Below are 144,179 nucleotides of genomic sequence, written 5' to 3' on the forward strand. Positions count from 1 at the left end.
CAATTCTTTGTGACCGCATGGATTGCAGCATGCCAGACCTCCTTGTCCATCACCAACTCCCGGAGTTTACTCAAACTCATATCCATTGAGTCAGTGATGCCATCCAACCATCTCATCTTCTGTTGTCCCCTTCTCCTCCCACCTTCAATCTTGCCCAGCATCAGGGTCTTTTCCAATGAGTCAGTTCTTCGCATCAAGTGGCCAAAGTATTGGAGCTTCAGCCTGAGCATAAGTCCTTCCAATGAACACCCAGGACTGATCTCCTTTAGGATGGACTGGTTGGATCTCCTTGCAGTCCAAGGGACTCTCAAGAGTCCTCTCCAACACCATAGTTCAAAAGCATCAATTCTTTGGAGCTCAGTTTTCTTTATAGTCCAATGCTCACATTCATACATGACTACCAGACAAACCATAGCCTTGACTAGTCGAACCTTTGTTGGCAAAGTAATGTCTCTGTTTTTTAATATGTTGTCTAGGTTGACTACACTATGGTAGAACTAATGAATGAATAAGGGGGAGTAAAATAAAAGATGAAGTCATTATAAGAAGAAATAGCACAAAACCAAATTTATTGTGTAGTTTGTAGGTCACTGTAATAACTACAGCTTGAAATGAGATGGGAAGACAGCAGATAATTACAAGCAGAGGAGTGATAAGATCTGCCTTAAATTTTAAGAGGATTATACTAGCTACTGCATTAAGAAGAAATGAAAAGAGAGAAACTTCGAAGAAGAGATACACTAAAAGATTATTGCAAAATTACAGGATAAATATGACAATGTGTTGGAGCAGGTGGTAGTATGAGGTGATGAGTGTTATCTAGATATTTTCAGATATTTACCACCTACTTTTAACTCTTACATCAATTATTAAACATTTAAGTAAAATATTTTTTAAAGGGTGACATTTAAATAGATTGGTTATATTTTCAGTTCCTTAAATTCTACAAAATTTATTATCAACTTAAGCATAATTAGTACTGAGAGATAAATTATATATGTTGTATATGTTTACACTTCTGTAATAAAAAGCTAGGAGGCTATAAATGACATCTAATTTCTTTAATATTAGTATATATGCAATGAAAATTCCACAGATTACATGTCCAAATGCATTTTTTTCTGTTGTCTTTTTAAATGTTATTTTAAATTATATTTTGTCTATATACATAGATAGCAAAAATGTCTATATCATAATACCTATTTTTCAAATAATCCATAGAAAAATATTTTTAAAGTTATGAATGTCATTAATATGAAATTTGTTTAAAGTTTATGGTAATTAAATATTTACTTGTCTATATATGAGTGAGCTTCTGTGAAAAAATGTGTTTAAGATACTTGGATTATAATCAGAGAGCTCTTGAACAAATTCCTGCTTCCTTTGAGAACATATTGGAATGCACAAGTTGATTTACCTAATCTTTTTTACCACATTTGGAATCTCCATGTTAATTTGATAGCTTTAGATTATTATCTGCTCAAGTAAGTACAATATACATTAAAAATCATTTATAAATATGCTTTTGCAAAAACCTCAATTTGCTATTTGTCCCTGTCTGCTAGTAGCCTTAGCATACATTATTCAGATGAAAGATTTTTCATTTCAATAGTCTGTAGGAAATCTTATATAAAGTTTCCAGATCTGCTAAAGAAAGCCTTTGATAGTAGAGGTGATTTAAATTAGTGCTAATTTAGAATCCTTTTAGAATATTTGCCTGACAGTGCAGTGCTTAACATGGAACTAATTAGAGTTATTTTGCCCACAAAAGATGTTTGTTAAGTCCAGCAACAACACACAATGAATGACTAAAATCCCACAGAAGCAGAAATAGAAATGCAATTTTCATTAGAGAGTATTTTCTTTTCTGCTTTGACCACATAGATTAGATTTTTGAAAGAATAATACCTCCTATTCAAGATATGGAGCAGGGCAAAATGAGTGGGTTGACTTCTAGAACTAGAATAATAAGGAATTGTGTATGTCTCTTTTAAAGATGATATATTTTATGAAGCATATTCATTTAGTAAAACCATACATTTTACAGTTTTACATACATTTTGCAGTTAATTTATCATTGACTTTTTAAGGGGAATGAACTGATAACTGCTTACTCTTTTTTTTTTTTTTTTGTTTAATCACCTTGGATTTTTTTTAACTGAGATGAAATTCACCGAACATAGATTGAACTATTTTACAGTGGGCTATTCAGTGGCATGTAGCACATTCACAGTGTTATATACAATTACCATGTCTCTGTAGTTTCAAAACTTTTTCATTACTTCCAAAGAATATCCAGGGCCTATTAAGTAGTCTCCACTGAGACTTCCTACACTTTAAGCTGAGGCAGCTGTCTCTTATTATTTCAAGAAATGGTGAATATCCATTTGTCTAAGTAAACTGTTTTTGTTGTTGTTGTTGTTGCTGTTGTTTGCTTTTTTTGTCCAGAATACAGTACAGGGATATTCCTGGAAATAAAGAAGAACTTTGACTTTTGAAAGTGGTGACAGTGGTGAATTTATAAATTTCTCAGAGAAATAAGAAATTCTCTTATGCTGCTTCTTTCTCTGTGCAGAAAGTGTTCGCTTATATGCAAAGATTTTTACCCCCTTGAATTAAACATCTCAAGGTTTTTCCAATTTTCTTACCTCTAAAGTTAATTTTGATTAAGGAAGAATTTCAAATTGTGTTAGTTATATTTAGGAAACTAAGTTGAGATAAAGAGCCATATCTAATAGAAGGGTTATAGCCACCTTTCTTATTCCTACATTGTACCAATTCCAAGATTTTTTTGGGGGGGAGGAGGCAGTTCAGGGGACTTCTAAATTTAGCTGCTATGTATTATTTCACTTACAAAAAGTCTTCCTGGAATACATGGCAGATTGACTCTTTCTGTCAGTTTCTCCATTTGGAATAGATTCCCACTTGATATGTACTTCCTTTCTCCTTTTGCATTTTTTGACTTCAGTGTCCCTTTCTTAATCTTAGCCCTGGAATGAGTATTCTTGGCTTTGAACTTCTCCTAATTTTGTATATGTTATTTTATAAGATTGAAAATGGTATCTTTTAATTACTGAATGTTTTCAATTTTACTTTAATTCAAATATGAATAATTATTAAAGTTAGTGCAGTAAATCTTTCCCTGTATAATATCATAAGGATAATTTATTTGAATGCTGCTGTTTAAAACAACACATTGCTAATATATTTGTCTACCTACTAAATGAGAGGCAATAGGAATGTTCACCACAAGGCAGACTGATTTATGGTTCTTTTTTCTTATTGCATAACCTTCGTTGGCCTTAGTTGACACATTTTCAAGTATTCATAATAGAATCAACCTATGAATTAACCATATCAATAATCCATAGAGAATTATGAATCTCTAGTGATTTAATGTATGTAAAATGCTTAGAACAATGACTAGCACAATGTGCTCTCATTATTTTTACTAGAATGACTCAACTTATTTTCCTAATCGGGATGACTGACTAATTTATCTTAAAGGTGATTATCTGCTTTGTTCATCTGTTATATTTATTTAATTTCTACTTTTAAAAGTTTACATATATAACTGATATAGCAATGCATACCTTTATCTACTAAGATGCATTTTATAGTTTTATTTTATAACACTCAGTTTATAAATAAAATTAAATAATTTTATTTAATAACTAAAGTGCCAGGCTATAGTTAATTTTTTCTTACTTTCTGTTATTATACATATATTTTAATGTAAAAAAATAGTTAATTTTCTTATATTAGACTGTAAGGTATTTTTCATGATTAGATTATCAATAAAAATATTCCTAGGTTCATTGACCACTGCTATTTTTCCCTCAGTACAGTCTACATTAGCATGTCTGTTTGGATGGTGGTAGACTTTATTGAACCACAGTGAAAGTCTCAGCCTCTAAAGGCAAAGTGAATGGTTTAAAGATTACATTACATCCCTTATGTTTTATGTGTTCCTGTGTCCTATGCAGATATTTAATTTCTTAAGCTTTGTTATCCTCATTTGGAAATTGGTAGTAATATTTTGTCCACATAATGATTATAAGAAATGAAATACATATTATATGCAAAAGACAGAATATTGCTTGGTAAAATATATATAGTAAATGCTGACTATATGCATCTGAGTCACTCAGTCATGTCCAATTCTTTTGCAACCCCATGGAATGGAGCTCCCCAACTCCTCTATCCCTGGGATTATCTAGGCAAGAATACTCGTGTGGATTGCCATTTTCTCCTTGAGCAGGTCTTCCTGACCCAGGGATTGAACCCACGTCTCCTGCATCTCCTCCATTGGCAGGCGTGTAGCCCATCAGACTCCTCTATCCATGGAATTCTCCAGGCAAGAATACTGGAGTGGGTTGCCATGCCCTTCTCCAGGAAATCTTCCCAACCCAGGGATTGAACCTGGGTCTCCTGCATTGCAGACAGATTCTTTACCATCTGAGCCACCAGGGAAGCCCATGTAATTATTATATAGTTCAAATATGATTTTCATGGAGCTTATCAATTATATAAATATTTCCCTCAAGTATATGCTATATTTTCAAACATTTTAGCATCCTGCATTTTGATTTTGCTGATTCATGATGGTGTTATATTGGACTTTTTCCTACTACAGATAGGCTTTTACTGGATAAAAGGAACTTGACATAATCTTTAAAAAATAGCCTTCTGTTCCTAGCTTACATTGCATAAGTATAACACTGATTTGGTTATATTTCCATTGATATAAATGGAATTGACTTTATTCTTGAAGTCCAGAATATTTTATTTGTTTTTTTTGTGGGTTTATAATGGTGATCAGAGATGTAATCAATATATACCTAGGTGTATGTCTTAACATCATATTTCATTTTCTATTTATGCTCCAACTATTTCTATTCCACTCCTTTCATCAGGGACTCCTTCATTTTGTAATTAGTTTTTTGAATTCATGCACTTTTTTGCATTTTTGGTATGATAAGAGAAACTTCTTTCATTTGATGCTTTACATCTCTGTTAATTTGTTTCTTCATATTTTAATTACTATCTTATAGTATTTCAACTGGAACTCCTGTTAAGCTATTGTGTATTAAAGTAAAATAATTTCTATCTACATTGACATTTACATTGGAAATCTTGATCAGAAAGTTAGTATTCAACATTGAATAATCTAAAAAAAATCTTATTTGAGATATAAATCTAACAAAGGGATTGCCATAGCAAAATAACTACTAAGTGCTCTAACTTTGAAAATCTTCAAATATGTTTCTATTTTCTATTTTTTTCCAATTTTACTGTGGAATATTTCATGACAAGGATCATTGCTTCTAATGCCTTTTATGCACATTTGCTTCACTTATATTTTATAAATATCAGGAACATAAGAAACGTAAAGTAATCTGTGTCATTTAAACTATTTATATTATATAATATATATTGTATATCGGAGAAGGCAATGGCACCCCACTCCAGTACTCTTGCTTGGAAAACCCCATGGACGGAGGAGCCTGTTAGGCTGCAGTCCATGGGGTCGCTAAGAGTCGGACACGACTGAGCGACTTCAGTTTCACTTTTCACTTTCATGCATTGGAGAAGGAAATGGCAACCCACTCTAGTGTTCTTGCCTGGAGAATCCCAGGGACGGGGGAGCCTGCTGGACTGCCGTCTATGGGGTCGCACAGACTCGGACACGACTGAAGTGATTTAGCATAGCATATTGTGTGTGTGTATATATATATATACATGCTAAGTCACTTCAATCTTGTATGACTCTTTGCAACCCTATGGACTGTTAGCCCACCGGGCTCCTCTCTCCATGGGACTCTCCAAGCAAGAATACTGGAGTTAGTTGCCATGCCCTCCTCCAGCAGATCTTCCTGACCCAGGGATCAAACCTGTATCTCCTATGGCTCCTGCATTGCAGGCGGATTCTTTACTGCTGAACAACCAGGAAAGCCCCATAAATATATACATATATGTTTCCTGATGGCTCAGATGGTAAAGAATCTGCTTGCAATGGGGAGACCTGGGTTTGATCCCTGAGTTACAAAAATCACCTGGAGAAGGGAATGACTAGTCACTCCAGTATTCATGCCTAGAGAATTCCATGGACGGAAGAGCCTAGTGGGCTAATGTCCTTGGGGTGACAAAGAGCAACTAACACATGTGAGCAGAGCAACCAACACACACACACACACAAATATCCTATACATACATATGAACATATATAGTATATGTATGTAGTGTACATACGTAAGCAGGTGTGTTCAGCATAAAGCTTTTGTTCAGTGTAAAGTCTATGTCTACGTCTAAGTCTGTGTCACTTCTTTGATAACCAACGATCATAGCTTAAGGTTGTTTTGTGAGATACAGTCTATTGATTTGCTTCATGAGGTGTAATTAAATTTTGATTGTGAGTGAAATAAGAATACATATGATATATATTCAAATGATGTGATTAAATTTAAGAAAACACTTTTATTATCCGTAATCTAGCAGTTCAGTTCATTTTAGTCTCTCAGTCATGGCTGACTCTTTACGACCCCATGGACTGCAGTTAAAACAATACAAAGTGACTAATACTGAATGAAATTTTTGTTATAATCCAGGACAAAGCTATATGTTCTAACACTATTTCAAATATCATTAAGCATATATAATATAACATTAACTGTAGCATTTTATTAATATAGTATTTTTCAAATACTTTTGATAATAGAAGCATTCTTCATTGCATAATTATTGCCATTTTATTTTTATTCTATTCCATAGTACTTTTATTATGCTATTTTATTATTTAATCAAATTAAAACCAATTGCATGACTTGTAGGGAAAAATGAGTTTTTATAACTGATACAGCATGGCAGTTTTTCCATTAGAATATATATGTTTGGAGGAGGAATTTTTATTGGAAAGATATCAATATTAAATTATAAGTATTAATGTATTTTATGTTTATTTATATATATTTATACATATTAATGAGATTTAATAATTTAATATTTAAAATATAAAAAATACCTTTATAATATTAAAAAGATTTTATAAATTTCATATGCATTAACTTAGTCTTCAGTGCAGATGACACACTATACTTCTTGATTTCAAATGGCAATGTTAATGCAGTCATTCTTTTATCAGTTCCAACATTTATTCACTTTATATATACTTATTGACTAACTTCTATGAATGAAGACCAGTGCTTACGTATTAGACAGCACAAATCTCAAATTAGTGAAAATCTAGATACATGTTGAAAAATACTCAAGAGGGCGTGGGAAGTTGAAGAAAATAGAAAAGTAAGGAAAGACTAATAGTGTGGCTATAATGTGAGTGTATCTTTCGAAAAACATGGTACTTAAACTACTTTTTATATTGCTCAGAGGTGGCTCATAAAGAATCATAAAGATGGTAGAGAATCCACCTGCAATGCAGGTGACCTGGGTTCCATCCCTCAGGTGGGAAGATCCCTGGAGAAGGGAATGGCTATTGACTGCAGTATTCGTGCCTGGAGAATTCACGGACAGAGGAGCCTGGTGGGCTACAGACCATGGGTTGACAAAGAGTCAGGCATGACTGAGTGACTAACATTTTTACTTTACTTCAGCTAAATCTTAAGCAGAGACACTTGTAAACAAGAAAGGCGTACAGAGAACTGGATTGTTATATTTGTGTATTTGTATACATATTTTGCTGTAATTGTTGACACTGTTGTTCTTCCTTCTGGATTTCTTTCATTTGTTTGAATAAAATACTTGGTACATTTTCAATCATTTCATCTGTAAGTGATATCATTTACAAAGGGTGAGTATAATTCAGAAAAATGAGCTTCTTCATTCTATGATGGGTGTTAAGATAAACATGTGTTGATGTAAAAAGATAGCTGATCATGAGTGGAACAAGCAATTCAATTTTACTGAAGCCACTGGCACTACTAAATTATGAATTGCAAATGACTGCAAACTTTGCTCTCATTCAGTATTTCTGTTTTAAATACTCCCATAGATTTTTATGAGTTAAGATTTTTATATTGGCTTATTACACTTTTTTAAAAAAATTTCTACTACTAATGAAATTTATGAAAATATATGGTTCTTGCTAAGGCAATTCATCAGTGAATTAAGATTAATAGCAAAGGAGAGTGATGACAGTGGGGCCTATTTCAAGAATATTTCATTTAACATTGTTATTCTTGGCAGGCATCTACATTTAGCATAAATGATAGAGACTATTTTTAGCTTATAGCCTATTTTCATTTTGTCAGAAAATGATTTAGGCATGAGCAAAAAATTACTTCAAATTCTGCCATTCCCTCTTTCCTCACCTCAAATTCAAACTGAGTGTCAAACTTAAGCATAGTTTGGCACTTTGATTTTGTTTTTTGTTTTTTTTTAATTTTATTTTATTTTTAAACTTGACAATATTGTATTGGTTTCACCAAATATCAAAATGAATCCGCCACAGGTATACATGTGTTCCCTATCCTGAACCCTCCTCCCTCCTCCCTCCCCATACCCTCCCTCTGGGTCATCCCAGTGCACCAGCCCCAAGCATCCAGTATCGTGCATCGAACCTGGACTGGTGACTCATTTCATATATGACACTATATGTATTTCAATGTCATTATCCCAAATCATCCCACCCTCTCCCCCTCCCAGAGTCCAAAAGACTGTTCTATACATCAGTGTCTCTTTTGCTGTCTCGTATACAGGGTTATTGTTACCATCTTTCTAAATTCCATATATATGCGTTAGTATACTGTATTGGTGTTTTTCTTTTTGGCTTACTTCACTCTGTATAATAGGCTCCAGTTTCATCCACCTCATTAGAACTGATTCAAATGATTTTTTTTTTAATTTAGGTTTATATTTTTAATTATTCTCAGATCTGTTTGAATATATTTACTGACTTTTAAAATTGTTTCATGATATGTAGTATATGTTGAACTCCTAGTGTGGTAATGCATAAATTGGTGATAAAAAGTACTAAATTGATAGTATAAAAATTACTTTGCTAAATACAGCTTTTGTTATTTCTTGTCAAATATAAAATACTAGTAAAGCAGGGGTAACATTGTGTTTTAACTTTCACTATGCTTTGATTATCCCTGTATAAAAGTGTCACTTCATTAGATCATTTATTTCACTCTTCTTTTCTTTTATTCATCATAGAAAATGTATTTGCTAGCTCATTTACACCCAATAAAAAATTATGTTGATGGCCAACAGTATACAAATGCGAGATTTCAGTCACATTTTATGCTTTAGCCTCTAAAAAAGCATATGCTTTCTCCTGATATCACTGTAAAAATAAAAATAGAAGCATGTGCTTTCTCCTGATATCACTGTAAAAATAGAAGTAGCATATCACTGTAAAATTAAAAATAGAAGTAGCAATAGAAAATAAAAATAAAAATAGTAGAATAGAATAGAAAACTCACTCTTTTCTCAGTCTTTCTTTAAAACATTCTTTTTGAATATTATCTTATTAAGTGTTCGTGAATATTATGAAATAATTAATACTGTAATTTCTCTTTTAAATATGGGAAAAATCAAAAGATAATGGTTGCCCATGCTACCTAAAGCCACATTCTTAAACAATGGAATTGAAAGTTGAACCTTGAAAATTTGGTCAAAGAATTTGGTCAAGCAAGCACTAAGCTACTTATCTCCATGATGGTCACAATGATTGCCTTAGTGAGGTGATTGTGTAGTTTTTCTCCTACACTGTACACCAGGGCTGGCTGTCCCCTATGATCAGTGGATTATGAGGCTAACATTAAAGTATTGAAACTTCCAGTTTGTTGCTTGAATCTCTTGCTCTGATGTTAGCTAGTTTCCATGCTGAGATGACACTTAAATAACCCCTTAAAGAGGTCCACATATAGAAGAAGCAAGGCTCCTAGCCAACCACCAGCACCAACTTCCCAAGTACATGAAGTTACTTTTGTATGACTTCTGTGGCAATTAATCCTACAGATGTATGTATGATATAAAAAGACTACAGTCAAGATGGTACATACCACAGTCTTGTGTAGGTCCCCTAGCCAGAACGTCACAATCAACCAAAATTGAAATCCCATACCCTATTAATATGTAAGACACTAAATGGTTTTGGTTTTTTAAGCCAACTCATTTTGAGATTTATTTTGTAAGAATAAATACATAATATACTCCTGAACTTTTCTTCTAAAACTCAATGAATTTAAAAAGTCAAATAATAATTATGTTTCTATTGGTACAGTTGGTATGAGAGGCTTGGAGACTAGCTTTTGTGCAATTTCATTCCTCCCAATGATATATTTCATTCCAGTTAATAATGCATGAATAATTAGAACTTCTGAATACTTAGAAATCTATGGATTTTAGTTTGAAAGTCTCAGTTTTAACCAATTAATCTGACTAGTTTTAATAAGTTGTAAAATATAACAGAAATAAAACATGCACTAGGTGAACAATATTGCATCATCTTCACAAACATTACACAAAATATGATAGCTACCTATGATTTTAAGAAGTTTAAATTTAAATGCAAATTTAAGTATTATATAGAAAATCCAGAATAAATATAATAAAAACTATTACAGAATAAAATCTTATATACGCTGCTTTTAGCTTAGTGGTTAGAGAAACGAATTTTCAAATATTTGATCCATTTATGCCAAGTGATTTTTCTTTACTCTGGTAAAAGGTTTTTGAGAAAAATATTACATAACTACTTAAGTGGAAAAATATAAGTAATGGATAAAAATGCTATTGAAGTTAGGATAGGAAAAAAGATAGTTTGGGAGTCATCAGTCTGTTCTACATAAAGTATGCTTAATTAGGGACGCCTCTTAATTGGGACTTTCCCATCTTATCAACTCGAGCCTAATGACAGGCAACTGTAAAGACAGGTGTTTAATTGTGATAGTAATTCTCGATAATTGGGGTGCCTGCGGGTGATCAAGAGTAGCTTACATTAATCTGATTTCCAGAAATTATGTCTTTGTAGGTATCTCCTGCTGTGCCTGTTTATTAGCTCTCTAAGAATGACCTCTCCACTGTTAAGAGAACAAATATCTTTTTAGCACTAACTGCTGCAATTTTTGGTTCCTGTCTCAGTTCTTAATCATATGATAATTCTTAAATTTTCTTTCTTCTGTAAAACAACTACATTGTATATAGGATAACTTTAATATTACTCAGTGTTTCCAATTGAATATTAAAGCAAATAATTAACACACTAAAACCCATGAAATCAAACATCATAAATTAAATTACTGTTACATACAAAATTACAAGAAGTAATAATTATCACTGCGAAGAGTTGACTCATTGGAAAAGACTCTGATGCTGGGAGGGATTGGGGGCAGGAGGAGAAGGGGACGACAGAGGATGAGATGGCTGGATGGCATCACTGACTCGATGGAGTGAGTCTGAGTGAACTCCGGGAGTTGGTGATGGACAGGGAGGCTTGGCATGCTGCGATTCATGGGGTCACAAAGAGTCGGACACAACTGAGCGACTGAACTGAACTGAATAATTATCACCTCTGAATAATTTGTCGTGTGTAAATAAGTTACTTTGCTTGAAAATATTTTGTCATTTCATTCTTAACTACTTAGAAATTGTCTGAATTTGAAAATACACATTTTATTATATTTAATTATATGATTCTAATTAAATTACTACAGCAGTGTAACATATAGTATTGCATTTTGTCCAGACATAATATAGAAGCATGAAAACTCACAGAATTTTCTGTACATGTACTTCTACTTAGAGAAAAATTATTTCATTATATCTATTATTCTTTGGAATATATTCTTCAGTAGGAGTAATGCTAATATCCATACTATTTCTTTTAAATGAAGATATGTATTTTACAACTAAACTTGAAACCTTTTAAGACTCATAGAAAAGTTATACTGATACACAAAAATTCTGTAAAATTAAATTTCCAGGAATCTTTGCAGATGCATTTTTATTAGATTGTGTCCAAAGTAGAAATTGTAAGAAACTTTTGAAGGAAAGTTTTAGGTAACCCATTTTTCTAGGCATGAACCAGCAGGCTAAGTTACCTAGTACCAAGTCCTCCTGAGGCAGGCCCCAGGACCAGGTCATCAGTCAGCTCTCAGCAGACCTAGGAAACACACCTGTCCAGAATCTCTAACCAGGCCTACTGGTGAAAGGTTTCCCCTGCTGAACTCAGTCTGTAAAGACTAGAAGATGTGAACACTTCATGAAACACAGAAACCAGTGCAAGACTACGAGGTTTATAAAGAATCAGGGAAACATGAAGCTACTAAAGAAATAAAGTTGAGTTATCAATCCTAAGGGTATGCCTGGCAAAGGGTTAAAATAATCGTATTAATGAAGTTCAGTGAGGTTCAAGAGAACCCATGAAGACATGTAAACATAATCAGGAAAACAATAGATAAAATGAGAAAACCAAACAGAAATTCTGGAGCTGAAGAATACAATAACTGAACTAAAAAATGGAAAGACACTTTAACAGCAGACTTTATAAGGCAAAATAATCAACAAACTCAAATACAGGTCATCTGAAATTATGTACTGAGAGGAACAAAAAGGTTAAAGAATGAAGGTCATCTACAGAATTTAAGGGTGATCATTGAATTGACCAATGTATTTCTTATGGTAGTCCCAGAAGGAGAAGAGAAAGGAACAGAAAGTCTTATATAAATAAAAATGGAAAACTTCACAAATCAAAGGAGAGGAATGGACAACCAGATTCATGAAAGCCAAACTAATCAAAATATGATAAATCAAATGATAAGTCAAGTTTACATTATGATACATTATAATCAAATTTATTATTTGAAAAGGTAGCTAAAATAGATAAAGCATTAGCTAAACTAAGAAAAGCAAAAAGAAGACCCCAAAACTGGTAAAATCAGAAATAGAAGAGATATTAAAATTATGTAATGGAAATTTAAAAAATTGTTTAAAAAGTTTTATAAACAATTAGATGCCAACACATTGAACAACATAGAACAAATTAATAAACTCCTAGAAACATTCAACCTACAAACACTGATTCAAGAAGAAATATAAGGCTGGGACAAACCAATTAAGAGTAAGAAGATTGAAGCAGTAATCAAATACCTCCCCACAAAGAAAAACCCCAGAGCAGATGACCAGATGGCCTCACAAATCAATTCTAATAACATTTAAAGAATAATTAATTCCAGTTCTTCTTAAACTCTTCTAAGAAACAAAAGAAACACTTCTAAACTTATTAGAAGGCCAGTATCACTCTCATAACAAAACCAAACAAAGTCATCAAAAGAGAATTACAAACCAATATTGCTGATGTACATGGATGAAAAATTATTAACAAAAGATCAGCAAAATGGAAATGAATTCAACAGCTCATTAAGAGCATAAGCCATGATCAGGTGTTGTCCCCTGAATGCAATGATGGTTCAATATATGCAAGTGAAATAGTGTGATATACTACATTAAGAATTAAGAATAAAAATTACACAATCATCTCAATATATGCAGAAAAAGGGTCTATTGATTTTTTTGCTATTTTAAATTATAATTAATGATTAGATAAATTCAACATCCTTTCATAATAAAAGTCTTAACAAAGTAGGTATAGAAGAAACGCACCTCAAATAGTAAAGACCATACATGACAAACTAACATCATACTCAAAGGTGGTAAAAAGTTGAAAGCTCTTTGTCTAAGATCAGAAATAAGGCAAGGATGTCCACTTTCATGATTTCTATTCAACACAGTACTGAAAGTGCTAGTAGCTACAGCAATTAGGCAAGAAAAATAACTAAAGACACCTGCATCAGTAAGGAAGAAGTAAAACTATCTCTGTGAATGACATTATTTTATAAGCAGAAAGTCCTAAATACTCTAAACACACACACACACACACACACCATAATAAAGAGGGCTGAAGGAAATTTTGGAGGTGATGGCTATGTTTATGACATAGATTATTGTGATAGTTTCACTCTTATAAAAATTATTATATATATGTACGGAAAAGTAAAAGTGTTAGTTGTTCAGTCCTATGTACTGTGTGTTTCCCCATACAGTCTTTGTGACCACATGGACTGCAGCCCACCAGACTCTGTTCATGGAATTTTCCAGGCAAGAATATTGGTGTGGGTAGCCATTCCCTTCTCCAGGGGATCTTCCTGACTAGGGATCAAATTTGGGTTTCTTGCATTGCAGATGGATTCTTTACCATCTGAGCCACCAGGGAAGCTTTTATATATATATATATATATATATATATATATATATATATATATGTATATGTGTAAATACATATATGTATACATGTATATATATGTGTGTGTGTATATATATATATATGTATATTTACATATATAGAAAAATTTATCTTTACCAGATCCATTTGTGTTACCTATAGATTTATGTGTCATCCTCTTAGGAGTAACTTTACTTTATTAAAATCTAGCCCAAATGTTGCTGCTGCTGCTAAGTCACTTCAGTCGTGTCCGACTCTGTGTGACCCCATAGACGGCAGCCCACCAGGCTCCCCTGTTCCTGGGATTCTCCAGGCAAGAACACTGGAGTGGGTAGCCCAAATGTTGACTGCTTTATAAATATTTTTGACTGTCATTTTAATGGTTATGTAAAACTTGTTTAGCACAATTTGATACTCAAAAGAAAGAAGGAAGAAAAGAAAATTAAAGAATACAAAGATGGAAACAAAAGTGAAAAAATAAGAATTAAATTATATTGCTGTATTTTGAAGTGGTGTGATATTACAAATCATTAGAAAGTATTTGACATATAAAGAAGAATTTAAAGATTGCTTCATTGAATTATTAGAAATGCCTGAATATTCATATTAAATTGCAAAATATTGTTTCAAGAACTTAAGGTATAGAAACATACTTCAAACAGAAAAGAGATAGTAAATATATAACAAAGATAGAAAGGAAAGTAGGAAAAAAAGGGAACAATGGAAGGAAGAATAAAAAAATAGAAAGATAAATGCAATATTGAATGACATACTGCTACTTTATCTTAATATAGCTGCATATAAAAATATGTGCATTTGAATCAGTTCTAATGAGGTGGATGAAACTGGAGCCTATTATACAGAGTGAAGTAAGCCAGAAAGAAAAACACCAATACAGTATACTAACGCATATATATGGAATTTAGAAAGATGGTAACAATAACCCTGTGTACGAGACAGCAAAAGAGACACTGATGTATAGAACAGTCTTATGGACTCTGTGGGAGAGGGAGAGGGTGGGAAGATTTGGGAGAATGGCATTGAAACATGTAAATATCATGTATGAAATGAGTTGCCAGTCCAGGTTCGATGCACGATACTGGATGCTTGGGGCTGGTGCACTGGGACGACCCAGAGGGATGGAATGGGGAGGGAGGAGGGAGGAGGGTTCAGGATGGGGAACACATGTATACCTGTGGCGGATTCATTTTGATATTTGGCAAATCTAATACAGTTATGTAAAGTTTAAAAATAAAATAAAATTAAAAAAAAAAAAAAAAAAAATATGTGCATTTTTATTTAAACAAAGTATGTGTTTCAAACAAAAGATATCTTCCAGGACATCTTCTAAATACTGTTAGTCAGATGACTATTACAAATAAATGTTAGTACTTTTTATCAATCTAAAAAATATTGGCCAAAGATACAAACCTTCCAGAATGATTATTAGTACCTTGGAGAAATTGTGGAGAGGGAGAGAAGAAGGGATAAGGAAAGAAGGAGTTAGGAAGAGACAGAGGGAGAGAGAGAATGAATGGGAATGAGAGAGATTACTGATCAGCTGTGCCTGTTACACCAGGCCAGCCCATGCCCCAGAGATTTGAATGAAGAAAGCTTATTGCATATCAGACTGAATTGTTCTTTCAGGTGACTTTTGACTGGAAGTGTATGAGAGAGATTTGAGAGAGAAATCAGCTGTAAATAGTCAATGATTTAAGCTATGTTCTGGGGCAATTTTTTCTCTATTAGACACCCAGAACAATCTGAGAAGGGATGCCAGAAACTGGAAAACTATAATATTGGACTTTCTCAGCACATTTTCACTAATAATGATAAGTAACCACAAAGAAAGCAGATATACTCTTCATGTTAGTTGTGCAAAAGAAAAATACTAAGAAAAATGTTTCAAAAAGAAATTTTAAAGTGGCTAATATATTAACATTTTAGGTGAAAGTCATTAAGTTAGTTACTTAATGTAGTAGACAAGTAAAAATTACATTAACCATTTAAGTATTTGTAGTATAAAAATAATTATGGATGGAAAATGAGGCTAGATAATTTTTAAATTATATAATATAAACTGTTATTTTTACATGTTAAATTAATTGCTCATAAGTTAAAATACATTTCAGGTCATATAAATATTTTATAGCTAGTATCACAAATACTACAGATTTGTATATTTCTAATACCCAGTTTAAAACAGATAATTGTTAATCAAGTTATTTTACTTATAATTAAAGAATAATATAAGTTCAAATCAAATATATGGACTTTAGTAATAAAATGCTACTGCTGCTAAGTTGCTTCAGTCATGTCCAACTCTGTGTGACCCCATAGACGGCGGCCCACTAGGCTCCTCTGTCCCTGGGATTCTCCAGGCAAGAATACTGGAGTGGGTTGCCATTTCCTTCTCCAATGAATGAAAGTGAAAAGTGAAAGTGAAGTCATTCAGTCGTCTCCGACTCTTAGCGACCCCACGGACTGCAGCCTACCAGGCTCCTCTGTCCATGGGATTTTCCAGGCAAGAGTACTGGAGTGGGTTGCCATTGCCTTCTCCGATAAAATGTTGAGGTTATGTAAATTCATAAACACTTTTGCATATTTTTCAATTTAAAAAATCAAATTACAACAGTGAGCATTGAATGTTTTAATACTTAGTTTTCTACAATGTTTGAACAATGCTCAAATATAATACTTAAATAAGTTAATATTTTTAAAATAATATAATAGTTTTGAAATCACAGTGAAAAGCTTAGTGGAAATAAAACTGTCAACAATATACAGTATTTTATTAAGTAGATTTTTTACTATTGTAAAAGTTCTTTTTATTGACAGCTTTCATGGTATTGTAAGTCACTGAAATCTTTAAAATAGATTTAGCATTTCACCATGGATATTTATATCTCTTTTAATAATCTACTAATTTGGGTAATAGTGATTCACTTTCATGTCTTAATCAATTTTATCAGATTGGATCCTGTGACTTGCAACATGTCAAATCTTATTTTCACATTTTCCTCAAATAAAAAAAGTAGCAGCTGCTAAGGATGCATTAATAATTCCTTGGGTGGGAGTTTAACAATCATATATGCAAAATCTGTTTCAGTATGTTTGTGCATACTGACTTGAAAAACTCCTTGACACTTACATTTTTCTATTGACATCACCTGAATTACATGCACATAAAAGTGATTACATACAACAGTAGCAATTTTGATTTAAAAAGTACATCCTAACCAATAGAAGAAAGCCTGATGTATCATTTTACATTCCAATGAGCACCTCATTCTAAGGTTTTGCATACCAAGGAATTTAATAATGGTAAAGGTATTAAAATTTTACACCTTAATCTATGGATTGCTGAATTAGAAACAAGTAGTCTTACAGTTTTTTTTAGTCAAGTTTCTACATGACTATGAGGTCATCTTGGTTTTGTAATGCTTATTATTAACACAGAATATCCTTAATACCTATTGAATGCATAACAGATCTTTACTTAATCCTTACAAAAACATAGTACATGTTACTGATACCAGGATAATCTTCCTCACTCCTTCCCCACCCTGCCCCCCCAACATGTTTTGTTCATAGTTTCTCAAGATAAAATGTGAAAACACTGAACTTTCCTTTGTTAGTTATAACTACCATTAGTCACACAACTTTCAACCTAATAAAGCTCAGGTTTTTGATGTTTCATTGAAGAAAGAATTCAGGAAAAGACACAGTGATAGGTAAGAGGCAGATTTGTTTGAATTCAGAGAGAAGCACAGTCCACAGAGTGTGCCATCACAGACCGTTAACGTGCCAGCCATGAAATGTGTGGTTAGTTTTTGTGAGCTGGGTGAATTCATATGCTAATGAGTGGGAGGATCATTTCAATAATTGGGGAACCACCCATTCCTTGGTCTTTTGATAGTGCCTGGAACCAGAGATCAAATTGCCAACATCCGCTGGATCATAGAAAAAGCAAGACGGTTCCAGAAAAACATCTATTTCTGCTTTATTGACTATGCCAAAGACTTTGTGTGGATCACAACAAACTGTGGAAAACTCTGAAAGAGATGGGAATACAAGACCACCTGACCTGTCTCTTGAGAAACCTATATGCAAGTCAGGAAGCAACAGTTAGAGTTGGACATGGAACAACAGACTGGTTCCAAATAGGAAAAGGAGTATGTCAAGGCTGTGTACTGTCACCCTGCTTATTTAACTTATATGCAGAGTACATCATGAGAAATGCTGGGCTGGAAGAAGCACAAACTGGAATCAAGATTGCCAGGAGAAATATCAATAACCTCAGATACGCAGATGACACCACCCTTATGGCAGAAAGTGAAGAGGAACTAAAAAGCCTCTTGATGAAAGTGAAAGAGGAGAGTGAAATAGTTGGCTTAAACCTCAACATTCAGAAAACAAAGATCATGGCATCTGGTCCCATCACTTCATGGCAAATAGATGGGGAAACAGTGGAAACAGTGTCAGACTTTATTTTTTGGGGCTCCAAAATCACTGCAGATGGTGACTGCAGCCATGAAAATAAAAGACGCTTACTTCTTGGAAGGAAAGTTATGACCAACCTAGATAGCATATTAAAAAGCAGAGACATTACTTTGCCAACAAAGGTCTGTCTAGTCAAGGCTATGGTTTTTCCAGTGGTCATTATGGATGTGAGAATTGGACTGTGAAGAAAGCTGAGCGCCGAAGAATTGATGCTTTTGAACTGTGGTGTTGGAGAAGACTCTTGAGAGTCCCTTGGACTGCAAGGAGATCCAACCAGTCCATCGTAAAGGAGATCAGTCCTGGGTATTCACTGGAAGCAATGATACTGAAGCTGAAACTCCAATACTTTGGCCACCTCATGCGAAGAGTTGACTCATTGGAAAAGACCCTGATGCTGGGAGGGATTGGGGGCAGGAGGAGACGGGGATGACAGAGGATGAGATGGCTGGATGGCATCACCGACTCAATGCACATGAGTTCAAGTGAATTCCGGGAGTTGGTGATGGACAGGGAGGCCTGTCATGCTGTGATTCATGGGGTCGCAAAGAGTTGGACACAACTGAGCGACTGAACTGAACTGAACTGAACTGGAAATGTCATGGTGCCTCTGGGCGTGTCATTTAGCTTGCAGACTGAGGATCAAGGTTTAGTTGAATTTGACTTGTCTGCCATCTTGGACAGGCTTGATTTTAATGGGTTTATGTTTTGCTTTTGGGCTATGTCATTCTTTCAAAAGTTGTGCCATACCCCTTCCCTCCTGTTTCATGCTCTTTTCCTGAGCTCTGTCCAGGCCCAGAGTGTTGCCTCTACAATCTTCTGGAGGGGCAACCAGAAGATAGCTGGCTCTTGGAAGGGAAATATTGTAAAATATCCCATCATTATAGATATTCAGGCCTTCATCTTCCATATTTCCTACATGTGCAACAGCATCTCTCAGTGAACCCAGTCGGGTGGGTGACAGGCACAGAATATCTGTTAGACTTCTGTCTGTTGGTGGCATTCCCTTCAAGGGTTCAAGGGATAATTTTTGCCACTTTGGGAGTTAGCCCTGCAGGCCAATTGGGCCCAAACCCTTACCACCCTTCTCCTAAAGTTACAAGCATACCCCTGGATCAAATCTCTACTCCACTTTTTTGGAACATCTGGTCTGTTGCCTCTTAACAATTTGTCCTCAAGGCACTCACTAACTGCTACAATCAGGACCCTGCCCCCTTGTAGGCAACATCATTCCACCCCACTTATTGCTAAAATACTCTTAAAGCCCCTAACACTCCTTTGTCATTACTTCTGTTATTACCTAAAGTGGGTCTATGACAATGAAATGTTTACCATTGGAAACACCCTAGGCTGCTCTTATGGAGGGCTAGGGGAGGAAATCAGTGACTTCTATTCCTTCAGAGAAATAAGAGGATAAGGCTTATGGCTATTTCATCAGGTTTCCAGTCTCAGGGCACAGGCTTGGATTGCTTTACATCATGATATCTATTTCCATCCATGGTGGGCAAACCAACAATCAGTTAAGATTAAAACCCCTTAATCCTACCCAGCACTGGTCATGCTAGAGACCTAGGGGATGCCCAACTCCAACCTGGGGTTCCCAGGAAGTTGACCAGCTTCAATCTGCCTAGGGATCCAATCCCCAGGAGGTTGTCAGACCTCAACCTGCTCAGTGATCCACCAGTCCGGGGGTCCCAGGAGGTTAACATGCCTTGATCTGCCTAGGGATCTCATCCTTGAAAGGTTGTCACACCTCAACCTGCTCAGGGATCCACCAGTCCAGGGATCCCAGGAAGCTGACATCTCTTGACCTGCCTAGGGATTCGATCTCAAGGAGGTTGTCATGCCTCAGCTTGCCTGGGGATCTGCACCCTGACTCAGGGATGCCCAGCTCTCAGGTTGCAACAGTACTGTGTGGGATAAGCTTCAGAAAGACTCACCCTAAGGAAGTCCACACATGGAAATAAAAAGAAGCCTATTAGTTGTGGGACTGTGCCCGGTCTCAACAATAAGTCAGTAGTCCAGCGAGAACCCTAGGAAAGCCATTCTGCAAAGTCTAAAAGAGGCCCTCCAAAAGTTTAGCAATCTGGACTTAGACTCTTACAAGGCACAAGTGATTTTAAAGTACAGATTCCTGTCCCAATGTGCATCAGACATCAGGATAAAGTTACAACAGCTACAGTAGCAGGACCCTGCTGCCTGTTTAGATGAGATGGTTCAGACAGCCACCAATACCTTTTATAACAAAACAGGAGATGAAGGACAAGCCCCAGGAAAGGGAGAGAAGGAAAGATATAAGGCATGCCCAGATGCTGGCCCCCTCCAGGGGAGCCATATGGCAAACCCTGAGTCCTTAAAGGACAAGGCACAAGGCAAATGCCTAATCTGTAGACAGATGGGACAATGGGCCAAAGAGAGTCCAAACAGTGGCAAGTCTCCTAAAATGACTTGCTACAAATGCCATCCGGAGAAGGCAATGGCACCCCACTCCAGTACTCTTGCCTAGAAAATCCCATGGATGGAGGAGCCTGATGGGCTACAGTCCATGGGGTCGCTGAGAGTCAGACACGACTGAGCGACTTCACTTTCACTTTTCACTCTTATGCATTGGAGAAGGAAATGGCAACCCACTCCAGTGTTCTTGCCTTGAGAATCCCAGGGACAGGGGAGCCTGGTGGGCTGCCGTCTATGGGGTTACACAGAGTCGGACACGACTGAAGCGACTTAGCAGCAGCAGCAGCAGCAGCACAAATGCCATCAGTTGGGGCATTGGCTGGCAGTCTGCCCTCAGGACCCAAGAATCTCAAGGTCAAGCCCCAAGCCTTCCCTCATCATGGTTCAACAGGACTGAAGCAGGCCACTCCAGCCAACCTGCCTGTCACAGATAACCATCATGGGCCTGGAACCAAGGGTACAACTGGATGTGGCAGGTAGGTCTGAGAATTTCTTGGTTGATACAGGGGCTACCTACTCTGTCCTGACCTCCTACTCTGGAGCCTTCTCCTCCAAAAACTGTACTATTTTGGGTGCCACAGGAAAAACAATTACAAAAAGATTCACCTAAGCACTTCTTTGTTGCTGGCTAGACGAATATTTTCCCATCAGTTTCTGGTGGTCCCTGAGTCTGACTCCTTTATTGGGTAGAGATTGCTTTTTAAATCTTTCAGCTATTGCAGTCCTAACAGAAGATGCTTTAAAACTCTTTTTTTTGGAAATCTATTTTTACCAGCCACCAAGTGAAACAACTCCTCAATGGGAGAGGCCATTTATGGATATCTGATCAAAGGGAGGCCTGGCGTGCTGCAATTCATGGGGTTGCAAAGAGTCAGACACGACTGAGCAACTGAACTGAACTGATCAAAGGATCCTCAGATATCAAGTAGTGCTGATGGAAAATACAGGCCTCACTATATCCCCTTGTGAGGTTCTTAACCCAGCTATGCTCCTGCCTACCCCCAAGGGCTCTCTCCCCTTTTACTCTTGCCTAGAAACTTTCAACCACTGGACAAAACCCCGAGAGGGATTGTCAGAAGATCTCTGACAAATCCTAAGGAAATCTGGTACACTGATGGAGGCAACTTTGTCTTGAATGGAAAAAGAAGAGCTAGATATGTAGCATTCTCCAATTTTGAGACCATAGAGGCTAAACCATTGCCACCAGGTACTTCAGCCCAATTAGCTGAGCTCATAGCTCTGACTCAACTTTTAGAGATAGGAAAAGGAAAAAGAATAGCCATGTACACTGACTCCAAGTATGCCTTTCTGGTGCTACATACACATGCTGCTATTTGGAAAGAAAGAGGTCACTTGACCACCAGAGGGTCCCCAATCAAATATGGTGATCAAATCCTTAGGCTCTTAGAGGCAGTCCATCTGCCCACTGAGGTTTCAGTCTCGCACTGTAGAGGACACCAAAAAGGCAACATAGAAGTGGCATGAGGGAACCAACCAACTGATCAGGCAGCTAAGAGAGCAGTATTACAGAACAATGACCTAATAGGGGTTGCCACCTTAGTTCTGCAGACTAATTTGCCAGAAACTCCTTCATATACTGAAGGTGAGATTCTTAAAGCTAAGAGTGAGGGCTTTCAAGAGGATCATATGGAGTGGTTCCAAAAGGAGGGACTCCTTTTTCTGCCTGGAAACCTCCAGTAGAAGTTGGTTAACTTCTTACATGCTACACCACTCATTTAGGGGAGAAGGCCCTTCAAAGATTACTAGAAAAGTCCTTCAGAGGAACAGGCCTCCAAATGACTAAAAGGCAAGTGGTCTCCTCTTGTCCCACTTGCCAATTAAACAACCCCCAAGGAGCTCAAAGACCTCAGCTGGCCCAGCCCATCCAACGGTGTGTTACCTACCCAGGAGAGGATTGGCAGATGGACTTCACCCAGACACCAGTTTCTCAAGGGTATAAATACCTACTAGTTACGATAGATAGATTTACAGGATGGGCTGAAAGCTTTCCCACCCAGACTGAGAAGGCTGAGGAGGTGGTAAAAAGCTGCTCCAGTAAATCATTCTGAGATTTGGTCTCCTCAGGTCATTACAAAGTGACAATGGGACATCATTTACTTATAGGGCATTACTTATTACCTCCATTGTGTCTGGAGGTCTCAGTCTTCAGGAAAAGTAGAAAGAGTCAACCAATTCTTAAAATCAGTGATAAAAAAACATAACCCAGGAGACCTGCCTGGGGTGGAAGGAGGTTTTACCAATAGCTCTCCTCTGCACCCATATTCGGAGAAGGCAATGGCACCCCACTCCAGTACTCTTGCCTGGAAAATCCCATGGACGGAGGAGCCTGGTGGACTGCAGTCCATGGGGTCGCTAAGAGTCAGTCATGACTGAGCGAATTCACTTTCACTTTTCACTTTCATGCATCGGAGAAGGAAATGGCAACCCATTCCAGTGCTCTTGTCTGGAAAATTCCATGGACAGAGGAGCCTAGTGGGCTGCATTCCATGGGGTCGCTAAGAGTCGGACATGACTGAAGCGACTTAGCAGCAGCAGCAGCAGCATGATCCATATTGCCCCTAAGGAACAGGTTGGTCCTTATGAGATGCTATATGGGAGACCTTTTTCTTATGTCAGTGACCTCCTTCTAGATCCAGAGGCTCATACCCTCCAGTCTTATACCATGGCCATTGGGCAATTACAATAAGATATACACTTGTGGGGTGTCAACCAGGACCTAAAAGATTCTAAAGAGCCACCACTATAGATTCTAAAGAGCTCCAGGGACTCAAGTCCTAATTGAAGTCTGGAAATATTGGTCCCCAACTGCTCAACTCCAGCCTGCATGGAAGGGTCCCTACCCTGTAATACTTTCTACCCCCACAGCAGTCAAGGTACCAGGACACAACTCCTGGATTCACTACTCATGAGTCAAGCCATGGAAGAAAACAGAAGAGGACACTCAGTACACCTGTGAGCTGCTGGGAGATCTCAGATACCTATTCAGAACTACAAATGAGTGTCATTCTACTGAACACCCCCACAATTAAGTTTCTGGGGATAAGATTTCTCAGGATAGCTCTAAAGAGCCAACACAGTTTGGCAAGGGTTGTATGCCAAAATAGACCAGAGATATATCTTCTGATCCCTGAACAAGGAGGAGCTTGAGCCATCTTGCATGAGACATGTTGTTTCTGGATAAATACCTCTAGCTAAGTTAAAGAAAGTCTCACAGTCCTCAAGGAAAACATTCAGATCCTATGGGATCTCAAAGAACAATATGGAGAGTCCTCGGGGTGGCTACAGTCTCTCTGAGGGATCCTTCTCCTGGCAAGGGGGACTTTGGAGTTGGCTAGTGCCCTTACTAATCCCTGTTATCACCATATTGATGCTGCTTATGATTACTCCATGTATTATCAATTGTCTAACCTATTCTGTCTCTATCCAGGTCAAGTTACAACATGCAGTGCCAGTTCAACAAGGATATATAAAACTACATGGAAAATATCACTCACCCTTAGATCAACACAGTGATAAGGACTCTGAGGCTTGAGACTAGCAAGAGGCAGAGGCCCAATGCCCCTTGCCATCCCAGCTCAGCAGGAAGTAGCCAGAGAGACCTCAATGCCCTTAATCCCAAAGAATTGGGCCTCCCATCTCTTGAGGTGGGAATGTTAGGTAGTCAGAATAGGAAAAAAAAAAGAGTCCAAAATGGCAGTGGCTAAAAGACAAAGAAAGGAAAAGCCTGCAAAAATAGAACAAAAGAAAAGCCAAGGATGAGTGTGAGAACTTCAGGTGAAACAAACAACTATCCTGGCTAGCCCAATTTACATAGGGCAGGCTCAGGGGGACAAGAAAAAGCATATGAAAAGAAAAGCCAAAATTGAGCCCCTCTATTCTTTTGGGTTGGCCAGCCCTCACTCCTCGTGGATGTATTTTCCTTTGTTTGCCGAATAAAACTGAGCTGTAACCGAGCTGTAACACTGGTCTGCCATTTCAAATTTTTGCTGTAGCAAGATGGAACCAAGGTAATTATGCACTCCCCCGACATATCCAAAAGGGAAGAAGAGATAGATTCAAATATTCTTGCTAATCTGAGTTCATTCAAATTATTTTGAATATTAAGTATATCTACAATAATTTATATTTGGCCTCCATGGGTTTAAATTATTACTTATAATAATTTATATTTGGCCTCTGTAGGCCTCTGAGTCCTGGTGGCTCAGATACTAAAGAATCTGCCTGCACTGCGGGAGACCCAGGTTCTACCCATGGTGTGAAAGATCCCCTGGAGAAGGGAATGGCAATGCATTCCAGTATTCTTGCCTGGAGAATTCTATGAACAGAGGAGACTGATTGGCTACAGTCCATGCAGTTGCAAAGAGTCAAACATGACTGAGCAACTAACAAACACTTTCTGTAATTTAGGGTGCAGAAATTTAAATATTATTTCTTTCCAGCTCTAAGAATTAATTTGAAAGCTATAAAAAAAAGTGAAATCTGCATTCATTTTTAATTTTACTTTTTTTTTGGAGCATGGCAGTTATTTTTTTTTTATTTTTAAAATATATTTATTTTAATTGGAGGCTAATTACTTTACAATATCGTAGTGGTTTTTGCCATACATTGACATTAATTTAAGTTCCACTGTAGTCACTGAAGTTAAAAAAAATGTTTTTGAAATCATGTTGTTGAGTGATATTTATGTTAAACATATGATTTGGGTATGTAAAAAACTAAACTTCATAAAGTGACCCCCAAACCACAGTAAGTGCTCTTAGCATGTTTAATATGGGCTAGTCTAAGTTATGATGTTCAATTGAGTGTGTATATTAAATTTATTTTTGATCTACAATATTTTCAACTTACAAAGAGCTTATTGAGATGCAACTCCATGGTAAATTTCAGTTCAGTTCAGTTGCTCAGTCACGTCCACTCTTTGCAACCCCATGGACTGCAGGATGCCAGGATTCCCCATCCATCACAAACTCCCAGAGCTTACTCAAACTCATGTCCATCAAGTTGGTGATGCCATCCAACCATCTCATTTTCTGTTGTCCCCTTCTCCTCCTGCCTTCAATCTTTTCCAGTGTCAGGGTCTTTTCTAGTGAGTCAGTTATTTGCATCAGGTGGCCAAAGTATTGGAGCTTCAGCTTCAGCATCAGTCCTTTCAATGAATATCCAGGATTGATTTTCTTTAGGATAGACTGATTGGATCTTCTTGGAGTCCAAGGGACTCTCAAGAGTCTTCTCCAACACCACAGTTGAAAAGTGTCAATTCTTCAGCACTCAGCTTTCTTTATAGTCCAACTCTCAGATCCATAAATGACTACTGGAAAAACCATAACTTTGATTAGACAGAACTTTGTTGGCAAAGGAATGTCTCTGCTTTCTAATATGCTGTCTAGGTTGATCATTGCTTTCCTTCCAAGGAGCAAGTGTCTTTAAATGTCATGGTAAATTTAGGTGATCTGTATTCACTCAATCAACAAAGTACATTGAACACAGATTATATAATCTGCTTTTGTGAATTTCATGTTAATGAAGTCATGAACTAGCTTTAGAATGTTAAATTCCAGAGGCAGAGATAATTGAGTAGTTGAATACATTATATGCAGATAACAATGGGTGAGAATAACTCCCATTTGAATAAATAAGTATGCTATTGGAAGGTAGAGGAGGAAAAAATTGCAATCCTTGATTGTGAGCATTTAGAGATGGCTTGATAAACTTGGCTTTATTTGAACTTTGATGAAGTCGGCAGTTTTGTTTTTTCTTCTCTCGCCTTTTTTTTTTTTTTTAATGTGTAATAGAGGGATATTCTACAACTGCTTTTATTAATTTGCTTCACTTTTATATAATTTACTTATTTTACATAATTGTATTAGTTTTGCCAAATATCAAAATGAATCTGCCACAGGTATACATGTGTTCCCCATCCTGAACCCTCCTCCCTCCCCATTCCATCCCTCTGGGTCGTCCCAGTGCACCAGCCCCAAGCATCCAGTATCGTGCATCGAACCTGGACTGGCAACTCGTTTCATACATGATATTTTACATGTTTCAATGCCATTCTCCCAAATCTTCCCACCCTCTCCCTCTCTCACAGAGTCCATAAGACTGTTCTATACATCAGTGTCTCTTTTGCTGTCTCGTACACAGGGTTATTGTTACCATCTTTCTAAATTCCATATATATGCGTTAGTATACTGTATTGGTGTTTTTCTTTCTGGCTTACTTCACTCTGTATAATAGGCTCCAGTTTCATCCACCTCATTAGAACTGATTCAAATGTATTCTTTTTAATGGCTGAGTAATACTCCATTGTGTATATGTACCATGGCTTTCTTATCCATTCATCTGCTGATGGACATCTAGGTTGCTTCCATGTCCTGGCTATTATAAACAGTGCTACGATGAACATTGGGGTACACATGTCTCTTTCCCTTCTGGTTTCCTCAGTGTGTATGCCCAGCAGTGGGATTGCTGGATCATAAGGCAGTTCTATTTCCAGTTTTTTAAGGAATCTCCACACTGTTCTCCATAGTGGCTGTACTAGTTTGCATTCCCACCAACAGTGTAAGAGGGTTCCCTTTTCTCCACACCCTGTCCAGCATTTATTACTTGTAGACTTGTAGGCATAAATTCATCTCCCAGTATGCACTGAAAACCAAAGCTTGAAATTAAAAAAAAAAAAAAAAAAAAAAAAAACTGGCCTGCAAATATACATATATTTAAATAGCAAGTGGACAATTATATTTTACTATATAAACCATCGGGTTTCCCAGGTGACCCATTGGTAAAGAATCTGCCTTCCAATGCAGGAGACATAAGACATGGATTAGATTCTTGGGTAGGGAAGATCCCCTGGAGGAGGAAGTGGCAGTAGAACACTACTGAGCAGTCAGGCATAGAAACCATTAGCTGCTCCTTCTTTTCATTTTGCAAAGCAAAGTTAGCCCATATTACTCAGTGCTAGCACCTGAGCTCATGGATTATTGCACTCTAGTTTGAAAACTGGCCCATAAACAAAGGGAATGAGAAACCAAAGAAAGAGGCAGACCACTCCAGACCAGTAACTGGTGGTTTTAATAAGCAAGGGAACTTACATACCAGACTTAGGAGGCCATAGGAGAAGTAGATCACTGTGATCAACTTTCAGAATCTTAACAGTTTATACAGAGGCGTTAACTGGGTTCAGTCATGTATATCAGAGGTCCCCAACTTTCTGGGCACCAGGGACTGGTTCCATGGAATACAAGTTTTCTGCAGATATGGGTGGTGATGGTTTGGGGATGATTCAAGCACATTACACTTATTGTGCACTTTATTTCTATTAGTGTTATATCAGCTCCACCTCAAAGCATCAGGCATTAGATCCCAGAGGTTGGGACCCCTGATATATACAATCCAGATGGTCTCTAGAACACATTGTCCTTGGAACAGCTCCTATTGTGGGAGTTATGGGTGGAGTGTACATTTCAAGGTGAGTGGAGGGCTGAGGAGCCTCTGACTTGGGTTTATCACACAGGTGAACCCACAGTCGCATCCTCTTGATGACCTTCTCCAACTTAATCACGTCTCTTTCTTTCATAATAAGTGGTCATAGACTCACAAAGCATGTATACATATTTTTCTTTTAATGGCGGCATCTTCAGTTTTCTCTGTATTTTAGTTTTCAGAGTAAAATTAATCACTGCTTACACAACATGTGGAATGTTCTCAAAAAATAATTATTTTATATATGTATATTTTCAAGCATCATAGTGATGACTGTATGAGTTTCCCAGAGGTGTTGTAGAAAACTGTAGTAAATATTTGTGGCTGAAAACAACAGAAACTTAGTGTCTCACATTTCTGGAGGCTAGAATTAAAAAATCAAGTTGTTGGCAGGGTCATGCTCCTCTCTTGCCTTTTCCAGACAGCTGGTGGTTGCTGGCAATCCTTGGTGTTCTTTGGTTTGTAACTACAATTCATTTCAAACCACTGTAGTCATCAAAAATGATATGAATACATATGATAAAAAAGTTAATTTAAAATTATGCAAAAGAGCCAAAATATCTGTAAAATTTTATATATATCATGCTATTTCATTCTAATATATGTATATTTATATTATCTAAGTATTATCTTATATTGAAAATTATTTTTCTAAAGTGCCAAATTTCTTGGTAAATATAAAAGTGGGTTCAGATGTATTACCTTTCTTCTGTTTTCCTTTTTTATCTTTTTATTTTAATATTTTTAGCCTCTCTGAGTTGCTGTTTGGATGAATTTTTTTCTGTGTATATGGGGCATTTCTGTGATATTACATTTATATGTGAAATATATCAACTTTTAAAATAAGCTATTTGTAATTTGAATTTTTTGATAATTTTTAAATAATATTATATGTATGAAATTAATACTTTACCTAGTAAAAGACACAAAGCACAAGAACTCAGTGATCATAAAAACAGCATATTTTTTGGTGATCTAAAAAGCCTAGAGCAATATCATGGCATATTTTTGGTATCACAGTTTATTTCACATGAAAGCTGTTATCAGCAACCTAAAGGGAAAGCTAAGGAACAGTGAGTGCCTAAAATCACAGGTTTTTAAGGAGGGGATTTTAGTGCAAAGAGATAGATTGTCTCTTAACTGAGCATTTTGTTACAAACTCAGCAGTCTACAAAACAAAATGAATCAAAATTGTAATTCACCTGGGTCATTCAACCTTATTCATGATTGCATCATAGAAATGATGCTCTCTTTAGCCCCTGAAATCTTGAAAGTTATTAAAAGTAAAATTATAGATAAGTGGAGTAGTTTCATCATCAAGTTCAATTCTACAAAGAGGAAAGGCAAAACTTGTTTCTGCCATCAGCAGGACCTACAAATGTGTGAAGGGAGGGTTGCAAAACAACATCTTTTCTTTGTTAATGTGTTATAACAACACTAGTAAAGCAAAAGACAAACATGTTTCTGTAAAATAAGATTTTTTTATGTCCTATATATTTATTTTTTGATACAACAGTCTTCTTAGTGTATTTATGAATTGCACACACCCTTGTTGCACCAGAAATCCATTGCATCCACCTTCACTCTTTACCACTCTCTCCATGTCAATCATAAAAACATTTATGCTGTAAAGGCACTTATAGACTATAATTGAAGCAGTGCTATAAATGTCTGCATGTGCAATATGCTGCTGTACTTGAACTTGTATTTGAAGAGCATCTCTCCTAAACTGAAAATATTTTATTTTGGAAAAAAATATATTGGACATATTTCAACAACTTTTATCTTTTGTTGAATGTTTCTGTTAACTCTGATTACCAATTTTCCATCTCTTCTTTTAAGGAGAGTGACTTCCCTTTCCAATCCACTTTCCTATTTCAACCATAAGTTTCTAACAGTAGCTTTTCATTATATTACTTGGAATTTCTGTCTATATTTATTCGTTCCAGAAGTAAACAATAAAGCCATTGTTTCTAAGAACTGAACAAGTCTATGTTCAAATCACATGGAAATAGCTTGTCTGAAAAACACAGGAAGAAAAGTGGAATTGAAAAGTAGATTCCTGACAACATTCAATTGCTGGTGCCAAATGTTCTAGAAATGCAGGCTCGTATTACAAGCTCATAACTAAATGAAATTCACCATATGTTTTACTCTTTGTCTAAGATACTTCATGATGAATTTCTTGTATTTCTTTCATTTTTCTTACTAACTTATTTCTCTTTTTCTCACAAGAGAGATAAAGATATTTATCATGAAAAGACCAAAAGAAGGCAAACTAAATCATTATTAATAGCAGCCTTTATTGGAGGAAGTGATTAAGGTATTCTTAAAATATTGCTAGGGTTAATAGGCAACAGATGACAAACATAATGACAGGGATTTGAAAGTAATTCTATTAGAAGTAGTTTTCTAACTAACTGTTACTTTATCTTTCCATAAGCATATTAATTATTAATCGATGTTTCTTATTTCATAGTGTAAACATGTTGATGGGATGATGGGCTCTGACATTATAAATATGAAAATAAATTATAAATCATTGGCTACTTATAAACAATTTGTTTTCCTTAAGTAAATATTTGTATTTTTAACCAAAAGACTTGTAGAGAAAAATCAATCATTTAAGAACATTTTATAATATGTCTACATTTTTGTTTGCTTCATTAATCAGTACACAGAGTATTTAATGCTTATTTTGGAAAAAAGCCTGGAAAATTAATATACTAGTGTCTCTCCCCCAACGTTTTCTAATGTGCCCCAGTGCTTTCCATTGGTTGACATCAAAATGAAGTCAAAAGTGTGGGAACACATCAATATGTGTCACAGAAGTTATTCTTCTCAGGAAGTGAGCAGGTATGAGGCAATGAGAGTCCATATGGAATGTCAAATAGAAAATATTTGTTAAAAGCACACTTTTCCCTTTATCATCAATTCTATTTCTAGTTCAGGTAAATATAATGTGCTTCCAATGAGAAGAATTCACACAGATCCACCATCATAAATCTTCCTATTGATATGTGAATAATAAACAAGTCTTACTCCAATCTAAGACCTAACATATCAGCCATTACTATGTTCTTTCTCGGACTGCATTAATAAGTAAATAAATAAATAGAGGTATGTGGGTCATTAACAATCCTATGATCATAAATGTCACATATCTCTCTTAAAGTTTTTCACAACTCTGTGTTGGTAATCTTCCCTGACTGCTATCATTTATTTTATATTCTCCTGTCCTCTATTAGCACATCAGTTATAAGAGGAGAAATTCAGTTACTTATTGTTTTAGGATCTGAGGGCTTACTACTGTTGTCTTTATCCTATCTCCTTAGTTTTCATTTCCCTGAATTATTGTAGCACTTAAATGAAAAAATTGAGAAAATTTCAGAAAAACATAGTCCTCCCTATTCTGATTATATTTCAGCAAAGCAACATTGGTATAGGGATTAATCATTTCATCTACAACAGCCACGTCTTAGCTGCTTGATATCCCAGCTGCATGCTGAAAATGAAAGTGAAGTTGCTCAATCATGTTTAACTCTTAACCACCCTATGTACTGTAGCCCACCATGCTCCTCCGTCCATGGGATTTTCCAGGCAAGAATACTGGAATGGGTTGTCGTTTCCTTCTCCAGGGACTCTTTCTGACCAAAGGATCTATCCCATATCTCCTGAATTTCAGGGAGACTCTTAACTGTCTGAGCCACCAGGGAATCTCTGAATGCTAAACCCAAGATATTCATGAAGTAGTCTTGACATCTAGTTCATGAAAACTCTAATGATGTTTCTTAGATGCTTCCCATGTGGTGCTAGTGATAAAGAATCCTCCTGCCAATGCAAGTAGACATGAGATACAGATGCAATTCCTGGGTTGGGAAGATCCCCAGGAGGAGGGCATGGCAACCCACTCCAGTATTCTTGCCTGGAGAATCCCATGGAGAGAAGAGCCTTGTGAGCTACGGTCCATAGGGTTGCAATAAGTCAGACACGACTGAAGTGACTTAGCACAGAGCATTATGTTTCTTAGTGAAATCATTTGCCCTAGAATATCCAAATACCTTGAGCCTAAAATATTGGCTGTGAAAGGTAAAAATGTTTTCCATGGATTATTACTTTGGCAATGAGTAAGGAATTTTGTCAGCCAAGGACTGGAAGTGCTAACAGAAACACTATAAACAAAGAAAGCAATCCAAGACAGTCAACCCACTACCAACCAGGTAAACAAACATCCTATGGCATGGTGCCATATCAGCAGCACAGGATTTGTCTCTGTTGTTGGCTGGTTGAACCCACAGCTGTGACAAAATCCTGGCTTGCTTTGTTGAGGAAAAGAGAAGGTCTATAAATTCATGCCTTTCACTATGGCCATTTTTGTGTGGGCCCCGTGATCAAGAATAGTGTGGCTAAGGAAGAAGCTGTATATATCCAAAAAGAAGGTAATTTGGCTACTTAAGTATTTAGGACCTATGCTGACACAGATGAAAATTTGTATGCATTTATTTTAAATGGAGCATCCTCATATTTTGCATCCACTCTGACAGCCTCTTCCCAAAACTTACAAAACTTCTTATAAAAAGTACTGATGATTTTTTTCTTTTTTCAGATATATTTTTAATTGGAGGATAATTGCAATGTTGTGTTAATTGCTGCCATACAACAACGTGAATCAGCTGTAAGTATACATGTGTCCCTTCCCTCTTGAGCCTCCTGCCCACCCCACCTCCCCTTCTCCCCTATAAGTCATCTCAGAGCTCCAGGCCGAGCACCCTGTGCTATAGAGCAACTTCCCACCAGGTATCTATTTTATGCACTGTGAAATATATACATATTACAATGTTACTCTCCCATTTGTTCTACCCTATCCTTGCCTCACTCTGTCCATTCTCTAAGTCTATGTCTCTATTCCTGCCCTGAAAATGGCTACATCAGTACCATATTTCTAGATTCCATATATGTGAATTCAGTTCAGTTCAGTCACTCAGTCATGTCCAACTCTTTGGACTGCAGCACACCAGACTTCCCTATCCATCACCAATTCCTGGAGCTTGCTCAAATGCATGACCATCGAGTCATTGATGCCACCCAACCATCTCATCCTCTGTCATCCCCTTCTCCTCCTGCCTTCAATCTTTCCCAGCATCAGGGTCTTTTCCTAATGAGTCAGTTCTTCCCATCAGGTGGCCTAAGTGTTGGAGCTTCAGCCTCAGCATCAGTCCTTCCAATGGATATTCAGGACTGATTTCCTTTAGGATTGACTGGTTTGATTTCCTTGCAGTCCAAGAGACTCTCAAGAGTCTTCTCCAACACCACAGTTCAAAAGTATCAATTCTTCAGTGCACAGCCTTTTTTATGGTCCAATTCTCATATTCATATATGACTACTGGAAAAACCATAGCTTTGACTAAATGGCCCTTTACTATTAATGTCTCTGCTTTTTCACATGCTGTCTAGGTTGGTCATAGCTTTTATTCCAAGGAACAAGTCTCTTTTAATTTGAAGGCAGCAGTCACCATCCGCATGGATTTTGGAGCCCCCCAAAAATAAAGTCTCTCAGTTTCCATTGTTTCCTCATCTATTTGCCATTAATTGATGGAACTGGATGCCATGATCTTAGTTTTTTAATGTTGAGTTTTAAGCCAAATTTTTCAATCTCCTCTTTCAACTTCATCTCCTTTCCACTTTCTGCTGTGAAGATGGTCATCTGAGTATCTGAGGTTATTGATATTTCTCCAAGCAATCTTGATTCCAGCTTGTGCTTCATCCAGCCCAGGGTTTTGCATGATGTACTCTGGATATAAATTAAATAAGCAGGGTGACAATATACAGCCTTGATGTACTCCTTTCCCAGTTTGGAACTAGTTCGTTGTTCCATGTCCAGTTCCAACTGTTAGTTTCTTGACCTGCATACAGGTTTTTCAGGAGGCAGGTATGGTGTTCTGGTATTTCCTTTTCTTGAAGAATTTTCTACATGTTGTAATCCACGTAGTAAGAGGCTTTAGCATAGTCAATGAAGATATTTTTCTGGAATATTCTTGCTTTTTCTATGATTCAACAGATGTTGGTAATTTGATCTCTGATTCCTCTACTTTTTCTAAATCCAGCTTGAACATCTGGAAGTTCTCAGTTCATATACTGTTGAAACCTTGCTTGGAGAATTTTGAGGATTACTTTACTAGCTTGCGCGGCAAGCCAGGCAAGTCTGGCTCAGTCTTTTGTGGGGTCACCACTGCTTTCTCCTATGTCCTGTTGCACACAAGGCTTTATTTGTGCCCTTCAAGCGTCTGTTTAAGACTGTGAAAGTTCTGTAAGCAAATCCCACTGGTCTTCAAAGTCAAATTCCTTGGGGTTTCTCAGTCCCTTTGCCAGATCCCACGGTTGGGAAATCTGTTGTGGACCCTAGAATTTTGCAACAAAAAGAAGACTTCTTTGGTGTAATTGTTCTCCAGTTTGTGAGTCATCTGCTCAGTGGCTGTATGGTGAGGCTAATGGCAACCTCCTCCAAGAGGACTTATGTCATACACCATGCCTCCCTGGTCTGTTGCAGCCAGAGCCCCTGTCCCTGCAGCAGGCTACTGCTGACCCATGGCACTGCAGGAGACACTCAAACACTAAAGGGTAGGTCTGGCTCAGTCTCTTGTGTGGTCCCTGGGTCCTGGAGCACACAAGGTTTTGTTTGAGCCCTCCAAGCGTCTCTGGCAGGTATGGGGTTTGATTCTAAACACTACTTCACCCTCCTTACCATCTTGTCGGGGTTTCTCCTTTGCCCTTAGATATGGGGTATCTTGTTTTGGTGGGATCCAACATTTCCCTGTCGATGGTTGCTCAGTGTCTAGTTGCAATTTTGCAATTCTTTCAGGAGAAGATGAGAGTTAATATGTGCATTAATATACAATATTTGAAGCTTTTGTTTTTTTTGGTCTCTGACAACTCAGTTAATCCACCAATCAGTCCCATAATTCCAGGTAGATCCTAAATTCAGACCATTTCTCTTTTCATGCAACATAAAGGACCAGAAAAGCAAGTTAAATATCTGCTATTTGGCGAATTTCTTAATGAGGCTCATTTTAGGAACATTACTGATATGAGTGTTAGTTCAGTGGCTATCAACTAAAGACTTTCAGCTAGCATACTCATTTGATCCATCTTGGGACCAGGATCATGAATTTTCCTTCTACTTTACATTTTTGTAGTGCACCGCCCCTGAAGTCAAATATTTTGATTATGGGAGAAGTGGAGAATCAGCAGGAAAAAATATATATAAATGACTCTGAGCTAAGCCCAGAATCCTACTCAGGTATTCTATATACAAGCCATTTCTAGTATTAACAACTGCAGTGCTTAGGATCCCCCCTACCCATTCAAAAATAGATTGAATACTTGAAAAATGGAAAGTTGAGTAGAGCTTATTTAAAACAAGTAACCTACAAAAGTGTGAGGATAGGTATTTTAGAGACAGGATTGTAACTCCAGAGATTGGTAACTTGAGAGTTGTTAAGACCTCTAGAACCTGAAATGACAAAGGGAGGGAAATTTTCTGAAGAACCAAAGAAATTATTTGGACAACTTGAGAAGAGCCATAACTTACCCAATTTACACAAACATCTCATGGGTCATGCTGAGAGGAACGTGCAAGTATAAACACCTTATTTTTATTCTTCCACTATTTCTAATTTCCTGCTAGTCCTTGCCACTATCAAGGGAAATCACATCAAACAAGAAGTCACTGATGTGGTTTCCTAAAGGCTGTTCTAAATGTCAATACTATAAATATATACATCTATATACACAGAGGGCTTCCTAGGTGGTGCTAGTGGTGAAGAACCCACCTTCTAATGCAAGAGACGTAAGAGATATGGGTTTTGATCCTTGGAAGATCCCTGGAAAAAGGCATGACAACCCACTTCAGTATTCTTGCCTGAGGAATCCCATGGACAAAGGGACCTGGCAGGCTACAGTCCATAATATCACAAAGAGTCAGACATGAGCGAAGTAACTTAGCATGCACACACATACAAAGAAACTTAAACATTCAATAAATATCACACATACACATACTAAAATGCTTCCTTTTATAGGGCTAATCTCACAAATGAGATTGTTAATAAATTGTAATAAGTTTTAGTCCTAAGAAAACTTTTCAAATATCTCATTCACAACTTCCAAGAATCAAAACTTTTATAGTAACAAAACTTTTTCTGTCCAGAAGCTACAATTCAATTTTTTACTATTATCAAACACGTTCTAAGTAAATAAATCATATACTAAATAGACTTGATTAAATAACCAATTAATTATCCTAGAAATAAAAATACCAAGTGATTATATTTACTAGTGTCTTTTTTTTTTTTACCTTTTTTTCTAGTCTTTAGAATTATGCATCTATTGATGTATATAATCCGTGTTGTTAGAACAAGTACAGCTACATAGTGATTTGATTATTACAATAGTTCAGATATATATTTAATCAATGATATCATATTTTAGCTTTAGTAATTGCAATCAGGTATCAGGAAAATTATTACTTACTGAAATACTTCCCTATCCCCATCAAAATGTGAGATTGGAAATTGAATTACCATAGTTAAAATTGTGTTATGTGGGGGAGTGAATATCAACCATGTATTTATGCTTGCTTTGGAGAAGGCAATGGCAACCCACTCCCGTACTCTTGCCTGGAGAATCCCATGGACGGAGGAGTCTGGCAGGCTGCAGTCCATGGGGTCGCTAAGAGTCGGACACAACTGAGCGACTTCACTTTCACTTTTAACTTTCATGCATTGGAGAAGGAAATGGCAACCCACTCCAGTATTCTTACCTGGAGAATCCCAGGGACAGAGAAGCCTGGTGAGCTGCCGTCTATGGGGTTGCACAGAGTCGGACACAACTGAAGCGATTTAGCAGCAGCAGCATGCTTGCTTTGAATTCCCTATTCAGTAACATGTGATGTCACTCAGTGCATTCAGACTTTATTATAAGCTTTCACTTAGTCACCGATTTAGTTTTTCACATTGGTCTTTGGTATATATCTTGAATGATGAATTACAGTGTTTTTAGGGGTTTTACATTTTTATTGAAAAATATAGATATTTTATATTAATCTGTACACATTACTCCATATTGCTACTTAATGTAAACTTAAATAGTTTTATAAAGTAATTTTTCACATGCATTTTTCAATATACTTATTGAATAATATACTGATTGAATTAATAGATATTGTGACATTGAACTTCGTATTCATAAATTTACCTTTCTGCTTCATAGAATACAAGGTTTATAAAGTATTATTAGATTTGTGTGAAGCTAATGCTATATAAAATATTTTGTGTTTTTTTTTCTATTTTAATTTCAATGCTAGAAAATTATTTTCTTAAAATATGTAGTGTGAAGTTATTTGTCATCTATTTTCTGTGATTATCTGAACCTAGACTTTCTGGAATTACTGAATCATCTGATATTGACACATTTCTGGCAATTTAATAAACTTCTTTTTTTTTTCTATATTTTTTCTTATACTCATTTCTCTGTTCATAACATTTTCCTCCTGGAAATCAACACCTCAACAATTTTATTTAACAATTTGCCATGGAATTTTCTTTAGGTCATTCTTATACATTTTTGTAGTCATTTTCCTATCCATGCTTATATTCTCACTAAACTATTGAGGTTGAATCCAAAGCTCTTAAAAGTCCAATTCAGAAGATATATTTTAACAAGAATTGTTATTATTTTTAAATTGGCTTTTTATTTATTCATTTGGCTTCATTGGGTCTTAGTTGCAGCACTCAGGGTCTTGCAGCAGCAGACTCTCTAGTTGTGCCTTGCAGCCTCAGTAGTGGCAGTCCACAGGCTTAACACGCTACTGCATGTGGGATCTTAGTTCCCCGACCAGGGCTCGAACCTGTGTCTCCTGCATTGCAAGGTGGATTCTTAACCACTGGACAACCAGGGGAGTCCCAATTTTAGACCAAACATTCATGACACTGTGGACAAAGAATGTTACCTGCCATCCCAGTAAACAACAAATGTTACCCATCATTATGCTATCAACCACTAAAGCTGCCTCCAACAAGTGTGTCTTGAGGGGACTTGAGAGTGGAGAAAAAAAGGATACTAAGCTCTGGATAGTTAAAATACATACTTAAGGGATAATTTCAAGGAGTCTTTTTTTTCTCCCCCTCTCCGTTGAAAACTCCTAGATATCCTGGCTTCTTTTTTACCTCTTTGGAACAGTTCTTCAGGTATCTGAGAGGCTATCTCCACAAGCTGTAGTCTTCAGTAGATCCCCAGATGAAATATAATTCACAACTTTTAGGTTGCATGTTTATCATCATTCAATAACAATATATTTTAGAGTATATTTCCTACTTGGAAAAGAGAATGGATAAGAGCATTGGAGAAATATTAAGCTGAGTAGGTATCTGGTTTCTGTTCTGTACTACACTGAACTACCCATGTCCTTAAAATTTGTAACTAATCAAAATTCATTTTGTGCATTGTTTATCTTATAGTAAACATGTTAAACAGAAAAATAAAATAAGTATAAAATTTGTTATTAATCCAAATTCCATCTCAGCAGTTACTATACCAGATATATGTTTTGAGCATGAGAGAGATTTTTAAGAGACAACAAAGAGTCTTAAAATACACTCTGTTTCTCTTTTAACCCTACCAGCTATATTTTTAAAAATATTTTCCTTTTTGTGTTCATTAACATATAAAGTTCTTAACAAAAATATTTCCAATTTCAATGCAATTATATTTTAACTTTCTTTATAAAACATGTCTAGCAAGTAAATTCATTTTTAACACATGGGAGAGCACAGATCCTGTCTACTGCATGTAACGAGTACTTTTCGGTATGAATATATGTATGAATTTGCCACTACTCAGGATTGAAGTTTTTCTTTCAAAGTATTGCTGGAAACTAGAAAACTGTGTAAGAATTAAGAAATAAATGTATTTGTTTTATTCATTTTCACATAAGCTATGTGCTAATGTTCTCTTCCAAAATGTGCTTATTTCCTACTTTATCTCTCATTTTTTAGTCCTATCTATATTTATGCTTTTGTTTTTTAATGCAAATAGATGGTTATACTGGTAATAACGAGAAAAATGAGAAATAAAGTAGCAGCTGTAAAAACCGTTATTGAGAAGAATTAATATTTTTTCACAATAGTCAGGTTTTAATATTGCACAAAAAATAAAAATTGGTTCAGAGTATTTTTATTTTAGCATTATTAGGCTTTATATTTTAAAATTATTTCTGAAAGAAAAATATTCACTATCCTCTTGGCATAGGATCTGTAATAGTTTTTCAATAACCATATAAATCATGCCAACATTTTCCAAATTGTCTACCATGGGATACTAGTTCTCTTAAAAAAAACAACTCTGAGCTAATGTTTATATTAAAAAATAGACATTTATTTCTCCATCTACAATACTGTTTAATATCATTTATATGTGAAATCTAAAGCAATATGACAAATTAGTGAATATTTTTAAAAAAAGAAAAGAAACAGGCTCACAGATATAGAAGACAAAGTAGTGGTTTTCAGACTGGAAAAAGAAGAGGAAGGGGTATATTAGGGGTATGGGATTAAGAGACACAAACTACTATGCTCAAAGAAGATAAGCAACAAGGATATATTGTATAGCACAGTTATTGCCATTATCTTGTAATAATTTTTAATGGAGTATAATCTGTAAAAATAATGAATCACTATGCTTTACACCTGAAACTAATAAAATACTGTAAATCAACAACAACAAAAAACAGACATTTAGCTTGTAATAATTACTTGCTTGAAATTAAGTGTATACAAGTTATATAATGACCAAGATAGGCTTAATGTTCTCCTCAGCTTAACTAAACTTAAAACAGATTTCTTCCTGACTCTAGGCTCCTGACAGATAGCTCTTTTCTTAAAGCCTTTACTTCAGAAAACTTTTAATTTACCATTGTCCCTTTGGGTTTAAATCTTCTCCCAGCCTCTTTCTAGTTTTACACATCAGGAATAGCTTCTCAAGAATCTTGGAGCCCTCTCTTTGAAACATATGCATGAAGAAAGACAGGGCTCCCATTTCCCATCTCTGTGAGAGAACAGGAGTATAAATTGATGAGCCAATTAGCAAAGACTGAGAGTCTAATCACATTGGCTAACGTGTCCCCTCCCTTGATGCTCTTCATTATTTTTTCACTCTTCACCTCTGTTTTCAAATTTCAGTTATCCTTTTCTTTCAGAGGAGTTAAACTCAGTCTCTCCCTTCTATTGCAATAGTTTGATCCATTGAAATGGACTTAAATATGGTCCTCTTTACCTATTTATCTGGTCCACTACAATTTTTACTTGATATTGATGTGGTATTTGGAAAGAACTATAAAAAGTACATCTGTTTAAAGTCATATCTCTCAAAACGTCATAACTTTGAAAACTCAAGCTCTGTGAAGTATAATTTACAAATATAGATTGGTGTAAATATAAGTTTTATCTAATATGTAACTATTTCACTACATTGATAGAGCACTCACTGTCTATGGGTAAAACCAAATTCATAGTATTGGACTGATGCAAAAATAAACATGACATTATATCTACCACAAATTGTTGCACGTTAGAAATTGAGATAAATATCTACATTGAAAATTATGAAGCAAGGCATAAAATTATGCTTTCTAAAACTTACAAAACATGTCCCAAATGAAATATTCTAATAATTGTCTGGGAAAAAATCTGCAGAGGTTCCAGAAACACCAATTTGTCTCTTTATCCCATCAGGTAATATGTCTACGTCAAAGCCAGATGTACAAAAGCAGTTTCCGCACTTGCTTAAGTAGCTATTTGTAAAAGTGCATGAGTTGGGGGTATCCTGTGAACACATAGAAACACTATGATAGAATTTTGTTATTGTAAAAATCATGTTCCCACTTCTTTTCATCACCTGAAAAAATGGATGCACAAATATTTTTTTAGTAACTGACTATTCTGAAGACAGAATTGGGAAAGATCTTGCCAAAGTAGGCATGAGATACTGATGTTAATGGATATAAAAGGCATTGTCAGCTAATGAGGAAATTGGATTATGTACTTTCAGATCTATTTAACCAATGGAGACATTATCTTCCTAGCTTTCCACAAAAACAATGTCTACCAAGCTTCATTTATTTTTTCTGTTTATGAAGTTTGTGGAAAGGACATCTGATCACTTTGTGAGGATTTGAGTTGCCGTTTTGAGTTCTCTTTTCCCAGACCTGAGCAGCCTTATCTCTATCAACTTTACTTGGATTTGTTATAAGATTTAAATTGGGTACTTCCACTTTTTCCAAGAAGAATACTAGTTTTCTGCTCAAGTCTGAGTGCTCAAAGTATAATATGGCCTGAGAACTCCTAATCTAGAACCATACATTAGTGTACAAATCAATGAAATGGAAAAAGAATATCAGTAACATCTATAGTTTTTCATTCTGAAAATAGAATTTTTAAAAATACCCTTGGATCTGTGGCAAAGACTTTCCTCCCACAATAATTATTGAATGAGATGAATCAAGATACTGTTTTGTTGTTTGTTTATTATTGGTTTTCTTTCTTTTTTGATGGAGATAGGAGAAAGTTTACACAGCAAGTATATGAGAAACAGATTTTAGGGTAAAAGTGATGAAATTTAGGAATATTTCTTTAAACCAAATTGTCAAAGTTGGTTGTGGCTAAGAGTTCCTCAGGGATCTTTATGTGGCTGTCCATTTTTAAAAGCTTGGTTTTGGTCTTCCCATTCCCTTCCCCTGTAAGCAATGTTCCCTAAAGCTGTCTTGAAAGCAGTTTAATGTACAAGCTTGAATTTGAATTGTGAGAGAACACTGAATCAGCTTTGGGACTTATCAAACCAACATTATAAGAACTATCTTTATCCCTCCCCAAAATTAGTCACTTCTGCTCCTTCCCTGTGTGTGTGTGTTGTGTGTATCTATAACTTCAGGAAATGGCAAAAAAATAAAATAAATCTTTGAAAATGGAGGACAGGCCTAAAAAAGTTAAGAACATTTCCTTTTAGAGAAATACTCTATTCTTCTTGTTTGTTTATTTATTTATTTATTTTTACTATACAATATTGTATTGGTTTTGCCATACATCAACATGAATCCACCACTATTATCTTTTGCAAAGTTTGCATAAACTTGATTGTTAAAACAAACTAGAACAGTATATGTAAAAGAAAACTAAAAACTGAAATAATTACACTATAGATATTCATGTAAAAATCCTAAACACATCTCAGAACAAGCAAACGAGGTATTACAGTGTTAAACTTCATCATGAAAAATTAATTCCAAATATTCACACATATTTTGATTTAAAATTTCCATGAATATTATTCAACACTTTAAAAACTTCATCTGTCAAGTACAATTTAGTATTGACTATATTCTATATTTTGCAATGAGTTGAAGTGCCATTGATTAGCAAATTACAATTAAAATAAATGATTATGAAATTATAAAGAATGATATTAAAAGACAATGAAATGCTCAGCAAACAAGAATAGAAAATTATTACACATTTCATTGAATGCAACTATTCCAATGGATATCAATAATCAGAGTAATCAAGCAGAGTAGTTATATCTATGAAATTTTCAATATATAAAGTTTGATATAAAGCAGTTTTATTAAGCAATTAAAATATTTAAAATGAACCAAAACCAGAGGGATGGTATGGGGAGGGAGGAGGGAGGAGGGAGGAGGGAGGAGGGTTCAGGATGGGGAACACATGTATACCTGTTGCAGATTCATTTTGATATATGGCAAAACCAATACAATATTGTAAAGTTAAATAAAATAAAATTAAAAAAAAAGAAAACAAAAATGTGATAGACATAGAGAAAGAAAAATATTAGATGGTGCTCTACAGAAAAGTAAATTCATACAGCAAATGTTGTAATATAATTGAGATCTGTTGGGCTGCAGTGCACAGGCCTACAAGGTCTGTGAGTTCCCAGTTTCAAGACTAAAGAAAGAGACCAAAGTCAGCAACATAAACATCAAGGTTTAATGAATGGAGGATCTTAAATGTTTGAAGCCTGGTCCTGGAACAACACCCCACCATGTATGGCACACAGTGGGCAGGACATGGCGGCAGACTTCACTTCCAAGGGGAGAGGGAGATTGCCAAATATAGGGGGAATTACATCAGGTTGATACATTAGTTACCAGGGAAACCAGTAGAGAGGCATGCCCCTCACCACCCCTTTGATAAGCTATCAGTCCTTGGGTCAGGAGCAAGCATGTAGGAAGATCAGTCACATGAGGATGGTGTAGGTGAAACAGGTCCTGCTCAGGCAGGGGATATTCAGAGAGCAAGAGAACAGCCATCCTGAGTGGTGTTTCCATATAAGACCATGAAAAGAGAAATTATGATGAACATTATCTTACAAAGATAAGAGAACAGACCCCAGCTCATAGATCCTAACAGCTTGTGAGAACTTTAATTCTAATTAAGAGAGGTTTAATTTTACAAAAAGAAGCCATAGCAGGTTGACTTTTATTTTTTTTTACTTTATTATTGTATTATTCTTTTAAATTTTATTTTATTTAACTTTACAATATTGTATAGAGCAGGTTGACTTTTAAAAAAAAAGAGATTGAATTTGCTATGGAAAAACCATTCCAGCCACTTGCACATTCATCTGTTCTATAAACCTCTATATTTTCTAACAACATGTCTTATGTTTGTAGACTTGAAAATATCACTTTTGAAATAACCATTGTTTTTATCATTATATTTCATTTTTCCTTTTATATAATCAGAAGTTTTAATTAGTTGTCTATTCAAAAACAGATAAGCTCCACTGTCCAATAATGCTAAACTACCACAGCCATCAGATAAAAGAAGCAACATAAACCAGTACATTAGAGAACTGATTACACATTTTTGTTTGTTAAATATATGACTCCAAGGATCTAAGCATCACCATTACTTGACACATTAGTCATCTGGAGTTGTCATGAGTTAACAAAACAAAAATTCCCAGAGTAAATTTTACAAGCTTCAGTAGTTTGGGAAGTCTTGTCATATTTTTTTTATAGCTTTAACATTTAACACAGAATACAATTATAATTATTTATTTATTCAGGCAAACTAGAACCTTAGGCAAATACAACAGCTATGACCTGTATAATTAAGGAAACATGAGTGTTTTGAATAAATAGACATGAGAGTTTGATTTGCCCCAATATTCACAGAGAATTCTTTAATCCATAAACAACTAAAAATATGCTAATTTTTAATTGCTACCCAGAAAAAATAACAAAGACTACAAATAGTAAAATTGAAAACAGATGAGTATAGGTAAATTTAAACATATAATATTATAATGTATAATATTAATAATATTTCATGTAAAATTTTTGAGAGTTAAAAAAAATTAAGGTACATTTATTTTTATCTTTTTACTAGGTAGTAGAAAATATAAATTCATATCAGATGCATATGACATGCAAAACTATAGGGACAAAACACAACCTCAATCTCTGTCTTATCACCCCTCTTCCTTTCATCCTTCCCTCCCTCTCCCTGTTGATTTGCTATCTTTATAAAAATATTCAGTTGAATCTCAGGAATGCGTGAAAACCTATATGACAAATGTAACAAATGAAGTGGGTGGAGAATAGGTACTGACATTAGTAATTTAAAAAATGAGTGGAGTAAGAATAGTAGCAGAAGAATTGCATTACACATAAGCACAGAAATTAGTTGATATAGATACCTGCTACAGGGATATAAGATAATAATTCTGATATGGCCATACATGCACACTGGAAATGAAAGATTTTGTAAATGGATAGCAGTTGGCAGGAGCGAGGTTTCTTCCTGTTGGTGTCAATGAGCGGAAGACAGACTAATCCATGTAACCATAAACTAAAGTTTGATGCACTTCATACATCACATGCTTATTTCATCCCTGTGTTATATGAGAGCCTAAGATGAAAATACAATGGCAAGGATCATACATAGTACTCTGATCTTATGTTTTAACACCATTCCCCTTTCAACAACTGAGAGGGGCCACAGAACAAAAGTAATACTGAAGTACAACGTTAAAAGTATTGGATTCTATCCCAAAGTATAACATATACAACAAAGCATAGAATAAAAAACATGAAAAAAAAACAACATGGTATCACTCACATTGATATATTAGATGCATGTCTCACATTCTACTTGTGCTATTTTTCCCCGTATTTCAAATAAATGTGTGTTTGTGAGGAAAAGGTTAATACAATTAAAATTAATCATAGTTTAAAAGGTAAAATAGCACTATCAGAACTGGGAAGAAAACAAATTAACCAAATGGCTTTATATTATCTAAGTAATAAGACCATTTAAAAAAATAAATTGCTATCAATAAGTTTTTGAAACAAAAATTATTCTCACAATTTTCTTTATATTCTATGTAATATACATGCTGAAATGGATTCCTCAGAGATGCCTTAAATTATGTTAAGTTTAAACATTCTTCCAGGTGTTATAAGATATTAAATATTTATTTCAGAGTAATATTTGTTATGAATATTCCTGATTCAGTATAATTGAAAGAATTACAGAATTAGAAGAATTTTATATTTAAAAAATAAACAAAGAACTTTATTTTAAAACTAAATTAATTCTTACTAATTCAGTGTAGTAACTGAGGCATTTAGCTTTAAGTATTTAAATATTTTATCTAAATAAAAAGCATATAAAAGTTCCAACTTTGTTTTCAAAAGTTGTGGCATTCTTATTTGATAAACTTAAAATGTTGAAAGAAAAGTTACTGCAAAGTAGTATCTTGAAGAAACAGAAGAAAACACTGTTTTGGAAATTTTTCATTGCTGAATATCTACTCCACTACAACAGCTAGATCATCCTGAAAGTTGAGGAAAAAAAGTGAGAGCTCAAAAACACTTAAGTTTCAAGCAAGAGATTCTCACAAAGAGAAACAATTTGCACTTGTCTAGGATTCAAGAGCTGAAGTAGTATCAAATATTTATGTCTGAGAGAATACCACAATAAGACCAAAAATGATATCTCTACATATTTTAAAGTATAGAAATTGCAGCATCCAGCAAGTCTCCACTCCTATTACCATTGCTTGCTATGTTTTTCTCAAGGATATGTTGAAATGGTAGACAATGTTTTCTTTTATTTAAAAAAAGAAAAAAATTAATTGAAGTATAGTTAGTTTCCAATGTTGTGCTACTTTCTATTGTACAGCAAAATGATTTAGTTATACATATATATTATATACAGATATATATATAATATATGTGTGTGTGTTTGTGTGTGTGTGTGTGTAGGGCTTCCCTGGTGGCTCAGATGATAAAGAATCTGCCTGCACTGAAGGAGACCCAAGTTCAACCTCTGGGTTGGGAAGATACCCTGGAAAAGGGAATGACTACACTCTCCAATAGTCTTGCCTGGAAAAATTTCACAGGCAAGGAGTCTGATGGGCTACAGTCCATGGGGTCACAAAAAGTTGGACATGACTGAAGGACTCAGCACATGCATACACACATGTTGGGAGCCGGTGTGAGGACCTCCACCCATGGCAAAGGTCATGAGGAAGGAGGCTCGACATACGCAAAGGTGGGACCGAGCTTCAGGAGTCCCCCTGGAAATCCTCGAGCATCTACCCCCCAAACCAGAGTCTGCCTACTTTACTACTTTGTGCTCTCACCTACACCTCTGACTTTACAGGGGGCTGTCCCCCACCACCTCTTTCAGAGAAGGAGTTAACTTAGAGCTCCAGTTAATAAAAATTCCTGGGCATGACAAGAGTGTTTTAACCTACAAACTCCTCTGAAGGTTCTCTAGCCTGCCTGACAGGCTTGTCCGGCCACATGTGATTGCTCACAGCCTCCCAACTGTGAGAGGCACGAGATGCTTTAAACCTTCTAAAAACATGTTCCTTAGAAAAGTTAGAAAACCATTAGTATAAGTATAGTGGGCTGATTAGACATTGTATTGGTGAAGGGTTTTTCATTTGTTGAGCCAATGTTTGATGCTAAATCTCCACATCCCCTGCCCTTACACATTAAAGAATATATAGAAGAAATAAGTATTAACCTTTGATATTAATCACGTTAGACCTTAGGCTAAGTAAATTCTTTCCTTAATTAAAACCACTACACCCTCACCCTATAGGAATGTAACTTTATCTGGTACCTTCGGAAGGTGGAATCTTTTTTAAGAATAATCACCCCTGGAGAAATAAGTGTCCTGGTTGACTGACCGCTGTCACAAGGAGAGGGTCATAAATTGTCAGCAGGCCCCCTGGCCAGAAGATGATTTAACACCCCTAAGACCTCTGTATACATTTGTATGAAACACCTGACTTTGATAAAAGTCAGGACTGCTGACCCCGCTTGACTTTTGCAAAACATCTCAGTGTATAAAAGTAGACAATTGAAAATAAAGAATTGGGATCAGTTTCTCGAAATACTGGTCTCCCCGTGTCACTCTCTCTCTCAAACTCTGGCTGAGTCTCCATCTGGAGCGTGGAACCCACCAAGCTTACTAATTTTGCCTGGGCTTCTAAGATCCGACCAGCAAGGCCTCAGTGTCTCCTCTCCTTCGGGAGAACAGAAGGACGCCTGTGGCCTATGTAAGTGGTACAAACTTCTTGTCTTGAAGTTTTATTGGTCTCCCGTGTAAACCAAGCTACTCAGCCTCTTTTCTCCACTGAATTTTTCTACTGAGCTATCCTCATTTTATTACTCTTTACATCTCTAATTAATATCTAATTGAAGCTATTGTATCCTGATCCTCACCGACGCCGTCCCCGCTTAGAACTCCCTGGATCAGCCGGTGCTGGACCTCAACACACACACACACACACACACACACATATATATATATACATTCTTTTTCATATTCTTTTCCATTATGATTTATCACAGGGTATTGAATATAGTTCCCTGTGCAATACAGTAGGGCTTAGTTATTTATCTATTCTGTATATAATAGTTTGTGTCTGCTAATCTCAAACTCCTAATCTATCCCTCTTCCACTTCTCCCTCTCCCTTAAGAAACACAAGTCTGTTCTCTCTGCCTGTCTGTTTGTTTCATAGATAAGTTCTTTTGTGTCATATTTTAGATTCCACACATAAGTGATGTCATATGGTATTTGTCCTTCTCTCTCTGACTTACTTCACTTAGTATGATAATCTCTCAGTCCATCCATGTTGCTGCAAATGGCATAATTGTATTCATTTTTATGGCTGAGTATGCTTGCTCTTCAGAATTCTAGCAGAGCTATTTAAAATCCTAAAAGATGATGCTACTAAAGTGCTAAACTCAATATGTCAGCACATTTGGAAAACTCAGCAGTGGTCACAGGACTGAAAAAAAGTCAATCTTTAGCCTAATTCCCAAGAAGGATAGCACTAAAGAATGTTCAAACCACTGGACAATTGCACTCATCTCCCATGCTATTGCTTCCCTCATTGCTCAGTTGGTAAAGAATCTGCCTGCAGTGCAGGAGACCCTGGTTTGATTCCTGGGTCAGGAAGATCCACTGGAGAAGGGATTGACTACCCTCTCCAATGTTCTTGGGCTTCCCTTGTGGATCAGCTGGTAAAGAATCCTCCTGCAATGCTGGAGACCTGGGTTCAATCCCTGGGTTGGAAAGATCCCCTGGAGAAGGGGAAGTCTACCGACTCCAGTATTCTGGCCTGGAGAATTCCATGGACTATATAGTCCATGGGGTCGCAAAGAGCTGGACATGACTGAGTGACTTTGATTCACTTACCCACTCCCATGCTATTGAGGTTATGCTCAAAATCATCCAAACTAGGCTTCAACATTATGAGAACTGAGAACACCCAGATGTTCAAGCAAGGCTTAGAAAAGGCAGAGGAACCAGAGATCAAATTGCCAACATTCACTGGATCATAGATAAAGCAAAAGAATTCCAGAAAAGCATTCACCTCTCTTTCATTCACTATGCTAAAACCTTTGATTGTGTCATAAAAAACTGGAAAACTCTTAGAGAGATGGTAATACCAGACCATCTGACCTGTCTCCTGAGAAACCTGTATGCTGATCAAGAAGCAAGTTAGAACTCTGTATGGAACCACTGACTGGTTCAGGCTTGATAAAGGAGCATGACAAGGGTGTTTATTGCCACCCTGTTAACTTATATGCAGGGCACATCATGTGAATGCTGGGCTGGATGAGTTACAAGCTTGAATCAAGATTGCTTGGAGAAATATCAACAGCCTTAGATATGAGGATGATACCACTCTAATGACAGAAAGTAAAGAGTACGTAAAGAACTCCTTGATGAGCATGAAAGAGGAGAGTGAAAAAGTCAGCTTAAAACTCAATATTAAACAACAACAACAGCAAAACTAAGATCATGGTATCCAGTCTTATCACTTCATGGCAAATAAATGGGGGGACCTAGAAGCAGTGACAGATTTCCTCTTCTTGGGCTCTAAAATCACTGTGGTTGGTGATGGCAACCATGAAATTAGATGATTATTTCTTGACAGGAAAGCTATGACAAACTTAGACAATGTGTTAAAAAGCAAACAAATCACTTTGCTGACAAAGGTCTGTATAATCAAGGCTATGGTCTTCCCTGTAGTTGTGTAGGGATATGAGAGCTGGACAATAAAGAAGACTGAAGAATTGATGCTTTTGAACTTTGGTGCTGGAGAAGACTCTTGAGAGCCCTTTGAACAGCAAGGATATCAAACTAGTCAATTTTCAAGGAAATCAACCCTGATTACTCTTTGGAAGGACCGATGCTGAAGCTGAAGCTCCAATACTTTGGCCACATGATGTGAACAGCCAACTCATTGGAAAAGATGATGATGCTGAGGGAGACTGAGAATAAGACAGCTGGATGGCATCACTGATTCATTGGACTTGAACTTGAGCAAATTCTAGGAGACAGTGAGGGACGGAGAAGCCTGACATGCTTCAGTCCATGGTGGGGGGGGGGGGGGAATGGCGGTCACAAAGAGTCGGACTTGTCTTGGTGAATGAACATCATCAACAACATGCTCGCTCCTTGGAAGAAAAGCTATGACAAAACTGGACAGCATATTAAAAAGCAAAGACATCGCTTTGTCAACAAACATCCAGATAATCAAAGCTATGGTTTTTCCAGTAGTCATGTACAGATGTGAGAGTTGGGCCATAATGAAAGTTGAGCACCGAAGAATTGATGCTTTTGAATTGTGGTGCTGGAGAAGACTCTCCAGAGTCCAGGGGATATCAAACTAGTCAATTCTAAAGGAAATTAATCCTGAATATTTATTGGAAGGACTGATGCTGAAATTGAAGCTCTAACATTTTGGCCACCTGATGTGAAGAGCCAACTCATTGGAAAAGACCCCAATGCTGGGAAAGAGTGAGGGCAGGAGGAGAAGGGGATAACAGAGGATAAGATGGTTGAATGGCATCATCAACTCAATGTACATGAGTTTGAGCAAACTCCGGGAGATGTTGAAGGACAGGGAAGCCTGGCATGCTGCAGTCCATGGGGTTGCAGAGTTGTACACAACTTAGTGACTGAACAACAGCAGTATTCCACTGTAAATATGTTAGGTTTTCTTTTTATCTTTATCATTTTCAAGTTTAAATGTAGTAAATGAAGAGATTAATCATGAAAAAATAAGACCAGGTAAAAGAGAAATAATTAAATATTAGATTTAAATCATTGGCTCTCACAATAATGTAGATTCTACTCTTTGAGTAGAGTTGATGCAGATTTAAACTATGAAACAGAATAAATGGTTAAATACCATAGGAATTTGAGATGGAATTCGAAATATCTGATCAGTGTATTTATTTACATTAGCCAAAATGCATATGTATTGTACTATTAAAAATAACAATTCAGTAAAATATTTAAAGCTGACAACCCCTGTTGTTGATGGTATTAATCAAGCTCAGATCTTTCCCCATCCAGTGGATAGTTTTTAAAAATGTAATTTAATTATTCAATGGAAAACTACAGAGAAATGAATATGAACAAGTGGCAATTTCAAATAAACAAAAAGATGATATCTCCATGCATTCTACCAAAAAAAAAAATACAGAAAACATTACTTGCCATATAGCTTCATCTATAACAAATGCACATTTTTGCAAGTAAAATACTTGCAAAGTATTAATAGGAGCAATAGTACTAATAGCGCTAAACTGTAAATATGCCAGTGTATTCCAGGCTGATTTTTAGAATATCTGTTAACACAATTTAGTTCTAAGAAATATTTGTGGAAAGCGAAGATCTAGTCTAATATTTACATGAAAATGCAAAGGATGGTGATAGCCATAAATATTACTAAGTTGAATAATTTAAAATGTTTTATACCAACATATAATTTCAGGGGAAAAAATCTTAGTTATGATGATATAGAAATTAAGGCTTTGACAAATTAACCAATGGGAATGATGAAAGGGTAAAAGAACTTTTGAAGTTTGTCCTAGAAAACAGTGAAGAAATAATAAAAAAAAACTATCAAATAAACTCTGTTGGGTCTATTGTGTTATTCATATCAGGAAACAGGGAAACATGACTGTGGTCATCCCATAAATAAAATAAACTCCAGATTATTTGTAGAGGAAATGTTTAAGGTACAAAAATAAAAATCCTAGAAGCTAATGTAGGAAAATATCTTCCTTAAGTTTCTATCTAATGATAGTGCCTAAATTGGTCATATAAATAGTAAGTATAAAAGAAAATGCTTGTTCATTAATAGATGCCATTAAAATAGTGACAATGCAAACTATAATGTGCCTGAGATTTCTTAAACATATGTAAATAGCTGTTAAGAAAATATAAGATAATTCTAAAATAATAAAAATACAAACTTATAGGAAAATGAAAGGGGGCTTAAAGTGGTACTAAAATTTAAAATATTTGCACAAAGTGGTTTGTAGATCTAAATGTAACTGCTAAAACTACAAAATAGTTAGAAGAAAATCTTTGTAACCTTGATCTGGCAAAGCTTTACCAATTTTGACTCCAGAGAATATGGTACAAATGAAAAAAAACATAAATGGGACTACCTTAAAATACCAAAGGTTTTGCTTTAAAGGATATTATCAAGGAAGTAAAAAGACAATTCATAGTAAGAAAAATAGCTTTAAATTATTTATTAAGCTACTTTTATGTTGACTATACAAAGAACTCTTACAACTCAATAATAAAAAACAATAATATTTAATATTGTGAAAGTATCTGAACTGAAATTTCTACAAAGAAGATATATAAGTCAGTAAGTATATTAAAAGATGTTCAACATCTTTGGCTGTTAGTGAAACGCATATTGAAATCTCGACATATTACACCCACTAGGATAAGTGTTGTTAGAAAATGGAAAGTGATTGCTAAGAGGTATGGGTTATTTTTTGAGGTGATGAATGTTCTAAAATTGATCGTAGTGATGATTACGCCACTCTGTATATACTAAAAAACCTGGAATGGTATGATTTATATCTCACTAAAGTTTTGTGACAAATGTTTCAGTATGGTAAGAATGAAATATAACAGAGAATCTAATAATATCTTAAGGAAATTAAGTATAGATGAAGGTAATTTCAAAAATCCAAGGTTGATTAATAATTATAAGCTCATAATTAAAATGCATTAGGCATCTATTTCTCCTGGTCAAGAGGAGAAAGCCTCTAGGTCCATAACCATTTGGAATGTAAAAGAGTGGCTCCATGGGAGACAAATTTGCAAATCTCTCACACCTGAGGTCTGTATTTAATTTCCAATGTTGTTTTTCATCGAAACATCCTTTTCCTCAGGTTACCAGCAGTCTGTGTTTAGGAAGTCGTGACTGTGAAGAAACAAGACTATTAATGAAGCTTTGTCTCCTGATAACTCTCACACACACATACTTGCACACAAAAACATTCATATAGTAACATAAAATACAGCTGATATATGGAGAAAAATATGTCAGTACACACCTATAAGAGTATCTAAATTAAAAACAAAAATAAGAAAAAATGAAAGTAGGAATTATATAGAACAATGAAAACTCTTATCATGGAGGGTTTGTATTGCCTATATCAGTTGTTCAGTCGCCAAGTAATTCTCTTTGTGACCCTATGGACAGCACCACATCAGGCCTCCCTGTCCCTCACATCTCCCAGAGTTTGCCCAAAGTTCATGTCCATGGCTATATTGATGATTGGTTTCAAATGGAATGGTGGAGAGGTTCTTATTAAAGAAGGTTTAATTTTGTGTGCTATTGTGATAATTTGCAATTCAATCATAATTTACAATTACAGACATAGCTAGAAATAAATTTCTTAAGCCCATAGATTTAATGCCAGTAAAACATAATGTTTGTTTACAAAAATATCCCACATAAACATAAAAAATAACAATAAAATTAAAATTAGCATTACTTTAGTGTGACAGATGTTGTTTTGCTTAAATTAATCACATCCCCAAAGTAAAATATATTTCTATTGGTGAATTTCAATTGCAAATTATCACTCCAAAAAAGAGTTCTGTCTTCCTAAATGGTAAAATATTTCAACCTGACAACAGTAGCAGATGCTTTTAATAGTGATCAGTTTGTTTTAATGAAATTAAGACATTCCAACTTAATTCTGCTGCCTATATATTTCCAAACATGAGCATAATATTCTTTTTTTTTTTTTTTTTTTTTTTTGTGGCTACACTATGAAGTTGGTGGGCCACATAGTTCCTTAGTTCCTTGCCAGGAATCCACCCCAGGCCCTTGGCAGAGAGAGCATGGCGTCCTAATCGCTGGACCATCAGGGAATTCCCAGCACTATATTTTTATACCTTTTTTATTAGTAGTATTATTACTCATTAACAAGTCAATTCAATAGAGACTGACACATCACAAGTTGGAAATTAAACGTTTGTATTTTAGATAGTTAAATATGTTTGTATAGAGCTTTTTTCTTAAAGAGAACAAAAGAACATGTATACCAAAGTATGAAATTGTTAGTCGCTCAGCTGTGTCTGACTCTTTGCGACCCTGTAGACTGTTGCAAAGTCTCCAGCCTAGAATAGTTGAGTGGGTTGTCATTCCTTTCTCCAGGGGATCTTCCCAACCCAGGGATTGCAACTGGAGCTCCCACATTGCAGGCAGATTCTTTATCACCAGAGCCACCAGGGAAGCCCATGTATATATATAAAAAAAAATTAAAAACTGGTAAACATCCAGTGGTTATTGGAAAATTTCAACCTAACCATTTAGCAAGGAAATGAAGATCTGGTTTAGCCTTAATAATACTAAGCTGACTAGACAATTATTTAGGACCTCATAGGAAATTGACCTTCTTATTCCTGGGGCACCAATCTGAAAAGAACTTTTCCCACAGATGAGGGGTCTCAGCCTAGTTCATGTCAATGTTCTCATCCTGGAAAATATTGGTCAGGTACACCCTGTACTCTTTCCTGTTCAACAGTCACCCTGACTTAGGAGGTCTTTTCTGAAGATTGTCACAATCATCCTTGCTTTATAATAGACAAAAGTAAATACACAATAATTGTCTATAAAAAACAAACAGACAAGGATGCTCTTACCTTAATTATGGATTCTCAGTCCCTAAGACGTAAGAGTTGATTTAGCAAATCGTTATAAATTTATGTTTATTATTCTTCTTCTGAAATTAGTTGTTTTAACATCAATTCTATTTCAGATTTTTGTTTATATATTTGTTTTTAGTTAGGAAGTTAAGACGAGCATATTATTTCAAAAGAGGCTATTATGAGTGAGATCTATGTAGGCAAGAATTACAAATTAGAACTACTAAGCAACAAAATTATACAAGTAGAAATTCCTTTTAGATAGTTTCCCAACGGCATTTTAAGTTATTTTCCAATTCTGCCAATTGATCACATCTATTCTTCACTGAGTTCTCTTGGGCTCAGTTGCTAAGTCATGTCCAACTCTTTGCAACCCCATGGACTGTCGCCCACTAGGCTCAGACTTTGTCCATAGGATTTCCTAGGCAAGGATTTCCTAGGGCAAGGATTTCCTCCAATACTGGAATGGAGTTCTCTTAGCTATTGTTTTTTAAAAGCTTACTACATTTATCACTCAACTTAATGTTATAAACATATGAAAGATGTTTCTTTTCCTTATTTTTTCTAAGTGCTACTCCTTGTTTGAAATTTCTTTATCTTAATTTTTCTTATCATTTCTCAAACATTTCTGCTGTGCTTTGAACATAATATGCCCTGATTAAAATTTTTTCTCTCACTTTTGTTTTCCTGTTATGCAACCACTTTTGCTCTCAGAGTAAGAGGAGACATATACTTTTTCCAGAGAATACAACAGATTATTGGAGAAAATACTACTTAATTACAGTGTCAACAGCAAATAGATGAACAAAGTAATGAATACATTTCAAATGCTTTCTGAAAAATTATTCTTCTCTAGCACTGTTAGGTTATGAAAATGAAAATGCAATTTTAGCCTCTATTTCTGAAATATGAATGTTACTGAATGTCAACAATTTGTGACAATGTCAGTGTTTTAGTTTGCTAAGTTTTCCATAATGCAGACAGTGTAATTTAACTAACAGAAATATAGTTCTGAAGGCTAGATGTCCAAGCAACCCTCAGCAAGTTTTTTATTTTTTTTTTCTCCTGAGATCTCTCTCCTTGGCTTGCAGGTGACTGCCTTTTGGCTATGTCCTTATGCAGTCTTTCCTCTATTCATACACATGTGTGCCTTAGTCTTTTTCATCAGGGTACCAGGTATATTAAATTAAAGTCCACCCATAGGATCTCATTTTACATTATTTACCTCTTTAAAGGCCCTGTCTCCAAGTACAGTCACCTTTTGAGGAACTACTAGTTAGGACTTCAACTCTGGAAATTTGGTGGTACACAATTCAGTCCACAGTGGACAGCTATTAAATGTAGCATAATTACTGACCTAGTACTTGTTGCATATTCATATTTATAGAGCTGGAGATTAGCATATCTCATGAAAGCAATAATTTAACAAGATAACCAAGTGAAGTAATATCACTCGTCAGCTTTTCAATGGCTAACACATTGAGCATTTTAATTTTTCAACCTCTGTAATTCTTTCACTGATAAGTACTGACATAAAAGATACACAAGGGAAATCAAAAATTATTCTCTGGCTCTAATGGTAGCACCAATGCCAGATTATCCAAAAAAGCCCTGTCTGATTTAATCAGTTAGGACTAGTGCAGGTAACAAAAAATTTAAAAAGAAAATATTTATATTCATATAAAGATGGAAAGTATGTGTATATATATATATATATATTCATGCATATATGCACACACACACACACATACATATATGATGCTTTTCTTTCAAATACAGCCCCACAATGTGATTGCAACCTATGATGACCTATCTCATCTCTCCACCATCTTTAGCATGCTATTACTGATATAAGATGGTTTCTGTAACTAGCATTTTTGCCTATGTTCCAATCATAAGGAAAATTTGAAATACATGAAAAAGATACACTTTTCATCTGAAGAAATCTCTTAGAATGATCACATGAATGTGTTGCTTAGTCAGTTTATAACTTGACTGTATGGATCAAAATAGGTTTGAGAAATATAGTGTTTTATCTAGATAATTGTTTTGAAATTAATTGTGTCCTTGAAATTCATCTCTTGACGTCCTAAGTCCCAGTGTCTGAGTGTGACTGCATTTGAATACAGAATCTTGAAAGAAGAAATTAAGTTAAAATGAAATCACTGGGGTAGGACCTAATCTAATATGACTGATGTTCTTGTGCCAAGAGGCAATTTGGACAGAGGGAGGACTATATGAGAAGATATGGAGAAGACTGCCATCTACATGTCAAAGAAGAAGGCCTCAGAAGAAACCAACCTTGCTAACACTTTGATTTCAGACTTCTAGCCTCCAGAACTGTGAGAAAATAAATTTCTGCTGCTTAAGCCACCCAGTCCATTATGGCAGCCCCAACAAATAAATACAGCAAAATACTTTATACGGCAGAACTGCCACTTCTTGAATGTTGACTGAATTTATCGCTGTATAAAGACCTAATGTCAGGTCTGTGGTATGAGAGCAACTGAGGAGGTTTTATCAATATTTTTTCACATATAAAAAGATTTTGAATGGCCAGAATTCAGTATCGTGATAGAAGAACAGAATCTTGGGTGCAGGCAATACCAAACACAGTATATAAAATACTTTGTAAAGCTTAAAGCAGCATTAAACTATACTTTCTAGCAGTTCAGATAGCTGTACTTCTACTTGAAAATTAACCTCAGTGATGCTTTGTTACATGATAATTGAACCTTTCTTCTTATGCTGCTACCCTGAGATATCGACCACCTTTTGGAAGGCTTTTTTTATCACCCTTTCTGCAGATTAAACCATTTCTTCAGAATTTACAACTTCTGTTGTGACATAAGAGCAGATGGAGATGGGCTCTGAGAGACAGAAATACATGTCTCCCCTTAGAAGTTCTTCAGTCCCATACTTCAGTGAATACAAATCTTTAGAAATATGTTAATGTAAAAAATGTATAAAACACATAAATCCCAGAGTGATTTAGAGCAAGTTTCATCTTATCATGCATTCATGGTGGTGTATACATTTAAATTATACTGTTATTCTACCTTAAGCATCTTAGCACTGAGTGTTTGTGCCTTTTTTACCAATCTTTTCCTATTTCCCCCACTCTGAAGTTTTACTATTTAAATATTTGAAATGGTATATTAAAATATTTTACAGGAGTTTGGAGTATTACCTTAAATTACCTGTTTAATAGTTGAAAATGTGTGTCAACTAGGAAATTCATTGAAAGACATAATCCTCAGTTCAGTTCAGTTCAGTTCAGTCACTCAGTCATGTCCGACTCTTTGTGACCCCATGAATCGCAGCACGCCAGGCCTCCTTGCTGCTTCTACTGCTGCTAAGTCGCTTCAGTCATGTTCGACTTTGTGCGACTCCATAGACAGCAGCCTGCCAGGCTCCCTGGTCCCTGGGATTCTCCAGGCAAAAACACTGGAGTGGGTTGCCATTTCCTTCTCCAATGCATGAAAGTGAAAAGTGAAAGTGAAGTCGCTCAGTCGTATCCTACTCTTAGCGACCCCATGGACTACAGCCTATCAGGCTCCTCCATCCATGGGATTTTCCAGGCAAGAGTACTGGAGTGGGGTGCCACAGCCTTTGCTGCCAGGCCTCCCTATCCATCACCAACTCCCGGAGTTCACTCAGACTCACATCCGTAGAGTCGGTGATGCCATCCAGCCATCTCATCCTCTGTCATCCCCTTTTCCTCCTGCCCCCAATCCCTCCCAGCATCAATCAGTCTTTTCCAATGAGTCAACTCTTCGCATGAGGTGGCCAAAGTACTGGAGTTTCAGCTTTAGCATCATTCCTTCCAAAGAACACCCAGGGCTGATCTCCTTCAGAATGGACTGGTTGGATCTCCTTGCAGTCCAAGGGACTCTCAAGAGTCTTCTCCAACGCCACAGTTCAAAAGCATCAATTCTTCGGCACTCAGCCTTCTTCACAGTCCAACTCTCACATCCATACATGACTACTGGTAAAACCATAGCCTTGACTCGACGGACCTTTGTTGACAAAGTAATGTCTCTAAATAATAACAATAGAATACTACCAAGAAACAAAATCTTGCCAGTACTTGAAAAGTATGGCTTTGTCTAATAATGTGAACCAAACACTAGTCTATGTAACCATTTACATGAAGTTCTAGATTAAAAAATGCATTTGTTACACATATTTTATACCAAGATAGGTTCAAAAATCAAAATCGTTGTTCTTACTACTTTTTTTAAAAGTTAGCATTTTAAGAACATTTTGTCTCCATTCCACTCTGAAAATTCCATTAACAACAGTAAATTATGAGACTGGACACACATTTAAGTTACTATAAACAAAAACAAGAGAATTATCCATCAAAAACAGTTGTATACAAATAGGTATCCACCCTTCAATTTAGCAAGGAGGGTAGTAGTGATGTGTGTGCTTGCATGCTCAGTTGCTCAATCATGTTTAACTCTGCAACCCCATGGACTGCAGCCCACCAGGTGCCTCTGTCTATGGAATTTTCCAGGCAAGAATACTGGAGCAGGTTGCCATTTCCTCCTCTAGGGGATCTTCATGATCCAGGGATTGAATTAATGTCTGGGGAAACCCAAAATATCACTCATGCCAGCTGAAAACCAGACATTATTATCAGCACATGTAAGGACACCAAAAATAGTCATGCCAAAAAACTGATTACAGAGTAACTAAATGTAGCCAGTGGATAGAGAAGTATTTTAAAGAATTGTTATTATCTTCAATATGCATATCCATTAAAAAAGAGACCCTTGTGAAAAATAGAAATCAGAACATAAAAGACTAAGAAAATTAATTGCTATTATTGAAATAAGGAATGTAATATAAGTTAGTCTTGGAAGAAAATGTCAGGTGTTCTGAAATGGTAGTTATTAAATTTTTGTGGCCATTAGAATCAGCTATAGAACATCTTCAGTAACTACATTTTAAACATAGCTATTCAAAATTGTCAATGATAATGAAATGGAAACCGAGAAAAATGTGTTAAGGGGTATACAGCAACATCCCTGGAAACTAATATTTACCTTCTAGAGTGAGAAAGAAAGAATTTAGAACACAATAAAGACAAACTTCAAGTGATATAATAAAAATAGTAAAGGAAAATTTACCATATAAGAAAAACTTGAATAGTTAGAAAAATAGTGCCTTCAAGCTGCTGCCCAGGATTTTTATGAAATCTCAAATCTTAAAAGTTCTTTAAAATTATTAGAATTAAAAATAACACTATAACAATTTATAACATAGATTTATATGCCACTAATATCAACTTTTTAGGAAAGAAAATAATAAGGACATATTCAGACATTAACACATACACACACACACATTGATTTCAAATATATTCTTTTTAGGAATGACCTCATTTTAACACTACCTCTGCAAAATAAAAATGGAACCTTTAAGTAAGAGGTTGTCATAGTTTCCAGGAGAGTGTACTTATACACAAACAGGACAGTGACAATCATCTCAGGATAAATGACCACCATGTTGAAAAAGGAACTCAGAATATATCATATAATTCAACATACAGTAGTTGCTAAAGGTCTGGAACTTATAAATGATATGTTTGACCCAATGGTCATGAGCTTGAGCAATCTCCGGGAGATGGTGAAGGACAGGGAACCCTGGCATGCTGCAGTCCATGGGGTCGCAAAGAGTTGGACACAACTGAGTGACTGAACAACAATGAAGGTTTAAAGATGCTGCTGCTGGAACAAATGCAGAGGAATGACATAAGAAACTAATGGGTCAAATATGTCTACCTATGGCTGATTCATGTTGAAGTTTGACAGAAAACAACAAAATTCTGTAAAGCAATTATCCTTCAATTAAATAAATAAATTAAAAAATATGAAACATACTAGCTTATACAATACTTATAAGAATACTTCTGACAATTTTTTGACATATAAGAAAAGAGAGAATATTTGATGTTTGTGCTTCAGTTTTCTCCTTTGAAATTTACATTTCATGATACCACTTTATTTATGGATCTCTTAAAACCATGTAGTTGTTGATATTTCCCTAAACTGAATCATGCAATCACTATTTATTAACTTTAAAAACCTACCTAAGGTAAAGCACAGAAGAATCAATTTTATAAGAATATAAATAGAAAATTAATATCATAGGTGAGCATATTTGGAAGTGAGGGAGATACTAAATAAAAAAGTAAAAGGAAGATAAAGAACAAAATTTTTCTGATCTATTTTGGGAGGTTCTTAAAATTTGTGATTCTGAAGTACAATTTTAAAAAGTGTCAGAGAAGTTGAGATATAAATCTTGATCCCCCAAAGAGCAAAAAATATGATTTATGCTGGTGGTTTGGTGCTTTAGTCTCTAAGTCATGTGTGACTCTTGAGACCCCATGAAGCAGCCTGCCAGGCTCCTCTGTCCAGGCAAGAATACTGGAGTGGGTTGCATTTTCTTTCTCCAGGAGATCTTCCTGACCCAGGGTTGGAACTTCAGTCTCCGTCATTGCAGGCAGATTCTTTACCAATGATTTATAATAGCACGAAACTATTTCTCCTCCCAAATAGCCTATATTTTTTATGCCAAAATAAATCATTTAAATTCTAGTTTCTAAGTGTAATGATTATTAAAATATCAGCATTGTCTCTGAATATTTCTTACATTATTTGCTTTTGCAATCTAGCTCCATAATAATTTTTCCAAAAGTAAGACTCAAAGAATCTTTCAAAGATTAAGAAGTATAGAGTTATATTTCATTCACTTTGTCTCTTTTTTTTTTTTAATTTTATTTTTAAACTTTTCACTTTGGCACTTTATTTTTGAGAGTTTGTAAAAGCTACTAATAAAAAATCATTTCATTGTTATTTAGTCCCCAGTCATGTCTGACTCTTTTGCAACACAATGGATTGGGATTGTTTTAGGCAAGAATACTGGTGTGGGTTGCCCTTTACTCCCCTGGGGGGATCTTCTCCAACCAAGAATTGAGCCTGCATATCCTGCCAACATCTGCATTGCAAGCAGATTCTTTCCCACCTAGCCACTTCAATATTTTCCTAAGATTATTTTATTTAACCCTTTTCTAAACTAATACTTATTTCAAAGATGTTATGCTTATATGCATTGCTGTCTTTAATCTTCACTTTAGTTCCACTCATCACCATTTTTCAGATGAGAAAAACTGTGTTTCAATGATATTTCACCTTAATGTCACAACACATGTTTTCTGTGAGTAGCTGGAATTTATACTCAACTAGATGCTTTCAGAGACCATACTAATAACAATATGCCTAAACCTATTATGATGTTAGAATAATAAAATCAAGGAACATATAAGTTTAAGATCAGATCAGATCAGATCAGTTGCTCAGTCGTGTCTGACTCTTTGCGACCCCATGAATCGCAGCACGCCAGGCCTCCCTGTCCATCACCAACTCCCAGAGTTCACCCAGACTCATGGCCATTGAGTCAGTGATGCCATCCAGCCATTTCATTCTCTGTCGTCCCCTTCTCCTCCTGCCCCCAATCCCTCCCAGCATCTGAGTCTTTTCCAATGAGTCAACCCTTCGCATGAGGTGGCCAAAATACTGGAGTTTCAGCTTTAGCACCATTCCTTCCAAAGAAATCCCAGGGCTGATCTCCTTCAGAATGGACTGGTTGGATCTCCTTGCAGTCCAAGGGACTCTCAAGAGTCTTCTCCAAAACCGCAGTTCAAAAGCATCAATACTTTGGTGTTCAGCCTTCTTCACAGTCCAACTCTCACATCCATACATGACCACAGGAAAAACCATAGCCTTGACTAGACGGACCTTTGTTGGCAAAGTAATGTCTCTGCTTTTGAACAGGCTATCTAGGTTGGTCAGAACTTTCCTTCCAAGGAGTAAGTGTCTTTTAATTTCATGGCTGCAGTCACCATCTGTAGTGATTTTGGAACCCAGAAAAATAAAGTCTGACACTGTTTCCACTGTTTCCCCATCTATTTCCCATGAAGTGGTGGGACCGGATGCCATGATCTTCATTTTCTGAATGTTGAGCTTTAAGCCAACTTTTTCACTCTCCTCTTTCACTTTCACTTTCATCAAGAGGCTTTTGAGTTCCTCTTCACTTTCTGCCATAAGGGTGGTGTCATCTGCATATCTGAGGTTATTGATATTTCTCCTGGCAAACTTGATTCCAGTTTGTGTTTCTTCCAGTCCAGCGTTTCTCATGATGTACTCTGCATATAAGTTAAATACACAGGGTGACAATATACAGCGTTGACGAACTCCTTTTCCTATTTGGAATCAGTCTGGTGTTCCATGTCCAGTTCTAACTGTTGTTTCCTGACCTGCATACAAATTTCTTAAGAGGCAGATCAGGTGGTCTGGTATCCCCATCTCTTGAAGAATTTTCCACAGTTTATTGTGATCCACACAGTCAAAGGCTTTGGCATAGTCAATAAAGCAGAAACAGATGTTTTTCTGGAACTCTCTTGCTTTTTCTATGATCCAGTGGATGTTGGCAATTTGATCTCTGGTTCCTCTGCCTTTTCTAAAACCAGCTTGGACATCAGGAAGTTCACGGTTCACATATTGCTGAAGCCTGGCTTGGAGAATTTTGAGCATTACTTTACTAGAGTGTGAGATGAGTGCAATTGTGTGGTAGTTTGAGCCTTCTTTGACATTGCCTTTCTTTGGGATTGGAATGAAAACTGACCTCTTCCAGTCCTGTGGGCACTGATGAGTTTCCCAAATTTGCTGGCATACTGAGTGCAGCACTTTCACAGCATCATCTTTCAGGATTTGGAATAGCTCCACTGGAATTCCATCACCTCCACTAGCTTTGTTCATAGTGATGCTTTCTAAGGCCCACTTGACTTCACATTCCAGGATGTGTGGCTCTAGGTCAGTGATCACACCATCGTGATTATCTGGGTCATGAAGATCTTTTTTGTACAGTTCTTCTGTGTATTCTTGCCATCTCTTCTTAATATCTTCTGCTTCTGCTACGTCCATACCATTTCTGTCCTTTATCAAGCTCATCTTTGCATGAAATATTCCTTTGGTATCTCTGATTTTCTTGAAGAGATCCCTAGTCTTTCCCATTCTGTTGTTTTCCTCTATTTCTTTGCATTGATCGCTGAAGAAGGCTTTCTTATCTCTTCTTGCTATTCTTTGGAACTCTGCATTCAGATGTTTATATCTTTCCTTTTCTCCTTTGCTTTTCACTTCTCTTCTTTTCACAGCTATTTGTAAGTCCTCCCCAGACAGCCATTTTGCTTTTTTGCATTTCTTTTCCATGGGAATGGTCTTGATCCCTGTCTCCTGTACAATGTCATGAACCTCAGTCCATAGTTCATCAGGCACTCTATCTATCAGATCTAGGCCCTTAAATCTATTTCTCATTTCCACTGTATAATCATAAGGGATTTGATTTAGGTCATACCTGAATGGTCTAGTGGTTTTCCCTACTTTCTTCAACTTAAGTCTGAATTTGGCAATAAGGAGTTCATGGTCTGAGCTACAGTCAGCTCCTGGTCTTGTTTTTGCTGACTGTATAGAGCTTCTCCATCTTTGGCTGCAAAGAATAGAATCAATCTGATTTCGGTGTTGACCATCTGCTGATGTCCATGTATAGAGTCTTCTCTTGTGTTGTTGGAAAGGGTGTTTGTTATGACTAGTGCATTCTCTTGGCAAACTCTATTAGTTTTTGCCCTGCTTCATTCCGTATTCCAAGGCCAAGTTTGCCTGTTACCCCAGGTGTTTCTTGACTTCCTACTTTTGCATTCCAGTTCCCTATAATGAAAGGAACATCTTTTTTGGGTGTTAGTTCTAAAATGTCTTGTAGGTCTTCATAGAACCGTTCAACTTCAGCTTCTTCAGTGTTACTGGTTGGGGCACAGACTTGGATTACTGTGATATAGGTTTGCCTTGGAAACGAACAGAGATCATTCTGTCGTTTTTGAGATTGCATCCAAGTACTGCATTTCGGACTCTTTTGTTGACCATGATGGCCACTCCATTTCTTCTGAGGGATTCCTGCCCGCAGTAGTAGATATAATGGTCATCTGAGTTAAATTCACCCATTCCAGTCCATTTCAGTTTGCTGATTCCTAGAATGTCGACATTCACTCTTGCCATCTCTTGTTTGACCACTTCCAATTTGCCTTGATTCATGGACCTGGCATTCCAGGTTCCTATGCAATATTGCTCTTTACAGCATCAGACCTTGCTTCTATCACCAGTCACATCCACAGCTGGGTATTCTTTTTGCTTTGGCTCCATCCCTTCATTCTTTCTGGAGTTATTTCTCCACTGATCTCCAGTAGCATATTGGGCACCTACTGACCTGGGGAGTTTCTCTTTCAGTATCCTATCATTTTGCCTCTTCATACTGTTCATGGGGTTCTCAAGGCAAGAATACTGAAGTGGTTTGCCATTCCCTTCTCCAGTGGACCACATTCTAATTACTCTCAATGGAGCTAAATTAACTTCTAAGACTCGAAAATATGATCCAAATTCAGTATCTTAAACTTATGTTTTACTCTTTGAAATTTATTAACATCATAATTCTTCATCTTATCATTATATCCATCATTCATTGTTACCCATAGAAATATACTCTATTTTCATTAAAAAAAGCATAAAATAAAATCTCCAAACTATTTCAAAACTAGCATGCATTTTTTTTTTAAATGGAGTGATATTTTCCAAGTTGAGCTCTTTTCTAGCAAAAGAAAAAAAGCCATATTTCTCAAATTGAAATCCTGACTGTAACCATTTTCTAACCATTAGTGATAATTCAGTTTAATTTAAGAATGTCAAACTATTTTTGAGAAAACTGTATGTAGATATTACACTTTCCATTTATATAGAAATTATGAGGATCCAAACTCAGAAATCAAATTTATTCATTAAAAGGTGCCATTTTAGTAGGTGGCATGGGATTCTCTTTGAGTCATCTGCTTCACTGGTGAAGTGCATGCTGTTATTAGCAGCCATGGTCAGGCATGAAAAGTAATTCTGTTCTTTAGAGACTCTTCTGCTAATTTAGAGTATATGACAATTAAAGAAAAAAAAACCTAAAATGTGATAAATACTGAAATGTTGCCACTAAAACATAAGCTTCTATTTCATCATGTTTGTTTCTCATTTTGATGCTTAGGTTGAACAGTTTTGCAAATAATTATAACTGGTTGGTTCATATTTATTCATGAAAGGGAGAAAAGAACCCCCTGGAATAGCTCTACACAGGAAAATTTCCCTCAAATAGCTCTGAATCTTGAAGCCCAGAACTGAATAAAACCCAGAGCAAGCCATGAGCAGTGATAAAGGAATCTGAAACTCACATGGGATTTTTTTTTTTTAATCTCCTACAATCTGTACATGTCATATCCAAATATGTGTTTCTACTGCCATACAATGTATATAGTCATATTGCTATAACTGTCTAGTAATCCTGCTTAAAGGATGGAACTCAGTTATACCTACAAGCTTTGGATATAATTTATCATATTCAACTAAAATATCTTTTATGTGAATATTTATCTGATTTTAATTGTAAAAGATATGCATTTATACATAATAGGTTATTAATACAATTTTTATAAAATAATAAAAGCTCCAAAATATGTTCTCTAGTCAGAAAATTATATATTTCTGCATGTTAAAAATGATAAATAAAATATTAAATATCTAAACAGGTAATTATAATGGGTAAGGTAAAATTGCTTCCCCAGTGGCTCAGGTGGTTTGATCCCTGGGTCAGGAAGATCCCCTGGAGAGGGAATGGCAACCCCCTTCAGTATTCATTCTTGGGAAATCCTAAGACCATGGGGTCACAAAAGAATGTGATATGACTGAATGACTAAACAGCAAAAACAACAATATAAATATAGTAGCAGTTACTTTATTCTAGGCTCCTAGTATAAAGAAATAATTTCCATCCACCTGAACAATAATACTTCTTTCCTTGATATTTATCTTCAACCTGTCCAGGGGACAGCAATAAGTTCTTCCCATTTCTTTCTCTGGATAGCTTCCTAGAGTGGAAGTCTCATCTTTTCTTTTATTCTCTTCACGAATTATTTCTTTTGGGAACCATTGTTCTATTCTGTTCATGTGACTACCGATCACAAGATCATTCATGAGTGCCTATAATAAGGGAAGTCTAGTTACTATTAAAACTCTACTACATAGTGGAATCCTAGGAATAAACTCAATCAATGTGCCCTGTTATGTAGACATTGAATTAAGAAGAAAAGATGAGTAGTAGAGGAGAGGATGTGTATATGTTTCATATATGTGTTGCAGGTGGTACATATAATTTTCTTATAAAAATAAAAGACAGTATCATAGAGATTCTAAAATTTAATAGATGATAATAGTCATCATTTCATATTCCAAATAGAAGGGATTGCTTTATATAATTAATGAGTATCATTTGTAAAATTATATTTCTTTTGGACTCATTTTTCCTAATACAATTAAATCTTTTACATATCTACAAATTAACTAGCAATATCAAAAACTAAGAACATATTCAAGGGATTTCTTCTCATATATTGAGAAACATTTTTGATAATTTGGTATCATTTAGGACTATCTTTGTTTTGTTGATTGAACATAATGCTTGCATTCTTAAGCATTTTGGGTGAAAAATCCACTTAGATGTACTAGCCTTAGTTTTTAAAAGCAAAATTCCAAGTAAATTCATTCATATTTTATAATTTTTATACATATTTTAATATGGATTATGTTTATGTTTCAAAAAATTTTGGTGAGTACTCACATAAAAATATTAATCAAATAAGTTACCAAAAATACTAAAAGCAACTTTTTCTAAGGTTTAAAATTATATTTCTCAGTAGAGTACTCAATATTTATCCTTCATTAAGATTTTAATGACAAATGAAATGAATAAAATAGATTTTCATATTCCTACATACACTTTATTCTCAAGTATTGTGGATGTCTATGCACTGACAGTGGAAACAGTGTCAGACTTTAGTTTTTCGGGCTCCAAAATCACTGCAGATGGTGACTGCAGCCATGAAATCACAAGACTTTTACTCCTTGGAAGGAAAGTTATGACCAACCTACATAGCATATTCAAAAGCAGAGACATTACTTTGCCAACAAAGGTCCATCTAGTCAAGGCTGTGGTTTTTCCTGTGGTCATGTATGGATGTGAGAGTTGGACTGTGAAGAAGGCTGAGCACTGAAGAATTGATGCTTTTGAACTGCGGTGTTGGAGAAGACTCTTGAGAGTCCCTTGGACTGCAAGGAGATCCAACCAGTCCATTCTGAAGGAGGTCAGCCCTGGGATTTCTTTGGAAGGAATGATGCTCAAGCTGAAACTCCAGTACTTTGGCCACCTCATGCAAAGAGTTGACTCATTGGAAAAGACTCAGATGCTGGGAGGGATTGGGGGCAGGAGGAGAAGGGGACGAAAGAGGATGAGATGGCTGGATGGCATCACTGACTCGATGGACGTGAGTCTGGGTGAACTCCGGGAGTTGGTGATGGACAGGGAGGCCTGGCGTGCTGCGATTCATGGAGTCAAAAAGAGTCGGACACGACTGAGCGACTGAACTGAACTGAACTGATGCACTGATTTGGAGAAGGCAATGGCAACCCACTCCAGTACTCTCGCCTGGAAAATCCCATGAGTGGAGGAGCCTGGTAGGCTACAGTCCATGGGGTCACAAAAAGTCGGACACGACTGAGCGACTTCACTTTCACTTTTCACTGTCATGTATTGGAGAAGGAAATGGCAACCCACTCCAGTGTTCTTGCCTGAAGAATCCCAGGGACCGGGGAGCCTGGTGGGCTGCCGTCTATGGGGTCACACAGAGTCGGACACGACTGAAACGACTTAGTAGCAGCAGCAGCATGTACTGACTTACTCTGTATTCATATAAGCATTCATTCAGTAACTCGAACGACTCTATATGAAAAAATTCTGATTATCACTGCATATAAAGTGATACAAGTTTCTCATGTACATTACCATATGTCAAACAGATAGCTAGTGGGAAGCTGCTGTATAACACAAAGATTTCAACTGGGTGCTCTATGACAACCTAGAGGAATGGGATGGTGTAGGGAGTGAGAGGGAATTTCAAGAGGAAGGGACCATATGTATACTTTGGCTGATTCACATTGTTGTATGGCAGAAAGCAACACAACATTGTAAAGCAATTATCCTCCAATTAAAACTTTTTTTAAAAAAGTTATACAACTTTCTAACTTCAAACAACATATCACCAAAATTTAAAAAAGTATATATTATTAAAAATTTTACCAAAGGATTTTAGTATTCTCATAGAAAGTGAAATCAATTTAATGTAACTAAAGAGAAAAATTGAAAATCACTATTGAATATTTTTTCAGAATTTACTCTTATATAGTTATTCTGTCAGTATTAAGTGCCTACAGTTTGCTATTCTTTACATTAGATGTTGTGTAAAGAATGATGGAAAAAAGATAATTTATGAATTCATCACCTATTGAGGATACAAAATCAGAGATTTGTTTAAAAGCTAATTTTGTACAGGAATAGAATTGTGGTGAGCAAAAAAGCACATGAAGGATAATTTTAGGATGTTTTGTTTGTCCAGATGAATAGCGAAACCAGTCAGTGATGGGAGTAATTGGTGATAAATGGACTTATGGAAGAAGAATGGAACTCAAAGGAATGCCAGGGGACTGAAAGGAAGAACTGGGATCAGAAACTGGAGCAGTGTAAACAAGAGTTTCTCAGTGCAGATGGCAGGCACACCAAATCGATTGTGTTTACCAGTTCCTAACTGAGCACCCTGAGAGATAAACTGGAAAACCTCTTTTGCCAGTTCAAGTACCAGGGTAGAGGATGCAGTTGAACATTTTGGGCAAACGTCTGTTAACCAAAGTGACAACTCTTCATTGTTTGTACCTGCTAGATGTCATACGAAAGAGGGATGATTTAAGGGTTTCAGAAAATGGGAGGGGTCCTGGCTAAAAGGCTACTGTCATCCACAAAGCAGGTTATAGTAGGCCCTACATATCCACAGATTATGCATCCTCAGTTCAGTTCAGTAGCTCAGTCATGTCCAACTCTTTGCGTTCCATAGACATTAGGCTCCTCCATCCATAGGTTTCTCAAGGCAAGAATACAGGATTATCCAGGCAAGGATATTCAGTGCACCCAAACCTGCACCAGTATCTTATCTTGTGGAGAACTAGTCTCTTGCTAGGACCCATACATTCTTGAGCAGAGTTGTGTGTCAGTGGTGGCCTGCTGCAGGGTGGGGGACACTGAGCGTAGCAATACATGCATGGAATCTTTTGTGTGAGGTCACCATTTTCTCCATTGTTTCCACCATAATTTCAGTTCAGTTCAGTTCAGTCGCTCAGTTGTGTCCAACTCTTTGCGACCCCATGAATCGCAGCACGCCAGGCCTCCCTGTCCATCACCAACTTCCGGAGTTCACTCAAACTCACGTCCATCCAGTAGGCGATGCTATCCAGCCATCTCATCCTCTGCTGTCCCCTTCTCCTCCTGCCCCCAATCCCTCCCAGCATCTGAGTCTTTTCCAATGAGTCAACTCTTTGCATGAGGTGGCCAAAGTACTGGAGTTTCAGCTTAAGCATCATTCCTTCCAAAGAAATCCCAGGGCTGAAATCCTTCAGAATGGACTGGTTGGATCTCCTTGCTGTCCAAGGGACTCTCAGGAGCCTTCTTCCACACTAGAGCCAAAAAGCATCAATTCTTTGGCGCTCAGCTTTCTTCACAGTCCAACTCTCACATCCATACATGACCACTGGAAAAACCATAGCCTTGACTAGACGGACCTTTGTTGGCAAAGTAATGTCTCTGCTTTTCAATATGCTATCTACGTTGGTCATAACTTTTCTTTCAAGGAGTAAGCGTCTTTTAATTTCATAGCTGCAGTCACCATCTGCAGTAATTTTGGAGCCTCAAAAAATAAGGTCTGCCACTGTTTCCACTGTTTCCCCATCTATTTCCCATGAAGTGATGGGACCAGATGCCATGATCTTCGTTTTCTGAATGTTGAGCTTTAAGCCAAATTTTCCACTTTCCTATTTCACTTTCATCAAGAGGCTTTTTAGTGCCTCTTCATTTTATGCCATAAGAGTGGTGTTATCTGCATATCTGAGGTTATTGAGATTTCTCCCAGCAATCTTGATTCCAGATTGTGCTTCTTCCAGTCCAGCGTTTCTCATGATGTACTCTGCATAGAAGTTAAATAAGCAGGGTGACAATATACAGCATTGATGTACTCCTTTTTCTATTTGGAGCCAGTCTGTTGGTCCATGTCCAGTTCTAACTGTTGCTTCCCGACCTGCATATAGGTATCTCAAGAGGCAGGTCAGGTGGGCTGGTATTCCTATCTCTTTCAGAATTTTCCACAGTCTATTGTGATCCACACAGTCAAAGGCTTTGGCATAGTCAATAAAGCAGAAATAGATGTATTTCTGGAACTCTCTTGTTTTTTTTGATGATCCAGCAGATGTTGGCAATTTGATCTCTGGTTCCTCTGCCTTTTCTAAAACCAGCTTGAACATCAGGAAGTTCACGGTTCATGTATTGCTGAAGCCTTGCTTGGAGAATTTTGAGCATTACTTTACTAGCGTGTGAGATGAGTGCAATTGTGCAGTAGTTTGAGCATTCTTTGGCATTGCCTTTCTTTGGGATTGGAATGAAAACTGCCCTTTTCCAGTCCTGTGGCCACTGCTCAGTTTTCCAAATTTGCTGGCATATTGAGTGCAGCTCTTTCACAGCATCATCTTTCAGGATTTGAAAGAGCTCAACTGAAATTCCATCACATCCACTAGCTTTGTTCACAGTGATGCTTTCTAAGGCCCACTTGACTTCACATTCCAGGATGTCTGGCTCTAGGTGAGAGATCACACCATCGTGATTATCATGGTCATGAAGATCTTCTTTGTATAGTTTTTCTGTGTATTCTGGCCACCTCTTCTTAATATCTTCTGCTTCTGTTAGGTCCATACCATTTCAGTCCTTTAAGAAGCCCATCTTTGCATGAAATGTTCCCTTGGTATCTCTAATTTTCTTGAAGAGATCTCTAGTCTTTCCCATTGTGTTGTTTTCCTCTATTTCTTTGCATTGATCTCTGAGGAAGGCTTTCTTATCCCTCCTTGCTATTCTTTGGAACTCTGCATTCAGATGCTTATATCTTTCCTTTTCTCCTTTGCTTTTCGCTTCTCTTCTTTTCACAGCTATTTGTAAGGCCGCCCTAGACAGCCATTTTGCTTTTTTGCATTTCTTTTCCATGGGGATGATCTTGATCCCTGTCTCCTGTACAATGTCATGAACCTCAGTCCATAGTTCATCAGGCACTCTATCTATCAGATCTAGGCCCTTAAATCTATTTCTCACTTCCACTGTATAATCAAAAGGGATTTGATTTAGATCATACCTGAATTGTCTAGTGGTTTTTCCTACTTTCTTCAATTTAAGTCTGAATTTGGTAATATGGAGTTCATGATCTGAGCCACAGTCAGCTCCTGGTCTTGTTTTTTCTGACTGTATAGAGCTTCTCCACCTTTGGCTGCGAAGAATATAATCAATCTGATTTCGGTGTTGACCATTTGGTGATGTTCATGTGTAACGTCTTCTCTTGTGTTGTTGGAAGAGGGTGTTTGCTATGACCAGTGCGTTCTCTTGGCAAAACTCTATTAGCTTTTGCCTTGCTTCATTCTGTATTCCAAGGCCAAATTTGCCTGTTACTCCAGGTGTTTCTTGACTTCCTATTTTTGCATTCCAGTCACCTATAATGAAAAGGACTTTTTTTTTTTTTTTTTTTTTTGGCCTTAGGTATAAAAGGTCTTGTAGGTCTTCACAGAACCGTTCAACTTCAGCTTCTTCAGCGTTACTTGTTGGGGCATAGACTTGGATTACTGTGATATTGAATGGTTTGCTTTGGAAACGAACAGAGATCATTCTATCATTTTTGAGATTGCATTCAAGTACTGCATTTCAGACTCTTTTGTTGACCATGATGGCTACTCCATTTCTTCTAAGGGATTCCTGCCCACAGTAGTAGATATAATGGTCATCTGAACTAAATTCTCCCATTCCAGTCCATTTCAGTTCGCTGATTCCTAGAATATCAACATTCTCTCTTGCCATCTCCTGTTTGACCACTTCCAATTTGCCTTGATTCATGGACCTAACATTCGAGTTTCCTATGCAATATTGCTCTTTACAGCATCAGACCTTGCATCTATCACCAGTCACATCCTCAACTGGGTATTGTTTTTCCTTTGGCTCCATTCCTTCAATCTTTCTGGAGTTATTTCTCCACTGATCTACTGACCTGGGGAGTTCCTGTTTTAGTATCCTATCATTTTGCCTTTTCATACTGTTCATGGGATTCTCAAGGCAAGAATACTGAAGTGGTTTGCCATTCCCTTCTCCAGTGGACCACAAGTGCGGCCGAGAGGAGCTACCCCACGTCCAAAGTCAGGGGCAGAAGCCGGGAGGACCCCATGCCTAGGGGCGGCAGCCAAGAGGAGCTACCCTGTGTCCAAGGTCAGGGGCAGCCGTGGAGTGCCAGGCTGGGACAGCACAGGAGCAGCCGAGAGGAGATACCCCACATCCAAGGTCAGGGGCGGCGGCCGGAAGGAGCAACCTCACGTCCAAGGAGCCGTGGCTGCACGGGCGCAGGAGGGCCTAGAGGAGCTACACCAGGTTCAAGCTCAGGAGGGGCAGTGGTGAGGAGATACCCCTCGCCTAAGGTAAGGAGCCGCGGCTGTGTTTTGCTGGAGCACCTGTGAAGAGATACCCCACGTCCAAGGTAAGAGAAACCCAAGTAAGACGGTAGGTGTTGCAAGAGGGCATCAGAGGGCAGACACACTGAAACCGTAATCACAGAAAACTATAGTCAATCTAATCACACTAGGACCACAGCCTTGTCTAACTCAATGAAACTAAGCCATGACCTGTGGGGCCACCCAAGATGTGCGGGTCATGGTGGAGAGGTCTGACAGAATGTGGTCCACCATAGTTTGGCCCCAGGTAAATAGCAGGGAGGGAACACAGCTCCACCCATCAACACAAAATTTGATTAAAGATTTACTGAGCATGCCCCCACCCATCAGAATAAGACCCTTTCAGTTTCCCTTTCAGTCAGTCTATCCCATCAAGGATTTTCCATAAGCCTCTTATCCTTGTCCATCAGAGGGCAGACAGTCTGAAAACCACAATCACAGAAAACTAATCAATCTGATCACATGGACTGCAGCCTTGTCTAACTCAGTGAAACTATGAGCCATAGTTGGTGTAGGGTCACCCAAGATGGACTGGTCATGGTGGAGAGTTCTGACAAAATATGCTCCACTGGAGAAGGGAATGGCAAATCACTTCAGTATTCTTGCCTTGACAACCCCATGAGCAGTATGAAAAGGCAAAATGATAGGATACTGATGCTACTGGAGATCAGTGGAAAAATAACTCCTGAAAGAATGAAGAGACAGAGCCAAAGCAAAAACAACACCCAGTTGTGAATGTGACTGGTGATAGAAGCAAGGTCCAGTGTTGTAAAGAGCAATATTGCATAGGAACTTGGAATGTTAGGTCCATGAATCAAGGCAAATTGGAAGTGGTCAAACAGGAGATGGCAAGAGTAAATGTTGACATTCTAGGAATCAGAGAACTAAAATGGACTGGAATGGGTGAATTTAACTCAGATGACCATTATGTATACTACTGTGGGCAAGAATCCCTTAGAAGAAATGGAGTAGCCATCATGGTCAACAAAAGAGTCCAAAATGCAGTACTTGAATGCAATCTCAAAAATGATAGAATGATTTCTGTTTATTTGCAAGGCAAACCTTTGAATATCACCGTAATCCGAGTCTATGCCCCCACCATTAATGCTGAAGAAGCTGACGTTGAACGGTTCTATGAAGACCTACTAGACCTTCTAGAATTAACAATCAAAAAAAATGTCCTTTTCATTATAGGTGACTGGAATGCAAAAGTAGGAAGTCAAGAAACACGTAAAATAACAAGCAAATTTGGCCTTGGAGTACAAAATAAAACAGGGAAAAGGCTAATAGAGTTTTGCCAAGGGAAGGTACTGGTCAGAGTAAACATTAAAGTAGAATTATTTAAATAACTGCATGAATCAAAATACATTTTTTTTTCTTTCTGTATCTTAATCGTGCACACAGACACACATATTTTCTTTATCTCAATACTTTTTCCTTTCCCATTCCTTCAATCTCTTGCTTTGAAACAGACCATTAGGTCTTAATATCATGGAAGAGTTTGGAAGAGGTTTTAGCTAGATTTAAGAGGACAGAGTTGGCAGAAAATGCGCTCTTCCTGCAGTCACCTCTTTCTCCCTGTCTGTGATATGAGTGAGACACCTAAAGCACAGGAAAATATCTTATGACTATAAAGTTATATTGAAAAAATAATCAATATCCAAAGGGGAAAAAAAGGAAATTGTTCCAGATTTATGTTTAAAGAAACAATAAATATTCTTTTTTTAAGGTCACTATTTACCAGACTTTAAAATATATATTTAAATATATATATATATATATATACACACACACACACACATATATGTGTGTGTGTGTGAATTTGTACCAAAAGTTAAAGTATACACTGTAGAATTTATTCCTTGGAGGAAGCCAATATTAAATTGGGTCAAATTAGACATATTTTAGTGTTTTAAAAGAATTGCGGAATTTTTTTCTCACTATTGCAAGCATACAAGTATGCAATTGGGACTTCCCTGGTCGCTCAGTGGTAGAGAATCTGTCTGTAATGCTGGAATCACAAAAGACATAGGTTCAATCCCTGGGTATGGAAAATCCCCTTGAGGAAGGCATGGCAACCCACTCCAGTATTCTTGCCTGGAGAATCCCATGGACACAGGAGCCTGGTGGGCTACAGTCCATAGGGTCGCAAAAAATCAGACGCAAATAAGAACACACACACAGTTTGACTCAGAGAAACCTTTTGTAGGCTCTGAAAGTAATTATTAGGACATTTGAGGACCATCTAAATTCTTTTGGAGGTCCAAGATACTGTGAATATTCATGGGGAAAAAAAATGATGCAAAGTCATCGCCCATCATATTGATCACTTTTAAAATTAATTCAGTGTAGGAAAGCCTGATATTAGTACACTTACTATATTTTCAGTGGAAAGTGGCAATGTGAACAAAATTCTATAAATATCAAATTATTTTGTTCATTACTCCCAGGCAAGAATTAACTAGACAACTTCAAATATGGCATGGCAAATGCAAAAATCTCATTTTTCATACATTTCATGCTAAGTTCCATTCTGAGGAATAGAAATATTTTGAAAGTATTTTCAAAAGCAAATGTTTTAAGTAGCAGGACACAAATGCTTTAAGATGTCTTCAAATAACCCCTTCATTCCTTAAGGAAATTCCATTCTGGGAGAGTTAAAAGAACTTCATTAAGCATGTTGGTAAACTTCTGTTGAAACAAAAAGACCATGGCACTGTGTGTGGCCTTCCTGGCTCATGCATATAGATCAGTTTATTGAATGAACTGAACTACATAGGGTGCCAGCAAAAAACAACTTTATTCTTTGCCAAAACTATCCTGCCACTTACTCTCTCTTGTTTTTCTCACCCAGGATGAAACACATGTTTTTGCCAGTAAACAGAACACAACAAATAGTCTTTTGTTCAAATCATAAAATCAGTCCAGGAAAATGTGAAAAATGTAAACTTGTTTAAGTGAAATTCAAGGCTATCCTGAACCAGAAAAATCACAATGAGAACAAGAACATGTTTGGACTTTTCTTTTTTCCTCACTTAAGGTCATCCTATGTTCTAGCAGTTTTGGGCTTCAACACATTTGGGAGAGGAGGACAGAGTGAGGTATGGTATAGGACACATGGACAGAGATAATTGACTCTTCACTTGTGGTTTCTAATTATGGCATATTTCAAATCTTAATTTCTTTCTTTTGTGGGGGTGTTTTCTATACGTTCTTCAGAAAAGCCATACCAGTGTGATCTTAACTTAGGGTTTCCTTGTTGTAATCAATGACGGTCACAAGTGCCTTCTTTAAGAGGCATCAACTCCAGCTTCCTATCTCAGTTCCTCATGTGGTCTCATGTGGCCAAGAAACATGTCTTGTGTTGCAGTCTGGAAGAAATTGCCTTTCTCAAGCCTGTCTCCTATCCTCCTAACTAGCAGGCTAGCAATCCACTTTCATTTCAACATCCTGCATTTCTCCTCCATAAATAAAGTTCACAAAACAAAACAAATAATAGATGCACTGACTTGCTTTTATTCAAAACAGATGTCCAACAAAATATATTGCTGATAAAGCTCAATAAAATGTATCTACAGATGATAATTGTAGCTCATATAAATAGAAAGCATAAGTATCCAGAATCTCTCTCTCTCTCTCATCATCCATCTATCAATAAAGGGTGTGTGTTGGGGGGGACATCTTATAAAGAATGAAGAGAAGTTATTAACTGACAGTGTGTAGAAAATGAATGAAATGATAAAATAAAATTAAAAATCCACCTCACTTGATTTCAGATAAATGAAAAATCTACTAATATATATTTTCAAACACAGAAGACTTTAAGGTAAATAGTAAAATAAATGATGACAGATTAAAAAAATAAGAATTGTCCTACTTGCTGGTGGGATATATAATAAAGACTCTTGGAAAAACAATTTGCTAATACCTAGTAAATATGAACATATGCTTATCATTTGGTTTACAATTTTACTCCTTTATTTACATTGGGTTGGACAAAAAATTCATTTGGATTTTTCCATGAGCTGTTACATGCATAAATACAATCTTCTGTATATGTCCAAAGTGAAAGGCCCAATGGTGAATATTTATTACAGCATTATTTTCAATTACCAAAACATATTGAGACACTCTAAACGCCCATCAGTAGAAAATGGTATGGCTGCATTGTCAACTGTAAATCAACATAAATTGAAGCATATCTACTAACATGTATTCTATCAAATTACATAGTGATGAGTGAAGAGAGTACATTTACTAAAATGTGATATTATTTCTGACTTATAAATATATATTTAGCTAACATTTAGCTAAATGTTAACATATACATTAAAAAAGTAAACATCATATTCTGCTGCTGCTAAGTCACTTCAGTTGTGTCCAACTCTGTGCAACCCCATAGACGGCAGCCCACCAGGCTCCCCCGTCCCTGGGATTCTCCATGCAAGAACACTGGAGTGGGTTGCCATTTCCTTCTCCAATGCATGAAAATGAAAAGTGAAAGTGAAGTCGCTCAGTCGTGTCCGACTCTTAGCAACCCCATGGACTGCAGCCTACCAGGCTCCTCCATCCATGGGATTTTCCAGGCAACAGTACTGGAGTGGGGTGCATTCTCCGAAACATCATATTCAGAATGCAATAAATGTAGGGAAATAAAGGAGGAGAATTAGTTTGAATACTTCAAATATGACTGAAAAACTTTCTTATTTCAATTATGAGGAAATAAAATTGACCCTTGAACAACTTAGAAGGTAAGTTTACTGACCTTCATGCAATGTGGTTCTCTGTACTCAAGGTTCTGAACGTTCAGATTCAACCAACTCCAGATCACGTAGTACTGTACTAAGTATTTATTGAAAAATACTCACATGTAAGCATAATTATGCAGTTCAAACTCATGTTCTTTGTGGGTCAACTGTATTACAATATTTAAGCCATAGCAACATGGAATGGTGGATCATAACCACTCTTGCATAATTTGTTAATGTAGGGTATACTTGAAATTATCTCAAGATAAAATGAATAAAATCACAAAAATTATGAATGTAAATTCTCATGTATTTTTCATCTGATTTATTTCTCTATAAGAGCCTGTATTTATTTTACAAATTGAATATTTTTAAACATAAAGAATACTAGCATATTTTGTTAAGCATCTTATATATTGTATTTCCTCTGTAATTATGTATATTAGTTTTCTAGTGTGCTCAGTTGCTCAGTCCTGTCCAACTCTTTGCAACCCTATGGACGGTAGCCCACCAAGCTTCTCTGACTATGGTATTTTCCAGGCAAGAATACTGGAGTGGGCTGCCAACAACTATTCCACGGGATCTTACTAACGCAGGGATCAAACCTGCATTTTTTGTGTTTCCTGCATTGGCAGGTGGGTTTTCTTTACCACTGTACCACCTTTCACCATGATACAGTGGTTTAAACTGGCACACATTTCTATCTCATGATTCTCTAGATTTTTCTGGATGTTCTGACCAGGGTCTCACTGCACTAAAATAAAAGTTCCTGCAGTCTTCTTTCTTTCCAGATTTTCTAAGAAAGAATCCTCGTCCTTACACAATAAAGTTGTCAGCAGATTTTATTCTCTTGTAGTTACAGGACCAAGATCCCCATTTTCTTCTGGCTGTTCCCTGAGCATTATGCCTAGCTTCTACAGATCAGGGCATTTCTTGATTCACAACCTCCATTCTCCAGGTTCAAATCCTGCAACAGGGGTAGAGTTTATCTCATGCTCCCAGTATATTTTTTGAATATGGACAAGAATTTACTCATCAGAACATCCACCAGAAAATTTGTGGTGTGTAATGTACTATTCTATTTTTCAGGGACTGAATGACTACCCTGGCCTCCCCCAAATTCCTGTGTTGAAGTACTAACTCCCAGTGTAATGGTGTTTGGATGTGGGAACATTGGAATTAAATAGGTTTACATGACGTCATGCGATTAGGAATCTTACTATGGGATAAGTGTCCTTGTAAGAAGAAGAGAGATCAGAGCTCTTTCTACCCGTTGTTTCTCTCTTTCTCCCTTCTCTTTCCCCCTCTGCCATTTGAGAGCTGAATGAGAATGCGGCTGTCTGAAAGCCAGGAAAAGATTCTCACCAAGAACCAAATCTGCTTGTTCTTTGATCTTGGACTTCCCGGCTATGGAACTGTGAGAAATGTTTATTGTTTAAGCCATCTAGTTTGTGGTATTTTGTATAGTAGCCTGAGCTAAGACAATTTTCATTACAGTTCTATCTGCCAAATCCAATGATTTTTCAATTTCATACATTTCTACACTAATTTCATGTCTTTCTTCATTTTTAAGAGGTAGTTCTGTTTGTTGAAGAGGCCTAATCTTTCAATTGCATTCTTTTATTGATGTTTTACTAACTATTGCAGTTGTACACTTTTCTATTGCTTTTGATACATCAGATCAGATCAGATCAGATCAGTTGCTCAGTTGTGTCCGACTCTTTGCGATCCCATGAATTGCAGCACACCAGGCCTCCCTGTCCATCACCAACTCCCGGAGTTCACTCAGACTCACATCCATCCAGTCAGTGATGCCATCCAGCCATCTCATCCTCTGTCATCCCCTTCTCCTCCTGCCCCCAATCCCTCACAACATCAGAGTCTTTTTCAATGAATCAACTCTTCGCATAAGGTGCCCAAAGTAGTGGAGTTTCAGCTTTAGTATCATTCCTTCCAAAGAAATCCCAGGGCTGATTCCTTCAGAATGGACTGGTTGGATCTCCTTGCAGTTGAAGGGACTCTCAATAGTCTTCTCCAACACCACAGTTCAAAAGCATCAATTCTTCAGTGCTCAGCCTTATTCACAGTCCAACTCTCACATCCATACATGACCACAGGAAAAACCATAGCCTTGACTAGATGGACCTTTGTTGGCAAAGTAATGTCTCTGCTTTTGAATATGCTATCTAGGTTGGTCATAACTTTCCTTCCAAGGAGTAAGCGTCTTTTAATTTCATGGCTGCAGTCACCATCTGCCGTGATTTTGGAGCCCAGAAAAATAAAGTCTGACACTGTTTCCACTGTTTCCCCATCTATTTCCCATGAAGTGGTGGGACCGGATGCCATGATCTTCATTTTCTGAATGGTGAGATTTAAGCCAACTTTTTCACTCTTCACTTTCACTTTCATCAAGAGGCTTTTGAGTTCCTCTTCACTTTCTGCCATAAAGGTGGTGCCATCTGCATATCTGAGATTATTGATATTTCTCCCGGCAATCTTGATTCCAACTTGTGTTTCTCCCAGCCCAGCGTTTCTCATGATGTACACTGCATATAAGTTAAATAAACAAGGTGACAATATACAGCCTTGACGAACTCCTTTTCCTATTTGGAACCAGTCTGTTGTTCCATGTCCAGTTCTAACTGTTGCTTCCTGACCTGCATACAAATTTCTCAAGAGGCAGATCAGGTGGTCTGGTATTCCCATCTCTTTCAGAATTTGCCACAGTTTATTGTGATCCACACAGTCAAAGGCTTTGGCATAGTCAATAAAGCAGAAATATATGTTTTTCTGGAACTCTCTTGCTTTTTCCATGATCCAGCGGATGTTGGCAATTTGATCTCTGGTTCCTCCGCCTTTTCTAAAACCAGCTTGAACATCAGGAAGTTCACTGTTCACATATTGCTGAAGTCTGGCTTGGAGAATTTTGAGCATTACTTTACTAGAGTGTGAGATGAGTACAATTGTGCGGTAGTTTGAGCCTTCTTTGGCATTGCCTTTCTTTGGGATTGGAATGAAAACTGACCTCTTCCAGTCCTGTGGCCACTGCTGAGTTTCCCAAATTTGCTGGCATACTGAGTGCAGCACTTTCACAGCATCATCTTTCAGGATTTGGAATAGCTCAACTGGAATTCTATCACCTCCACTAGCTTTGTTCATAGTGATGCTTTCTAAGGCCCACTTGACTTCACATTCTAGGATGTGTGGCTCTAGGTCAGTGATCACACCATCGTGATTATCTGGGACGTGAAGATCTTTTTTGTACAGTTCTGTGTATTCTTGCCATCTCTTCTTAATATCTTCTGCTTCTGTTAGGTCCATACCATTTCTGTCCTTTATTGAGCTCATCTTTGCATGAAATGTTCCTTTGGTATCTCTGATTTTCTTGAAGAGATCCCTAGTCTTTCCCATTTTGTTGTTTTCCTCTATTTCTTTGCATTGATCGCTGAAGAAGGCTTTCTTATCTCTTCTTGCTATTCTTTGGAACTCTGCATTCAGATGCTTATATCTTTCCTTTTCTCCTTTGCTTTTCACTTCTCTTCTTTTCACAGCTATTTGTAAGGCCTCCCCAGACAGCCATTTTGCTTTTTTGCATTTCTTTTCTATGAGAATGGTCTTGATCCCTGTCTCGTGTACAATGTCATGTACCTCATTCCATAGTTCATCAGGCACTCTATCTATCAGATCTAGGCCCTTAAATCTATTTCTCACTTCCACTGTATAATCATAAGGGATTTGATTTAGGTCATACCTGAATGGTCTAGTGGTTTTCCCTACTTTCTTCAATTTAAGTCTGAATTTGGCACTAAGGAGTTCATGGTCTGAGCCACAGTCAGCTCCTGGTCTTGTTTTTGCTGACTGTATAAAGCTTCTCCATCTTTTGATACATATCTTTACTTAATTTTACTAAAACTGAATACTGTATCATACTTTGGAGACTCTCTAAAACTTATTTGTAATTCAAAAAGAGATCTCTCATGCCTTAAACCTCATCCTTTCTATGAGATAACCTGGATAAATGGAGACAAGCATTTGTAAATAATTTGTGTGTGTGTGAAGTTGCTCATTTGTGTCTGACTCTTTGCTATCCTGTGGACGGTAGTCTACCAGGCTCCTCCATCCATGGAATTTTCCAGGCAAGAATACTGGAGTGGGTTGCCATTCCTTCTCCAGAAGAATCTTCCTGACCCAGGAATCTAACCCAGGTCTCCCGCATTGCAGGTAGACGCTTTACAATCTGATCCACTAGGGGAGCCCAATACTTGGCTCTAAATTTATGTCCAGTGTAGTTAATTCAAAATATACAGTTTCTTTCTTTCTCTTTTATACTATATGGGGTTTTACAAATAAATAAATATTCAATTGACAATGAACTCAGTTTTAAAATCACAAAAGATATTTGATATGTAACTTGAAGTTGGTAACATCATGAGTAAAGTTGCACCCCTAGCATAGATCTTCACTTTTTAAATAGAATATATTCTGGAAGAGCATGATTAGATCATTTAATAATCACCACATTATGAGTATATGAGATTATTGCAAAAATATATTACTGGTAAATACCTAAGCTGAATTCTTATTTCCTAAGAGGTACTGAAATATATTAGGCTTTCTTAAGTCTTGCATTTTAGCTTTCCAATTTTTCAAATTATTCTTTTCCCTGTTTTCTAAATGGAGAGCATTTGAGTGGCAGCTCAATTGCATCCTCTGCCAATCAATCAAATATGCATTTCATATGATGACTAAAAGGATATTGCACATATGACATGGGAAATCAGACTGGGGCTTATGGGAGCACAGGGAAATAATGAATAGTATGAGATGGGGTAAATGGTATTGTAATGGTTTTTGTGAATGTCAGCTTCAATAGATCACAGTATGTTACTCCATCATTGTGAAATATTCTATTCCCTATTTAAGAAAACAGATCTTATTCATTTAACATATATTTAATGGAATTATATGACATTTTAAATAGATTATTCTATAGTATAATTTTTAAAACATTTTTATTAATAAAATGTGTTAATAAATAGACTCTATAGTCCTTTTTTTATCTAGTAATAACATTTAGTTAAAAATTCGATTTTTTTCTTTATAAAATGATAGTTTTTATCTAAGAACTAAATGAATGTATAGGTACCTGCTTGAGAAAAGTTATTGAATAAAAATTAGTACAAATTATAAATATATAAGGGGATTCCCTGATGGCTCAACAGTAAAGAATCCTCCTGCAATGCAGTATATGCAGATGTGGGTTTGATCCCTGGGTCAAGATGATCCTCTGGAGGACAAATGGCTACCCACTCCAGTACTACCAAGAGCTACCGATTCTTGCCTGGAGAATCTCATGAACAGAGGAGCCTGGTGGTTCACAGTCCATGGGTTGTGATCCAACTGAGCACACACACACAATACATAAATTCCAGCTTTTACTATTATTGTCCATTTAGAAAGCTGAATGGACTTATTCATTTGATCATTCTTTATCATCAAAATTTATAGCAATGTTTTTACTTTACTTCAGTCTACACAATTTATATATGTCTTACCAAGTTTAGTTATTCAAATGTTTTGTTAAACTGGATTAGAAATAGGGGCATTTAAATATTTTCTGTAATGCTTTTATATATTGGGTGCATAACTTACATTACTAAATATTTGTATGTATTTAAAGTATCTTGTAGTTTCATATTTGTATAAAACATATTTTATATGAAATTTTCTACAAATTTGAAAGTTGTAAAAATTGTATTTTACTTTATTATTATTTATATTAATTGCATTTTTATATTATTAAAATTAATTTTTCAAATTTAACAGTATGAAATCATTTCACATTTTGGTAGAAAATATCAACTGTTCATTTAGTATACACACCATCATTTAAGAAATGTTAGCAAAATGTGAATATTTTGTTATTTTAACTAAGACACATCTCAATATCACTCATGACACAGTACAGATTTAAATCTATTATCCTTACAAAGACAGACTCATTTAAAAGTGGAAACTTTTCAGCACAATCGTAGGAATTTACTATAGATTGTTTTTCCAATTGCATTTTTAGTGATCAATAATTCAATGAGTCCAATCTCTTTGCAAAAGGACATATTTAGTGAAAAGTTTTCCTCAAGTGGCAAGAGACAGAGTAAATATTTATAGCTCACCTATTAAGATTTTATGTAAAATATCAACTTATTTAAATAAAACAATGAACAATAAACAAGCTAAGTAACTAGCAATAACAATAAAATATAAAATATGATAAAATAAAATAACAATAAACAATCCAAGTAGTTTAAAAAAGAAAATGAATCATTTACAATGTTGCATGGAACTTAGAAGTTCGATTTAGCCCCAGACACCACAGGACATAGCCAAACTTTGAATTAATTAAAAACATGTTAATAATGTATTAATTATTTCTTCCTACAAAGTTAAAAAATTTTTGATATGAAGAGTCATGAATTATTTTTAGAATATTATAAATGTATATTTTTACTGTTTAAAAATTTTATTGAAATATAGTTGTTTTGCAATATTATATTAGTTTCATGTTTATAATACAGTGATTTAGTTATACATATATATCAGTGTGTATATATATATATATATATATCGGAGAAGGCAATGGCACCCCACTCCAGTACTCTTTCCTGGAAAATCCCACAGATGGAGGAGCCTGGTAGGCTGCAGTCCATGGGGTCACTAGGAATTGAACATGACTGAGCGACTTCACTTTCTCTTTTCACTTGCATGCATTGGAGAAGGAAATGGCAACCCACTCCAGTGTTCTTGCCTGGAGAATCCCAGGGACAGAGGAGCCTGGTGGGCTGCTGTCTCTAGGGTAGCACAGAGTCAGACATGACTGAAGTGACTTGGCATAGTATATATACATGAATATATGATATATATATATATCATATGGTTTCCCTGATAGCTCAGTTGGTAAAGAATCTGCCTGCAATGCAGAAGACCCCAGTTTGACTCCTGGGTTGGGAAGATACCCTGGAGAAGGGATAGACTACCCACTTCAGTATTCTTAGGCTTCCCTTGTGGCTAGTCAGTTAAGAATCTGCCTGCCATGTAAGAGACCTGGGTTCAATCTCTGGGTTGGGAAGATCCTCTGGCGAACAGAAAGGCTATCCATCCAGTATTCTGGCTTGGAGAATTCCATGGACTGTATAGTCCATTGGGTTGGGAAAAGCCGGACCCTAATGAGCCACTTTCACTTTGATATATGTCATATATATATTCTTTTTTCCATTCTCTTCCATTATAAGCTATTACAAGATATTAATTATAGTTCCCTATGCTATACAATAAGTCCTTGTTGATTATCTGTTTTATATATAGTAGTGTGCATATTTTAATCACAAACTCCTAATTTATCCCTCTTCCCATTTGATAACCACAGGTTTGTTTTCTATGTCATGTTTCTTTTCATCTTCTTTTTACATTCATCTGTCAGTGGACACTTAGGTTGTTTTTACATCTTGGTTATTGTAAATAGTGCTGCAATGAACACTGAGGTGCATGTATATTTTCAAGTTATATTTTCTCTGAATGTATGTCCAGGAGTGGGATTGCTGGATCACATGGTAACTTTATTTTTAGTTTTTTAAAGAACCTCCATACTATTCTCTTTAGTGGCTGTACAAATAGACATTCCAAAAGCAATGAAAGAAAGTTCCTTTTTCTCCATACCCTCTCCAGTATTTTATTGCTTATAGGCATTTTTGATAATGGCCATTCATGACCGGTATAAAGTAATATCTCATTGTAGTTTTGATTTTCATATCTCTAATAATTAAAGTTGAGCATCTTTTCACTAGCCTTTGGTGATCCGTATTTGGAGAAATGTCTTTTTAAACTTTCTGCCTATTTTTTGATTGGGTTATTGCTTATTTGACCTTGAACAGTGTGAGTTGTTTATATATTTTGAAGATTAGTCCCTTGTCACTTGAATTGTTTGCAAATATTTTCTTCTATTCTGTAGGTTTTCTTTTTGTCTTGTTTATGATTTCCTTTGCTGTGTGAAAACGTTTAAGTTTAATTAGGTTCCATTTGTTTATTTTTGTTTCCATTACTCTAGGAGATTCAAAAATATATTGCTTAGATTTATGTCAAAGAGTGTTCTGCCTATGTTTTTCTCAAGGAGTTTTATAGTATCCGGTCTCACATTTAGATCTTTAATCCATTTTGAGTGTATTTTTGGTCATGATGTTAGAGAATGTATATAATCATGTACAATAAAATATTATGTTTTCTTCATAAATTATTGATTTCAGTTTTTGGAAACAAAGACGGGTTTTACTTTTAAATACAAAAAGAAAATACAGAAGACTATATTTTTATATTTTATAAAATAATTTGGGCAGTTTTAAAAATATTGTGCCAACCAAACTAAGAATTTATCCTCGAGGCAAGGCAAAGATAAATTTTTCTTTCTGTATGTCAATGGAGGAGACTGCTAATTTGCTTTTTGAGCTAATCGCCTATTCAGGAGTTGGCAGACTTATGCTGCTGGCCAAATCAATATGACCCCTGTTTTGTGAGTTAGGAATGTTTTGTTTTATTTTAACATTTTAAAGAGACTGATTTTAAGTGATTGTGTAAGCCCTTGTAAATGATAGTCTCAATTTTGTCTCTTGGTCTGTAAGCTTGATATATTTACTATCTGGCTCTTTTCAGAAAACATTTGTCAACCCTTGGGACCTGAAGCATAAAGTGAGGAACTGTTTAAAGATTTAAATCCATATGTTGACATGTTTCTGAAACATCTTTCCTGGATTTTTAAAAAATTCCTGTAAAACAATTGCAAACAAATATTTGCATCTATTTTATTGTTTTTCTTTACTATTGTCAGTATCTGAATGCAAAATTTATTTCCTTCTGTTAGTTGTAAAGCTGCTAGAGAAGTAACATAATGAAAATATCATTTACAAACATAATTAAATGATAAGTATATATAGAATGATTGGATTCATGAATTTAAAAGTATAATAGCTTTTTAGTGGCACCCAAAGATTAAAAAATATATTTAAAGCATGAAAATGGTTATCAGTCAATGCAATGAGGCAAAATAGTGCTTGATAAAGTGATGATATACTGTACACAATCAAGTCATCAAGGATGAATAGACTATATTATCTCAATACATACCTGAAGTCTTTGGGAATGCATGATATCAAGCTGGGTTAACTTACAGGTGCATTGAAATTTGCCACAAAACATAAAAATATAACACAGTATCCCAATATATGAGCTAGATATAGTGGGTGTGACAAAATGTATTCTTGTTCTTGAAACTTTCTGATGTTAATATTTCATATCCAAATGCATGAAATATTAACATCAGAAAGTTTCAAGAACAAAAAACTAATACAATTTTGTAAAGTTTAAAAATAAAATAAAATTTAAAAAAATATTTCATATCCTTTGCAAGATCATGAAAATACAAATAAGATTAATGTAATCTCACTTTTAAAGGATTATTGTAAGGAAATGTAAATTATTCTTCTGCCTTAAGCTTCAATGCACAACTTATTGCTTTTTATTCTAGAAAATATACTAAACCTTCTTTCTGTGCATCTATATCATTTTGTACATTGATCTGCTTGTGTGTAATTTCAATTATTGGCAATGAAAGTGAAAGTGTTGCTCAGTCGTGTCAGACTCTTTGCGACCCCATGGACTATACAGTCCATGGAATTTTCCAGGCCAGAATATTGGCATGGATAGCCTTTCTCTTCTCCAGGGAATTTTCCCAACCCAGGGATTGAACCCAGGTCTTCCACATTGCAGGCGTATTCTTTACCAGCTGAGCCACAAGGGAAGCCCAAGGATACTGGAGTGGGTAGCCTATCCCTTCTCTAGAGTATCTTCCCAACCCAGGAATTGAACCAGAGTTTCCTGCATTGCAGGCAGATTCTTTATCAACTGAACTATCAGAGAATAGATAATGGTAAAATGATGATCTTAAGACTGGATTTCTGGATTCCAATCCAGAATTCAATTTCTTAGTTATATGAGCTTGGAGAAGTTATTCAGCCTCTCTGTGCCTCAGATTTCTCTGTAAAATAGGAATGTTTCATATCTATGTCTGATATAGTTGGTATATAAGGTGAAGAATTTATATTCATTACTTACTTACAACATGATCCTGCTCAGAACATTACTCAGAATCACAAATTGCATTTTGACAGGTATGAGTATGTGTGTAATTTTTATAGTATAATGGCATATCATATGGCACTCCTCTTAAATAGTATAGTATGACTATATTATTAACAATATGGTCCTTTCACTTATGATTGTCTTGGAAAGAAAATTCTTTGGATATCAATGACAACCATTATTTAAAATAAATGTAATATATAATATAGATATTAATATTTTGGCTAATAAATGTTTAAAAATTATGAGAGGATTTAAAACATTTCCTGAAAGTTTACTTTCACTCTTGATTTCTTGGTTTTACATGAAACTTGAGCTGTCAGTAAAACAAATGCACCTAGGCATAGAGCACACTTGTAAATACTATTTTTTCACTATTATGTCAAGAACACCAGTAGGAAAATTAAAATATCAAAGTATCAGACATGCTTGCTGAAACTATCTGATACGTTTTACTGCTGGAAAAAAAAATATTCATGAAATATTTGCATTTATTTTCACAATACATTTTAATTATTTTAATGAAGACAAAAAGGCTATTTTATTTGTAAATATGAACTTAGTGATAAAATGTAGAATGAGTTATTAGAAACGTCCATGCATTTGCTTCATTAAAGGTAATATATATTTTTAAAATTATTTTAACTTTTTAAGTTGGAGTAAGTTGATTTACAATGTTTCAGGTGTATAGCAGAGTGATTCAGAATATATTCATTCTTTTTCAGATTATTTTCCATTTAAGGTTATTACAAGATATTGAATACAGTTCCCTATGCTATACAATAGGTCCTTACTGATGATCTATTTTATGTACAGTAGTATGTATATGTTAGTCCCAAACTCCTAAATTATCCCATTTGTTAACTGTAAGTTTGTTGTCTATGCCTGAGTCTACATTTGTTTTTTAAGTCAGTTTATCTGTGTTACCTTCTTAGATTCCACATAAGAGCATTGCAAGTGGGCCTTAGAAAGCATCACTATGAACAAAGCTAGTGGAGGTGATGGAATTCCAGTTGAGCTATTCCAAATCCTGAAAGATGATGCTGTGAAGGTGCTGCACTCAATATGCCAGCAAATTTGGAAAACTGAGCAGTGGCCACAGGACTGGAAAAGGGCAGTTTTCATTCCATTCCCAAAGAAAGGCAATGCCAAAGAATGCTCAAACTACCGCACAATTGCACTCATCTCTCACGCTAGTAAAGTAATGCTCAAAATTCTCCAAGCCAGGCTTCAGCAATATGTGAACCGTGAACTTCCTGATGTTCAAGCTGGTTTTAGAAAAGGCAGAGGAACCAGAGATCAAATTGCCAACATCTGCTGGATCATGGAAAAAGCAAGAGAGTTCCAGAAAAACATCTATTTCTGCTTTATTGACTATGCCAAAGCCTTTGACTGTGTGGATCACAATAAAATGTGGCAAATTCTGAAAGAGATGGGAATACCAGACCACCTGATCTGCCTCTTGAGAAATTTGTATGCAGGTCAGGAAGCAACAGTTCAAACTGGACATGGAACAACAGACTGGTTCCAAATAGGAAAAGGAGTTCATCAAGGCTGTATATTGTCACCCTGTTTATTTAACTTATATGCAGTGTACATCATGAGAAATGCTGGGCTGGGAGAAACACAAACTGGAATCAAGATTGCCGGTAGAAATATCAATAACCTCAGATATGCAGATGACATCACCTTTATGGCAGAAAGTGAAGAGGAACTCAAAAGCCTCTTGATGAAAGTGAAAGTGGAGAGTGAAAAATTTGGCTTAAAGCTCAATATTCAGAAAACGAAGATCATCGCATCCGGTCCCACCACTTCGTGGGAGAAAGATGGGGAAACAGTGGAAACAGTGTCAGACTTTATTTTTCTGGGCTCCAAAATCACTACAGATGGTGACTGCAGCCATGAAATTAAAAGACGCTTACTCCTTGGAAGGAAAGTTCTGACCAACCTAGATAGCATATTCAAAAGCAGAGACATTACTTTGCCAACAAAGGTTCGTCTAGTCAAGGCTATGGTTTATCCTGTGTTCATGTATGGATGTAAGTGTTGGACTGTGTAGAAGGCTGAGTGTGGAAGAATTGATGCTTTTGAACTGTGGTGTTGGAGAAGACTCTTGAGAGTCCCTTGGACTGCAAGGAGATCCAACCAGTCTGTTCTGAAGGAGATCAGCCCTGGGATTTCTTTGGAAGGAATGATGCTAAAGCTGAAACTCCAGTACTTTGGCCACCTCATGCGAAGAGTTGACTCATTGGAAAAGACTCTGATGCTGGGAGGGATTGGGGCCAGGAGGAGCCGGGGACGACAGAGGATGAGATGGCTGGATGGCATCACTGACTCGATGGACATGAGTCTGAATGAACTCTGGGAGTTGGTGATGGACAGGGAGGCCTGGCGTGCTGCGATTCATGGGGTAGCAAAGAATCGGACATGACTGAGTGACTGATCTGATCTGAATATAATATTTCTTTTTCTCTTACTTACTTCACTTGAAACTGAAAATGTAAGAAGTCTCTCAGTTGTGTCTGTTTATGACCCCATGGACTGTAGTCTACCAGGCTCTCTCTCCATAAAACTTTCCTAGCAAGAATACTGGTGTGGGTTGCCATTCCCTTCTCCAGGGTATCTTCTCAACCCAGGGATTGAACCTGGATCTCCTGCACTGCAGGCAGATTTTTTACCATCTGAGCCATCAAGGAAGCCCCTGGTACATATATCTAGGTTTGTCCATGTTGCTGTAAATGGCATTATTTCAGTATTTTATTTTTTAGAACTCATGTAAACGCATATGTGTGTGTGTGTGTATATATATATATATATATATGTATATACTGAGTCAAATACACACACATATGTGTGTATATATATACATATATATGTATATATATCAGAAAGTGATTCAGTTATACATACATAATATACATATTATTTTTCTGATTATTTTCCACTATAGATTATTATAAGATGCTGAATATAGTTCCCTGCAGTATACATTGAGTCCTTGTTTTTCATCTATTTTATATATAGTAGTGTGTATATGCTAATCCTAAACTCAAATTTAGAGTCTAGTATTTATTATTTGTAGACTTTTAGATGATGGTTTTTCTGAATGATGTGAGGTGATACCTCATTTAGTTTTGATTTGTATTTCTCTAACAATTTGTGATATTGAACATCTTTTCATGTTCTTATTGGCCATCTATATCTCTTCTTTGGAGAAATATCTATTTAAGACAATATATTTTTAATACTTGGGCAACATGATAACTTAGAGTAGTGAGGGTTGGTTAAAATCATGGTTATTTTTCTCATCTTTCATATTGACCCTCTTGTGTTGACTTCAATTTGGGATGCCGTATTAGTTAAAAGGAAGATTGAATCAATACAGTAAAAAATTAATTTTCCTGGTTGGGATTCAGTTTTCTGTGTGGTTAAAGTAAAATGCAAAAATAAAAAAGATACCAAATTTGAAGATTCCCTGAGAAGACAAAATCAGTTAAAGATACGTAAGTGAAACAATTTAGCTTAGTCTGCAAAATAAGTTGCATGTAACTTGGAATATTTCTTTAAATCCCTCTGAAAATCATAAATGAAACTATACCTTCCTACAAATTAGCATGTGGTAACCACTTTCAATCAATTCCCTATCACTATAAAAACTTTAATTTATAACTGATCATTTTATAGAATAAACAGTCTTTGCAGCCTCACTTCATTGTCTGACAACAATATACCTCTAAGTCTTATTCAGCTTTTGATTTCAGAGTTCCCAGTTCATGAACCATTCTTGTATGCACAACAAATTCTTACTAAATACTGTAAGAAATGGAGCTTGAAGTGGTCCATTTTCAGGGCAAAGTAGCTAGCCTTGGGTGGAAAATCATTAACTAAATGGTTTTCCTCTCAGAGCTAACTAGTTTTGTCTTTGAAAATTACTGGCAACCTAGTCTTGCTTAACAGCTTACACCTGGAGAGACCCTAAGCTAACAGGATGGTTGGGAAGGGATAAACTAAAGTACTCATTGAGAAATGTAGACTTAGGATAGGAAGGAAGAAGAAAAAATACACTATGAGACATAGGGGACACCCAAGGAAGATTGTAACCCCATAGTACTCAGCCACTGAGGAGCTGGGGAGGGATCTGTGCACCAGGGAAACAGGAGTGCTTGCTGTAACTGTCCTGGGCGTGCCTGCCCACCAGACATCTGATCACACTAGACCCAATCTCGCAAGACCGTCATTAAAGGTCTCACTGTCGCTGTGCTTGCTGTCTCTGAGTTCAACCCGTGGTTTTGCGCTGGTGAGCGTGTTTCTCACAAATACCATTTTGCTGATGTGGTGGTTTTATTTTTACTTTTTCTGTATTTGTGACAGTGTTAAGTCAAATTCTTCTGTGTCATAGATTTCTGTTTTAAATTTTCTTCTTATTGAATTAAAGCTATCATACCTGTTTTCACCCACATTGACAATGAGAAGAACATTTTAATCAACCAGTGGTTATTTAGGCCACCACAATTTCAGTGTACTAACATAAACAAGTACATCTGAATTGCACATAAGCAACACAAGAGAAAATCTTACTAATTCATCACATTAAAACAAGAGGAAAGTTATTTACTTATCTTTGCAGGAGTATAGTTACTCTTTTCAGATGTATCTTTCCATTCTATGAAAAAGGTATTTTTGAGTATATGCTTTCTTCATTGTAGTCGAACCTCTAATGATTGCATCTCTGTTCCATGCCACATTCCTCTCCTTCTTAACCATGCATTTGCAGGTCAGTCACCCTGCTTTTGCCTGATTCTCCCCACCACCCTCCATCTGCTTTAAAACCTCTGCTTTTCAATCTACTAACAACCAGCGTCCTCACATATTTCCAATACTTCTCTGTTCAGGAGATCCTCTCATTGCAATGTCTAAACCTTTGTTATTTTTCTCCTTTTCTGCAGTCTCCACTTGATCTTAGACCAGGCATAGGCTTGGTAGTTGGCTCTTCTGGTTTCAGATATTTACTTTCCTAGTTACAACCAAAATAATCTTCGATTTACTATCTTCCTCCAACCTATGATGCTGGCATTAGTTTTGAATGGTTTTCTGACTCTCCTTATAAATTTGTATGTTTTGAAGTATTTGTGAAAAAAATTAGGCAGCCTCTATTACCCTACAAGAGTGGGCAGATCAGCTCTAATGACAGTCCCACTAAGGCTGTTCACAATGTGAATAGATAATTTAATAATTGAAAATCAAATGGTATTGTCAAAAAAGAGGAAAGAATTAATAATTTTGTCTAAAACTGATAATGAACCACTGCATATATTGCTACTGTTGTCAGTTATTGGCTAAAATATAGCTATAACTCCATTATCTAAATTCAGGACACTGCCATTTGACTTCCATTATTACTTATTGTCTGACTGACTGACTTTCTTGGAATTCAAGTATTAAAATCTGTCCCACCCTAACGAGCACTCCCCACTTCTAGTAGAAGACTGGATAATACTAATAATGAATCACTGGTTCAACCCTGGCCATTCCTATGAAGTTGAAGCTATTTTATCAGTCATTTCCTTTTTTGTTAGGTGATTTTTATTCTTCTCTCAGACTTCCATTAAAGTGGTTCCAATAGACTACATGGTGAAGCTATTAAAAATAATTCTTTCAGTGTCAAAATTTAGAAAGTCATTATTGTGAATCACTTCTTACTTATTCTGTATAACACAGATAAATTTGAAAGTTGGAAAGAACTAATTACCTATCTGACATTCTAACCTTTGAAGTTGAATGCTAATTCTCATTCATCTTTTTTACTGGCAGCCCACAATATTCACTTTAAGAATATTTCTAGATTTAAAGTTAAGTGTGAGATGGCTTTTCTGATCTTTATGCCGTATGAAAAAGAATGAGGCCCCGTTAAGCTCTGTGTGGGCTCTCCTGGAGGCTCTGTTGGTAAAGAATCTGCCTTCAGTGCAGGAGACCTGGGTTAGATCTCTGGGTTTGGAAGATCTACTGGAGGAGAAGGAAATGGCAACCTACTCCAATATTCTTGCCTGGGAAATCCCATGGACAGAGGAGGCTGGTGAGTTCCCCGCTAAGGGGTCACAAGAGTCAAGCACAACATAGCAACTAAACCACCATGACCACCACTAAGCTCTGAGTGCCTCTATCAAAGCAGTTCTCAGTGCTTCCGATTTGGCATTTCTTTTTTATTCAAACTCACTTATTCTACCTCTACTGTACATCATAGTCAACTTTATTTAAAGCTCTGATTCAAATATTCTGTGCAACATTAATGGAATAATTCTGTATAACTTGCTGTTTTTTATTTTCTAATAATTTCATGCTACCATCCACTTTACTCACAATAAAAAAAAGGTATAAATTCAAGAGGAACAGGGTTAGCTTAAGAGAGAACATAGGAGAAGGGAGAGCCCGGATAGGAGTAAAGCATGAGGTAAAAACCTTGAACATCAGAAGAATCAGGCACAATAAAGAAGACACACATAGATGTCTCAGTGGCTACTTTGAGAAAGGATAAGGAGGGGAATAAAAGATTCGGATCAGAGTTGGCACAATCATTTGGAAGATTTTGTACCTGTCGGAGGAAAACAGAATAAAGAAAGAAGAAGCACGATCTATTAGTTTTGAATACAGATATGCTCCCTCAGTACATGAACCAACTTTTAGAAACAGCATAAGGAATTCATATGGCTTTAAGGTATTTGTTTTTATTTGCAGGGAACAATGAACAAATAAATTTCAAATTTTAGGTAAGATTTACAAGATTTATTGCTGTATCTACATAGCTACAAAAAAATGGAAGATTATCTGTCTTTGTCTGATTTGGTTTCATTTTGGATTTTTTTCCATCTATGATTCTGCTATTTTTCTCCTCTTTGTATGGTCATGATGCTGCTCCTTACTTGCCTCTCTAAATCAGGTTTTAAAATCATCCACATCTTTGGAACATCAGTTCAGTTCAGTCTCTCAACCCTGTCCGACTCTCTGCAACCCCAAGAATCCCAGTACGCCAGATCTCCCTGTCCATCACCAACTCCCAGAGTTCACTCAAATTCACATCCATCAAGTCGGTGATGCCATCCAACCATCTCATCCTCTGTCGTCCCCTTCTCCTCCTGCTCCCATCCCTCCCAGCATCAGAGGCTTTTCCAATGAGTCAATTCTTTGCATGAGGTGGCCAAAGTACTGGAGTTTCAGCTTGAGCATCATTCCTTTCAAAGAACAACCAGGACTGATATCCTTTAGAATGGACTGGTTGGATCTCCTTGCAGTCCAAGGGACTCTCAAGAGTCTTCTCCAACACCACAGTTCAAAAGCATCAATTCTTCGGCATTCAGCCTTCTTCACAGTCGAACTCTCACATCCATACATGACCACTGGAAAAACCATAGCCTTGACTAGATGGACCTTTGTTGGCAAAGTAATGTCTCTGCTTTTGAATATGCTATCTAGGTTAGTCATAACTTTCCTTCCAAGGAGTAAGCATTTTTTAATTTCATAGCTGCAGTCACCATCTGCAGTGATTTTGGAGCCCCCAAAAATAAAGTTTGACACTGTTTCCACTGTTTCCCCATGTATTTCCCATGAAGTGATGGGACTAGATGCCATGATCTTAATTTTCTGAATGTTGAGCTTTAAGCCAACTTTTTCACTCTCCTCTTTAACTTTCATCAAGAGGCTTTTTAGTCCCTCTTCACTTTCTGCCATAAGGGTGGTGCCATCTGCATATCTGAGGTTACTGATATTTCTCCTGGCAATCTTGATTCCAGCTTGTGCTTCTTCCAACCCAGTGTTTCTCATGATGTACTCTGCATATAATTTAAATAAGTAGGGTGACAATATACAGCCTTGACTACTCCTTTTCCTATTTGGAACATCAGTGAGCCTCAAAGGCTCGGCAATTAGAATTGGGAAGAAAAGTAACATTGTTGCTCTCCAAAGTTTTAAAAGCTAAATATGAAGCAACAAAATGTAGAGTTATAAAGAAGTTTTGGAGTCATCATAACTCTTAATCTCAATTATCATTATTACAACATGAAAGAACTTGGGTAATGTATTTCTTTTATATACTTTATTTTTAATGATTGATATAGGGAGATATTTATTGATTCATTCATTCACTCCTTCAACACACATATCCACTTTTTCACAAAAACTAGAGTCAATCAAAATAGGTATGCACCCTGCCTCCCCAAGTTCACAGTACAAAGAACAGTAACATTTAAGCAACCTAACTTACAGGAATAATATGAATTGTTAAATAGACAATATATTAAAAACATTAAAAATTCACAAAAGGTCACATACAATGTTAGAGGTTCTTGTATTTTAAGAGTTGTAATTTCTTGAGAACAATTGTATTACTACCAGTGCCAGCTACATAAAATTCAGGACTCAGTATAAAATGAAAATGTGGGAACCTTCATTTAAAAAAAAAAAAAAAGGAAAAAGTTCCATTACATTTTTCTCTCTTTCTCAGTCTCTCTTATGACTTGTAATTTTGATTTATTTAATTTATTATTTAACAGCATTCACCTCTGCATATGAGGACACTTGTTGGGTAAATGCAGACCCTTCACAAGCACGCTGCCGGGGTCCAGCCCCGGCTGATCCAGGGTATTCGAAGCGGGGACGGCGTCGGCGACCTATTTAATTATTTATTCATCAAAGATATAAAGAGTAATAGAATGAGGATAGCTCAGTAGGAAAATCCAGTGGAGAAAAGAGGCTGAGTAGCTTGGTTTACGCGGGAGACCAATAAAACTTCAAGACAAGAAGTTTGCACCACTTACAGAGGCCGCAGGCGTCCTTCCGTTCTCCCAAAGGAGAGGAGACACTGAGGCCTCCCCGGTCGGATCTGAGAAGCCCAGGCAAAATTAGTAAGCTTGGTGGGTTCCGCGCTCCAGATGGAGACTCAACCAGAGTTTGAGAGGGAGAAAGACATGGGGAGACCAGTATTTCGAGGAACTGATCCCAATTCTTTATTTTCCAGAGTCTGTTTTTATACACTGAGATGTTATACAAAAGTCAGGCGGGGACAGCAGTCCTGACTTTTATTAAAGTCAGGTGCTTCACACAAATGTATACAGAGGTCTTAGGTGTGTTACATCATCTTCTGGCCAGGGGGCCTGCTGACAATTTATGACCCTCTCCTTGTGACAGCGGTCAGTCAACACTTATTTCTCCAGGGGTGATTATTCTTAAAACAGACATCACTCAAATAAAGTTACATTCCTATAGGGTGAGGGTGTAGTGGGTTTTAGTTAAGGAAAGAATTTACTTAGCCTAAGGTCTAATGTGATTTATATCAAAGATTAATACTTATTTCTTCTATATATTCATTAATGTGTATAAGGGCAGGGGATGTGGAGACTTAGCAGTAAACACTGGCTCAACAAATGAAAAACCCTTCACCAATACAATTTCTAATCAGCCCATTATACTTATACTAATAATTTTCTAACTTCTCTAAAGAACCTGTTTTTAGAAGGTTTAAAGCATCTCGTGCCTCTCACGGTTGGGAGGCTGTGAGCAATCACATGTGGCCGGACAAGCCTGTCAGGCAGGCTAGAGAACCTTCAGAGGAGTTTGTAAGTTGAAACACTCCTGTCACGCCCAGGAATTATTATTAACTGGAGCTCTAAGTTAACTCCTTCTCCAAAAGAGGTGGTGGGGGACAGCCCCCCGTAAAGTCAGAGGTGTAGGTAAGAGCACAAAGTAGTAAAGTAGGCAGGCTCTGGTTATGGGGGTAGATGCTCGAGGATTTCCAGGGGGACTCCTGAGGCTCGATCCCGCCTTTGCGTATGTCGAGCCTCCTTCCTCATGACCTTTGCCATGGGCAGAGTGCCTCATGCTGGTCCCCAACAGCACACCATGACCCTACCCTGTAATTCTGCTTATGCACTCTCTGGGGTACATTGCTGCTGCTGCTGCTGCTGCTAAGTCACTTAGGTCGTGTCCAACTCTGTGTGACCCCATAGACAGCAGCCCAACAGGCTCCGCTGTTCCTGGGATTCTCCAGACAAGAACACTGGAATGGGCTGCCATTTCCTTCTCTAATGCATGAAAGTGAAAAGGGAAAGTGAAGTCGCTCAGTCATGTCTGATTCTTCACAACCCCATGGACTGCAGCCTACCAGGCTCCTCCGTCCATGGGATTTTCCAGGCAAGAGTACTAGAGTGGGTTGCCATTGCCTTCTCTGCTGGGGCACATTAGTCACTCTCAAACTCTGGTGCATCAGTGACCCTAAAGAGAAAGGTGAGAAGCTTACTCCCCCACATTCACTGCCAAAGCCTTTGGCAGTTCCAGCCTGGGTTAGGACAGGTGCTGGAATGTCCCAAAGTGTCCCTGGCCCTTTCCACCCCTTCCTGGGTTCACAGACATGTCCCATGGATCACAGGACATGAGCCTACCTGCTACTGTCTTCCTCCTATGCCTCTTTCTCCTTCAACTCATGGTTCACCGAGGTGCAGGAAAGAATGATGATGGGGCAGGTGAAAGGAGGGACAAGGGAGGCTCTGAGGGTAGGTGCAACCTGAACCCATCAGGAGAGACCCAGATGAGCTAGAAATGGATTAATATGCTAGCAAGGCTACTGGCGCATGTTAACATCTTCCATCAGACTTCACTTGCAAAGCACAAATTCAAGGATAGAAGTTACTCAGAATTACCAGTGTCCACAGTATTAAATTCCCATTGTGGGGACTCTACACAGAGTTCTGTGCTACGGGATTGATCCCACACCTATGAAGCTATCCCTGACTACCACCTCTAATGCACAATGAGAAAGCCCAAACTTCTGAGCTCTGTATACAAATCACCTGGAATCTATATACAAATCATTATAATCAATTCTTCCAAATATGTGTTAGAATTTAAGATTACCTATATGTACTTGTGAGCTTCCCTGGTAGCTCAGCTGACAAAGAATCCATTTGCAATGCGGGAGACCCCTGTTTGATTCCTGGGTTGGGAAGATACCCTGGAGAAGGGACGGGCTACCCAGTCCAGTATTCTTGGGCTCCATGGTGGCTCAGACAGTAAAGAATCTGCCTGCAATGCGGCAGACCTGGGTTCAATCCCTGGGTTGGGAAGATCCCTTGGAGGATAGCATAGCAACCCACTCCAATATTCTTGCCTGGAGAATCCCCATGGACAGAGGAGCCTGGTGGGCTACAGTTCATAGGATCACAAAGAGTCAAACATGACTGAGTGAATAAGCACAGCACAACACATATATATACTAGCATTTTTAAAATTACTAATTAAAAGGACTAGGAGAACTAAATTATCTTTTTTCTGTTCTTGTTTATTTATAGTCAATATTACCTCTTCCATCGCTAATAGGAGTCTTATGTAATTAGATTAAAATAATATGAATTAGAATATCAGTAAAATTGTATTATAATACAGTATTTTTTTCAGCTTTGGAAAGTTTGACAATATGCTAATAAACAGAAGGAATTAAATAAAATCTGTCGCCCAGCTCTCTATTGACTTAAATGGAAATTTCATGCGTTATAATCCAACCTCAATGAATTATTTTAGTGATAACCGCATTCCAGGAATTTTCTTAATCCTCAAAATATTTTAATCATATTTAATAGCTTGTTAGCTTCTTTAATTACTTCATCACATATTGTTACTGCTTATATATATCTTAAAAAATGGATAACAGGTATATGGCATATAATTACAAAAACTAGAATACACCAGATTAATATTATTTGATATATGACTAATTTGAAGTGAGCTTGAAATGCATTTAACAAACTGATTTAAAAAAATAACTTATTGTGCATCGAACCTGGACTGGTGACTCGGTGCACTGGGACGACCCAGAGGGATGGTACAGGGAGGGAGGAGGGAGGAGGGTTCAGGATGGGGAACACGTGTATACCTGTGGTGGATTCATGTTGATATATGGCAAAACCAATACAATATTGTAAAGTTAAAAAATAAAATGAAATTAAACATTAAAAAATAATAATAAAACTAGAAAAAAAACTTATTAGAATCTAGCATGTGGCATAGTGACTGGAATATAAAAGGCATTCCAAAATATCTGATAAAGAAAGCAGAAAAATGTTAATATGAAAAAAGATTGAGATTAGGAAAATAGCAAAATATATGCATGAAGATCACTATGCATAAAAACAAGTTAATTGTTTTCTTCCAGACATTAAGTAATAGCATTCACTACAAGAATATTTTCTATTAAGAAGTTTAAAGTTCTATCCAATTCCTCAAAAGAGTTTGTAATTAATATTACTATTAATTTTTAATTATGAAATATGAATGAATAGGGAAAAATTCTAAGTAAACCTGAGTTAGGTCTGAGTCCCTATTCCGTCATGAATTTTTTTTTTCTTTCATATTGAATAAGCTGCTTACTGTTTCTGAGATTTAAATGCTTTATCAGTCAAAATATACTAAGCCATATAACTTTCAAGGTTATGAAAGTTCAATGATATATATATATTTAGATTTTCAGATAATATCATTGAATTATTGTGCAATTTTCACAATTACAGGGAATACCTGTAAAAATAGCACCCATAAAAATAAAAATCAGTAGTCATGTAAGGTTAGAAGAAATTCTTTGTTTTTCAGCTAACCTTCTTTCTTCCCCATAAAGCTGTTATGACACACATCTCATAGATGAATGTCTTGTTATAAGTACATATTTTTATGAGACATGAAAAAAGCGTAGTCAATGAATGATTTAGTATATTTTCTTCACCTAGTATCATGGCTTATGTTACAAGGAAAACTTGGATAAAAATTGCTAAATCACACCTTGACTCTGTCCTCGTTCATGGCTCATAACTAAAAGCATTTACAGTATGGCACTGACTTTCAAAATGGTCATTCTGGGAGTTTTAAATCTAACAGAAATTCAATGGCCAGCCCAAGTGAATAAGGAAATTAATAGTTGATACATGAAGATCTAGCATTATGCTCACTTTTTATTTTCAATCAATTGATATAATCATGCTTTAAAATGTCTTAACTTATAAATGGAAATAAACTAAATAAACCAAGTCAATGAAGATGTGCCTAAAGTAGTAAATATTTTATATATGTTAACCATTTCTTTACAATCCAATATTTACTACAAGGATATGTTTTCCATTATGGCCTATTTTCCTTACCTTTCTGATTTCTATCTCAATCTTCTAACATATCTAAAATAAAGTGTTTATGTTAATCCAAATTTGCTCTTCTTCCATTGTTCCAGAATCAATAGAATAAATAAATAAACCAAACCAAAAGAAACCCAAAACTATGCATTCATTCGATCATGCCATAACACCAGAAGTCATTCTTCCATTATCCTTAGCTCTCACAGACCATAATGTTAAGAATGTCAATTCTAACTCAAAATATATCTCTTGATTCAACCAGCCTCTTTCCATTTCTTTTGCCACCTACATCTAAAAAATCAACACATCTCCTGAAGTACTGCAAAATAAACTTCCCTAGACATCCTGTTTCCAATTTTGCCTTGCAGTCACTGTAAAGCACTTTCACAAGCAGATGGAGTAATGTTTAAAATGGCAAACTTAGGTATGTCACTTTCCTGCTTAAAAGCCATGTGTAGATTTCCATTGCCCTTAGAATACTTCCCAAACATTTTGATCCTTGAACAGTATCTGCTCTCTGATTACTGTCATTCCAATTTTCTCTTGCTTATCTCTCACTTAATCAGTGGCCTCCAATATCAGTAACCTTCTTTTATTTCATTCAATAAATCAATTTTCCCTTTCCTTCAACTGTGATCCATGGGAATTATTTTATTTATAAGGTACAAGACTTAGATTGAAGGTCATTAATTTTCCTTATGGATATCCAGTTCTTTCTAGAAGTATTTATTGGAAAAGTTATTTTTCCTTTACTGAATTGCCTTGAAAAAGTAGATCTAAATTTGGGAAGAAAGACATCTCTCCAAACTTTGAGAAAGACAAAAAGGAAAACAGCCCTGTACTTCATTTATTAGTCTATGCAGAATAGAACCTTTACTGGAACATTTGGTGTCCATGAGTCTGTCCTGTACAGGAGGATGAAGGGCTTTCCCCTCCCAGTAATATGTAGACAAACAGCTTACTGTAGGTGATTGGACAGCTGACAGTAAACAACTGCGGATAACTGTTCATAAGAGCACAGGGAGAGCATCAGTCTTGGTGCTGGCTTAGAAGAATAGAAAGCAAGAAACAGCTAACTGAATTAAAAACCAAATAAAAGGGTAAGAATCCCAATTCCCTCCTTCCCTCAGAGCAGTTAATTATCCTACCACATTTATTACAATTTTAGGGACAATGTTCACCTTTCTGATGATCATTTTGCAATGAATGGGACTTCAGAAGGAAGTTAAATATAAATTGTGATTATAAGCTAATTTGTCTTTTTTTCCAACTCTGCTGGTATCCTTGGCATTTTAATCTCCAATATATATTTGCTGTAGATACCGAGTATATAGATTTTAGACAAACGTGGAACTGACTCTTATTTTTAATTTTGTATGTTGGATGGATATTTATCTATTCTTCTGAGGAAACTATTTGTTAACTAATATTGCTTTGCTTGCTTTTCCTCTATCTGCTTCAATTAAATACAGTATTGTGATCTATATCACTAATCCATCCTTGCATTTCTGGAATATGACCTACTTGTGAATCTACTAATCAGGAAGTATAATAACAGGCAACTTTGTCAGTTAATTTGAGTAGTAGTGAACTTAATGTTCTGTATCATATAGTTGTTAGAATTTCAGGGAGAGCAAGAAAACCAAACTGTGTGCTTCTCATCCAGTAACAACTCAGCAGGAGGAAATGTCTAACTAGCCCACTGTCCTCTGTAGCAGGTAGATGCCTGCTAAATCACGTCAGTTGTGTCCAACTCTGTGCAGCCCTATAGACTACAATCTGCCACACTTCCCTGTCCATGGGATTCTCCGGCAGGAATACTGAAGTGGGTTGTTGTGCCCTTCTCCAGGGATCCTTCTGACCCAGGGATCGAACCTGAATCTCTTATGTCTCCTGCATTGGCATGCGGGTCCTTTACCACTAGTGCCACCTGGGAAGGCCTAAGCAGATAGAAAGTCATCCCAACTCTTACCTTTCTTCCTGTCATAATTCTAGGAACCATAAGTGACTCATGATCATCAAACATTACTTTTACAAGAAACTAACCACCCCATATGTGGCCACCAATTCATATCTCTTACTCCCATTCTTATCTTTTGTATTTCTGCCTGGCAAACCCCGGGTCATATGAATTCAGGATACAAGGGATTTATTGAATACAGTTAGTTGAAATGAATACTAATGAGCCAATATCCAGCAATCAGCAGTAAATGAAACATTTGCCTCTGAAACCTCTATAGACAGGCTTCTTCCTACTTACAGTTTTCCACTACAGACACATCAACCAATATGCTCCCATACAGCATAACATTTTTTATTGTTGTTGTTGCTCTTTCAAGAAATGATAAGTACATTAACCTCTTAAGAGTGAAGATTGACGTAGTATCAGTAATCACACCCATCTTTGCATGTGTGCTCTCTCAGTCATGTCTGACTCTTTGTGACACCATGGATGGCAGCTGGTCAGGCTCCTCTGTCCATAACATTTTCCAGGCAAGAATACTAGAGTGGGTTGCCATTTCCTACTCCAGGGATCTTCCCAATCCAGGATCAAGCCCATGTCTCCTGTGTCTCCAGCATTGGTAGGCAAATTCTTTACCATTGAGCCACCTGGGAAGCCCACATCCATCTTTAGCATGCCTATATTGCCTTTATTAAAAAACAGAATCTAAATTTTATTCTCTGAAGTAAATTTACATCTTCATCAAGCCCTATAATGAAGAGTAAGTTAAATAAATCCAGGAGTCACAAAATAGAAATATATGTTTCCAACAAAGCTCAGAGACCATTAAGCATTTCCTTAGTCTTGGGGAGACAGTGTGTATGTGGTTGTCTTACCTTTTGTGAAGGAAGCCTAATATACTCTAGACAGCTAGACCCTCCACTGAGGTGGGTGATAAAAATGTTCAGCTCAGTTCAGTAGCTCAGTCGTGTCCAACTTTTTGCGACCCCATGAGCTGCAATATGCCAGACCTCCCTGCCCATTACCAATTCCCAGAGTTCACCCAAACTCTTCTGCATTGAGTTGGTGATGCCATCCAACCATCTCATCCTCTGTCGTCCCCTTCTCCTCCTGCCTTCAATCTTTCCCAGCATCAGGGTCTATTCAAATGAGTCAGCTCTTCACATCAAGTGGCCAAAGTACCGGAGTTTCAGCTTCAACATCAGTCCTTCCAATGAACACCCAGGACTGATCTCCTTTAAAATGGACTAGTTGGATCTCCTTGCAATCCAAGGGACTCTCAAGAGTCTTGTCCAACAATGCAGTTCAAAAGCATCAATTCTTCGGCACTCAGCTTTTTTTATAGTCCAACTCTGACATCCATACATGACTACTGGAAAAACCATACTCTTGACTAGATGAAACTTTGTGGACAAAGTAATGTCTCAGCTTTTTAATATGCTGTTTGCTGCTAAGTCTCTTCAGTCGTGTCCGACTCTGTGCGACCCCATAGACGGCAGCCCACCAGGCTCTCCCTGGGATTCTCCAGGCAAGAACACTGGAGTGGGTTGTCATTTCCTTCTCCAATGCATGAAAGTGGAAAGTGAAAGTGAAGTCACTCAGTCATGACTGTCTAGGTTGTCTAGGTTGCTATCTATGCTGTCTAGGTCGGTCATAACTTGCCTTCCAAGAAGTAAGTGTCTTTAAATTTCACGGCTGCAATCACCATCTTCAGTGATTTTGGAGCCCCGCAAAATAAAATCCGTCACTGTTTCCACTGTTTCCCCAACTATTTCCCATGAAATGATGGAGTCAGAAGCCATCATCTTCATTTTCTGAATGTTGAGCTTTAAGCCAACTTTTTCACTTGCCTCTTTCACTTTCATCAAGAGGCTTTTTAGTTCCTCTTCACTTTCTGCCATAAGGGTGGTGTCATCTGCATATCTGAGGTTATTGATATTTCTCCCAGCAATCTTGATTCTAGCTTGTGCTTCTTCCAGCCCAGCATTTCTCATGATGTATTCTGCATATAAGTTAAATAAGCAGGGTGACAGTATACAGCCTTGACGTACTCCTTTTCCTATTTGGAAGCAGTCTGTTGTTCCATGTCCAGTTGTAACTGTTGCTTACTGACTTACATTCAGGTTTCTCACGAGGCATGTCAGGTTGTCTGGTATTTCCATCTCTTTCAGAATTCTCAACAATTTATTGTGATCCACACAGTGAAAAGCTCTGGCATAGTCAATAAAACAGAAATAGATGTTCAATGAAAGAGAAACCCAAGTGAAATTGTAGGCACTGAGAAAGGGCATCAGAGGGCAGAGAGACTGAAACTACAATCACAGACTGAAAACAAGTCAGTCTGATCACATGGTCCACAGCCTTGTCTAACTCAGTGAAACTAAGCCATGATGTTTGGGGCCATCCAAGATGGACGGGTCGTGGTGGAGAGTTCTGACAAAATGTGGCCCACTGGAGAAGGGAATGGCAAGCCACTTCAGTATTTTTGCCTTGAGAACCCCATGAACAGTATGAAAAGGCAAAAGATAGGACACTGAAAGATAAATTCCCCAGGTCAATAGGTGCCCAATATGCTACTGGAGATCAGTGGAGAAATAACTCCAGAAAGAATGAAAGGATTGAGCCAAAGCAAAAACAACACCCAGTTGTGAATGTGACTGGTGATAGAAGCAAGGTCAGATGTTGTAAAGAGCAATATTGCATCGGAACCTGGAATGTCAGGTCCATGAATCAAGGCAAATTGGAAGTGGTCAAACAGGAGATGGCAAGAGTGAATGTTGACATTCTAGGAATCAGCCAACTAAAATGGACTGGAATGGGTGAATTTAACTCAGATGACCATAATATCTACTACTGTGGGCAGGAATCCCTTAGAAGAAATGGAGTAGCCACCATAGTCAACAAAAGAGTCTGAAATGCCATACCTGGATGCAATCTCAAAAATGACAGAATGAACTCTGTTCATTTCCAAGGCAAATCATTCAATATCATGTTAATCCAAGTCTATGCCTCAACCAGTAACGCTGAAGAAGCTGAAGTTCAACGGTTCTATGAAGATCTACAAGACCTATTAGAACTAACACCCAAAAGAGATGGAGATGGCAAAACCCAAAATTTCCTGGGGTGTATACATCATTCTCTAGAACAAAGATGTTTTACAATGACATCCTGTGTAACTTATACTTGCTGTCCAGCCAGTTCCACAAACATCATTTCGTCATTAGTGGACCAGCATGACTTCTAGTCCCTCTGAATAAATTACAACACATGTCAGGAGAGTTGCTGTGGTGCTGAGACAAAACAATGAAGGCATATTCCCACACATCTAGGAAAGACTGAACTTATTTTATTGTTAGCTGAAAAAGCATTTGGTACTTGCTATATGGCTGCAAAAGAGAGTCCAGGGGACTGTTTTGATTTTCCCCTGCAAGGAGAACATAACTAGAATGGCAGCTACTATATTGGAGACACCATCTAATTAAGATGATAATAATGTATTGCCAGAATCGGAAGACCATCTGATATCAGAACAGCCCCAAATGGGACAAAATAAATGGATAAGGGATAGAAACTGCCACTTTTGAATCATTCATTTTTTTTAGTAGTGATGTTCATATTGGTAGTTACTTCATTTAGTGTTTCTTTCATGGTAGCAAAGATTTGGATGCAATTCTGCTTAAGCTAAAATTTGGAAAATGGAGTGTGAATAAGTGAAAACATATTTATAAGTTGTGAATGATCTAAATTTATTTCCCTGATCAAGTCTTCCTCTTGGAAATTATGAAAAGGCTGAGGTTTTTATAGCAAGGACTTTTAAAGTTTTGCTTGATGATGAGTTCTCTGTATTAGACTGAGATCTAACTTAATTTCTAATGGGTCTTCAGGAATAATGTTGGTGTGATTGTTAAGGCAGAATTAAGTGCCTCAGGTGAGATAGCTAATGATTCTGTAAGCAAGATAGAAACAGCATCATAAGAGAGAAAGGAAGAGTCCTATTAATTCCAACTGAATCTTACTAGCATTAGGGAATTCTGGGTAATCAAAACTCAAAATTTCATAATTGTTTTCATTCCAACTTTATGGTTTCCAAATGTCCTTGGTTAGTATTCCAAGTTCCACTTACCAATTTTGTGAGGCTTTGACTATGCTAGTCTCATTCAGTAAGACACTCCAGAATCAGACTATTGGTTATGTAAACTAAATGATTTTAGATGATAAAGGGTAATCTGGAGCAGGCATTGAAGATTCTAAGTGTTCTGGCCAGGCCTTGAGCAGAAAATGTAAATCTTAAGCATACATTTTTCTTTCTTTTCCTAAGTACTCTTTTATCGTCATTAAAATATGAATAAATAGAGCTCAAAGTTAAATGACTTTATAGTAAATTATATAAATTGTATAAAATAAATAAACCAAGTGTGTCTCAATAAACATTTTCACCTCTTTAATGACTTGTGTGTTCTTTGAGGGCTTCCCAGGTGGCACTAGTAGTAAAGAACCTGCCTGCAATTTCAGGAAACATAAGAGACATAGGTTCGATCCCTGGCTTGGGAAGGTCCCTGGAGGAGGGCATGGCAACCCACTCCAGTATTCTTGCCTGGAAAATCCCACGGACAGAGAAGCGTGGTAGGCTGCAATCCACAGGGTCACAAAGAGTCAGACATGACCAAAGTGACTTAGCACGCACGCACATATCCTTTGAGAAATGATTAACACTTTTACTGAAGATAATATATATGACTTCTCATCTAAGTCATATCTTCTTGCATCAGTGCATGAAAGACCATGGATATTTACTCCAGGGAAACACTGAAGGGTAGGGAGCCTCCCAATGTTGGAGAAGATAAAATGGATAGCTTTTTAAATTGATAATCTAATTTTATTTCATAATCAAGTTTTCAATTAGTAGGTCAAATTAATATTAAAAATACAATGAAATTGTAGAATATCTCATTTGTTTTGAAGTTGCTCTGGAGGCATACTCCTGGGCCTTTTCTAGAAAAATAAAAACATTTCTGATAGACTCAGGTTACATCTAAATGCTAACACATTTTCTGTTAATTTAATGATAGGTCAAGAACTAGGTCTAACTGAAAAGCTGCTAGATGAATATTTCTACATTTACTTTTATAGAACTAAAATAAAAGTAAACATGGTGATTTACTTTATTCCTCGGAAGCATTTTGCTTGTTTCATGGTGTATTTGTCAATAAATAAGATAACATTCATTATCCTCATATCAGATATAGACTAGTGCTCATATCTAATTGAATTTAGACAATGACAGAGAAGATCTAAATAGATATATATATATACACACACATATATACATAACATATGTATGTGTATATATGGATATTAAATATGTGTGAGTAATAAATACGTGTAAATAAAAAAATATGTACAAATAATGCATAACTGAATATTATATATGTATGTATACACAGTATTTTTAAAAACACAGTAAATAAAGGACTTTTTAAACATTTAGTAGCAAATTTAATCCTTTCCATTGATAAATTTGCTTTCTGGTAATATATTTCACAAATAACTGCCATAAAATTCTTTTTAAGTAAGTTCAGTTCAGTTGCTCAGTCGTGTCTGAATCTTTGCTACCCCATGAAATGCAGGACACTAGGCCTTGCTGTCCATCACCAACTCCCAGAGTCCACACAAACCCATGTCCATTGAATCGATGATGCCATCCAACCATCTCATCCTCTGTCGCCCCCTTCTCCTCCTGCCCTCAATCTTTCCCAGCAACAGGGTCTTTTCCAATGAGTCAGCTTTTCGCATTAGGTAGCCAAAGTATTGGAGCTTCAGCTTCATCATCAGTCCGTCCAATGAACACCCAGGACTGATCTCCTTTAGGACGGACTGGTTGGATCTCCTTGCAGTCCAAGGAGACTCTCAAGGGTCTTCTCCAACACCACAGTTCAAAAGCATCAATTCTTCAGCTCTCAGCTTTCTTTTTAGTCCAACTTTAACATCCATACATCAGAGAAGGCAATGGCAACCCCCTCCAGTACTCTTGCCTGGAAAATCCCAGGGAAGGCGGAGCCTGGTGGGCTGCCTTCTATGGGGTCTCACAGAGTCAGGCACGACTGAATCGACTTAGCAGCAGCAGCACATCCATACATGACCGCTGGAAAATCCATAGCCTTGACTAGACGGACCTTTGTTAGCAAAGAAATGTCTCTGCTTTTTAATATGCTGTCTAGGTTGGTTATAACTTTCCTTCCAAGGAGTAAGTGTCTTTTAATTTCATGGCTGCAATCACTATCTGCAGTGATTTAGGAGTCCAGAAAAATAAAGTCAGCCACTGTTTCCACTGTTTCCCCATATATCTTACATGAAATGATGGGACCAGATGCCATGATCTTCATTTTTTGAATGTTGAGCTTTAAGCCAACTTTTTCACTCTCCTCTTTCACTTTCATCAAGAGGCTCTTTAGTTCTTCTTCACTTTCTGCTGTAAGGGTGGTGTCATCTGCATATCTGAGGTTATTGATATTTCTCCCGGCAATCTTGATTCCAGCTTGTGCTTCCTCCAGCTCAGCGTTTTTCATGATGTACTCTGCATATAAGTTAAATAAGCAGGGTGACAGTATATAGCCTTGACATACTCCTTTTCCTATTTGGAACCAGTCTGTTGTTCCATGTCCAGTTCTAACTGTTGCTTCCTGACCTGCATACAGGTTTCTCAGGAGGCAGGTCAAGTGGTCTGGTATTCCCATCTCTTTCAGAATTTTCCACATTTTGCTGTGATCCACACAAACAAAGGCCTTGGCATAGTCAATGAAGCAGAAATAGATGTTTTTCTGGAACTCTCTTGCTTTTTTGATGATCCAGAGGATGTTGGCAATTTAATCTCTGGTTCTTCTGCCTTTTCTAAAATCAACTTGAAAATTTGGAAGATCACAGTTCACGTATTGCTGAAGCCTGACTTGGAGAATTTTAAGCATTACTTTACTAGCATGTGAGATGAGTGCAATTGTGAGGTCATTTGGGCATTCTTTAACATTGCCTTTTTTGGGGATTGGAATGAATACTGATCTTTTTCAGGCCTGTGGCCACTGCTGAGTTTTTCATATTTGCTGGCATGTCAAGTGCAGCACTTTCACAGCATCATCTTTCAGGATTTGAAATAGCTCCACTGGAATTCCATCACCTCCACTAGCTTTGTTTGTATTGATGCTTCCTACGCCCACTTGACTTCACATTCCAGGATGTCTGGCTCTAGGTGAGTGATCACACCATTGTGATTATCTGGGACATGAAGATCTTTTTTATACAGTTCTTCTGTGTATTCTTGCCACCTCTTCTTAATATCTTGTGCTTCTGTTAGGTCCCTACCATTTATGTCCTTTATCGAGCCCATCTTTGCATGAAATGTTCCCTTAGTATCTCTAATTTTCTTGAAGAGATCTCTGCTGCTACTGCTGCTAAGTTGCTTCAGTCGTGTCCGACTCTGTGAGACCCCATAGAAGGCAGCCCACCAGGCTCCCCAGTCCCTGGGATTCTCCAGGCAAGAACACTGGAGTGGGTTGTCATTTCCTTCTCCAGTGCATGAAAGTGAAAATGAAAGTGAAGTTGCTCAGTCGTGTCTGACTCTTAGTGACTCCATGGACTGCAGCGTACCAGCCTCCTCCATCCATGGGATTTTCCAGGCAAGAGTACTGGAGTGGGTTGCCATTGCCTTCTCCGGAATAGATTTCTAGTCTTTCCCATTCTAATGTTTTCCTCTATTTCTTTGCATTGATCGCTGAAGAAAGCTTTCTTATCTCTCTTTGCTGTTCTTTGGAACTCTGCATTCCAATGAGAATATCTTTCCTTTTCTCCTTTGCTTTCACTTCCTGTCTTCTCACAGGTATTTGTAAGGCCTCCTCAAACAGCCATTTTGCTTTTTTTCATTTCTTATTATTGGGGATGGTCTTGATTCCTGTCTCCTGTACAATGTCATGAACCTCCATCCATAGTTCATCAGGCACTCTGTATATCAGATCTAGTCCCTTAAATCTATTTCTCATTTCCACTGTATAATCATAAGGGATTTGATTTAGGTCATACCTGAATGGTCTAGTGGTTTTCTCCACTTTTTTCAATTTCAGTCTGAATTGGGCAATAAGGAGTTCATGATAGGAGCCACAGTCAGCTCCCAGTCTTGTTTTTGCTGACTGTATAGAGCTTCTCCATCTTTGGCTGCAAAGAATATAATCAATCTGATTTCAGTGTCAACCATCTGGTGATGTCCATGTGTAGAGTCTTCTGTTGTGCTGTTGGCAAAGGGTGTTTTCTATGACCAGTGCATTCTCTTGGCAGAACTCTATTAGCCTTTGTCCTACTTCATTCCGTACTCCAAGGCCAAATTTGCCTGTTACTCCAGGTGTTTCTTGACATCCTACTTTTGCATTCCAGTCTCCTATAATGAAAAGGACATCTTTTTTGGGTGTTAGTTTTAGACGGTCTTCTGGTCTTCATAGAACTGTTCAACTTCAGCTTCTCTGGCATTACTTGTCAGAGCATAGACTTGAAGTACCGTGATATTGAATGGTTTGCCTTGGAAACGAACAGAGATCATTCTGTCATTTTTGAGATTGTATCCAAGTATGGCATTTCAGATTCTTTTGTTGACCATGATGGCTACTCCATTTCTTCTAAGGGACTTTTGCCCACAGTAGTAGATAGTATGGTCATCTGAGTTAAACTCACCCATTCCAGTTCATCTTAGTTCACTGATTCCTAGAATGTTGATGTTCACTCTTGCCATCTCTTGTTTGACCACTTCCAATTTGCCTTGATTCATGGACCTGACATTCCAAGTTCTTATGCAATATTGCTCTTTACAGCATCGGACCTTGCTTCTATCACCAGTCACATTCACAACTGGGTGTTGTTTTGGCTCAATCCCTTCATTCTTTCTGGAGTTATTTCTCCACTGATCTCCAGTAGCATACTGGGCACCTATTGACCTGTGGAGTTCATCTTTCAGTGTCCTATCTTTTTGCCTTTTCATACTGTTCATGGGGTTCAAGGCAAAAATACTGAAGTGGTTTGCCATTCCCTTCTCCAATGGACCACATTCTGTCAGACCTCTCCACCATCACCTGTCCATCTTGGGTAGCCCCTTATGGCAAGGCTTAATTTTATTGAGTTAGACAAGGCTGTGGTCCATGTGATCAGATTGGCTAGTTGTCAGTGACTGTAGTTTCAGTCTGTCTGCCCCCTGATCCCCTCTCTCAGTGCCTAACATCTTACCTGGGTTTGTCTTACCTTGGACATGGGGTCTCTCTTCACAGCCGTTGCCCCTGACCTCAGGCGCGGGGTAGCTCCTCTTGGCCTCTGCCCCTGACCTTGGGCGCGGGGTAGTTCTTCTTGGCTACCCTTGTGCACCGTCACTGCCACCTCGCTAATAAAATTAGTAAGTTTATTCATAAACATATAGAAAGTATAAGTATACATTTAAGATTTCAAATGCATCAGAATTAATTTTTCCCATATATAAAAAGCAATATGACCTAATTTTATTTAATTAAATCAGTTATGATTTAGTAAGAATAATATTTTGCAGAAGAACAGGTCCCACTTTGGTGGGTTATATTTAAAAAAGCAAATACCATAATGTGGATGGAGAAGAAGGCTGTTTCCAAGAAATGCAGCCCTATTATCTTTGGGAAAAGGAAGTTAGGCTATTTCTATATGGAAGAAATAGTCAATGTCTTTAACATGTGTCTGAGTTCCTATATGCTGAGTGAGAAATGTGCTTATTTAGTAAACCACCTCAGATTTATGTCTGCCATGGCTAAGTACATTTACAGAAAGAGCTTTAACGTCAACTGTAGTACTGCATTTGTCCACAATATAAATCCACAGTAGGATATGTTTTTAGATATGTAGCTCCAAGTTTTCTTTCTGGGAATACATAGGGATAAAGATAGAGTAAAGAACTTGAGAGTCAGTCTGCTTTAAATCCCAGATTCCAATTTAACAGCATCCTGACAGGGTGAGCTAGGATGAAGTGAAATACTGAGTGGGGATAAGAAATAAAGCAAACAGTAACCTTTTTAAAAGTTGATAAACATATGGAAAGTTGATTAGAATATATACAGAAAAAATATATTTACATGTTATACAATAGATATAGATTATTTTATTTTATTCTCAAATATACAGATTTGGATTTCCCTTAGTTCACATGTTGTTTAAAGATAAATTGTCTTTGTCTTTAGCTTGTTCTTTAAATTGTTAAAAGAGCTGTCCCTAGTACAGCTCACCTCTCACTCTCCTTGCATCAGAGACTGTAAACTAAATGTCCCTTGCAGCTCACACCTTGTAACATCAGGAAAGCTTTCTTATTTCACCAAAGTGCATATATAGCAATTACATTGAATCCAAGATTGCTTCATTAGAAATTTCTCAAGGTTCACACTTTGAATCACTGACTTTTTTGTTGTTATGTTTACTTAGCAGTTAAATGAAAGTTTGAAATCAAAGAAATGCATCTGTGTTTAATTGAAGTTGCCTCTGGGATTTCTACTGAGTATCCTGGATTCTACAGCACTAATATTTTGTGGAAATGAATAACTTTCAATTAGATGCAGGCAAAACACTCCTGAATTCTAGTCCCTTTCATATAAATTATTAATTTAGACAATGCATAATTCTTGTCGCTCTTTATTAAACAGTGTTGTTGTTGCAGCTATGTTTATTTTATTGCCAACTGTATGTCCACATGTGTGGCTATGTGTGTGTGTGTGTAATCTCACTAGATGAGGTAGTGAGATAAATAGCCCAACATCCTAATATAAGTATATAAGTAAACATATTCAGAGGTTAATAAAAGTGAACTCTATTAAAAGAAATTGTATCATGTTTCTCAAGAATTCTTGTTTCTAGAGTCAAGCAGCCAGGTTATAAATTTTGGTTTTAAACATTTCTAGATATTTTAGGTGTCTGGTCTTGGACATATCACTCAAAATTTTAATTTTTAATTCTTTCCATCTCTAAAGTGAAAATAATAATAACAATTACTTTATTAGTGTGTTTTTAACCTTTAATGAGATAACCTGAATAAAACATATTATCTGGGACATGATAAACATCTGGGGTTGCACATACATATATGTTTTTTATATTATTATAGATATTAGCTACTTTAATTTTATTTTTTAAAAGAAGGTTCATTTTACCATAGTTTACTAAGACCTTCCCTGGTGGCTCATGGGTAAAGAATCTGCCTGCCAATGCAGGAGACATGGGTTCAATCCCTGATCTGGGAAGATCACCTGGAGAAGAAAATGGCAACCTAATCCAGTATTCTTGCCTGAAAAATACCATGGACACAGAACCTAGTGGGCTATAATCCATGAGGTTGCAAAGAGCTGGACACAAATAGCAACAAACAATAGCTAAGACCCCCTGATAGGAGACTGATGTAGTTGACAAGGCAATTGTAGATAATTATGTCTGTGGCTATTGTCTGGGACACAGTGGCTGTACAAGCCACTCAGCTAGTTTTCACTAAGCCACCTCTGCTCCAAGCTCTCATCCTGAGATCTGTTACTGGCTCCAAGGAACCTGGAGTTCTCAGCTGGACACTGAAAACTGTCTCACACCAGCCTCTTAGATGACTAAGCTTGTGCCCTTGATTTCTTTTCAGCGTCTCACTAAAGCCTGTTCCTTTCAGCTTCTGATTTTCTCAGCTCATTCTCTCTTCTCCCTGCTTTACAATTGACTTTACTGACATTTAAGAGGGAAACATTTTCATAATGTCTTTCATGTAGAATTTAACAAAGCTTAGTGGCATGTGTCAACTTGTGTAGAATTTTACAAAGGTTAGTGGCATGTGTCATCTTTGTGGAGAATTTTCCATTACATAACCTCAGCATATAATCAGTTCTTACTTCCTCCTTTTGTGGCTTCCTGGTTCATATTTGCATCTAACAGAGTGCTTCACAAATTATTGTTAATAGCTCTACTTGTGCTTTTTAATTTTTATTTTACAAAGATTATTGATATCTGGTTACACAAATTAGGCCACATTTTAAGATCCAGATTTACTGGATTACCCTAGTTCTTAGTACAGGAATAAAAGGAATCAACAATTCTAATTCCTAATTAAATTATTTTAATATGGGTAGAATTAATATACAAGTTCATAAGTAGTGGCATGGTTCCCAACCTATGCAATTGTTTTTACAATGACTTGGATTATATATTCACTACCCTAACTAATAATATTTTTCCATTCTTGTAAATTACAAACATTTTTCTAGGATAATAATTATTTATATGCATATATATGTGTGTATATATATATATGTGTGTGTGTGTGTGTGTGTGTGTATGTGAAGTGAAGTCACTCAGTTGTGTCCGACTCTTTGTGACCCCATGGACTATACAGTCCATGGAATTCTCCAGGCCAGAATACTGGAGTGGGTAGCCTTTCCCTTCTCCAGGGGATCTTCCCAACCCAGGGATCAAACCCAGGTCTCCTGCACTGCAGGTGGATTCTTTACCAGCTGAGCCACAAGGAAAGCCTAAGAATACTGGAGTGGGTAGCCTATCCCTTCTCCAATGGATCTTCCTGACCCAGGGATCAACCTGGGGTTTACTGCTTTGCAGGCTGATTCTTTACTAACTGACCTATCAGGGAATCTCATATATACGTATCAGAACATTATTCCATCATTTCCTGCCTCATAGTATCAACTGTTTATGAATAGGAAGCATATCTTATTCACAGGTGTATTCCTAATACATTGTACCATAGTATATTATATTATACTACCTATATTTCATGAGTAAAATTAATTTCTGAATCAAATAGTTACTATATGCCAGGGATTCTTGCTATGGTTTCTTAGTTGTCAAAAGACATGTTAAACTATGGATACAGGAAGACTGAGCAACCAGATAGAGGGTAACAAGAAAATTATATGTCTTTGTGCTTTCTTGGGGATACATTTGGAGAAATGAGAGAAAAGTTGAATCTCATTTTTTTTCCTGTCTCATTGCAAGAATTTTATCTGTAGAAAGGATGCAGTGGTCTTAATAAACATCTCAGACTAGAGAGCAGCAAAAGTAGGCTTAAGGATATTTCAAAATTATATTGAAAATATCAATAAGTGATAATAATTATGAAAAAGGATGAACTATCAGAAAATAATTAGCTCTCTAAGAAAAAGAATTAAATAGGATCAGAATTGTCCATTTAATTGTGCATTTGATTATTAGAGGTTTTAGGAGTTATGTTACAGAGTTTTTTTTTTTTTTTTTTTTTTTCTTTTGATATGTTCCTATCCAACTGGGACCGTGAAACTGTTGGATAGTCACTGCTGGGCAAATGAATGCTTTGTTTTTAGAAAAACAGGTCAAGAGTTTTGCCCCACAGTAGTAAAGTTACGGTGTTCACTGGAAAGGGTCAGACTGTGACACAGAAGCTAGTGAGACTGGACTCACTGTAGTCTCTGGCAAATCATGAAAAGATGTGAAATACTCTTAGATCCTCAGATGAAAGGCAATACAAGGCAAATGCGGATGCTTTGAAAATGAATCTTAATTTATATTGTAATTTTCTACTTTAAAAACACTTCAAAAAAGTGAAAATCAAAACAGATACTTTGCACATGAATTTTAACATACTTCTTTTCACTAATTAAAACTAATGTGACAGCAAATCAGTTTTAGAAATCCTTTAATATTACTTTTCTCTTTTATATTTATTAATATGAGACATTTTAGAAATGATTCACATAAATCTGGCTCATGGGTATTTTTGATTCTAAACAACCACCATTTACAAATGTGACGGACTTTAAAAGATATTACAGGTAGTCTAGTATACTTGCATTTACAGATTAGAAAATTAGTACTTAGACTACTTCTTTCATTTTCTCAATTGCATAACTGCTAACCTTTCAGTTAGCCCAGTACTTGTTTTCCCATACCTTGGATATTTTCATGACTGGGTATGAATGCAATGATGATTATAGCGATTTGAGCTCATAATATGTTTGTCCTTGAATGTTTTGCCCTATTTTTCCCTAAGATATATTTACTCAACTTAAGGACAAAGACCCATTATATTCATGATTTGAATGAGATTCTACTTTCATTTAAAATTTCTCATATTCTTTGTTATCTTCACCTAAGATTTTGTTTTCCATCAAGGAAAGCCAATGAACTGTGGAGTACCACCAGATCATTTAATATGGGTTTATGACCTTTTGTGCATTTAAAGTATGACTATTTTAATAAGATGTTGAATTACAATTAATCCAGATTATCCAGTTCTCAACATATTTCAGCAGAGACATTACTTTGCCAACAAAGGTCTGTCTAGTCAAGGCTATAGTTTTTCCAGTGGTCATGTATGGATGTGAGAGTTGGACTGTGAAGAAAGCTGAGTGCTGAAGAATTGATGCTTTTGAACTGTGGTGTTGGATAAGACTCTTGAGAGTCCCTTGGACTGCAAGGAGATCCAACCAGTCCATTCTGAAGGAGATCAGCCCTGGGATTTCTTTGGAAGGAATGATGCTAAAGCTGAAACTCCAGTACTTTGGCCACCTCATGCGAAGAGTTGACTCATTGGAAAAGACTCTGATGCTGGGAGGGATTGGGGCCAGGAGGAGAAGGGGACGACAGAGGATGAGATGGCTGGATGGCATCACTGACTCGATGGACATGAGTCTGAGTGAACTCCTGGAGTTGGTGATGGACAGGGAGGCCTGGCATGGTGTGATTCATGGGGTCGCAAAGAGTAGGACATGACTGAGTGACTGAACTGAACTGAACTGAACATATTTCAATGAAAATGGTAATCCTTTGTCTCTACACTGAGTCTCCATCAATGAAATTGTTCAAGCCAGTTGCCAAAGAATTTGTAAAGAGTCTTTAAAATTTACTTAAACAGACCAACTCTGTATCTAAACATGTAATAACTGTAAAAGCTCCTCTTCATATCCACATCTATCATTGTAGCAAAAATCATTAGCTGTGGTACTGAGATAGCTACAAAATAAATCACCTTATTTATTTAACCCAAATGATCCACATAATGTATGCACATGAACACACCCCCCCCACACACACCCACACACACCCACACAAACACACAGCAACTTGGTCAAGATGTTTAAATGTAAGTTTTATTTGACCATAACTTTGTAGGTGTTGAGCCACACATTGGATTTGATGGTTATCACCTACATGGAGGAGTACATGTTTGTTTCCTGTGGATTCTATAACAAATTAGCATAAGCTTGCTGTCTTAAAACAACAGAAATATATAATTGCAAAGTTGAAAGTCAGAAATCTGAAATAGGCCTCACTGTTCTATAATAAAAGTATTGGCATAAGTGCATTCCTATCTGAAACCTCTAGGGGTGAATTCACTTTATTGCCTTTCCTGACTGTTACATGAGGCCCCATTCATGACCCCTTCTGTTTTCAAAGTCAGTTATGGTCTGCTAATCACATCTTCCTCTTATTTTATTTTTTGCTCCCTTGTTCCACATTTAAAGAATCTTTATTTCCCTGAACCCATCAGGGTAGTCCAGAATATTCTACCTACTTTAAGGTCAGTTGACAGGAGCTTTAAATTTATCTGTTACTTTTTCTTCTGTCATGAGACACATGAACATGCTCCAGGGATTAGCAAGCAGGCAACTTTGGGCGGCCATTATTCTGCCTATCACAGCATATGATCAAAATCCGTAAACCTCAAAATATGAAAAACATGAAGTTTTTAGTCTCAGTGCCCTCTCTCCAACTACTTATGTGACTTTATTTCATATCCCTACAAAGTTTTACTACCACATTTTATGCTAGTTTTAGAAACGGCAGAGGAACCAGGGATCAAATTGCCAACATCCGCTGGATCATCGAAAAAGCAAGAGAGTTACAGAAAAACATCTACTTATGCTTTATTGACTATGCCAAAGCCTTTGACTGTGTGGATCACAAGAAACTGTGGAAAATTCTGAAAGAGATGGGACTAGCAGACCACCTGACCTGCCTCTTGAGAAATCTGTATGCAGGTCAGGAAGCAACAGTTAGAACTGGACATGGAACAACAGACTGGTTCCAAATAAGAAAAGGCTGTATATTGTCACCCTGCTTATTTAACTTCTATGCAGAGTACATCATGAGAAATGCTGGGCTGGAAGAAGCACAAGCTGGAATCAAGATTGCCAAGAGAAATATCAATAACCTCAGATATGCAGATGACACCACCCTTATGGCAGGAAGTGAAGAGGAACTAAAAAGCCTCTTGATGAAAGTGAAAGAGGAGAGTGAAAAAGTTGGCTTAAAGCTCAACATTCAGAAAACTAAGATCATGGCATCTGGTCCCAACACTTCATGGGAAATAGATGGGGAAACAGTGGAAACAGTGGCTCACTTTATTTTGGGAGGCTCCAAAATCACTTCAGATGGTGATTGCAGCCATGAAATTAAAAGATGCTTACTCCTTGAAAGGAAAGTTATGACCAACCTAGATAGCATATTGAAAAGCAGAGACATTACTTTGCCAACAAAGGTCCGTCTAGTCAAGGCTATGGTTTTTCCTGTGGTCATGTATGGATGTGAGAGTTGGACCTTGAAGAAAGCTGAGCACCAAAGAACTGATGCTTCTGAACTGTGGTGTTGAAGAAGACTCTTGAGAGTCCCTTGGATTGCAAGGATATCCAACTAGTCCATTCTAAAGGAGATCAGTCCTGGGTGTTCTTTGGAAGGACTGATACTAAAGCTGAAACTCCAATACTTTTGCCACCTCATGCAAAGAGTTGACTCATTGGAAAAGACTCTGATGCTGGGAGGGATTGGGGGCAGGAGGAAAAGGGGACGACAGAGGATGAGATGGTTGGATGGCATCACCGACTCTATGGAAGTGAGTTTGAGTGAACTCCGGGAGTTGGTGATGGACAGGGAGGCCTGGCGTCCTGCAGTTCATGGGGTTGCAACGAGTCAGACACGACTGAGTGACTGAACTGAACTGAACTGAAATAGGGAGATGGTGAAAGGCACAGTGCAGCCATGAAATTAAAAGATGCTTGCTCCTTTGGAGAAAAGCTATGACCAACCTAGACAGCATACTAAAGAGCAGAGACATTACTTTGCCAACAAAGGTCTGTCTAGTCAAAGCTATGGTTTTTCCAGTAGTCATGTATGGATGTGAGAGTTGGACCATAAAGAAAACTGAGAACTGAAGAATTGATGCTTTTGAACAGTAGTATTGGAGAAGACTCTAGAGAGTCCCTTGGACTGCAGGGAGTTCAAACCAGTCAATCCTAAAGGAAATTAGTCCTGAATATTTATTGGAAGGACTGATGCTGATGCTGAAGCCCCAGCACTTTGCCCATCTGATGCAAATAACTGGCTTATTGGAAAAGATCCTGATGCTGGGAAAGATTGAAGGCAAGAGGAGAAGGGGACAGCAGAGCAAGAGATGATTGAAAGGCATCACCGACTTGATGGAGTTGAGTTTGAGCAAAGTCTGAGAGTTGGCAATGAACAGGAAAGCCTGCCCTGTTGCAGTCCATGGGATTGCAGAGTCGAACAGAGCTGAGCATCTGAACTGAACTGAAGATAGGGAAACAAATGAGGTAAATCATTACTTTGTGATGATATTTAAAAGTTTACTAATAAGGATAGAGTGGTAATAAATGCATCAAGTTAATAAAAATTTTTGACCCCTAAGACAGACTGCTTTGTAATCTACTTCCTACTTCAGTTCAGTTCAGTTGCTCAGTTGTGTCTGACTCTTTGCGACCCCAAGAACTGCAGCATGCCAGGACTCCCTGTCCATCACCAACTGCTGGAGTCTACCCAAACAGATGTCCATTAAGTCGGTGATGCCATCTAACCATCTCATCCTCTGTCATCCTCTCCTCCTGCCCTCAATTTTCCCAGCATCAGGGTCATTTCAAATGAGTCAGCTGTTCGCATCAGGTGGCCAAAGTACTGGAGTTTCAGCTTCAACATCAGTCCTTCCAGTGAACATGCAGAACTGATCTCCTTTAGGATGGACAGGTTGGATCTCCTTGCAGTCCAAGGGACTCCCAAGAGTCTTCTCCAACACCACAGTACAAAGGCATCAATTCTTCAGTGCTCAGCTTTCTTTATAGTCCAACTTTCACATCCATACATGACCACTGGAAAAACCATAGCCTTGACTAGACAGACCTTTGATGACAAAGTAATGTCTCTGCTTTTTAATATGCTGTCTAGGTTGGTCATAAGATGGATAAGAGAGTTGTCGTGACCAGTAACATGTCTGAAACACACTGAGGTGTGGAAGCAACAAAAAAATTACATTGAACTAGCCAAAAGGAAACAACACACAAGTTACATTTAATCTTTCCTTCCAATTGTAAATTCTATCAGTTAAATGTGAGTACTCTGGACATTAATGTATAGAGTCACTTACTCTAAACCCTGATCCATCCAGTTTTTTATACTGGAAATCTTGCCAAGTAAATTCAAATCAGTCTTCATATTCCATTGCCAATGATGGAACAGAGAAAATGTCAGTGTTCAAAGAAAAGAACCTTCAATTTTTGTAATGGTTCAGTTATAGTCACAGTGTTTGGAACCACCAGGTTTATAATAGAATCAAATGAATTCAGTAGGAGATAATCCACTCCAGTTCTTTTTAATCTTCTCACTAGCCATAGGAAGCTGCTATGTTAACATATGGTACCTCTATACTCCTGTGTATTGTAAATCCTTAGTCAAGCCTGTGATTTTTTTCTTTCCTTTTGAGATTCTTTACTAATTTTGTTTGACCACTTAGGCAGAGACAGGGAGAAAGTTGGGGGGCAAATTTGTGTTTCACCAACATTTGTCTCCACAAGGCTCCTCCCAATAAAAAGAGATCCCTCTAGGAATTATGGTACTGGGAAATTCACACATATACATCAATTCCAACTATATGTTAAGATGCATTAGCAACAAAAACAATACAAGAAACTGGCCTAAAGAGTCCAACCCTTAAGTTCTCCCTAACTTTACCTCCACTCTGTGAACACTACACAAATATCTATCAGCTTAATTCAGTTACCTCTTCTTTCTGTGGTTCTGATTTTTGTGTTCTTATCCAGTGGAGCCATGTATTTGAGTCTGCACCTTCTTGAAATTCCCCAGCAAACTCAGATCAATCTGTTTGATCTTCAGTCTTCCTTGAACACAGAGAGACCTCAAGCACAACTCTAATTTTCTTTATTCTTAAAGTGTTTGGAATCAGGATAGAGGGAGAAAGAGGAATCAAAAAGTGTAAAAGAGAGTGGCTCCAAACCCTTAAACATGGCTTTAAATACACTTTTGGTTTCAAGGGGCATGATGAAGGCTCATAACATAACCAAATACACTGCCAAATGTTTTTGCTCTTCATCAGGTGATAAGATACTCATGGCTTTGGCCATCTATTTTAGCTTTGAGAAACTTGTGAAACAGCTATCATAGCTATAGTGCTTTCTGGCTTGGAACTACATTAGTTCATTGTTATTTTTGTGAGTTTGGAAGAAGCATTCTTAATAAATGCTAAATCCAAGGCATACACAATCCCATTCCCAAAATAATGTGTTTTGAGTCCTTGCCTGGAGACAAAATAAGGACTGGGGTATATTGCAGTGTGTGTGGGGCTGACTGTAAGATTCTATTTAGATTTCTTTTTGTCAGTGTCTCATTAATCAGTGTGTCAATTTAATCAACATAGGAAATCCAATCTGGCATGATAAGAACACAGATACTAGTCAATATCTCATTTATATTTATTTCCCCACAAGAGTTTATCACAGGAAAATCTCCAAGAAAAGACAACAATATTCTTGTATCAACCAAGTCCCACTGGGAAAGAAAAGAAACAAACAACAAAAAATACACATCCAAGAGAAAAAAGAAAACAAAACCTTGTGAGATGTAGACTCTCACCTTTTCAGGTTGACGTACAGTTGGTGTGACAGACTGTAAGGGAGATTAGGTAGTAAAACTTCCAAGTTGCATTTTACAACTTGTGTGCATATACATTACACACTCCATCCCCTCATTTCCCAAATAAACTTATCTGAAGTTCTATTAAGTGGTCTAGTTTCTGACCACAGTAGTTGTAGACCTTCCTCCTTTTGAATATAGCGATGTGGGTTGGTAATTTGATCCACAAATGGGTCAGGAAGTTATTCCCACCTATGATAAATCTTTGTCCTATTTGATAAAATGTGGTGGACCTGAGACTAATCATCAGATTATCAAGAAAGGTCTTCCAACTCCAAAAAGTGTTAGCATATTCAGAGTTACAGTTTTGGCAACATCTGTATTGAACCTACTTTCCCATAATTTGCCACATCCACCTCCCTGAATCCTCCCAATTCAGATCAGATCAGATCAGATAAGTCATGCAGTCGTGTCCGACTCTTTGCCACCCCATGAATTGCAGCACGCCAGGCCTCCCTGTCCATCACCAACTCCCGGAGTTCACCCAGACTCACGTCCATCGACTCAGTGATGCCATCCAGCCATCTCATCCTCTGTCATCCCCTTCTCCTCTTGCCCCCAATCCCTCCCAACATCAGAGTCTTTTTCAATGAGTCAACACTTCGAATGAGGTGGCCAAAGTACTGGAGTTTCAGCTTTAGCATCATTCCTTCCAAAGAAATCCCAGGGCTGATCTCTTTCAGAATGGACTGGTTGGATCTCCTTGCAGTGCAAAGGACTCTCAAGAGTCTTCTCCAACACCACAGTTCAAAAGCATCAATTCTTCGGTGCTCAGCCTTCTTCACAGTCCAACTCTCGCATCCATACATGACCACAGGAAAAACCATAGCCTTGACTAGATGAACCTTTGTTGGCAAAGTAATGTCTCTGCTTTTGAATATGCTATCTAGGTTGGTCAGAACTTTCCTTCCAAGGAGTAAGCCTCTTTTAATTTCATGGCGGCAGTCACCATCTGTAGTGATTTTGGAGCCCAGAAAAATAAAGTCTGACACTGTTTCCTCTGTTTCCCCATCTATTTCCCATGAAGTGGTGGGACTGGATGCCATGATCTTCGTTCTCTGAATGTTGAGCTTTAAGCCAAATTTTTGACTCTCCTCTTTCACTTTCATCAAGAGGCTTTTGAGTTCCTCTTCACTTTCTGCCATAAGGTTGTTGTCATCTGCATATCTGAGGTTATTGATATTTCTCCCAGCAATCTTGATTCCAGCTTGTGCTTCTTCCAGCCCAGCGTTTCTCATGATGTACTCTGCATATAAGTTAAATAAACAGGGTGACAATATACAGCCTTGACACACTCCTTTTCCTATTTGGAACCAGTCTATTGTTTCATGTCCAGTTCTAACTGTTGCTTGCTGCCCTGCATACAAATTTCTCAAGAGGCAGGTCAGGTGGTCTGGGATTCCCATCTCTTTCAGAATTTTCCACAGTTTATTTTGATCCACACAGTCAAAGGCTTTGGCATAGTCAATAAAGCAGAAATATTTGTTTTTCTGTAACTCTCTTGCTTTTTCCATGATCCAGCAGATGTTGGCAATTTGGTCTCTGGTTCCTCTGCCTTTTCTAAAACCAGCTTGAACATCTGGAAGTTCACGGTTCACATATTGCTGAAGCCTGGCTTGGAGAATTTTGAGCATCGCTTTACTAGCGTGTGAGATGAGTGCAATTGTGCGATAGTTTGAGCATTCTTTGGCATTGCCTTTCTTTGGGATTGGAATGAAAACTGACCTTTTCCAGTCCTGTGGCCACTGCTGAGTTTTCCAAATGTGCTGGCATATTGAGTGCAGCACTTTCACAGCATCATCTTTCAGGATTTGAAATAGCTCAACTGGAATTCCATCACTTCCACTAGCTTTGTTCATAGTGATGCTTTCTAAGGCCCACTTGACTTCACATTCCAGGATGTCTGGCTCTAGGTGAGTGATCACATCATCATGATTATCTGGGATGTGAAGATCTTTTTTGTACAGTTCTTCTATGTATTCTTGACAACTCTTCTTAATACCTTCTGACAGAAGATATTTATTCTGACAGAATGTGGTCCACTGGAGAAAGGAATGGCAAAACACTTTTAAGTATTCTTGCCTTGAGAACCCCATGAACAGTATGAAAAGTCAAATGATAGGATACTGAAAGGGGAACTCCCCAGGTCAATAGGTGGCCAATATGCTACTGGAGATCAGTGGAGAAATAACTCCAGAAAGAATGAAGGGATGGAGCCAGAAAAAAACAATACCCAGTTGTGGATGTGACTGGCCATAGAAGCAAGGTCTGATGCTGTAAAGAGCAATATTGCATAGGAACCTGGAATGTCAGGTCCATGAATCAAGGCAAATTGGAAGTGGTCAAACAAGAGATGGCAAGAATAAATGTCGACATTCTAGGAATCAGCCAACTAAAATGGACTGGAATGGGTGAATTTAACTCAGATGACCATTATATCTACTACTGTGGACAGGAATCCCTCAGAAGAAATGGAGTAGCCATCATGGTCAACAAAAGAGTTCAAAATGCAGTACTTGGATGCAATCTCAAAAACAACAGAATGATCTCTGTTCATTTCCAAGGCAAACCATTCAATATCACAGTAATCCAAGTCTATGTCCCAACCAGTAACACTGAAGAAGCTGAAGTTGAACGGTTTTATGAAGACCTACAAAACCTTTTAGAACTAACACCCCCAAAAAGATGTCCTTTTCATTATATGGGACTGGAATGCAAAAGTAGGAAGTCAAGAAACACTTGGAGTAACAGGAAAATTTGTCTTTGGAGTATGAAATGAAGCAGGGCAAAGCTAATAGAGTTTTGCCAATAAAATGCACCGGTCATAGCAAACACCCTCTTCCAACAACACAAGAGAAGACTCTACACATGGACATCACCAGATGGTCAACACCAAAATCAGATTGATTATATTCTTTGCAGCCAAAGATGGAGAAGCTCTATACAGTCAACAAAAACAAGACCAGGAGCTGACTGTGGCTAGATCATGAGCTCCTTATTGCCAAATTTAGACTGAAATTGAAGAAAGTAGGGAAAACCACTAGACCATTCAGGTATGACCTAAATTAAATCCCTTATGATTGTACAGTGGAAGTGAGAAATAGATTTAAGGGACTAGATCTGATAGATAGAGTGCCTGATGAACTGTGGACTGAGGTTCGTGACATTGTACAGGAAACAGGGATCAAGACCATCCCCATGGAAAAGAAATGCAAAAAAGCAAAATGGCTGTTTGGGGAGGCCTTACAAATAGCTGTGAAAAGAAGGGAAGAGAAAAGCAAAGGAGAAAAGGAAAGATATAAGCATCTGAATGCAGAGTTCCAAAGAATAGCAAGAAGAGATAAGAAAGCCTTCCTCAGCGATCAATGCAAAGAAATAGAGGCAAACAACAGAATGGGAAAGACTAGAGATCTCTTCAAGAAAATTAGAGGTACCAAGGGAACATTTCATGCAAAGATGGGTCATGTTAGGACCCAAAAAATAGCTTCCAAATAATAAATTGGTACTATGATATGGGTATACTTTTAAAGCCTTTCCTGATTGCTATCTTTACCCTTTTAAGATTGCTTTCCCCTGGAATGTGTTGGTTTCTTATGACCTTGGTGACCATAGCCCCTACTTTACAGGACTGCTTATGAGTGACCTACTAAAAGTTCACATTTTAGTAAGAAGGGTCATTTATATCAGAACATAGAAACTTGAAGACATTTATGAGGCCATTTTTTAAAAAGAGAAACAAAAATTCTTTGCCAGTGATGGCTTTAGTCAATGTAGAATTCTAAATGATACGTTTATGGTATGACAGTTCCTTGTCAAAAGAACATTATAGTCATTGTCATTGTTGCAAATCTTTCAGATTCTTCAGAGAATATCACCGATGCCTAATGCATGAATACCTTACACTGAAGGTGGATGTTTATTAAATTGGTGTCTGGATAAACAAGTTATCATGGACCCCTTACAATATAATTGTAGAAAATGTATAAACTGCTTTAATACAGCTAATTAGATCATCCTCATAGGCATAATAAAACATACCAACTAAAAATTTAGGCTGACATTTTTCTTTTCTTTGTAAAAATTTAGACAATATTTAGAAAAAGTTACATTCTTGTGACAATGGCAGACAACACTTTACTTACCCTGATATTTAAGCCATTATAATGAATAATCGAGTGGGTAGCCATTCCCTTCTCCAGGGGATCTTCCTGAACCAGGGATCTTCCTAACCCAGGGATCTTTCCTACTCAGGGATCGAACCCCAGTCTCTTGCATTGCCAGCAGATTCTTTACTGTCTGAGCAACCAGGGATCCCTAGTGATAATTATGTTCTTCTCTCAGTTATAAGTCCCTTGCAATAAATTAATTTCTACTGATGGCTCATTCAAAAGCAAAAAGTTTTAATATAATACAAACCATCAGACTGATGACATTTGATTTTAAGTTGGTGCTGAATAATTGGAGTATTACACCAACTGATAACAAAAATTGGTAGATTGCATAGCCATTTTTATTAAACTTAAAATGTAATATTTTTAAGAGTGCAATTGGAAATATTTTTGCTTTGCATATATTTTAGTTAATTCCATATTGGAGAGTGGGGAATTTGAAAAAGAAATTAAGCCAAATTAAATGATTATAGTTTAACTTTGCTCACATGATTATGACTTTTAAATTTACATTTCAGCTTAGAGTTTGCATTCATTTATTTTCATCTATTTATTTTTTAAATATTCATTGAATGCCTAGGTGTCTGGTCCTGCCTGGTTACACAGTAATAAAGATTTACAATATAACTTATGTCCTAAAGATGTTTGTTATTTTACACAGATAAATTATAAATAAGTTGATAGCAAAAAAAAACAAAAAACAAAACAATAAATCCAAGCAGAGTTGAGAATAAGTAAAATAACAGATATACTTATTCCATTTTTTGTTAATTCAATAAAATATATTTTGCAAAGTATTGATACATGACAAGTAATGTGTTAGGCACTGAATACATATCAATAGGAAAAAATTCAGAAACAATGTTTTATTCACTCACCTTACTGTGAAATAAACTGAAGTGCAAGATTAATCAAAGAAAGATGTAAGTAAAAATCCATGACATATGCATTGAAGGGACAAAAATTAATAAAAGAGATAATTTGAAAATTAAATAATTTTATCCTAGAAAGGAAACTTAAATGATGAGGTGATGTCACCCATTTCAAATAAATGAAATCATGTCTACAAGTTTGAGTGTTGCAGGCATGAGGAGAAAACATGAAAAATAACATTGTTTTTGAAGGCGGTGAGACAAGGCACTGAACATGTTAAAGCATGAATTAAGAGTCTAATTTATTGTTTAAAATAGATGCTTTTTGCCACATAGATAGGAATTTGGAGAGTGGAATAATTTTTAAAAAACACTTTTAAGTATAATATGTATGAACTATAGCTATGCATTTTAGTTGTACAGTTTGATGAGTTGAAAATGCATATCCTCCCATGTAACCAAATCCACAGTCAAGATATGGAATATTTCTATCACCTCAAAATGTTTTCTTGTGCCTTTGTGCAATCAATCTCATTCCCATCCCTTTCCCCACAACCCATCTCTCTAGATATCATGTTCTAGAATGTCTTATAAATGGAATCTTACAGGATTCATTCTTGTTTCTGTCTTTTTTCACTCAGTATAACATTGTTGAGATTGATGTCTTTTGTCATTTGCATCAGTAGATGGTTCCTTTTTATTATTATTAAATAATAATACTATTTATTTCATTTGATGGTTACAATTGCAATAAGGATATTTGCATGTATGTCTTTTATTTTGTCCTATTTGATTTTATTTTAAGATTGACATTATTCCTTAGAGCTCAGTGGTTAACAAAACAGATTTACTGTTTCATGGCTCTGTAGGTCGAAAGTTCAGTCTGGTCTGACTAGTTTTTCTGGTCAAAAATTGACATAGCCAGAATCAAGGTGTTGACTGGTTGGGTTGGTAAGGGGGAGGCTCAAGGGAAAGTTCACATCCTGGCTCACTTAGGTTGTGGGTAGACTCTGGTTCCTTAAAGCTGTAGAAATAAGCTTCCTGTTTCTTAGCTGTCAGCCTATGACTTCCCTCAGCTCTAGAAGCTTCTCTTTATTCCTTACACATAAGCCCTTATATCAGATTCAGCTATGATATCTCAAATCCTTTCCACAGATGGAATCTCTGGGTCTTCACCTTTTGCCATATGTCTCATCCTTCTGGGATGAGAAAGTTCTGATGTGATTATATTGGGCCCACCTGGATTATGCAGGGTTATCTCTATATTTGAAGGGCTAACTTTAAATAGGCAAAGATCCTTTCTCCATGTAAGATAGATATTCACAGGCATCAGGGATTAAGGCATGGCTTCCTCTCCCTCTACAGCTCCATTGGGCCTACCACACCTTCCTTATTTGTGCCATTTAGTGTATGATAATAAGACTTAACAAGTCTTTGCTAAAACTTACGTCATTTTCTGCCTTAGATAATAAGGAATCATATTGAGTGAACTGAAATGGTCCAGCTTGCATATATCGACTGCCATGAGTGAGTGAGTGAGTCTTCAGTTGTGTCCGACTCTTTGTGATCCCATGCACTGTAGCCCCCCAGATTCCTCTGTCCATGGAATTTTTCAGGCAAGAGTAATGGAGCAGGTTGCCATTCCCTACTCCAGAGGATCTTCCCAACCCAGGTTTCAAAACAGTGTGCCTTGCATCTCCTGCATTGGCAGGCAGATTCTTAACCACTGGTGCCACATTTCCTTTTTTGAGAGAGTAAGAGTTCAGGATTGTGACTATTGTTTATTTTCAATAGAGTTAGAGTTTCTTTTTATGTAACATTTAACTAAGTCGTAATATTTCCATAAACTTGTAGATTTCTTAAGGCAACATTTTATGACTCACTTATCTTTTACTCACAACATTGAAAAACCAGATGTTCACTTAGTAAATAATTTGAAAGCTAATTAATTATTTAACTAAGTGATAAATGATTAATGCTTATTTATTACTAAAGTAGAAATTTTAAATATTTTATCTGAGTATAATGCGTGCTGTTTGAGCTAGTTGTATAAATATATGTAAGAGATCTCTAAGGAGCAGAATTCATCCTTTGGGAAAATAAGCCCTGTATTTATTTCTGTCCTTAGCAGTTTCATCTCACTTATTTAACTGCTCTTTTTTTTTTTTTAATTCAGTTTCTTCATTTCCACTATTTTCTTCCTCAAGTGAAAACATGCTTATTCTATCTATGCTAAATAATTGTGATAGACAGGATAATGCCACCCCACCTCCAAAAGATGCCCAAGCCCTATGCCCCAAAATTTGTGAATATGTTATGTTGCATGACAAGGGAGAATTAAGATTGCAGGTAGCATTAAGAGTACTAATCATTAAAATAAGGTGATCAACCTGGATTATTCTGGCAGACCCAAAGCAATCACAAAGATTTTGTTTTCAATTAATTAAGTATTTTTTTGGCTAAATCAAGTCTTAGTTGCATCACGTGGAATCTTTTAGTTGTGGCATGCAAGCTCCTAGTTTGGGCATGTGGGATCTATACCCCAGACCAGGAATTGAAACCAGGCCCCTTATATTGGGAGTGAGATTTCTTAGCCACTGGACCAGCAGGAAAGCCTCCACATTTTTTTTTTTTTTTAAGTAACTGGACATAGATGACACTTAGCTGTTTCAAGTTTTTCATTGGTACTTTCCCATCCCACCGATTTTGTTGGTAAATTTACCATCAAGGTATCTTATTATAAATACATTTTTATACATGTCTTGTTAGTTTGTACATAGGCTTTTTGTTTATTTGTTTTATTGTTTTCTTATTGATTCATTTTTATCTTCTCAAGTCACTATTTAATGGAGGTTGTATTTGATTACTTGCTAGAAATGCATGGGTTGTATTTAATATTGTTTAGGTTTAAGATCTTTTTAAAGAATTACTTCATGTTCAACAAATTGTGCAACCTCAATTTTCATTTTTCGCTGAGACTTACTGACCTGTTGAAAATGTTTTTTTTTTTCCTTGTGTCAATTACCCCCTTTAAACATCTCCATTGTTGCTGTTCCATACCTGCAATTTCTTGCTCATTGAGATAGCCCACTATTCTTCTACATTTGTTTCGAGCATTATCCATATGTGTATTAGGAAGAGAAGATCATATTATAGTTACATGGAGTCGATCTTAAAGTGAATTTTAACTCTTATCATGACAAACCTTTTCTCAAACCTCATTTTGAAATGCCCTCATGCTAACTTCACAGATTCATTTTCTTTTCACAGTTTGTAAACAGACTTAAGTTCCCTAGAACAAAGGATTTTGAATATTTTCTATAGTTTTATAAAATAAACAACAGCAAACTTTAAGAATCAATTATTTATGAAACAACCAATTCCTTAATAGAGTATAGAGTATAATCCTTTTCTGTATATTTTACTCACACTGAAACAAAACAAAGCAAAAATTACTTGGTAATTTTAATTTTTAGTTAAAAAAATCTCAATGTCCCTGAGAGTAAAGCTTTTACCTACCCCTACAAATATTCACCTTTGAGTAAATGGTTAATATATATGAGGTATTTTCTCCCGTGGTGGCTAGGTTTACTGAGCCTGGATGATGGATGAACATTTATGTACTGCCTTGATTGACCAGCAATGTTTTCCAGATTGAAGTTAAATGACCTTGACTTCTTCCCCTGATGCCAACCATCAATGTCATTAGGAATGTGAATGATTGGGCAGTTTATGGTGTCTACCCAGCGTTTCTTCTTTTATGGCTCAACCTTCTGTAACTATAATTTATTGTTTGAGCTTACATTTCACCACACTTCTAGATAACTTTTATAAATTATCACTGAGTTAGTTTTCCAGCAGTTATTCCTTGAGGAGTCTCCTGCTCTCTGCCTGACTGTCATATAAGCACTCCACACTAAAAGACAGTGTCTGATTTTGAAAGGTTAAAAAATAAATAAATAAATAAAAAAAACTTCTTACACTGAATTTCTCCCGACAGTTCAGGGTCTCCTCAGATGATAACTAATCTATCCACTAGTACATTAAAATTATTATAGGACTCGCTAATGCTTCCATATACTATAGGATGCTGAGCCACTTCACCTTTACAGTCTTTTGTATTGCAACTCACTCGCTCAAAAAATCATGCTTCACTCATCTGGGAATTATTTTTCACATTTTGTTTTTTGTTTCTGAATCATATTTCTTTTCATCATTTTCATCAATAAATAAACTTTATTGATAATCATGTCCATATTACAAAAACAGACGTTTTTACATTTTTATATCTATTTTTGTCTCTCTAATGCAATACATTTTTATTGGCCTCAAAAATTTCTGAAGTTATGTATTTTTTAAAAAAATTTGCACTTTGAATTCAAAATACTATTTAAAATAATTTTAAATTGCTTTTAAAAAATCATTTATATATAACCATATTTGAATCTTCTAATTACAAATTTCAAATGAAATATGAGTCCATATTTGTTTACTAATTAAACTCTTAAAGTACCAATAAACATCATAATTATTGTGATTTTCCTCACATTTAAAAATAAAATTACTGAATATTTCAAAATTAAGTAATCTAAGTAAAAGTATATAGCATAGCCAAACATCAGATTTTTCTATAAACTGCTTTTTTGGTGTGACAGAAACATACAGTAAACTTAGAATATGTTGATAAGCAAATTTATTTCCAATATTTGTTTACAAATCTCACAGGAAGAACAATTTTTCAGTAACCAAATTTAGGATGATATTTGAAATTTCTTTCTTTGCTTTTGTGTCTTTTTCTGATCTAGAGACTGAAAGTTTGGAGTGAACTTGTGGGTGATGACAAGCAGCATGCTCTGCCGGGAACAGAGGGTGTACTAGTAAATTAAAACATTAAAACTTGAAGTAAGCAACGTAACACTAATAAACTCATGACTGATCATATACTATAATGTAAAACTGGCAACTACTTGCTCCCACTGATATTTATAGCTAGTAATCTTTTAGCAGATGTTATTTGGTCTGAGAAGAATCCCTCTAGTTTTACATGAAAGGCAAGTGACAAGACTTTTAATATTAATAAAGATTAATATCATATGATAATTTTTATTTAGTGTTTATTATGTGCCAGTCATAGCTCAGTGGGTAAAGAATCCACCTGCGATGCAGGAGACCCCAGTTTGATCCCTGGGTAAGGAAGTTCTGCTGGAGAAGGGATAGGCTACCCACTCCAGTATTCTTGGGCTTCCCTTGTGGCTCAGCTGGTAAAGAATCCGTCCGCAAGGTGGGAGACCTGGGTTCGATCCCTGCATTGGGAAGAACCCCTGGAGAAGGGAAAGGCTACCCACTCCAGTATTCTGGCCTGAAGAATTCCATGGACTACAGTCCATGGGGTCACAAAGAGTTGGACACAGCAGAGCAACTTTCACTTTCATGCACCAGTCATAGCTAAACATTTACCATGAATTAGCACATCTAGTCTTCACAATATCTTTTGAGGTTGGATATTATCCTCTTTTTAGAAATGAAGAAACTGAGGTATATAGTTTAGTTAACTTGTCATATCAGACACTGAGGAAATGTCAGATCCTAATTCACACACAGGCAGTCTTATCCAACTGGCAGTCTTCCATGTGTCTTAAAAGGAATGTGGATGGGAAATATACTCGGAATGTGCTGGGAAATAACAATCTCGCATGACAGTCATTGAGTCCTTCTCAGTCAACATAAAATGAGCCTTAAGTATGGAGCATTCTTATGAAGAGTTTATCTCAGAGTCCACACAGCCTGTGTTAGGCTTCTTGTCTTGTGTGGGAATATCTTTCTGTTTCAGTCTCATAGTATGCTCCTTTGTTATGCTTCAGGTTATATGTCAATGGCCCTCAGGCATGCTCCCGGCTTTTGGTATTTCAGATTCCTTCTACCGTGACTTGAGAGGGATGTATGGAGGCAAATAGGCAATTGCCCTGTGCCAGCTGCCAGCGGAGACCCTCTAACCATGAGAGACCTATGCCCATTATCAGAGCTGATCTTGCTATGTCTCTTCTCTGTGTGGGCAAAGAATGGTTCCATCCAGAGTTTTACTGTGTTGTGTTTACTTTTCTGACTCCTATACCAAGATGCAATGAGCAAAAGCATTTGAATTCACCCCTGAGATTAGGAAATGTGCACAATGTTGTGCTTCCCTGAGGTTAGTGCCTGGTGCATGGTACTGTTCAACAGAATCCATGGCTGGCCTCTGGGAAGATGTAAGTCCTGAATACTGATATTGAAGACACCTGGAAGCAAAGATGTTTAAAATTTGAATGCTTCAACTTAGATGTTCAACATTAATAAAAGCACCTCTACACCGAGCCTGTCTCAAGTCAGTTACTCGGAAATAGAATAATACCCTGAAGAAGAATTTACCTTGAAGGATAAGAAAGTCTTGTCTGGCAATTCAGTGTGAATTTTAGGGCATCAACACAGTATACCACCAATTCTCCAAAAGAACTGAATGAGATAATTCAATGGTAGTTCGAAGTTTGTTTTTTTTTTTTGTTTGTTTGTTTTTACTTTTAAACAAATGGCTGAAATTGTGAACAGAAAATTATAGAAACTACTACTGGATTTTTAACCATGAAGCATATTTGATTAATTTGATATTACTTATTACTTAAGCAGAGTTTCCCTCTTTTAAGAACTATTGTAACATATGCAGGAAAATATAACCACAATAAAACTAGAAAAGAAGCTAGAAGGACATGATAGGGGACCCCAGGCTAGGGCTTTACTGAAACACTATGGGCCAACATAGCAATCATGGTTCTCCTAAAACCATGCCTCTTGTAGGACTAATTAGAGCCTCTGATTCTCTTTTCATGGAACACATGAATTCATAATGGATCCCACTGGAATAAGAAAGCAACTGGAATTTAGAGAACATCTCATCCTAATGAGCATGTATTACAAATGAGCTGTAAACCTCTGTGATTTTAATCCACTGAAATTTTAGTCCTTACTTAAAGCATTGAGCATCTGAGTCAATTAATTTTGCATGAACAGCAGGCATCACAAACTCGAATGACCCAAACTAACAAAGTGTGTAGTCACTCAGCTGTGTCTGACTCTTTGTGATCCCATGGACTGTAGCCCTACAGGCTCCTCTGTCCATGGAATTCTTCAGTCAAGAATACTGGAGTGGGTTGCCATTCCCATCTCCAGGGGAATATTCCTGACCTGGGGATCCAACATGGGTCTTCTGCATTGAAGGTGGATTCTTTACTGTCTGAGCCGACAGGGGAGCCCCACTTCCCCGTTTGTGATTTTTCAGTGAACTGTACCACCATCTAGTTGTTTCAGCAATTCAGACACCTTGATGTCATCTTTGACCCTCCTTTTAACTACTCCAGTATCCAATCATTCACTAAATTCTATGATACTGATATTTCTACTTCTGTCTCTTCTGGCATTACACAGTTTTGGCCATTGTTTTGTTGTTGACACACAAGTCTACTTTTTCCTCCAAATTATAGGAAGAATAATCTTTCTATATCACAAGTTCATTCAGATTAATTTCCTGATTCAAATTTGAGTAATTCCATTTTAGTTTCTTACTTTATTTTACATAGTGTATAAGGCCTATCAAGGTGTGTCTTTTTTCAACATCACTCTTCCTTTTCCCCCACTGCTTATATATACCCTACTTTGGCCACACAGATCATCTTGTCTCTTTAAGGACTCAACAGTTCCTCATTCTCATTCCTCAAACTTTCAGTTTCATATAGACTACACCTCTATGCCAGAGCTTTTGGAGCCCAGTCTTATCTTCAGCATATTGTTATTTTTCTTTATTATAACTGTCTGATGTAGTTTAAATCTGTGAAGAGAGGTATATTTGCTTTTCTCAGTTCACTTCAGTCACTCAGTCATGTCTGACTCTTTGCAACCCCATGAACAGCAGCATACGGGGCTTCTCTGTCCATCACCAAATCCTGGAGCTTGCTCAAACTCATGTCCATTGGTCAGTGATTCCATCCAACCATCTCATCTTCCATTGGCTTCTTCTCCTCATGTCTTCAATCTTTCCAAGCATCAGGGTCTTTTTCAGTGAATCAGTTCTTTGCGTCAGATGGCCAAAGTATTGGAGCTTCAGCTTCAGCATCAGTTCTTCCAATGAATATTCAGGACTGGTTTCCTTTAGGATAGACTGGTTGGATCTCCTTGCAGTCCAAGGGACCCTCAAGAGTCTTCTTCAACACCACAGCTCAAAAGCATCATTTATTTGGTGCTCAGCTTTCCTTATTTCCAACTCTCACATCCATACATGACTATTGGAAAAACTATAGCTTTGACTGGATGGAACTTTGTCAGTAAAATAATGTCTCTCTCTCTTATTATTATTATTTGCTTTTTAATATGATGTCTAGGTTGGTCATATCTTTGCTTCCAAGGAGCAAACATCTTTTAATTTCATGCTTACAGTCACCATCGGCAGTGATTTTGGAGCTGAAGAAAAGAAAGTCTGTCACTGTTTTCATTGTTTCCCCATCTATTTGCCATGAAGTGATGGGACCGGATGCCACGATGCTGGTTTTTTGAATGTTGAGTTTTAAGCCAACTTTTTCACTCTCCTCTTTCACTTTCCTTAAGAGACTTTTTAGTTCCTCTTCACTTTCTGCCATAACAGTGGTGTCATCTGCATATCTGAGGTTATTGATGTTTCTCCTGGCAACTTTGATTCCAGCTTATGCTTCATCCAGCCTGGCATTTCGCATGATGTACTCTGCACACAAGTTAAATAAGCAGGGTGACAATATACAGCCTTGACATCCTCCTTTCCGAATTTGGAACCAATCCATTGCTCCACGTATGGTCTAACTGTTGCTTCTTGACTGGCATACGTATTTCTCAGGAGGCAGGTAAGATAGTCTGGCATTCCCATCTCTTTAAGAATTTTCCACAGTTTGTTGTGATCCACAGAGTCAAAGGCTTTGACGTAGTCAATAAAGCAGAAGTAGATGTATTTTCTGGAACTCTCTTGCTTTTGTGATGAGCCAACAGATGTTGGAAATTTGATCTCTGGTTCATCTGCCTTTTCTAAATCCAACTTGAACATCTGGAAATTCTCAGTTCACTTACTGCTGAGGCCTTGCTTGGAAATTTTGAACATTACTTTGATAGCAAGATTGCTAGCATGTGAGATGAAAAAATGACATGACACTGAAAGATGAACTCCCCATATCACTAGGTCCCCAATATGCTACTGAAGAAGAGTGGAGAAATAACTCCAGAAAGAAGGAACAGATAGAGCCAAAGTGAAAATAACGTTCAGTTGTAGATGTGACTGGTGATGGAAGTAAAGTCTGATGCTGTAAAGAGCAATATTGTGTAGGAACCCGGAATGTTAGGTCCGTGAATTGAGGTAAATTGGAAGTGGTCAAACAGGACTTCACCATCTCCCAGAGTTTGCTCTAATTCATGTCCATTGAGTTGGTGATGCCATCCAATCATCTTATGCTCTTTCTCCCCCTTCTCCTCCTGTTCTCAATTTTTCCCAGCATCAGGATAACAAATATGTTTTCTGGTAAATAAACCAGCAAACTCTAATTACTGAGCCAAATCGAATTATTTCTATTCAAACTTTGATTATCCACCTTGCACTTTGCAAAATGGTGGTCTTTGTGTGGTTTACTTTTAAGATCCACCACCACATCCTTCTAGTTCTATCCTGTGAGAATTCTTGCTGAGTTTTTTTTCTGTTGCCTGTGTTTGCTAAGCAGCATCAAGCATTATTTCTGCTGCATGAGAATGAGATGGAACCGTTAGACATCCTATGAAAAAAGTAACTGCTTTCTGGTCAGAATACATGTTGAAATTATACTGCCTGGGTTTTATTACCATGGTATTTCCATGTACCCCTCCTGGGAACAACAGTTAATGATCAATACTATTTAAAAACTTAATGCCTTGTATTGCTTGCATTCTTCTTGAATTTAACTAAGACACATGCCATCTTTTTATTAGTAAAAGATATAATTTGATTTCCCAAATCAAGTTTAGATAGATCAATTATTGCCAATCTTATTACTTTGCCTCTGATTATTATTGTATCTAACATCAAATTATTTTTAACATTAATTTCTTGATTTGAACTCATTTTTCAAGGGAGAAATCATCTTATTTCTGCAAAATATGTTGTGCATGAGATAAAAACATTGATTTATGTCTTAAAGACATATATCTTCCATATTTAACTACAGGGCAGATATTCGGCTACTTTTCTACCACTCCAGTATTCTTGCCTGGGGAACCCTGTCAGGCTCCTCTGTCCATGGGGTCGCAAGAGTTGGACACGACTTAGGAACTAAACTGCCACCACCACTAGCGTTTTAATCAAGCCGACAGAGATTAAGAGAAATGAAATGCAAAATAAATATGTTATCTTACTGAAATTGAGACTATTTTAAAGGGGCTATAAAATTTTAAATCTGACTCCATTGCTTTCATGAATTATTTTCAGAATATTAAAAAAGAGAAAAAAAAAGAATAAAACTTCCTTGAGTTAAAGGACCCAGAAAGATTTGCTCCCTCTGACTTGCTGAGCTCATCTCTCTCTCTCATTTTAAGTCCCCTGTTGGTATGCTGTGAAGAGCACAGTCTCTACTAAGCCGGTGCTTCCTTTCAGCTACCCTGCTTCCACAGTGGGCAGAGAGTGCTTGATCCATGCTGCCCTCCTATTAGCAGGATCATCTTGCTGAGAAAACACACTAAGCCTCACTTCAAATCATGTTTTAAGATGCTTGTCATGTAACCCCAGCCCTCCATCTAATAAACATCTCAGTGCTTCAAGCTTAGCTTATGTGCACAGGCATTTCTTCTGGGCTTTGTTTTGTTCTGTTAAAAAGAGATTGGAAAAATCACCACTCTCTTTTTTCATTCAGTTGGAAAAAGAAACTGTTAGTATGGTCATTCTATTACATTAGAAGAAGAAAATAAAACCTTCAGTCTTCTATTTCTCTTGTCTCTACACTTTCTTTTTGAGTGGTCTTATGGCATTGTATTATAAACACCAAAAGGCAATGGATATAAGAAACATGGGTGCTGTGACTAGAAATGCAGAAGTAAAATCAAAGTTCAAAAAATCAATTCATGTGTATTATTAATTTAGTGCTGCACTGGTAATAAAAATAAGCTATGAAGCATATGAGTACAGGAAGGTGAATAAGGACAGTGATTTCTAAGTAACATAAAAATCAAGAAGACAGAAGTGATTTTATACAGGTTTTTTTTTAGCCATTTCTGTATAAACACAAAGATCTTTAAACTCTGCTTCATGTAACTGTATACATGTTTCTCAAAGACAAAAATGGCTGTTATATGCAAGTGGAATAACTGTCACTTAAAAAGACTAAAAGAGTGGCTTACAAAAATAAGCTATTTGTTGTTTTAAAAATTAAGTGCTTAATTTTTATAGCATTTTGATAAGTGATGCAGATAGTATGAAATATATGTTTTCAGATAAAATACAGGATATTCAAATTTAAATTTCAAATAATCAAAAGATTTTTTTATTGAGGTAAGAGTCACAGAACATAAAATCAACCATTTAAAAGTGTACATTTCTATGACAGTAGTATGTTATGATGTTCTACAACCAAAACCTAAATCAAGTTCTAAACATTTTCATCACTTTGCAAGATAATCTTATGCCCACTCCTCCCTCCTCCCAGCCAGGGGGGACTATCAATTTGCTTTCTATCTTGATGGAGGTTATCCATTATTGGTATGTCATATATTATATAACCTGACATCTGTTTTTGAATCTTTTCAATTAACAAGCTTTCAAGATTCATTCACTATGTAGCATGTATCTATACTTCACTCCTTATTGTGGCTGAAGAATATTCCACTACATACATATAGCACAATTCACTTATTTACTCATCCAATAAGGAATATTTGTACCATTTCCATTTCCACCTTTTGGCTATAGTGAATAGTGTTGCTATGAACAGGTGTGCACATGTGCTTACTTGAATACTTAATTTCAGTTGTTTTGGGTATTATATCCAGCAGTGAAATAATAGGCTCACATGGTCATTCTAGGCTTCCATCATAGCTCAGTTGGTAAAGAATCCACCTGCGATGCAGGAGACCCCAGTTCGATTCCTGGGTTGGGAAAATCCACTGGAAAAGGGATAGGCTACACACTCCAGTATTCTTGGGCTTCCCTGGTGGTTCAGTTGGTATAGAATCTGTCTGCAATGCAGGAGACCTAGGTTTGATCCCTGGGTTGGGAAGATCCCCTGGAGAAGGGAAAGGCTACCCACTCCAGTATCCTGGCCTGGAGAATTCCATAGAATCCTGAGTGTTCATTGGAAGGACTGATGGTGAGGCTGAAACTCCAATACTTTGGCCACCTGATGCGAAGAGCTGACTCAGTTGAAAAGACCCTGATGCTGGGAAAGGTTGAAGGCAGGAGGAGAAAGGGACAACAGAGGATAAGATGGTTGGATGGCATTACCGACTCAATGGAGATGAGTTTGAGTAAACTCTGGGAGTTGGTGATGGACAGAGAGGCCTGGCGTGCTGTGGTCCATGTGGTTGAGAAGAGTCAGACATGACTGAAAGACTGAACTGACTGACTGAAGCAGTCCATGGTGTCACAAAGAGTCAGACACGACTGAGCGACTTTCACTTTCACTCTTCATGGTCATTCTATGTTTAATTTTTTGATTACATGCAAAATTGTTTTTCCACAAGAGTTGTGCATTTTACAATGCTGCCAACAGTATATGTGTGTTCAAATTTCTCCATGTCTTAGCCAACAGTTGACATTTTTATTTTCATTGTTGTTTTTGTTTAATATAGCTATCCTGATGTGTATGAAGCTATAATTCTCTGTGGTTATGATTTTCAGTTCCTAATTAATGATATTGAACATCTTTTCACACTCTTGTTCTCTATTTGTATTTGCATATATTCTTGAAAAAACATTTACTTATGGCTTTGTTCACTAATTTGAAGGAACAAATTTAGGCACTAACTCAAAAATCTAGTCCACAGATGGCTTGGTCTGGTCTAAGGAGTAGCAATAGTAATGTTGAGACTTCAGAAATATAACAGCATAAAATCATAAAATTGTACAAACTCATGCTGGATTTTTAAAAAATTCTGCATATTCACAAAGAACTCAGACTAGGCAAAATGTGTACATAACCATTATAGTTTGGCCTTAATTTTCCATTAAGTCTCCAATTTATTTTGGCTTTTATATTTACCTATATTATTACCTTTATAAACATTATAATTTTACTGTAACTCCTCTTTTTTCTATATGGCTTAAGAAACAAATGAATAAAACATGATTATAACTTTATGTTATTGGCTACATAAGGTATAAAACTAAAACGTGTGATAATAACATAAAGGGAAGCTAAGACAGTATTAATTCAAAAGAGATTACAACAATTAACGGTTAATTTTAACCCTCAGGTAAATTATGCACTTCAGTTCAGTTCAGTCTCTCAGTCGTGTCCAACTTTTTGCGACCCCATGAATCGCAGCACACCAGGCCTCCTTGTCCATCACCAACTCCCAGAGTTCACTCAGACTCACGTCCATCGAGTCAGTGATGCCATCCAGCCATCTCATCCTCTGTCGTCCCCTTCTCCTCCTGCCCCCAATCCCTCCCAGCATCAGAGTCTTTTCCAATGAGTCAACTCTTCGCATGAGGTGGCCAAAGTACTGGAGTTTCAGCTTTAGCATCATTCCTTCCAAAGAAATCCCAGGGCTGATCTCCTTCAGAATGGACTGGTTGGATCTCCTTGCAGTCCAAGGGACTCTCAAGAGTCTTCTCCAACACTACAGTTCAAAAGCATCATTTCTTCGGCGCTCAGCTTTCTTCACAGTCCAACTCTCACATCCATACATGACCACTGGAAAAACCATAGCCTTGACTAGACGGACCTTTGTTGGCAAAGTAATGTCTCTGCTTTTCAATATGCTATCTAAGCTGGTAATAACTTTTCTTCCAAGGAGTAAGTGTCTTTTAATTTCATGGCTGCAGTCACCATCTGCAGTGATTTTGGAGCCCAGAAAAATAAAGTCTGCCACTGTTTCCCCATCTATTTCCCATGAAGTGATGGGACCAGATGCCATGATCTTCATTTTCTGAATGTTGAGCTTTAAGCCAATTTTTTTCACTCTGCTCTTACATTTTCATCAAGAGGCTTTTTAGTTCCTAGTCACTTTCTTCCATAAGGGTGGTATCATGTGCATATCTGAGGTTATTGATATTTCTCCTGGCAATCTTGATTCCAGCTTGTGCTTCTTCCAGCCCAGCATTTCTCATGATGTACTCTGCATATAAGTTAAATAAGCAAGGTAACAATATACAGCCTTGACGAACTCCTTTTCCTATTTGGAACCAGTCTGTTGTTCCATATCCAGTTCTAACTGTTGCTTCCTGACCTGCATACAAATTTCTCAAGAGGCAGACCAGGTGGTCTGGTATTCCCATCTCTTTCAGAATTTTCCATAGTTTATTGTGATCCACACAGTCAAAGGCTTTGGCATAGTCAATAAAGCAGAAATAGATGTTTTTCTGGAACTCTCTTGCTTTTTCCATGATCCAGTGGATATTGGCAATTTGATCTCTGGTTCCTCTGCCTTTTCTAAAACCAGCTTGAACAACTGGAAGTTCACGGTTCACGTATTGCTGAAGGCTGGCTTGGAGAATTTTGAGCATTACTTTACTAGCGTGTGAGATGAGTGCAATTGTGCGGTACTTTGAGCATTCTTTGGCATTGCCTTTCTTTGGGATTGGAATGAAAACTGCCCTTTTCCAGTCCTGTGGCCACTGCTGAGTTTTCCAAATGTGCTGGCATATTGAGTGGAGCACTTGCACAGCATCATCTTTCAGGATTTGAAAGAGCTCAACTGGAATTCCATCACCTCCACTAGCTTTGTTCGTAGTGATGCTTCCTAAGGCCCACTTGGCTTCACATTCCAGGATGTCTGGCTCTAGGGAATAGTGCTACATAAATAAATTCAGACTTAAGTCA

Source organism: Bubalus kerabau, chromosome 12 (assembly GCF_029407905.1).
Source record: "Bubalus kerabau isolate K-KA32 ecotype Philippines breed swamp buffalo chromosome 12, PCC_UOA_SB_1v2, whole genome shotgun sequence".
Classification (NCBI taxonomy): domain Eukaryota; kingdom Metazoa; phylum Chordata; class Mammalia; order Artiodactyla; family Bovidae; genus Bubalus; species Bubalus kerabau.